General features: G+C 38.8%; 1 protein-coding gene and 2 long non-coding RNA genes across 22 annotated transcripts; 2 read left to right on the top strand and 1 right to left on the bottom strand.

Moving 5' to 3' along the window:
* Positions 1-14,078: 14,078 nt before the first annotated feature.
* LOC118971023 (uncharacterized) lies at positions 14,079-78,672 on the top strand. 10 transcript variants are annotated; one of them, XR_012128377.1, is made up of 11 exons: positions 14,090-14,458; positions 22,114-22,291; positions 28,793-28,946; positions 29,044-29,105; positions 41,271-41,323; positions 43,988-44,067; positions 45,964-50,241; positions 51,692-51,747; positions 56,042-56,154; positions 74,596-74,713; positions 76,480-76,607. It is a non-coding gene; the product is annotated as an uncharacterized lncRNA (long non-coding RNA). The 10 variants fall into 10 exon arrangements; XR_012128376.1 differs by lacking the exon at positions 41,271-41,323 and having other exon boundaries at positions 14,131-14,458; positions 45,964-46,691; positions 49,494-50,241; XR_012128380.1 differs by lacking the exons at positions 41,271-41,323; positions 56,042-56,154 and adding an exon at positions 64,825-68,768 and having other exon boundaries at positions 14,079-14,458.
* On the bottom strand, positions 72,704-99,271 carry TNFRSF11B (TNF receptor superfamily member 11b). The gene is made up of 5 exons (XM_073229993.1): positions 98,662-99,271; positions 82,230-82,599; positions 78,436-78,627; positions 76,490-76,714; positions 72,704-74,768 (listed from the first exon to the last, which is right to left on the bottom strand). Exons 1-5 carry the CDS (start codon positions 98,689-98,691, stop codon positions 74,380-74,382), a joined length of 1,206 nt encoding a protein of 401 aa, XP_073086094.1. The 5' UTR covers positions 98,692-99,271; the 3' UTR covers positions 72,704-74,379.
* Positions 78,675-121,675, top strand: LOC118971022 (uncharacterized). Of its 11 annotated transcripts, XR_012128372.1 has the most exons (9): positions 78,675-79,118; positions 79,720-80,170; positions 84,008-84,174; positions 88,410-88,524; positions 115,828-116,200; positions 116,900-117,029; positions 117,721-120,430; positions 120,887-120,936; positions 121,596-121,675. It is a non-coding gene; the product is annotated as an uncharacterized lncRNA (long non-coding RNA). The 11 variants fall into 11 exon arrangements; XR_012128370.1 differs by having other exon boundaries at positions 78,675-80,170; XR_012128374.1 differs by lacking the exons at positions 78,675-79,118; positions 79,720-80,170 and adding an exon at positions 96,582-96,742 and having other exon boundaries at positions 82,593-84,174.
* The last annotated feature ends 221 nt before the right edge of the window (positions 121,676-121,896 follow it).

Here is a 121,896-nt window from a genome sequence, read left to right on the forward strand (position 1 = left end):
GAAAGAGGAAAGAGGAAAGGAAAGACAGATCCCTAGCAAATCCAAAACCTCAAAAGTCAAGAGTCATCTTCATTGGCTGTATGCTGTCCTCCAGGCCAATGGCAGACGTCCTCCGTTAAATTCTGCTGGGCCCCCAAGGCTCCAGTGAGCTCTGCCTCCACAGCGTTATGCAGTCCACAGGGACAGGCTCTCCTGGGTTGGAGTCCTGTGCCCATGACTCTTCTGAGCTGGAATCACATGCTGGTAGCTCTGTTGTTCCAGGGTCAGGAGGATGACCCTGACTCCAGGCTATACTGGCCAGTACCCTCATGGGGCGCTCTCTGCAGTGACCTGACCCCATCGGTGGTTTTCTGCCTGCGTGGCATGCCTGTGGCTCTAACTAGTTTCAGCCTTGCAAAGCTAGATGGGAGGTAGCCATGTCCCCCATTCTGTGCACCAGCACAGAGGGTGTGGGATGCCAAAGTCCACTGCCTTTGTCCTCCAGATGAGTGGCTACCATGGACCCTGCCTCATTGGCGCTGCCAGAGCCACATCTGGGCTGGAAGTTGTCACTAGCATGCGGGGAGCGGAGACTGTGATGTGAGCTGACAACTACACAGGGCAAGGTTCACGCAAGGACTGCACATACAGTGGCCCCTGTTTGGAAACTGTTTCTGATGAGCTTTGGCTCACCTTGAGGAGAAAGGGAAGCATTTCTCCTGCGTCACAGTGTGGACAGGCTGAAAACATGCCACCAGTTTAAGTTTCACTTCATTTCTGGTTAACAGTTCTAGCTTTATGTCATTACTCTATCCTTTCATTTTACTATAAGCTTACAAGAGGAACCAGGCTGCTCCTTCAACACTTTGCTTAGCTGTCTCCTTGGCCAGATACCCGATTTCATCACTCATTCACTTCGTTGTGAGAGGTCTACCTTCCACAGAGCACCAGGACACAAACACAGTTCAGCCAAGGTCCTTTTCGTCTCTAACAACGTTCACCTTTCCTTGATAATATTTTCCAATAACAGGCTCCTCATTTCCATCTGAGACCTCTTCAGAATGGCTCTACCATCCGTCCACATTCTACCAACACTCTGTTCAGGATTACTTGGTATTCTCTAAGATAACTAAGGCTTTCGCTATAGCTCTTGTCTTTTCTTTCTGGTTGCTCACCAGAATCTCCCTTCATGGGCCATTCCCAGCAATGTAGCCTTTTTCAAGTGTTAACCTTAAAAATAAAACAGTCAATTTACTAACAAAAATGGGTGTATTTGGGAATAGCAGAGAATTGCAATCCCAGACATGCAAGCTACAGCAAAACTATAGGCATGTCCTGAGAATAAAGGAGAGGGACACTCCTCTATAGAGGAAAATGGTTGAGCTGGGAGGGCTGCTCTAAGCAGAAAGGCTGTTGGAGTAAATCTGGAGTCCCACAAGTCATAGCTTCTCAATGGTTGGACGGTGACAGTCTCTCATTGGCTCTGTGTGTTGGATAAACTCAGTGTCCTTAAAACCCAACTGACTGCAGACTGTATGTGCCATCTAACATTTAGAAATAGGGTTCTTCTCTTTACAATGTCTGTGAGCCACCCATTAAAGTCCTTCTCTCCTGTCTAAATAAGCCATTAGTCTTCATTTGCTGAGCCCAGATGACTCTCAGGCCAAAGGACCACATCACCTTACCTGGACCAGGTTAATAGCACTACCCATTTGATAAACTTAGGTGCTCCCAAAGAGTCATTTTTGTACTTACCACCACCGGTATGAGGTCTGACAATTTCAGCTGCTTGAAAAGTAAGAAATTCTGCCCATGTTTGGGAAATCACTGGGAGTCATTTACTGTACATGCTTTGCATATTCAACTCTGTGGCTGCTCTGGAATGTCAGAATATTTCAATAAGGTAACTTGACTTATGCTTCTGTTCCAGTTTTTTTCTCCTTTGCTGCATTAGAAGGATGGAAAAAAACATTTCCCTTCACTTTCAGGAAAAGTTAATACTAATCTCTTCCTGCCCTCAAGGGAAAAAGGAGCTCAGATTTTTCAGTTGTTAATGATTCTAACTTTGGGTTTAATAAGCCGTAAAAGTTTGATGTGGAAAAAAAAGCAACAGAAGAGAATGAGAGGCAAGAAAAGGAGAACGTAAGTGCCTCTTGAGACACTTGAGAAGAGAAAGAGCTTTTTTCTCCCAGGATTAAAATATGTCAAAGCATGGAGGGGGAGTAGACAAGGAAAAGGGGCCAGGTGAGCTGAGGGGCCCCTTCCTGAAGCTCCATGACCCCAGGGTCCCCCGCAGTGAAGGGGGCCCTGTACACTGTCGGGGCACAGGGTTGGTGAGTGAGCCCCTGCACCTGTACCTTGCCAAGTGGTGACACAGCAGAACCAATCCCTGAGCTGGGCCCCTGGTTTATGATACACATTGTGGTATTTCCCATTCATCAGTTCTTCCAGTGAATAGTAGCCTTTGATGATTGGAAGTAAATGGAGGCTTAATCTTCTATACACACACACACACACACACACACACACACACACACACACACACACACACACACACACTTTTTGCTATTAAGTGTTACATCACAATGATAGCAAGTCACACAGTCACTTTGCATGAGAGATTTCATTCAAGGTGAACAAACAAGATCCTGTGAAATAAGACCATCTTCTTGTCCATATTTGGTGATAAATCAAATTAAAATGAGGCCATTAATGTGGGTTTTAATCCAATCTAACTTGTGTCCTTATCAGAAAAGGAGATTAGGCTTACAAGGACACTTGAGCACACCGAGCAAAGGCCACGTGAGGACACAGTGAGAAGGCAGCTCTCTTCAAGCCAAGGTCTTAGGAGAAACCAAAATTTATGACAGACCCTTAATGGGGGAATATTTCTCCTCCACCAAGGGTGTGTGTGTGTGTCTTTTTTAGAAACTAGCTACTATAAAAATTAAGACTTGTTCTTCATTCAGTAATTAAGGGGCTTCTGGCATCTCCATCTGTCTTACTCTTATGTTTTACCTTCCATTTAATTCAAAACTTAGGCCAAGAAAAGTGAAATGTTTTCTGCTGATCTTCCCATATATCAGCAACAGCTATCATCTGTCCTACCAATATGACCTGTGTCAGAAATATCCTAATTAAAGACAGTGTTCAAAAATTGCTTGCATGCAGATAAGAGGATGTAAGTAGGTGCTTGGGGATTGGTATGTTGTCTAACACCATGTGTTAGGTACAGATTAGCATCACCTCTTGGTTAAGGAATAAATTCTAAAAACAGAAAGGAATTCTGAAAACATGAAGGCTAAACCATCTACTACCCCACCATTCCCAAATTCAACTCTAATCCTTATTCCTCATGAGCCAAAAGGCTGTTGAGCCTGAGGCAGCCAGAGTCTGGAAGATGTGAATAAGAAGACGTTTGCAGTTTTCCAAGCTTTGCACACCATGAGAAACTGGGACAAGCACAGGGGTAAAGATTTGACTAGGCCTAGATCCTGGAGTGGGTCAGCCAATGTTTGTCTGTCACTTATGATCACCTGATGAAAAAATGAGCAGATGAACTGGGTCCATTCCATCCCAGAGGCTGGAAAGCTTGAAAAGACCAAGGTGCAGATGGGTTTCCCCAGGTTATCAGACAGGAGTCAGAAAACCTGCTGGCTGCATCCATCCATCTATCTATCTATCTATCTATCTATCTATCTATCTATCTATCTATCTATCTATCTACCTACCTACCTACCTACCTACCTATCTGCCTACCTACCTACCTATAGTCCCAATGGAGCAGAGTCCACTATGCCACTTAGGGTAGTCCGGCAGCTGGTTCCAAATGAGCAGACAAAGAAAAACTATACACTAGAAGATTGCCCAGAGAGGGGGAAAAAAGCAGAACAGAGAGGCAGCTCTTCCCCACGCAAGAGCTAGTAGACAATATGAACAGCAACTTCAATAATAACAAATAAGAGCAGATAAGGAGTTTCATTACTTTGAAATTATTCTGGGAACTAAGTGACATTATTTTTGAAGTAGAATATCAGTGGGTGAATTGAAGGAGAAAATTTTCCTTACTCAACTTTGAATTTAAGGCTGGGAAGATAACAAGGAGGAAAGCTTCAGAGATACAGAAGATAGAAATCAAGGGGAACAATGAGTCGTATAGTCACAGAAGACCTAACTTGCAAATAGTAAGAGTTCCAGAAGGAAAAACAATAGGACCTAGCAGGAAGGCAATAATTAAACAATAGAAAAAAAATGTCCTAACTTGAAGAAAGGCCCAAGTAGGCAGAGAGGTACGTTAAGTCCAAGAACAAAGAGAAAAACGTGTAGACTTCTATGTAGAAAGAACAAGTTATTTGGAGGTTAATTGAAAAACTCAGGTTGACATTGGACTTCTCATCTGCAGACCTAGAAGCTGTCAACCATAGAATGTTGTTCACAAATGACTTAGAAAAAGAAAGTGCAACCGTGGATCCTGTAAGCTGTCAAAATTCTGTTCCACTAGCATAACGAAATAAAAATGTTTGTAGGATTCAAAGTATACATCATCTAGCTATTCTATGAGAGGAAAATTTTGGAGAATGAATCACAGCTAATGACAAATGAATCTTAACAAAGATGAGAATGAGGTTTTTAAGAGGTGGCTAGGGAAAGATTGAATCTGAGTGGGGGTAGGAAGAATGAGGATCTGAAAGTCTCATCCTAAGAGCTACCTGGGAGATACAAGCAAGTAGTAGATGCGAAGAGCTCTTGGGGAGAGCTTTTGGAACTCAAATGAATATTAATAGGGAAATAGCAGGTTTAACTGTAACTGCCATGAAAGGGAAGGAAACCATTAATATCTCAGCAAAGTACAGTAACAATCCCAAATTAATAAGCAGGTCTACTTGTAAATAAGCTGCAAACATAAAAAGGAGAAGAAAAATATCATATTAAATTAAATTAATTCACATAGAATATGATGGGAAATATGTAGAAAAATATAGTTGTGTGTTAGTTATACATGGCTGCATAAAAAATGAACCCAAACTGGGTGACCTTAAACAGCAAACAGGTATCATCTCATAGTTTGTGTGGGTCAGGGATTTTGGAGCAGCTTTGCTGGGTGGTTATGGCTCAGGGTCTCTCATGAAGTAAGGGTACTGGCAGGAACTGAAATCATCTGAAGGCTTGAATGGGGCCTGAGGATCCACTGCAAATGGTTCATTCCCACGGCTGTTGGCTGTAGCCTCAATTCTTCACCAAAGGCCTGCACAGCAGTTCTGTACAGCTAGAATGACATCTGAGCCTCAGTTCCCTGGCTGATCTGACTAGAAGGTTAGCAGTTCCTTCCACAGGAATGTTTTTGTTTGGGAAGAGGTAAACCTTCCAGACAAAGGTATCATTTGGAGTTCTTAAAAGTTGAAGAGATGCTGGGACTTCATTGAGTTAAAAAATATAGAGTATGTGACTACTTGGTTCCTGATTGCTAATAAATGGTTGTACGATTATTTTCATTTCAAGATAGAATTGTGTATGTATGTGGTGAAGTAGACATTTAGTTCTTATTCACCTTTAATTGTTGGATATGATTAGTATTACTTTGGAAAACACAGATAATTATAAATGATAAAAATAGCTCAGTGAATAAGAAGTGATTGTTTACCTCTCAGACACTCCAAATACAAATATCATTCTAAATGGTCAAATATTAAAACTGTTTCAATTAAAATGAAAGCAACCATTTTGGAAATGAAGTTATAAAAATATATCTTTATACTGATAAAAAATTGTACAACCAGAAAATCAACAAGTATACTATATATGGTGCATTAATAAAATTCAAGAATAAGAATAAATATATAAGAAACAGTATATTTTCTCTATAATAATGGTAACCAGAATGAAAATAGAAATATATTCCATCTATAATGCTGACAAAAATGATAAACTAATTAGGAATGAATTTAAGAAGACAAATATCACAATGTGATAGGAAATTTTAATGGGAAACTTAGGGAAAAAAATTAGTTCTTATAGAGAGACATAACAGGATAATCACGCAATAGAAAGACATGCCATATCTTTAAATGGTAACATTTAATAAATAGAAGTATCAGTTCTTCCAAAACAGTATGAATTCCAGTTATAATTGTAAGATGAGATTTTGGGAATTTCATAAAGGCCATTCTTATGAAAGAATAACTAACAAAAAAGTACAAGAAAAATATGAAAAAGAAATGTCATGATAAGGATATTGCCTTGCCAGACATTAGAAGGTGCTATAGAACTTTAGCATATAAATAAATAAATAGATCGTTGGAACAAAATAGTGAAAAAATAAAGTCTAATATTTATGAATTTTGAATACATAATAAAGTTGGCACTTTATTTCATTAGGGGAAAAGATAGTTTATTTAACACAGTTGACATTTCATTTCATCTGGGAGAAAATGAAGTGGGAACCCCATCTCATACCCTTATCTGAAAACAAATTCTAGCTAGATTAAAGATTTAAATTATATATTTATATTTAAAAAGTTTTTTAAAGAAATTAATAAGAGTCTTTGGAGAAAGTCTAGGAAGCTAAACTTATAGCCTATGTGTGGGAGAGAACTATTTAACCAGGACAGGAAATGTATACATATATAAATATATATATATATACATACATACATATGAAATATGGTAGAAGGTACTAAAGTCAATGTATAGATGATAGATTTATAAAATGTATTTGCTACACAAATGCAGTAACAGTTCCAAATCTATAGAATACAAAGAATATAATAGGATTCAAATTGAGAAAAATCTAACTCACTTGAATTGTGAACAAAGTATATAAATAGGAAATTCTGAGAAACACAAAGCCATATAATAAAATCCTTAAACTTGCAATTAATAGAATGAATCTGAAGATAGGAAAGGAGAGAGAAGGCTTGAGAAATTAAAAAATGAAGAGAAAAATAAGTACTAAGCAAAAAATGTTTTTAGAATGTTTTGATATGAACTTGGGTGTATTGAATTTTCAATATATGTGAATATATATATATGTATAAAGTCTTTATAAAATAGATTGCCTGAGATCTATATCAATTGGTACTGGGCATTTGAAAAACAGTATAGATAAGTGAGTGAGAAAAGCCCACACTGCATAGTAATTTGGGTGCTATAATTCTATTTTGTTACAAATAGCAACAATAGAAGTCCTAAGGGTGTATATATATATGCATGTATAAATTTGTTGGAGAGAATGATTTGGAAGGATACACACTAAGCTGGTTACTTTGTGCTTGTTTGTGTGTGTGTGTGTGTGTGTGTGTGTGTGTGGTATTGTTGAGAGTAGTGGGCAGCCAGTAGATTTGCTTATCTGTTTTTTTATAGTATTGTTTTTACACATTATATCTTACACTGGATATTTGAAAAACATCAAATACTAAAAATGTACATATATTTACATTTCAGTTTCTGATGCTGTATTAAATAAGCATTTATTTAAAAAACAGAGTTCTTAATCATTGTATAACATAAAAACTGAGTATAGTTAAAATTCTAAAAATTCTTTGTGTCGCTCACAGAGTACATAATACTTCATTTTCAGCATATAAACCTATAAAATATTTTGCACATTAAAGTTTACAAATGAAACTTCCTGAGGAGGAACTCTTTGCAGGTGTCTAGGTGTGTAAGCCCTCCACTCTAACACAGCAGAACACTGGAGGTGAGAAGGGATGGATATAGAATTCTAAGCAATTTCTTCTTGCCTACAGAGTTTTCTACATTAAGTTTCTGAACCACTATACATTAGTTTATTGTAAGGATAAAAGTAGTCAAATTGCATTTTTAGTATAGTTTAGGTTGTAAGTTTACTCTCAAAGTTATACGATCTTGATGGCTTTGTATAATAAATGTGTAATTGTATAATCCAACCTGGCTGACAATCAAGAACCTGTCTATATATCAGGTGGTTGGATTAAAATCTCCATCTCACTAAAATAAATCCAGTTCAAAGGCTTTAAATAATTTATACAAGGACACATAGGTGGTAAGAAGCACAGAGTAATTTGAATATGTACCTGCCCCAAATCTAAGCCCAGCCAGTACATTTCTCCACCTGTGCAAACCTTCATTGGGAAGATGACAGAAAATTAGCAAAGCAGCTCACAAATTCACCTGTCCATCAAGTCAAAGTACAGAAGATGGAGGGCCAACATTTGTGTTTATGGGGATGCAAGTGGATTGGAGATGAGGTGTTCATGTAGAGTAAGTAAGTGGAAGAGGTGAGAGGAAATTGACTTGGCCCAGGGAAATCTAACCGGCTTGGGAGTGAGAATTGTGAGTGACTTAAAGACTGCAGGGACCTCTAACTAGTAATTTCTAGTAATTTGTACTTCATCCCACCTTTATTTCTTGTCCAAAGGGAGGGAAAAGGTCTTGAAGCTTCCGAGTAGGAGGGAGAAGAAAGGAAGAGCTGGTGGGAGGTGAAGCCAAGGTTAGTTTCCTTCCTGACCTCACCCACGTTCTCCCACTCTTCCTGTCTGTGCCCAGCTGCTGCCTGGGCAGAGGCTGCTCAAGAGAGCTGGTTTCAAGTAGGCTTCATAGGCAAATAGAGATGTAAAATGGAGCAAAAAGTCCCGGGTGAATCTTAGGGAGTCTGTGTCTGGGATTTCCTAGGAAGCAGTTGCCCACTCCTTGCCATCTAGGGGCTGCCATATAGGGGCAGCCACAGGAGCTTCCTGTGTGGTAGGCGTCCCTTCACAGGTAAGTGAATGAGACAATATGAGCTTAATCTTATTTGCCTAGCAGAATATGGATGTTTTTGATTCTACGATTTTCTGACTCTTTAAACCCCAACTGGTGTCTGACGATTCAATTCTATTCTGACACTACTCAGTTAACACTGGACTCCACAGTCTAAGGGCTGAGTCCTAAAGAGTGTTTCCAGTTTAGATGCCAGTTACAGGTGTCTGATACCTCCCACACTTCTGTCTGACTTGGCTATAAATTCAGGAGTTCCCACAATCCCCTCCTCACATGGGATAATTCCCTAGGATGACTCAGGAAAGCACTTTACATAGTATTAGCAGTTTATTATAAAGGATACAACTCAAGAAGAGCCAAAACAGAACAGATGCACAGGGCAGGGTATGGGGAAGGGATGTGGAGCTTCCATGCTCTCTCTGGGCATGCCACCCTCCCAGCAGCTGGACGCTCTCTAAGTCCTATTGTTCAGGAGTTTCTATGAAAGTTTCATTATGTAGGCATGATTGATTGAATCACTGGTCACTGGTGACTGAGCTCCATCTCGAGCCACCATTCTATGCCCAGAGGTCAGAGCGTGGGGTCGAAATTTCCAACCCTCTAATCATGTTTTGGGAGAGCAACCCCTATCCTGAAGCTATCTAGGAGCTCACAAGGGTCATCTCATTAACTTAAACTCGGGTATGGTTGAAGGAGGTTGTTATGAGTATCAGAAGACACTCCTATCACTTGGGAAATTCCAAGAGTTTTAGGATCTCTATGCCAGAAACCAGGGACCAAGACTAAATATAAATTTCCCAATTATACCACAATTACATGTTTTGATATGAAAAACTGAACTTTTTAAGGGGGTGACTTTTCTTTGTTACATTGGAATAAGTCATTTGGCTCATTCTAGGGTAATCCGATCTCCCCCCCTGCACAAAAACAAAAACAAAAATGAAGTCCAAACAGACAGACCAACCAGCCAGGACCTGCTGTTCTTAGTAAAAGCTCTCTCATCCTTAGGAAGGGCTGCCATGCCCTGGGGCAGCTAACACCAAGGCTGGAGGCCCGAAGTTCAAAGGCAGGGTGCCTGCAGGATTAGTTCCTTCTGAGGGCTCCGAGGGGGCTTCTGTCCCAAGCCTCTCTCCACGGCTGGTACCTGACCCTGTTGACTCTTGTTGTCATCTTTGCCTCTGCTCTACCTTATATCTCTGTACAAATTTCCTGTTTATCTAAGAATAGCAGTCACATTGGACAGCCCTCCCTAATAACCTTTTTTTTACTTGATTAGCTCTATAAAGGATCTATCTCCACATAACGTTGCATTCTGAGATACCAGATGTTAGAACTTTAAATATGAATTTTGGGGGAACACAATCAGCCCAAATTGCCTCTTAATATGAATCAATCACTAAGGACTCTTAAGGGGATTTTGGGTAGAGGCATAAATGGGACTTGTTATAGACTAAGTATTTGTGTCCACACAGTGTGGACATTCTAAGGAGAAAGCACCATAGTTATGTCTTGCTCTGGGAAGGCCCTACTTGTACACACCAACTGCCAAGCCTTGTTACCTGTTCTTGGCTGTATGCCCCTTGAGACTATCCTGCACAGTTTGAGACTATCCTTCCACATCCCCTGTTATTCAGTCATCGATTTGGCCTTAGTGTTTTACATCAATTCCACCCACATTTCCAGGATATGTTAGAATAGAGTAATCCTCAGCAGTTTATTTCCCAAATTCTGGTATCTTCCAATCTGGAACAAATCTGTTCTGTTTCTGTTGTGTTTAGCAACAATAGTCTATTTCTATCCAATGCCCAGAGCACATTCCAGCCCAACAAAATCAGAATTTGATTGTGGGACCCTGTTTTTTTAAGCTCTCCAGGTGATTCTACAACACAAAGTACCGCTGATCTGGAAAAGCAACATGATGAATGGCAGGGGGAAGGTTTGGCTTTGCTACTCCAAGTACAAGATGCATTTACATTTCCCAAAAACAAATGTTAAGTCTCAGAGATGGTACAACCTAAATACATATCGTGACAAAGAAAAATTTTCCTAATTGCAAAATAATTTGAACAATTGCCCCTGCCCATGGTGAATGTAACGTCTTACTTCATTATGAAAAGAAGTTGTAGCTTCTCTTTGTTAATTGGATTCCTGTTTATAGACTGTGTCTTGATGGCTTTTGGTACATGAGAAGAAAAATAAGTTCAGAAGTAGCTACCCTTAATTCTACCCTTAGCTGCACAAAAAGTTTGCTGAGGTTTTAAAATTAAAATCTCTTCATTACTTTTTTTCTATTTAAAAGAGACTTTTGAATTAAATCATACATACATAATTTAAAGGGGTAAATCATTCCAGAACCATTTACTGAGAACACAGCACCTTCACATACCTCATCTCATTTCCTTCTCCACAGCAAAACATTTTTATTATTTGCTGCTGTTTTTACAAGTGCTGCTTTGTAGATAACTTCATTGCCATCTTTCCCTCTCCTAACTGAGCCCTGGGGCTCTATGTGTATCTCACGTTGGTTAAGTGATAGATTCAGTAAGTTGAGTAACTTAGCCAAATTTTGATCATAGCTTTCATTCTTTGTGTTGCATTGTTTTTCTTGTGGGGGTTCTTATATAAATGATTATTTTTCTTTTTCTCTTCCTATTCTTCTCCTAGCTTTTTTTGTCTAGGTATTGTGCTGCTTCCTTTTAAAAAAATACTGTGGTAAATATTTCACAATACACAAAATTAACTGCTTTGAAGTACATGATTCAGTGGCATTTAGTACATTCACAGAGTTGTGTAGCCATTACCACTGTCTAGTTCTAAAACATTTTCATTATCCTAGAAGGAAACCCCTTACCCACTAAGCCATCTCATTACTTTTTGGTAAGAGCAAATATTTATTGTTACTTATTCCTGTGTAACAAATGACTCTGAAGTATAGCAGCTTTAATAATCATTTAGTATCTCATAGTTCCTGGGGGTCAGAAATCTACACACAGCTTAGACTTCAGCTCAAGATTTCTCATAGGCTATAACCAAAATGTCAGGGTTTATAGTCATGTTAAAGGTGGACTGGGAGAGGGTCCATTTCCAAGGTCACTCACATGTCTGTTGGCAGGATTCAGTTCCCTGCAGGCTGTTGGACTGAAGGCCTCAGTCTCTTTCCATGTAGGTGTCTCCACAGGGAATCTCACATCATGGCAGATGGCTCCATCAAGACAAGCAAGTGGGAGGATAATGGGGCACTCAGAGAGCAGGAGCTAGCAAACCAGAGGCCAAGTGCCAAACAGAGAGAGAAAAACAAAGAGATCTTGCAAGATGGAAGTCAGAGTCTTTTTGTAACCAATTTAAAAGTGACATCCCATCACTTTATCTATACTCTGTTTGCAAAAAGCAGTCACTAGATCCACCACACAGAGAAAGGGAAGTGTTACACAAGGGCATGAGTTACTGCTGCGTCAGCGGGTGGGGATCACCGGGGACCATCTCCGAGGCTGCCTACCATATTTGGTGTGGCTTTCTCTGGATATTTTGAGCTTGAAAATGGTGGTAGTTTGAAGACCTATTATCCAATTGTGAGTAATCTTTGGTAATTAAGGAGTGATTTTACTTTTAACATTGCATATCTAGAAGACATTGCATTAACTTAAAAGAAATAAAACTTATACAGGCAAAATTTATAACAATTAAGACAGAACACAATAAAATTTTGAATATATGTACCTTACACATGAAAAAGGCAGGCAGGCAGAGTTGAACAATTATACTCCGGTGCCCAAATCTATATATTCATAAATCTATATTGTAGATATGAGGTATGGAGCAAAATTATATTGAAAAGTAAGAAGGGGAAAGATCAATGTTGGCTGCAGCAAACTTGAAAAATATCTTACTTAAAGCAGAGTGAACACCATGGTGAGATTTAAAAACATTATTTAAGCAACAGGAATCTGGCAATATTTACCGTGAGGAAGATAATATTTTGTGAGTTTTCCCAGCTGTTTTGAGAACTGTCAGAAGAGTATGATGTCTTTGAGTTTCCTTTAAGGCAAAGGTGGAATCTCAGTGTGGACAGTTTCCTAAGGTTCTAAGTTTTGTGTTCTGGATTCCCCCTCTAACTAGCTATGTAACTTAAGGCATATTACTCAGTGTCTTTAATTCTTCATTTCCTTATCTGTAAACAGGGATACTCTAGTATATATCCCATAGAGCTAACAGGATGATAAACTAGTAGATAGATTCTATTCTATTCTATTTGCTTACATTAAACTAGGGCTGTGGGATGGGAACATTATGGGATAAGTTTTGGCTTCACACTAAGAATCATCATCACAGTTTAGAGCAGGACCTGACACACTATGGCAGGTAGGATTTCACCCATGGCCTCTTTTTTCTTTTTTTCCCAGTTTTATTGAAAAACAATTGAAACATTGAGAAATAATCACTATATAACTTCAAGGTATACAGCGTGATGGATTTACATACATTGTGAAATGATGACCTTAATAGGTTTAGTTAACCTTCATCAAATCATGTAGATACAATAAAAAGAAAAGGAAAAAAATCTCCTTGTAGTAAGAACTCTTAGGGTCTATTCTCTTACAACTTTCCTGTGTATCATACAGCAGTGTTAACTATAGTCATCATGCTGTACACTTACTTCCCTAGTACTTATTTCTTAACACTGGACATTTGCATCTTTTGACTACCTTCCTCCAATTTGCTTTCTCCCCACCCCCAGCCTGTGATAACAATAAGTCTGATTTATTTTTCTGTGAGTTTGGTGTTTATTTTTAAAATTAGATTCCACGTATAAGTAAGATCCTATATACTATTTGTCTTTTTCTGTCTGACTTATTTCACTTAGCATAATGCCTTCAAGCTTCATCCATTTGTTGTAAATGGTAGTATTTCCTCATTTGTATGGGCTGAATGATACTCCTTTGTGTGTGTGTGTGTGTGTGTGTGTGTGTGTGTGTGTGTGTGTGTACACGTAACACAATTTCTTTATCCATTCATCCATAAGTGAACACTTAGGTTGTTTCCATGTCTTAGCTATTGTAAATAATGCTGCTGTGAACATGGGGGTACAGATATCTTTTTGAGTAATGTTTTTGTTTCTTTGGGATATATTCCGAGAAGTGGAATTGCTAGAACCTATGGTAGCTGTATTTTTAGTTGAGAAACCTCCATACTGTTTTCATGGCCTGTTTTGTATGGGCTGTCTTAGTTTGGGCTGCTATAACAGAATACCATAGATTGGATATCTTAAGTAATAAACAGTTTTGAGTCTAGGATATGCAAGATGAAGGTGCCAGCAGATCTGGTGTCTGGTTAGGGCCCATTTCCTGGTTTTTAGATAGTCATCTTCTTTTATACCCTCATATGGAGGAAAGAAGAGAGAGAGAGAAGAAAAAAAGCAAGCTCTCTTGTATCTCTTCTTATAAGGGCAAAAATGCAGACTCCACAGTTTATGACTCTACCCTCATGACCTAATTACCTTCCAAAGCCCTACCTTCAAATACCATTGCACTGAAGGATAGGATTTCAACATATGAATTTTGGGGAGACATAAACATTGAATCCATAGTAGATTATAAGGTTTGAACAGTTTTTATACTTTCAGAGGATTATTGAAGAAACAGCAGCAGCAGCTTGGAGCAAAGGAGACTGCTCTAAGCCAAAAGCACTTAATGTCTGTCCTTCACCAAGACAGGTCTGCCAAGCCCTGGACAGCTTTCTCAGAATGGTATGTTGTCCTAGGGGAGTGGGTTTCCTCTGCCTAAGAGTTTCCTAGCAGTGCTTAAGAAGGAAATAGAATCTCTCTTCAATGGTATAGAAAGAATTCAAATCTGAGAGAATGAAGAAATAACTTATGAAATATCCTTCAACCATAAGATACTATTAGTTTTTGCTTGCCCATTCCATATTTTAACAGCTCTGGTTGTTATAAATTCTTCTTTATATTAAAGAAATTGTTTTGTTTTGTTTTTCAATAAATTCTATCAATTGCTGCTCTCTTTTCTGCACTTCATTCTTCATTGCTCTGTGTTTTAGAGTGTTTGTCAGAAGGATGTTTGGAGAATTAAGGCTGAGACCATTTCTGATATCTTGAAACTATGAGTCCATTTTTTATTGCAAAGTGTTGGAAAGCCATACCGTTGATAACAGTGAAGAGACAAAGGAAGATGAGCCAATCTTCCTATTAATAATAAGAAAAATAACTGCAGGAAGGAAATATTGACTTGGACTTATTTAGATTTTCAGCCTGACAGATGGCACCAAGACATATTATAATCATAGTAGGAAACATCTGCCAGCCATCTATGCTCAGGCCATATACACATACATAAATATATACACACACATATATATTCTCATTATATATATATTATATACAATCATATATATATATAAGATCATGTATATAATATATGTATCCTTATTTAAACCTCACAAAAACACTATGAGGTACAAATTATCACAACAGTAACTGAATACAACAACAAAATATCTATATACAATAAGGTAGGTATTATTATTATCCCCATATTACAAATGGGAAAATGAAGCTTAGAAACATTAAAAAACTTAGCTAAAGTCACATGAGAAAGCAAGTAGCAGGCTCCAGACTAAAAAGCCTAGGTAAGTCAGACTCTAAAGCCTCTTCTCTCACTGGCAATAGTGCCCAACATAAGGTTATCTCCTGTTTATGGCAGGTGTAAGTACTGTGACTACATACCACTGGTTCAAAACCTCTTTCCTTTCCCCCTCATAATAATATAAAATTCTATTGTTTCATTTTATATGTTTCCCTCCTTTAAGCTATAGGAGGGAGCAATTAAAACAGGTGAGTATTTTTTTAATGTTTATTTTGGATATCTAGTTCTGTGTGCATAGGGAAATAGGTTGGTATGAATTCCAACATTCTTTCTCTTTGGAAGTCTAGAAAAATGGTTTTCAGATCTCCAGAAAAGTGTAATGAATATTTTTAAAAGAAAATATTATCCTTGAGCTACCTGCATCTGTTATGTGTGGTAAGATTCCACATTCCTTCCTGCCTGTTTTTCTGCTGCCCCAAGAATTTGGTTTTTCTGCATTTCTTTGTTACTCAGAAGAAAGCCTATGTCTCTCTGTCTTTATTTCCTTTATGTTAAAAGTCATCAAGTCATGAAGAAGTTGGGTAGCATGTGCACAGGGAATGACCATTAAATCTTTAAAAAGATGATCTTCCAGAATCATCATGTGCACAACAGTGAAAAATGGTCCCAATGTAAGATGTACACATAGAAATGACATTTCCTTTTTTATTTTTCTTACCCAAGAGAAGTGAATTTGGCTAAAGAACAGAGAGACTCTTGGTCTGAGATTAGGGTCATGGAAGAAGGTTGAGACAGAGCAATTTTTAATTTTTGCCAGAGTTGGTAGTGAAAGTACAGAGGCTAGAATGCTGATGCCTCAGTGGGGGCATTTTTCCATCAACGAATGCAACTCTATGTGTTCTCCATAGGGTAGGAATAAACTAGGATCCAAATAGTCAAGGTGGGCTACATGTGATCCCAAGTCAGTTAATCAAACTAAGTCTTCCCAAAAGTTGGATCCTAAGGTAAGAATAATGACTCTATGTCATTCCAAAGGTGGCCCTGGGAAGAAGCTGCCCTCACCTCCTGGGAGCTCCAGGCTTTGGGCGGCAGAGCCAGCTGGGCTCATATTTGCTTGCTTTGACTTGAGGATGGGAAAAGCCTTTATTGACAGAACAAGTAAAACTATAGGAAATGAAGAAGTATAAGCGAATGAAAGTTATTACAGGAAAAGTGTGCATTGTACAAGAAAATACATCTTAAAGCAAGCATTGGTCATAATTGTTTAGTTTTTTTTAAATAAAAGATTTCCACCTCCCCATCTTTCTGACATACTTATTTTTGACAGTGCCTGTAAGGGATGGTGATGCTCCATCATATTTCGATGCAATGGCTTCTGTGTGTCTCTGGCTTTAGGAGATAATATCTGCTTGTGGCAGCCAGAAATGAAATGTGAATAAAGGAGATTATGAGCCAGTATACCCTCAAGTATTAAAATGCATGTGAATTAATTAAGTGTGACTAAAAGTTTTGAGAGAGATGAGATCTGATTTGGGTGAAAGATTAGCCCGAGCAATAGTGGGGATGAGATGGAAGTTTGCTACAGCAAATTCTTCCAATGTCACCATCCTTACTTCTAAATCCACATTCCATGGCCTTGCCTCTGAGTTACAAATTCAGTTAGCAGACTGTTGGGCTGCCAATTTGCTTAAAATGTATCAAGGTGTCTTTTTGAATATATTTTCTCTATCTCACATAACCTTCTTTTCCTAAAACCACTTTGCTTTATTAACATTTCTTAATCCCTTAATACAAAACCCTGGTATCACCTCTATTGAATCCCTCTCAGGCTGCTCAGCTTGGGATAATTGCATTCCTCCCAAACACTCCATGCAAATATGTATCTTGGCATTTACCATATGTTATTATAATTTCCTGTTTATATGTTTACCTCTTTGAACTACTCGTGGCTTTTTCTTCTCTTTGCAGAGAGAAATAAATAGTTTTGAAATTTTACAGATTGACCTAAGTCCCTTTTCTTAACAGGACTGGTTTCAGATAAACTAATACATGATCACATAACTGATTCTTGTTAAATTATCTAGGAAACCAGACAACAAAGGCCATATATTGTTTGATTGCATTTATATTAAATAACTAGAATAAGCAAATCCATTGAGACAGAAAACAGATTAGTGGTTGCAAAAGACTGAAGAAAAAGGGAAATGGGGAGTGATCACTTACTGAGGATGGGGTTTCTGCTTGGGAGTGTTAAAAATTTCCCTAACTAGGTGGAGGGGGTGGCTACACACATTGTAAACATTCTCAGTGTACTCTTTAAAATGGTTGCAATAGTAAATTTTATGTATGTTTTAACATAATAAAACAAAAACAAAAGAAAAAAAGCAAACAATAGTACAAACAACAAAAAAAGTAGTAAGCCCATTCCCATTGTCCCTGTACCTTACTAAATCTCCCGTCCACAATGTCCTGACTTCTTTGCCTCTCCAGATCCTGATTCCTGATGCTATGAGATGGATCTATAACCTACAGATTTACCATTATAATTTTCTTCTCTATCAAAGCCCCCATGATGGAAGTAAAAAGAGAAAGGGTTTTTATACAAGAAAGATGGGATTAAATATTACCAGAATCAGGTAAAAGTCCTTATCAGGCAAGACCAGAGACTGTGTTTCCTTCTTTCTAATATAACTCTTTTAATTTACAAAGTAATAACAGTAGTTTTTAAAAAAAGACAGGTGTATAAAGTAAAAAAGAAAAATCAGTTTAAACCATCCCCTCTGATGGAGACAAAGACATATATAAAACCAAATTAGGATTTTGTTTTCCTTTCTGGGCACACACACTACATTTCCCGCCTCTCTTGTGGTTAGTGGAAGGCCTGTGTTGGTGCGTTCTGGCCAATGGGGTGTTAGTGGACGTAATGTAATCCACTTCCAAGGCTGACTATAAAATCCCTGTGCAGTCATCATACTTTTTTCTTTCTGCTCTAATTTTGGAGATGAAGTAGAACCACAAGTTAGCAGAAACCTGGATCCGTATGTCACCACTTGGAAGATGAGCTGCCAAGGAGAGAGAGCCAGGCAATTGCATAAGACTGTGATGTGAATGAAAGGAAACTTAGATTATAACTGCATTAAGCTTCTAAGATTCAGGGCCTATTTGTTACTATAACACAACTCCTCCTGTTTCATTTACCTCTCAGTCTTACTCAACAGAGATAACTATGTAATCCAATTTTTCAAAGTATATAATCATTTCCATGTCATGTCTTCTTCCTATTCTGTTAAAGTAGATTGCATATGTAGGTGACCTACTTATGCTAGGAGCTATGTTCTTTCTTAAAACCAGCAAGGGAATCCCATCCCCCTTGCCAGGCATTTACTTGGAAATGTATGTGATATGACTCTGGACAAAAGGAAATGAGAGAAAGTCTAACAGGAGGTTTCTTAGAAAGTAGTTTCCATAGGTTACAAAAAAAGATGGCTGTTTGTCTTTCACTCAATATTGTTACAAAGCCTGGATTTGTGGTAGCAAATATTGGCAAATGGAGTTACTGTGAGAACAAAGTTTATATATCAAGCAGAGGAAGAAGATAGTAGTAACCATTGTTCTTGACAAGCAACGGCTCTCTATGACAAAATAGAGCCAATAAATTAACCAACAGTTGACATATTCTTCCATTAAATTTTTGGCACCTGAGATAATAAAAACCAATTTATAGAATTATCATTGTAATTAAATTTTGGGAAAAAAACATATCTAGAGCCCCTATCATAATGCCTAGCACACAGTGCTGAATAGTAAAGCTTTCTTATTTTTTAGCCACTTGGAAGTATTTTTCTGTTACTTGCAGCCAAAAGCATCCTAAGACATATTGATATTTAAGTTATTTCCAATGATTTTAATATTCCAAATAGTATTACAGCAAATATCCTTATCTATTTATCATTGATTATGTCCATAATTCTTTCTGAAGCTACATTTCTGGATCAAAGAGTAAAAGCTTCTAAATTTTTTAGATAATATTATATTTTCCTCCAAAAATATTGCCTTCCCTTTAGCTTTTAGGTTTGTCAATTATTACCCTATTTAATTCTGCTATTTAATTAGCTTTTAAGTTTGTCAGTTATTACTCTAATTTTGCTAATCTAATAAACAAAATAATATTTCATTAATTTACTTTCTGCTTCCTTTGTTATTGAGTTGAACATTATTTTTTATGTGCTTAGAGACTGTGGGGCTTTCATAGATTACTGAAATATTTTCATCATTTTTCATTGATATTTGTATTTTTCTTATTGCTTAATAGGATCTCTTTAAAAGAACAGGACTATTAACCCTTGCATTACAAACAGTTTCTTCCAGTTTGTTGTTTATCCTTGATTATGCTTATAACATCTATTCCCATATGGGAATTTAACAGTTTTGTCTCATCACTTTCCTCACTCTTAAATTGAATGCCTTCCCCATTTTTATATCTTAAAACCCCAGATGGTGTTCTTCTCAGTGGTATTTTCAAGGACCAAGTAATCTTTAAAGTGTAAATAACCTAAATTTTAAATGATTGAGAGAATATTTAGAGGGCTAGGATATATGGACAAATACTTCTTAAATCACTTGATGTAGATAATTGATTTTCCTATGATGATACCTGAGAGGCTGTATGCTTTTGTTGAGTGCTTGCTGTGTGCTAGGCATTAAAATAGGGGCTCTAGATATGTTTTTTTACCCAAAATTTAATTCTCATGATAATTCTGTAAATTGGTTTTTATTATTACTACTTCAAAAGAAGCAAGGTTAATAGTCTGCCAGGGTCACATAGCCAATAAAGATTAAATCTGTGTTGTAAGTCCAGGTCTTCTTAGCTTCTAAACATTGCCCTTGGCCAAGATGCTATACTGACTGAAGGAGAGAGATCCTGGATAAATAATGCAAAATAAATATAATTCATACTTTCCCTTTTTATAGTTCTCTTTATACTATTATTTATCTTGGAACCAGGAATAAAAAAGCAGATATATATGATTAAAACACTATTTTCTTTTCATTGTACCATGAGGTCTTCCTTTGAGCTTGAAAAAAAGAAGTGAAATTTTAAAAGAATAGCTGTTTTTATCAGTCACTATTCATCTACAAAGCTGAGTCAATCACCGACACTATCAGTAAAATATTCCATGATGTTTGTGGGCTAGATCCATATGTTTTTGGAAACATTGGTAAACAGGCGATGGCTTTGTCTCATTTATCTTTAGGGCTAATTGTTAGGGACTTACCTTGCTGAATCCCTCCGTTTGAACAGTCACTTCCTCTTGTCTCAGCTGGCTCTTGGATGTCTACTGCTGTCTGGTATTATTTTTAAGATGAGAGTGTGGGAAGAAAAGAGGAAATGTGTCTGCATATTGCACCAACCTCTGATTCTAGGGAACTTTTCTTCTGAATTTTGAGATGTACTCTACCAGGGGTTTAAGTTTCTTTGCATACTAATCCCAGTTTGAGCACTGTCTAGTGGCCTTGTCCTGAATGAATATTCAGAATAACCAAAAATCAAATAAACTTTAATTCAAAGACTGAAAGCCTTGAAAATAAGATCTGGAAAAACCCTTAACCAAAGCTCCTAATCTTGAGAGCTGCCAGTGTTTTTTTTTTTAAACCTAATAAAGCAGGTGGGGAGTTGGGAGTCCAGACTTCTAATCTTTATTCTGTCACTTGCTGAATGGACTTGAGCAAGACACTTAAATGCCCTGGACTATGTTTTGTCTACACATAAAGTGAAGGAATTGAAGTGGGGTATCCCTAAGTTTGCTTCTGCTGTTCATTCTCATTCCCCACTGCCAGAGCAGCCCTAGACCAAACTAGAGGGTTGCCTGAATTGGTCTTATGGCTCTTCACATTCTTTTTCTCCCCTGAGCACTCTACCCAGTAGATACTTATTTTTATCTTGGTGCACAAAAGTCTTAGGATCTGATTCTGGCTTCCTTTGTTCCAGTTCTCAAACGTAATCTCTTATTCCAAAACTATTCATATTTACAGTCTCCTAAGGCCTTTCTCTTCTGTATGGAAATGACCTATTAATCCATGCTAATCAATTAATGGGTTACTTCTTCTTAGTAACACACCTGTATTCCAACAAGGAGTTCCAATAAACAATATATTTATTCCAAAGAAGTGATCCAAAAAGTGGAAATTTCAGGCACTCTTGTTGGGCCAGTGGGCAAAGCTGCAGGTGGGAGTCAGTACAAGGGTCTTCTCAGAAGTCACTGGAAAGCAACCACTTGATCTGTCTTTCTGAGCCGAACATAAATGTATTTTGTTCCTGATCTCCTTGTAGAGACTGAATGACTTTGACATCCTTTTTCCTATTTGTAAAGCCCAATATGATTTTTTTTAAACCAAGAGTTTATATGCCTTGAAGGGGAGACACGAGGACCAAAGCTTTCTGTTAATTCAGACCTAAAGTCCTGTTAGATGTCAGCTGATTCCCATGGCCCTGTTAAGAAGTAGAGCCTAAGAGATCTGGCGTCTTTCTTAATTTTAAGATCCTTAAGCTCTAGTTGTTTCTGATGGGGACGTTCTTTTCCTGAAGAGAATTTTGAATTCTCTGTGGTCAGTGCTTGGCCATTAGAATTCTTCTTATGCTCCACAGTGACTTGCACAGGCTGGAGACATAGAATTGCTTAATAAATACTTGCTAACATATCATCTTTCTGGAAAAGAGACTAAGGCAGTTGTACATTTATTACCTCATTTTTCTGGGATAAAGCAGCCTTATATCCACAACATCAGAGTCTTTATTTTGCAGAGAGAAGAAAACAAAGAAATTTAAATAACTTGTCTTATTTCACAACTGGAGAGTGTAACACAGTTCCATTTGAAGCTGAATTTTGACAAGTAACTAAAACAGGAAACACAGAAAGGATCATGTCTCCTGTGACTGCTCTGCTGGTCCTTCTGCTCTGATGAGCAGTTTTGAGCAAAAGGTGAGAGAAGAGGAATGCCTGAGAATGTGGGCAGGTTTCATAGGTGTTGGAACCAGACAGATTCTAGATACGCCAGATGCTGGTAAATAGAAGAGAGAAAATGGCAGGGCTTTGTTGTGATAGATGCCATCCAGGGTCTTATCTGCTTACCTAAGAAACCATTTTTGTGTGTCACCAACTCTGATTTTGAGTTGGAAGACTCAGAGTCATGCCCCAGATCTGCCACTTAGTAGCTGACAGCTTTTTGGCAAGGTGTGTGGTAAAACTCCAAAGCTTTTCCAGTTGCCTGGAGGACCCTACCTTATGAGGCTCCGGCTGCCTCTACCCATCCCCATGGTCACCATACTGTTTCCCCTGACACCAAGCATATTCCTGTCTCAGGGCCTTTGTGCTTGCTACCCCCTCTCCTTGCAATGCTCTTCCTTTCGAAGGCTGCATGGCTGATCTGTCACTTCACTGAGCTCTTACTCATGCCACCTTATCAGTGGCATTGGGCTTTCCTGATAGTCCAATCTAAAGTATTCTCTGTGTTATTATATGTAAAACAAGAATAATAACCCTACTTTCCTACCCATGAAGAGTTCATATATGTGAAATACTTTTATAAACCTTAAGGTACTATACAAATAAGGATTTTGGTTTTGGTTGTTTTTATAACTCTGAGAGAGATCTGCAAGAAATTTACCTAGGGCTTTACATTTAAATATCAATTCAATTTTTTTTCTAAATTGGACTGACCTCTTAAGAAACTTCTTGTTGATTTGTTTCTTCACATTTTAGGGATTGCAGTTATGATGTATATATGTTGACTAATAGTGATGACCAGATTTTATATATATATATATATATATAATCATTGTGCTTCTCTGGATATATATATGTGTGTGTGCCTGTGTGTGAGTGTGTATGTGTGTATTCATTGGTTCTATTTTTCATTTTCCTTAGTCTTTAATTCAAGCAATCAAATTCAGATTCTAGCAATCTTTGAGTACAAGAGGATTTTTCTAGTTTAATAATGGTAAATCAGAAGAACTCTTTTTAGGTAGAAGATGATAAGTTTGACTTCAGACACAGCAACTTTAATGTGCTGGTGTAACTTCCATGTGAATAACCTCTAATGTTGGATGTTAGCAACTGGTGGGGCAGGAAGAAGTTAGCAAAGTGTTATTGATTAGGTTTCATGTGAATAGAGATATTAGGGTTAAATGTGAAAACTGTCTGTTCCCCTGAGCAAGTTCAATATTAAAACACTGGCTTCAAATAACACTATAGTGCTAAATATTTACTATGTGCTAGACATAATGTTTTGTGTTTTTCATGCATTATTTCATTTAATTCTTAAAACTCCCCTGCGAGTAGGTGCTGACATTATTCCCATTTTTAGCTGAAGTGACCAAGGTTTAATGAGATCAATTAATTTGCAGAAGCTCTCAGAGCTACTGAGAGTAGGGGCTGGCATTCAAACCAAGGCTCATCTAATTTGACAGCCAAAGATTTTAATCACTATATTAGATTGTATTATATGTCATTTATGCCATAAAAATTAAACATACATTCTCAGGTGGAAGGCTGCCCCCTCGTAATGAATTGCGTGACACACCCATGAAGTCCCAGAAATGGCTCCAGTTTTAGTTACTTGGCTCTCTCAGACTACAGTCCAATGTGAAATCCAGAGAGAGATTTCCCGTTTCCTACGTACTCGTTGGGTATTCATGACATGTCCTTCAGAAGACACTATCCCTCTTTGCTTAAAGTGCCAGTGCAATTGCATATGACACAGGCTTTTGTGTAGAGCTCACTTTTATCTCTGCAAGTATTCGGTATATATTATATGAGTTTTGTATCTCCTTGAAATAAATATAATGTGCATATTATAACTAAACTGAAATATAGTTCCTGGCATGAAAGCAAATAACAATGAATGAAACTTAGTATGATTTGCCAATAATTGTGCTCCTCTGTGCCTGTCTTATGCCCTTTCCTCATTTTATTCCAAGCAGGTCAAACACAGAGTAAACAGCCATGCTAAATCTTACTAAATAATTCAATTCGGCACTTGCAGATGTTTGTGGAGTATGTATATTAAAGATGATGGTAACTTACTAGGGAGGAGAAAGACCAGAGAGCTTCCAAATATTCAGGGAATGAGTTTAGACATGCATTTATATTCTTTGCTTTGATTCTTTTAAACAGGTAGTTTCTTTCAAGCTTTTGTGAGTGTTTTATGAGAGGATTTGGCAAACGACCCTTTTTTTCATTTTCTCTATGAGATATTTAGGGAAGAGCTACCATACCAAAGACTTCAGCAGCAGGGGAGATAGAGTGGGTAGGCAATGGCACTGGGAGTTCACACACACACACACACACACACACACACACACACACACACACCAGGAGGGGCTAGAGAAGAGAGAGATTGAAGGAGTAGTGTTAGAAATCCTTACAGACCAGCAGCAATAGGCAAGGCAAATAGCTGGTAGCCGCCTTTGCATTTGGTTAGGATCTATGGTCAAATCTCCAGTTCTTGACAGCTAGGACTGCTGGGGATAAAGCAATTTAGAGTCAATAGGTAGATTATCATAACTGAGATGGAGACCCAGGCAGAAGTACAATTTTCTGAATGAAGACAGAGGGCAAGCCTAAGACCTATGGGTGCTGAATTCCCAATAGTTAGCAGGAGTGGGTTGAGCTTCTCATGTCGTCTGGTAGGACTAGTACAGACCAATGAGACCACTTCTGCAGGTGGGGTCAAATAAACCCAGGCACAGAGAATGATCTTTTACTCTGTGGATTGCACTTGCTGCACCTTCAGTGAACAAACCATACACAATGATATAGGCCCGGACTAGCAATGCAACTGATTGATACTGGGCAGCAGAGCAATTCAGTGAGAGTAGCTGAGTTAATAATATATACAAATGAATAAATATTTATCCAACTCATAATTATCTTTATTAGTTAGGGTCCTAATAAGAAATAGAAAAAAAAAAAAAAAGAAATAGAGAGTATGTTCAAACGGGGTAGGGGAATGAAATTTATATTAATAGATTATTGACAAGGGTGTAGGCAGGGAAGGAAATCCACCCACAGGATGATGAAGCATTACTAGTAACAATGGGGAGCATCACCATCCTTGGGCCTAAACGGATGGACATTGAGAACAGAGACCACCTACACCCGCATAGCTTGGTATGCACTAATGTGACCCTGCTATTTCAGGCCACTCATGCTGAGGAAGATGAAGTTTCAAATAACTTCATTGCCTGTTTCAGGAACTTCCTGAAAGTGCCTTCATCCCAGTGCCATACTACTTAACATCCTCATTTGCATAAATAACCCTTTTCAGGATAACAGCTCAGCCCAGCTTATCAAGTAATTGCTTATTCTTTGACTCACCTGGAGACCCTGTTTTGGTGCATGCACCAATTCTTAACTATTTTGTCACAAGCTTTGCCCAATCCTAAACAAGCCCTCACATTCAAAAATCCTCCTTAAACCAGACCTGCAGAACCTCTTATACATCCTGACTTTGCTCTCTTTCCTGTAAGTACCTGCTAAGACTGTGTTCAAGGTAGCAGTCTTTACTCCTGTAATGAGCAAAACACTCAGTTTTGCTTATCAACTTTTCTGATTATCAGCTTTATTTTTTTATGCTTATCAAAATTATTTTGGTAATATTTTCAGGGGCCAGCATTTGGCAAAGTCATTGTAAGAAACTAAGACAAAACTGTGGCTGTTGGACATGGCCGCCCAACAGGAGCTTTGGCCTCCACAGTAGGGGAGGCAGCCTTTATTAGCTAGGTCAGGGGAAAGCCCAGGAATAAATACCCAGTGTCACTGGTTCTCTCCCTCTGGTCTCCTGCTGATATTTCCCCTTGGTCACATCCAAGTGGAAACCAGAGGTCAAGGAAGCTCTGGATGCAGCCCCTAGATTCAGAGCAGGGTAACAAAAGTTGAGACACAGATCTGGAAAAAAAAAAAAAAGGAGACTGCCCAGCACACTATGACAAGAAAGAAAAATCAACACAGACCTGAAAATGGTGTAAACTGAATCCTTAAAAATTTCAGTCTCAAAAACTGGCCTGGAAAAACCGCACTTTCTAGAAATACACTGAAGTAACATTTAAGAACTGATTTTAAGTTCTAAAATAACTTGAAAATCATGTACAGTAAAAATGACCCTGGAAAAAATCTCTAAATTGTATGTAAATATAGAGCACAGTGAATCCTGGTAGGGAGCCCTGTACAGTAGTATTTATGCATACCTAGATAATACATGCAATATGCAATTTCATAGAAGGACCATAATCAGCAAGTAAATAATGCACGTATTTTCCAACACTTCCAAAATTTTGAGGAAATTCCAAATTGCCAGATCTAGTATTATCATTATTCTTTACATCTGATTTTAACAATTCTTCCAATTTGGTCAGTGTTTCTCTAAGGCTTTCTAGTAATTTTTTTAAGTAAAAACTTTATTTTGCCATAATTTCCAATTTAAAAACAACACTCCTGTACACAGATTCACTAATTTTGAATATTTTTCTACATTTGCTTTTTATTTTCTCACTGTGCATCCACACACACACACACACACACATGCACACACATACACACAAACACCTTTTTGCTGAATCATTTGAGAGTCAATTGCATACATCATGATTTTTTTATCATTAATATTTCAGTGTGTATTTCCCAAGAACAAGGGTATTTTCTTATATAACCACAATCTAATTACCAAATTCAGGAAATTTAATATTGCTACACTGATTTTTTATAATGTATAATACACTTCCACATACATCAACTATCCCAGTAATATCATTCGTAGCCATTTTTCTTCCAGTACAGAATCAAGTCCAGGATCACATATTGCACTTAGTTTTCACATTACTTTAGTCTTATTTAATTTCGAATGGTTCCTTACCCTATTTTGTCTTTCCTGTCCTTGATAATTGTGAAGATTACAGGCCCGTTATTTAGAGACTGTCCTCCATTTTGGTTCACCTAGTGTTCCCTCACAATGTGATCTTGGTTATGTTTTGGGTCAGGATTGCTAAATAAGTGATGTTATATCTTTCTTATGCTGTCACACTTGCAAGCTTATTATGTCTGCCCTTTATTCGTGTTATTTTTTTTTTTTTTACCACTTGGTTAAGGTGTTTTGCTTCTCCACTGTAATTTATAGTTTTTGTAAATCAGAGATTATATTAATAGTCGGTTTCTCCTCCCCCCATGTCAAGTTAATTCCTTAATTTCTTTTTGGAGGAATCACTACTTGAATCTATCCTATTGAGTATAAAACTTTTTAATGTTTGGAAATCCCTTAGGGGCAGATTTGGGAAATGACTGAAACTCTTATTTTTATTTTAATTTTTAGCCAAGCTCATTGAATTCATGTAAATTAAATGTATGTAAGAGGGTCTGTTCAAGTTCTATTATAATAACCATAAAAGAAAAGTCCTATGGGTAGAAGCCATAATCAGTCACATTTGATATGGACAAACTGATTGACCAATAAATCAGATGTTCAGTGTATGGATTACACACAAATGATCCTGATGAATATAATTTCAATAAAATAAACAAAAATATTTTAACTGTGCTTAACAGAAAATTCAATAATAAATTAAACTGGCCTAATGATATTAGCTCTGTGAAGTGCTTGCTTGACAAAAATTTTCAGTGGTGTTATAATTCTGAATTAAATGTTTGCATTCATAAAGATGGAACCCAGATGTCCATGGCATCAAAAACTTGTAGTCAAAAATTGTAGAGTGAGGCAGTATAGGTAGGTGTTCAGTGCATGGATGCTGGAACCTGGGCTTGAGGATTCACATTTAATCACTTCAGTCTGTTACCTAGATGTGACCATGAGCAAGTTGTTTAAACAGGAATAATAATGCTGTGGTAATTTATAAACTGAATAAAGTCCTGAGCATAGGACACTAGATGTCATCTTTAAAATGTTTACATTATATATCTCAGTTGAGGTTTCATCCCTGGAAATGCCATTTTAAAACCATTCTTACTATTATAACTACCCGGTTGTCAGTTTTAATGCCAATGACATGCTGTGAGTTTAAACCACATTATCTCATTTAATCCTAGTAACAACTTTATGACAGGGAGATTATTACTAGTCTCCTCTTATTAAGAAAAAAACAGATCTTGACAATCTTTAAGATTTGCTCAAGTTCATGGACCTATGAAGAGTCAGAATCAAAATTTGAACCCCAGTATGAAAGGCCAAGTACTGATCCGCTACATCACACTGCTTTTTGGGAATATGCCCCCTTGTCTGTGGGATTGTGGTGATTTCACTTTGCCTTGACTTGGTTTGTAATAGATTGATGGTTCTTTAGATTTGGTGTTGCAGTAGATGATATTTCTTTGCCAGCTTTATTACTCAGAGTTCTAGAAGGAAAGGAGATGCTGTACATATAATAATAATTTAAGAAAATATAATAAAGAGGCTCTGTATTAATGTACTGGCAGGATTAAAGAATTCAAGAAAGGAGGGCAAAGCCCTCAAAAACTGGCAAGGCCAAAAAGGCTACTGCTGGAACCGGGAAGGAGCTGCAGCGACATGACAGGGGCCTCCCGAGATGCTCCCTCAGAGGAACTCACCTACTGCTAAGCTGCTGACCAGGTACAAGAGAGTGGGGGTAATAATACCCCAGCCTCTCTCTCTCTCTCCCCACTGACTGATCTCATGTCTGTGCTTCCTACTGGCCAAATCCAACCAGACGCCGGCGGGCAAGGGAGCCCAGGGACCCAGCAGGCGGAGGTCATTCTCCCTGGGCACAAGGTAAGGCTGACATGGGTGGATAGTAAACTTAAAGGCAAAAATGGAGACTGTCACACTAAGCACACCTAATACAGTATTCTAAATTATGATCACTTGGCATGATATTAATAAAGAAAATGGGGCAATTCAAGCAAAAAAAGATAAAACAATACATAAATGACAAATAGCATACTCTTCTGTGTGTAGGAGGGGAAAAAAGACTTCATTAAAAGAGAACATCCTGAAGTTACAGCACTTGTGTAAGTGCATGGCATGTAAAATGATCAAATGTGATCAGAAATCTTCTCCAAGTTACTTATATGTTAAACCTATCCTTTGATCAGTGGCTTCAATTACAGTTTAAAGAGTTGAGCAAACATGGCAAATGTGCTGCATTGCTTTTAAACTGACTCCCTATCTCTATCTTGGTGCCATTAGAGTTTACCAGGCTGGTGTGCCTGCAGTTCTCGTTTCAAACGGCTCCCAGCCGCAGGAGACCCTCACGATGTTTCTTTGGACACCCTGTTTGCTGTACTGCATGTCATCTTCAGAGGAATCACACTGTCACCCATTCTCCTCTTGTGTCCTGTCTTCTTGCACTTCTGTGTAAGGAAACCTAAGCCATGATCCAGCTTGGCAGAAGTTGATTTAGGTGAAGGAAATTGAATACGAGTATTAACAAATATTACTCCCTTACTCGCTTGGAAGATACCTTCAGTTTGGTGTGGTGTCTGCTACCCTTCTTTTTAGTATCCTACTTCTGAAGACCACTTCTGAATTGAGACTTTTCTGCTCTTGCCTCGCAGCACATAGGGAAACAAATGCTGCCTTGGTCATGTCCCAACAGGCCGTGAGGCTGAGCCTAATCCACAGGTAGGAGAGAGCTGAAAACTGAATTCTATGAATGATTCTCGGAGCTCCATCTTATCACATCTCAAGCAAAGTGCTACAGTTTAAGGACCATGAAATCCTTTCAAGCAATGCCTTCAACTTATGTTATATATGAAACTGGGGGGCAATTCCAAAGAACAATGGGAATTTATGAATTTGAATATTAAAATAAAAGAAAAAGATGCTGCTAAAGCTGAGTTGAGGGAAGAAAAAGAAAGGCCCGGGTTTTTTTCTTTCTATTATGATCTATTTTGTCAAAATTCCCTATTTTCAGTTCCTCTTATTTTAATTTTTCCAAAGATTGAAGCACTTTGTTTAGGGCAAAAAATATGAATTCATGGGTAATTACTTAACTACGAAATGCAAATCAATAGCAACTTCCTTCTGCAAGAACTTTTAGGTCTGAAATGTTTAGCATATGCTATTTGTTCTAAAAATGTGGTTTTAATTGGTGATAGCTTGTAGTTATGATATTTACATATCAAAGCACTATACAATAACCCTTCATTTATCTCAGGGCACAACCAACTAGCATTTTTTACATGCATTCTCTATCTGTGATAAAGAGTTAATAAGAAAGTAAACAAATCACATCAGAATAGCTGAAAAAAGGACAGTTTCTAGTATAAGTTAATACATAATAATAATATATATTTAACCTAAATGTCCTGTTTTCTCTTCATCAGTGTCTAATGCGAATTGATATGTGTAATTCAGAAGAACTTTAAGTGGCTTTTGAATGAAAAAGCTAAGATTATTTTGTGTTTGATCTTGCTTTGGTGTGGTATTCTGATAATTTTTCAGGACAAGAAAACAAAAATTCTGAGTCAGGAAAATCAAATTTTTTAGTATTTGCTTTAATTATTAAAGGAACAAAAATTATGCTGGAAATTGACCATTAGTTCATGATCCTAAATATAGCCCTTATTAGCTATTTAGCATTGAGCAAATAATTTATGGAGTGGTTGTTTTGTCTTTCCAGATTCTTCTACACAGAGATCCTTTTCTGTGCTGACTCTTTGCCAGTGGTTCCCCCCATGTTTTTATAAGATTCTGCTCCTCTGACAATAGTTGACTCAGGTCCAACATAACCAAGGAAGGTCCTCGCCTAGGATTTGGTTTGGCCCAGCGAGTATCTCAGCATCCCAGTGGTTGAAGCTCTACGATGTATAACTTATGAACTCTCAGTAGTTGAGGTTTCCCACTTCTGAGGAGTGCTGGTTTACAATGAGAGGAAATAAAGTCATGGGACAGAGAAAAACAAAGGCAGAAACAACCCCGGTGAGGTTCCTGTCTCTGGTCTCAGGTGTCCCTCATCTCCCTTTGCTTCCTTGCACCTCCAGGGTCTGTGTGGTTCAACCCTTACTTGACTTTTGCTTTCTCAAGTTGGGTTTTATCCTGATCAGTTCTGGTTAGAATATAAACCTTTCACTTTCATGAGCTACACCAAAGTTTTGTAGGTAATTTTGTGTCCATAATTTTATTCTATTTTTTAAAAAGATGACTCTCAAAACTGTATAACTTTGATGCTTCCTTAAACCTGGACTCACTTTTGATCCTAATTAATACAACTTAACTTATCTGGTTTTCAGTTAACTCCTTTGTAAAAGTTAGGAAGTCAATCTTCAATGTCACTAAAATTCTGTGACTTTGGTACTATATAAAGTGTAACTTCCCTTCATGTTCCATTCATTTTTACAACCACTGGGAAAGGTTCCTTTTGTGCAAACTTGCACTGAGACTGTACCGAGGTGCCATTGATTAGTAACAGGAAGGATTTTGAGGAGGAAGTAGCCACGAGCACTGGAAACTTGAGGGGATTTCAGGTAAAATTCTACCTTTCATTACCCCTCTGGAACAGACAAAGGGTCTCAATATTAAAGGGACAATTGCCGAAATGGAAATTCTAGGTATTATACATTGGGGATTTTTTTTCATGAAAATATCATAATTCTTCCCTAGTGATTAGATGATACTTGGAAGTTTTGTGGTCTAGTATTTGCTTCTTGGCTTTACATTTTTCCATTTTATTCATATATTAAATTGTAACAGCTTTCAGATGTATTACATATACTGTAAACACTTTACTATCAAAAGCTTTTATTATCTAGAGATGAAAATTTTTATCACTGTTTTTTGTTGCTACATCCAGCTCAGCTCTGTGACACTAAATCCTTGTCATATGGTTCTGATTGCTTCTTATATTCCTACCTTTTTTTAGTGCAGAAAGCACCTCAACATTTTTTGGTTCTGAAGGTTATTACAGTTTTTCTGTTGATATTATTATGGCTTCAGTCTCTTTCAGGGAGAAAGTTAAAGTCACAAGGTGGTCATCAGCAAAAGGATTTTTAACTTTAAAGAATCTACAACATTTGATATATGGGATAATAAAATGCAGCTTTAATTAGATGTGATTTCTTTATTTTCATTGCTATGTCTAGTATCAAAATTACAAGACAAGTACTGTATTCAGAATGGGGACTTAACTAAGGCCAATTATATATATATATATATATATATATATATATATATATATATATATATATATATATGAAATTATCTAAGGTTAAGATGAACTAATAGAATTGGTTATTAAGAATCTAAAGTCAGTGGAGGAAAATGTCTGCCTAACCCTAAAAGCTATGATTGGGACTTAGAAGGGCTGGAGAGGAACCAGTGAAGAGTTGTTCATATTCAGAAATGAAAAAGATCCACAAGCATAGCACAGGCAGTAATGGAGGCCCAACCAGTTGCATATGTGGCTTTGTGGAGGTGGGGAGAGCAAATTGTAACCCAAAGATCTTGCAGCACATGTAACATAGAGAACCTAATTGACAGTAGAGCAAAATAGCAATTTGACATACAATAGATGGAGGGCCAAGAAGAAAGCATTCTGACTTCCAGAAGAGAGAAACCTGTGGGGAGGTGTGAGGTCCTGGTGGCCTGGGCTAGCTCAGGATCTCAGCAGAAGGAAGACTAGGATTAAGCAACCAGAAGCTAGTCTTGAACCTCCTTGCTAATCATTCTTCAAATCTGCACATTTAATCATATTCCTTCCCAGTGTAAACATTTTAATGACTTCCATTGCCCTAATTCCTTAGCACAATCCCAAGAAATCTTTCTCAAACTGAGTTATACCATCCTCACCAGCCTCACTGCCCATGCTCTATATTCCAATACACCCAGATATTACAATTACAAAAGAAAAACTCTATGCATATATTTTTGCATAGGTTATTACCTCTATCTGTAAGACTTTACCTTGAAAATCTTACTTGTCCTTCAAGTCTTAACTCAAATGGTACTTCCTTTATGAGGTTTACCTCATGCAAACTTCCAGTCATGTTGGTCCTTACTGTCCTTGTGTATTCTCAAATTATGGTAATATTGCACATGATGAAATTATTTTACATGGTTGTCCTTCTGTATGAGAAATATCATCTCGTGGCTAAATTTCATGTATTATTTATTAACCTTAATCTTTAATTTTGTGCCTGGCCCCTACTGGACTGTCAATACTAATTAAATGAATAATAAGACAGGTTTTCAGTGAATGAATGTGTACATCAGGTGGAGGATTGAGAGAAAATAAAGAAAATAAGATATAGTTATAGAAAATAGAGGAGAAAATCACAATGTACCCAACATTAGCAAGGACTTCTGCAAAGTTCTTGAGTGTGACCCTCCATAACTTCCTTCAAGCTAGAAAGAGGATTATTTTCAGATGCAGAAGCAGAGTTAAACTTATTTATGTATCTGGAATTAAGTAATAGCAAAGGCATAGGTTAGAAGGATATAAAAAGAGAAAATTAAGTCTAATAAGCCAGCTCTCAGAAATGCAAGCTTCCATGACTTGAAGAAGCAGCATATAGTAAAAAGAACTCAGGCTTTGGAGTTATAATGAACTTGGTTTACGGTCATTTACAAGATGTTGAACAAGATACTTTAATTCTCTGATCTTCAGTTTCCCAAATTCTAAATAGGAATAATGATACTAATGAGAAAGGGTTTGTGAAAATTAATTAAAATCATAAAGGGCAAATGTGATAGATAGCATGGGCTTCAGAAATGTTTGTTCTCTCCTTATATGCCAACTTACAACTACTTACTGGCTCCTTTCTGACCTTCCAGAATTATTTTGAGAAAAAGTCAAGTCATAGATAAAAATACACATCAAAAGTGGTATACAAAACAAAATATTAAATATTAAATATCAGCTACTAAGAATGGTAATATCTCATAGATAATGTCAAACACTGAATATATTTGCAATGTTAGCCATGAATGTACATGAATATATACACAAATATAAGCTGTTATGCTAATTTAGAAGTGTGTGGGTGATAACTTCAATAACATGGATAAAGTTAAATGATGATACATTAATATCTAAATAAGGGATTTATTATGGTGGCTTCACCTTACACAGTTGTGGGGTATCACGTGAGGCATTTTCTTCTGGGTCGGGTGGTGGCGACAGAAATCCCCGGGTGGGCAGCTGAGAAGGAGGAAGGATGTGAAGCCGACCAGAGCTCATGAGGACAGGCTAAAGTCTGTGACGGTCTCTCCTGCCTTTACAATGGCACCACTGATGATGGGGGTATCCTGCAGGGGACGCTACTGCCCGTCATCATGGTACTAAATCTGCACATGGCACAGGAGTGGAAGAAGCCAAATGAGGATCTGGCAGGAGCTGTGGGGAGGGGGGGGCGGGGGATGCTACGTCACGGTGGTCAACCCGCAGCAGCAACAATGTTGCATGCCACAAGGAGCCTCATTGCCCGCTTTGGCCTTCTGAATACAAAATGAATGTGGCTCATACTTCGTATAAACCAGAAACTATGCAGGAAAGGGAATTCTAAGAAATTTAGTTCCAGTTTAACTAAACTGACATAATAAAAATCCACCACATTCTGAATGATTGTGTAAAATTCTGTCTCTGTACCTTTCACTTTTCTTAAGCTCACTTGTTCTTACCTACATCCTTGGGATAAAAATCCTCTGTCCAGATCTCTGTACTCTCCTTGCCAAAATTGAGCTCTATTTGCTATTCAGTAGATAAATAAGTTCAACTCATTGTATCAATTTTCCAGTGCAATGTCTAAGTTTTATTTGTTTGATAATGAGTTCCAAGAACTAGTGATCACACTCAGCCAACACTGCCTGGCAGGAACCTGTTTAAAATGAATTCTGGTTTAGTGGTTTTTCCGTGTTACCCTGAAGAGCAGCCCTTGCTTTTTTTCCTCATTTCTCTTGCAGCGAAGTCTTTTCTTTCACAAATGTAGACAGATCTACATTATACTGAAAACCTGAAATGGGTTACTGAGGTATCCTGGTATTGCAAAAATGAATTTATTGTTTAAAATAGAAGTAGTTTGTCCTGGTTCAACTTTGAAGAGGAATATGGAAAGCGATGCCATTAGCAAAGATTTACTCATTTGTACATTGTATATAGATGTACTAAGTCTTTGCTTTTTAAATCTGGCTTTCATATGGAGATTATAAAGTGCTTCATCAGGTGTGCAGACACAGTTTGAAAGCTTAAACTTGACTAATACACCACAAGGCTATTTTCCCCTTCTTTCTACTTCCACGTGATAGAAGCAGGAGTTGAACACACAAAAACTCGAACATTAAGGGAGCAGAGGCTGTGAAAAGTTGATGAGATGGCGGGCCAAGGAGAAGGCAGATCCACGCCTTAAAATCACCACAGAGCACATGTCTAGGCCAGGTGAATGCTGTGGCTTCCTACAGAGTCAAAACGATTGGGCAGCTGTTGGAGGGAGGTTGGGACACACCTCTGCAGGCTTATTAGAAGCTCCTCTAGCAGGAGGAGAAAAGACAGCAGTTGGTCCATGAAGCTCTGGAATAGGGAGATGCAGAACAGTCCAGATGCAGCATGTGGGAAACTCTGGGTCTTGGAGAAGGAAAGTGAGGCCAGGCCAGAGCTTGCAGAGGGAAGGGGTCAGGGAGCAGTTGTAGCCACCAATGTCCCCAAAGGATGTCTGGCTCATCTCCATAGAGTCACCTCCCCTCGCACACAAACCACTTCACCATCATCAAGGCAAAGCCTGAGGAGGTGAACTGTATGTACCTGTCTCACCCAGGTCATCTACAGGCTAATCTTTGCACTCTCAATTCACCTTAATAGTCATTTTGTTCAGACCTCAACTCTACAGAGACTCTTTGGTCAGCATTCAGAGAAACATGAGAGATATATTATATAGTGTGACAGGCAATTTCATTGCAATACTGGTAATAGAGTTTATTTCCAAAATTGCATTGTGGATACTGCCATTTATAAAATGAAAACAGTAGTCTCTTCTGAGATGACTCATTCTACAAATGTTTATTGAGCACCTACTATGTGTAAATGCTAAGGAGATATAGAGGAGAAAAATCTTTTCATCCTATGGCATTTATGTTCTAGTCACCTTGTCACCTGTCAGTCCTTTCTCCTATTCCCAAAATAGTGAATCCAAACCCATTTGAACTTTACAGCTCTCTTTGCCTCACATCCTTCCCTCTTAATAGATGACTTTGTAAACCACTTAACAAAGAAAATGGAGGAAGCAGGCCAGTTTTCTCCCCACCTTCCCTCTAGAGTAGAATCCAGCCTCACTCCCTTTCTTTCTAACTCAGACATCCAGCAGTAATTTGGGGACTTCCCCAGGGCTTCGGAAGTCATGGATTAAGGACCATGACTAAGTCTACTGTGGGCATTTGTCCACAGAACTGAAAGGGAGCCAGCATTTTGCTTAATCTAAGAAGGTCTTCATTTCCTGACATACTCTAAAGCTTTAGCATGCCCTCAAAGCATCCACTGCATTTTGTTAATTTATTTTGATGAATTTTAAAGAAGACAACATCCTCTCTTACTCAGGGTACAAGATTGCTTTTTAGAACAAACCTTTTATTGTTAGTTAACAAGTACTATATTAAGAGGAAGATAGGATTATAAATACTGGTGCCATAAAGAAAAGGAGTGTCCCTGAAAACTCTCTTTTTTTCCTGAGTCACAGAGATGCCAAGATTTAAGAACATGGTACAAAACAGTCCCTTAGTAAATACTAGCTACCTGATATATAATGATGAGGTCGAAATATGACAGGCTTTGGAACAATAGTCCTTGGTTTGAATTTCAGCTCTGCTACTGAGTAGCTATGTGTCTTTGTAAAAGCTTTTTGGTATCTGTAAAACCAAGTTTTACCACTTGTGAAGTAAAGATAAAGATGTAGCCCTGTCAGGGTTATTGCAAAAAGTAGATGAGATTACATACTCAGCATATCCAGCACCTCGCATGGGGGCAATGGCAACTGGTTCAATACAAAAGGCTGGTTTTCTTTAGAATTTGTGTTTCTTTTCTTCTACCTCCCCCCACCCACCTCATCTCATTTGTTTTGTTCATAAATCTGCAATTGAGATACGATTGATGGCTGGTGGATCCCAGAAGAACTAACCAAATACAAATGTTCCTAAACTGTTAATCCATTTAGAGGTGGTATTTCAATAATTTTTTTGTTGTGTTGAGAGGTGGAGCTTACCTGTTTGACACACATGTGAGTAATAGAAACCTAATGAGCCTTTTCTCATCAGAAAGCTGTCTCTACCTCAAAACAAAATGTATTCGTGAAAAGCCAAATGTTGGCCAAACTTTGAGATCATCAGGTAGTAACAGGAATTCTAATTAGAACCTTAAGCGTTTGGTTCCTTTTTCTACCCAGGGAAACAGAGACTGGACTAGAAACACTGATGGAGAAACTTGTGTCTTCACATTAATTTAGATATATTCAATGCTTTTGATTAATTAGGAGGTTTGTGCTTCTACTTGAACTTGTTAATTCATTTGTTGGAATCTGATCTGTCTTCCACAGTGAAGAGAAATAGGATCACTTGCAAGGGATACAACAGAGACTTGAGCCCCACATTTGTTTTAAACTCTGGTGGTACAGTGTTCTGCAACTGAACTCCCCATCTTTATTTCCTAGAGCTGGCTTGCTATTTACCAACCTAATGCTGATTAGGGAGGAAGATGAAAATAAGGAATGGAAAATATTCTCAGAGGAACCTGAAAAAGGAAATTCTGTTTTGATATATGCTACTGTTAATGACTATTTTCAGTTGATGAGGTACCACTGTTTACTTATCTGCAATACTTCAGGGATAGGATCTGGAGGAGGGGCTCTCCATCCCCCCTTACTTCAGAGCATACTACTTCTACCAACAGTTCATATTCATTTGTACTTAGAGAAGGGTTGTTATTAAATAATAATGATGATAATAATCCTTAGACCCATCTCGTTCTTTTCCTGGGATTTATCCATTCCTAAATGGGTGGGTGTGGGGTGGCAGGAGAGGAGAACACAACTTCTCAAGAAAGTTGGCCTTCAATATTGAATCAGTTGCAAGGTGAGAATAAGGAATGAGGTAAATATACTCACAAATAAATTCAAATTTACAATTTTTTTGAGTGTTTACTTATTTACTATCTGCCAGGCACTTAATTAGATATCAGATATAAAAAGATAAATAAGTTAACATTTTTGTTCTTATGCATCACAGCATTCAACTGGAGAAAAGGACAGTTTGTCCCAGACACTTAGAGCTATATCTTAGGTCAGATTTCCCAGAAGCACAACCTACGATGGAGGTCGTTGTGCAAGTAATTCATTGATGGAGTGTTTCCAGAAGAAACCTAGAAGGAAGTGGGGGAAGCAAATTAGGATAGGGAAGAAGCCAAGCAGAGATGTAGGTTCAGCTAAATCTGGCCTCAGGCTGATTTCCAGGGACGCTCTGGAGTATGAAGAATACCACTGACTCGTCCCACCTTGAGTCACGAAGCTGTGCCTGTATGCTCTTGAATCATCCAGTCAGTTAATGAGGGCTTTCCTCCTAGGCATTTCTGGGCTCCTATTGGCCCAAGACAATTCTCTGGAGAAAGATAAATATGGACCATTAACAGCCAAGACTTACAGTAGCTCAGAGATAAGGGCGTTGGCTCAGTAAAGGTGGCCAGGGTAAGGCAGAAGCTTCCACTGGGTACAAAAATGAATATAGCATGGCTTTGCACCCAGGTAGGTCAGTCTCATTGTGTTGAGTAACACTAAAGAAACAGCTACAACACAGTGTGACAAGTACAATCTAAGAATTTGTCCAAGCAGGTGTGCACAAAAGAATGATTATCTAAGTACATGTTCACTGGCACTTTGTCTCATTGTACAAAATACTGGAGATGTTTTTTTAAATAGCTTTTTTTTCTGGTGGTAAAGATCATGGTCATGGGAGTCCCTTCAGAGAAGGCAATAACCAAGGTAGATTTACAAGTAATTGACTTTTAAAATATAGTACAGGTGAATGGGGATTTATTAAGAGTGCAGTGTCTAATCTAACTAAATTAGACTCAATTTTAGTGAGAACTCTTTTTCAACTCTATTGACATTCTATCCCATAATGGCATATAAGCACTTACATAAAGATAATAAAATATGTAATATTATATCACAATATATATAATATTTAATTATATTAAATTTTAAAATAATATATGATATATTAATTAACTATATATTATTATATTATATTAACTGAGACTTTAAGAAATGAATAAGATCAGATTTTAAGGAAGCAGGCCACTTGCAATCCAATGATAAAAGCCTTTCCACTATAGAAACCACATGGTGACAGTATTCTCTTTGAGAACTAGAAGGAAGCTATCAGCATGCATGAATCTAATGCTACCAAATATGAGTCAAGATTTGTTGAAAGATATAGATACACTTTGCTTTAATAATGGACTTGGCCTGTCAAGTTAAATGATTGAGGTGTATTTTCATGAAACATTTTCCAAAGGTAGTATATGATATCCAGTGATATTTTCATTTAATGATACATTGTTTGATTTGATCCATCTTGGAAGTAATGTTGGCTCTGAGCTGGTAGAACCTCCAGTAAAAATAGACTTAACCCAGAACATGGAACATCTCTAATTAGCAACAGGTTTTCAGTTCTTATCATGTACTCCTCCAGAGCTTATTTAGTCCCAGTGGTAATAAATAAAAGTTATGTTTCAGTGTACTTATCTGATGCCCTGCCTACTCAAATATCCATACTTTAAGAACACAACAGAATTAAGTGAGATTTCTTATATGTGTGCCTTAGTATCAGTTTCTCTGGTTTCCATAGTCATTTTAAATCCTAAAATATAGTGCTTGGCTTAGAGTTTGACAAACTGGCAGGCCATTCATTTAATTGTGTTCATTATTTATTACTTGAGATTTTCATATTTCATATCCTTTTTTAATATTCTTTCCAATATCTTCCTAGAATTTTCTTCTAATTTGTAACCTGAAAATGTGTATTTCATACAAAAAAAAAAGAAAAGAAACTTTCTGTGATCTCCACAATTAAATTACCTTCTATATTTGCTTATTTTACTTTCCGTGTGAATGAACACTTTTAAAAATTGCTTATATATCTGACATTCTATTTAAGAGACAAAGTTACGTTGTCTTAAGTGTGGCATCCATTCCTCCATATTTGATAGCTTGGGTGGCAGATGATCACAGACAGAATTTCTTATGATGAGAGAATAAAGGACACACAAATAGACACTCAAAACACCAACACACACACTCATGGGTAAATGACTCTAGGACAAAAGGCTTGGTTGAGGTAATACTTGGAGCTTGCCAGCAATAGACTTTTACAAAGGCTTCTGGAACAAAGCTACACTAGGAACTATTGGCAATTTATGTCTCTGTGAATTTTATTTTTATTTATTCTTTCCTGAGACAAGGGAATACAAGAGGTCTTATTACATATAACAAGGACAGACAGGCACAGGAAAATCAATCATTTTATTTGCATAATTTATTTCCTTTTATTTGCATGCTTTCCCTAGGGGTAAGTGAGTAGTTTACACTTTGGGAGCTATGCCTCTCAAGGTTGTGTCTCTGTAAGCAAAGTGGAAAGTTTGCAGTAAGCATCTGGGTAATTTATGAGAGAGGGTAGAAAGAATTCCTGCAAGGGCATTCTCTCTTAGCCAAATTGGCTAAGAAAACTCTGATTAACCTTCTTGGGTATCTGTTCATGTCTATTTCACTGACAATACTTAGACCCAATAATTCCTCTGTGGTTGCAATTAAATCAGAATAGGTCTTGCATTGGCCTGTTTCTCTTTTATATCTTAATATTTTGGTTTTGAACGGGAGAAAGCAAGAATTTGGGGGCACTTTCATCTCTTATGGTCAGTAACATTGTCCTATGTTGGTTACCCCAGTTTGTTTTTTCCTTTAGGGTGCATGGCAGCTTTTAAAGTTTTCTGGTGACAGCACTTCGATTTTCCTTTAGTGAGTGTCTCCTCTTTCACTCTCCGGCCACGTGGTTTGGATAAGACAGTGCTCCCTCCTCATCCCGTCACCCATTCTGGACCCTTGAGGAGGTTACCTGACCCAGCTGATCACCAAAACACCCCATCCACATCACCAGGATGGGAGCCAGATCCAAACTGGGCCAAGCCACAGTATTCCTGTCTTTGAAACCAGGCAATTCAATTGATACTTTTGTAGGAAGACAGAGGGAATATCTCTTTTCTCTTGGTTTTAATTAATAAGTAATTATAAAATGAAGAGACATTTTCTCATTCTCATTCTATTATTAAAAATATAACATTAGGAGCCATGCTCACTATGTTTGGTTCATCAACTAATACAATTTCCACAATAATTCTCTGAGAGGTACTTCTATTATCCTCACATGTGAGAAGCTGAATCTTAGACATATGAAGTAGTTTTTTGAAGGTCAAATGTTAATACATAAATGGCAGTCTGGCTGGACTCTACTAGTCTCACCCAAAATTCATGTTCTTAACCACCACATGTCATCTATGGGCATTGTAGTGAGCTGAAGGAAGGCCTACATTTAACATTTGTACAAACATCAAAATGAAATGTATATTTGGAACAGAGGAATGAATTGGGGGAAAGTCCACCCTAGAGAATCAGAGTGACCTTAGTCTCCCAGTTAGTAGAGGTCAAAATCTTCACATCTTGAGTAGTGGTGGGACAGAGGTGGGCAACATTCAATTGAGCTGAATCTTAGCTGCATACCTGTCAAGTTAAATCTACAACTCGAGGCAGCCTGGGAGCATCAAATCACCTTCAGTGTGAGTGCCATATTCTAGAGTATTCTTAAATGTGCCAAGAATAAGTAATGAGCTTGGCTTGGTGCCCTGCTGTTTCATGTGTTTGTTCATTCATTCATTCATCTATTCAGTCATTCATCCTTTCACTTTTTATTGAGCACCTGCTAAATGCCAGGTATTAGATACCTAGAATATATTAAGGTTTCTGCTCTCAAGCAACTCCTAATCTAGAACAAGAGATAGTTGAGTTAAAAAGAAACTATAATGAAGCAATAAATGTTCAATAATTTTAGTCCGAAAAAAAGATAAAAGAAATTATATTAGAGTGGATTTGGTGATTGGCCCTGTACTAGAATATACAGCTGAGTAAAGGAAGATGTCTCTAATATTTATTTTTATTAATTTTATTTATTTAATTATGGATACATTTAATTTTTGGAAATATTCCCAGATGCCCTTCCCTGCTGGGGAACCCAACAGTTTTTTAAGTAGTAGCCTTTCCCTCTTAAGCTGACAGGAAGCCATCTGAATTCTTCAGTACCTCTGCTAGAGGCTACATCTAAAGGATTTTATGCTGAAGTACTGTGATATATTTGGGAAAAATACAAGGAATCAAGGCTCCAATTCAACTTAATTGATTACTAGGTATATAATACTGTGTGAATTATTTGATATTGCTAGGTCTAAGTTTCTTTAACTATAACATGGGGATGTATATACAAAATTTAGATGAACTTATAAACATGAAGCGCACCTCAGGTAAGAATTCACTCTCAACAAATGTTAGTTTTTTTCCCTTCCATGGTTTCTCAGTTTGTCTTCTCACTTATCAAATTGGAGTAACAATATTTGTAGGACTGATGATTCAGTGGGAGAACATATATTAAAAAATGTTTGGCTTCTTAGATGTCTAATAAATGTCGAATTCCCCTGCCTTTCCTCTTGCATTCTTAAAAATGTAAGTGGCCTCCTACCTTTATTGGCAAAAGTATTCCTCTGGTGAATTCTAAGAAAAAACATCCTACATGCTTAAATAATTGCATTCTTGACTCAGGGCCAGTTACAGCTCCCCACTTTGCCTGGAAAGACACAATAAAAACTTAAAGACAAAGTAGGAAGCAGATCACAGGGACATATGTATGATGCGTGATATATAATGGAACTAGTTAAAACTTTAGGTAGGATTTTATTTATATTTGTATATATCCTCAGTAGGCTTGATCAGTATTATCCTGATCTTATGAAAATCAGAGCAATGCTTTGGAACCATAGACAGTACAAGGAAAAACCAGTTACCTTATTTGTACTATAGAAAAAGTGATTTAGAAATAAAATTTTTATTCATTTGTCACACATATTTTTTGTAATATTGGGCCCAAACCATGAGTTATAAAGAAGCCCTGCTAGAAAGTAATTTTCTACTCTAAGTCCATTCTATTTTCATGTATGCTAGAATGATGAATAATATAGTGTAGAATTGCTTTTTTTCTGATTTAATACTACCATAGGAACTCCTCTCTAGAATAATATCAATTAAAATTCTCTGTGGCAGATGTGGGTTGTGGGCCTGGTCAAAAGGCATAAACTCCCAACCCCCACTATGATTGTTTTCATAGAGGATTTCTAGACAGTACTTTGAATGATCTCAGCCATGCATTGCAGTTAATGAAGGAGGCACAATTTCATATCAGGCTTCTTAACTCCTTGGCTGCTGTGGAATATGGCTTTATTTTTCATTTGGTGGGCTGGAACATCCCCTCAGATTAGAGAGAAGGCAGCCCTTTGCAGTTTATAAGCACGGCTCTGTTAGGAGTAAGTAATAATGGCATGGACTCTGATTTTTTATAGTCAATTTTATTTCTGCTTTAAGGAACAAATTCTTCATTACATTTGGAAGCAGAAGCAGAATGGCTATTGGTAAAAGTTAAAGCATGAATAGCATCAGCGAAGGTAATTGAAATCTACACATTTAAGTCTAATTCTATTTGAGGTATTTTTCCAAATAGGTATTAAGCCCCTACTATATGCAAAAGAGTATGCTCAATGCATATGAGTGTATCAATATCCATTATCCGGATTGGTCCACCACTATTGACTATGATCTCCCAATATTATGTAGTTACACAATTCAACTAGTCATGGATAACTTTGATCTTCTTCTTGTCCTCTTTTTGTTACCCATAAAGTTTTAGAGCCAACTTACACTCTCAGAATATATTTGCTTAAGTAGAAGCTAATTTCATGAGGGAGACCTCCTGTTCCAACAGTATATCAAGGAATCAAAAAGAAATGTTTTCTGTTCAGCCAGCCTTTCTTTCCTACCAGGATGATCTAGAGTTGACTAGTGTGACATGCATATTCTCCCAGTGATTCCTGCCACTGGTGTTCACCTTTTCATGCAGTCCCTTCCCATTGAATGTGTCCTTGCCCAGTGACTTGCTTCTAAACATTAGAACATGAAAAAATAATGGGATGTCACCTCGGTAATTAGGTTACATAAAATTGTGACTTCCATCTTGCCAGCAGATGGAAACTAATGCCTTCTCAATTTGTATATTGCCATGTTGGGAAGGTACACATGGCAAGAAACTGAGGTACACTTCTAGCCAATAGCCAGCTGAATAGACCATGAAATAACAGATTCTGAAACAGACAATCCAGCCAAGCTATGCCTGAACTCCTGACCCACAGAAACTATGAGATAATAAGTATTTATGGTCTTAAACTGCTAGACGTGTGATAATTTGTAAGGCAGCAATAGACAAATAATACCATCAGATAATCGCCAAACCTTTGTTTGAATTCTCCTCAGCCCTACCACTAACATAACTAATAAACTACTAAATTTTTACTTTACCTTATCTTGCTTTTGCTCTTATGGAAACACCATTAAATAGTAAAATGGTTGCAAGACTAAGGGAGCATAAGCATTGTTCCTAGAGTTTCTGGTGTCTTTTCCTGGGTCAACTATTGGGGAAGTTTGGTTGTCTAGTAACACCCATGGGTGATGCAGTGAGGGAACACTCTTTTACACTGCTTATTTCACTTCTGCTAATGTTACACTTAATCCCTTTGAGCCTCTGTTCTTTTATTTATAAAACAAAAGCAGTAAGAGCAAAAAACCGACCTTTGTTGAGGTCTACATTGTGTTGAGTTGAGTGCTTTATATTCATAATCAATTTTAATCATCACAATAAATCTTAATCTCTGTGCCCAGAATTTCTGAGACAAAGATATATGGGGAAAAAAAGTAAAAGTGTATTATCAGAGTGACGTCAGTGAGATGGCAGAATAGAAAGCCCCAGACTCTTCACGCCCCCACAAACAGACAAGTTCAACAGCAAAACATGGACAAATTTCCTTTGTAAGAAATTCAGAAACTAGTTAAGAGGCTTGTGGACCCTAGGAAAGCATAGAACTAGCCACATTGAAGTCAGTAGGGGAATTTAAGGCACCTCTCACTACAGTCCCTACCCCCAGCACAACACCGTATGACCAAGAGGAAATCCCCCAGATCCTAGCCTCTGTCAGGAAAGAGGAAGCATTGGACCATACATCCAATTCCCCAACTTTTCCAGAGGCTTCCTAAAAGGGTAGCTGCTATCTTGCCTGTCCCAGAGCGCTAATGGGACCTGGCATACTCTAGCCACCTCAGTACCAGTGAGAACAGAGATGGTGGTTTAGGTTGGCATTACCATCGCCCTCACCCATATCGGCATAGAGTGAGCAGAGGAAAGCATGAGCTCCTGGTCTCTTGATATGGAAGGAAAGAGTTGGTTCACACCCTCAGTGCCCTAACCTTTCTGGAGACAAGCCACAGGGCTGACTTCTGTCTTTCTGTCTTAGAGCAAAAACAGGATCTGGCACACTCTTTCTGCCTGGGAGCAAGTGAGAACAAAGATGACACTTTGAACTCATAGCTGCTGTAACTCCTTCCAACGCAGAACAGGACAAATGGGCAAAGAACCCCAGCTTCCAGCTTCTCCCTGCACAGAACATCCAGTGATCCAGCTCTTCTGGAGGCTGGCTTCCGTCTTCTCATCTTGGAACACTGATGGGATTTGACATGCTCTTGATGCCTATGCGCCACTAAGGACAAAGAAAGGGAGTGCGACTAGCAGGAAGACTGGAAAGGCCACCAAAATCTCTGGCCAGCCTGAGACCCAACAGGTCCCAAGTAAAATGAACCCAAAGAAATCCATACTGAGACACATTGTAATCAAACTGACTAAAAGTCTAAGACAAAGAATTTTGAAACCAGCAGGAAAAAAATACTTGCCATGAGAAGGAAGGAATCCATTAAACTACCACTAGATTTTTCAGCAGAAACTTTGTAGGCCAGAAGGGAGTGGGGCAATATATTCAAGATCCTGAAAGGACAAATCTTGCCAACCAGGAATACGATAGCCCTTCAAAAAGGAAGGAGGGAGAAAGTCTTTTCCAGGCAAACAAAAGCTGAGAGAGGTCATCATCACATATACGCTTTATAAGACATGTTCAAGGGAGTTCTTCAAGTTGAAACAAGAGGACTTTACTGAGCAATATGAAAGCATCTGAAAGTGCAAAAATCGCTGGTAAATATATAGACAAATACAGCATAATACTGTGATGGTGTGATTCTGTGCTGGTGGTGGGTAAATCACTTTTAATTCTAGTATAACAGTTAAAATACAAAGATTTTATAAATAGCTAGAAATAAAAAAACATGCTACTGGATACATATTTTTAAATATGTTCATGTGACATCAATGGGATGTGTGCCAGATCCTGTTTGTGCTCTAAGACAGAAACTAAAAGTATTGAGTTTTTGTATGTGTTTAAAGTCCAGTTATCAGTTTAAGAGACTATTAAAAGATATTTTATGTAAGCTCCATGGTAACCACAAAGAAAATACCTAGAGAAGATACACAAAAGAAAAAGATAAAGGAATCAAAGCGTATCAATGAAAAAAAATCAGTGAAACACAAAGGAAGACATAGATGAACCGGAGGATGTTATGCTAAATGACATAGGACAGTCACAGACAGACAAATACTTCATGATTCAACTTATATTAGATATCTAAAATAGCCAAGTGCATAGAGGCAGAGTAGAACAGTGGGTTTAGGGGAGGGGGTAGCTGGGGATAGTTGTCCAATGGGTATGAAGGTTCAGTTACACAAGATGAGTCAGTCCCACAGATCTGCTGTACATTGTGCCTGCAGTTAACAGGACTGTATTGCACACTTAAAATTTTGTTAAAAAGGTAGATCTCACGTTAAATGTTCTTTTAAAAAAATTAAATTGTCAAGGGCATTCCTCCTGAGGGTAAATAAAATTTAATCCTTCTGGGGAACAAGGGGAGGTTATATAGAACAAACACCTTGGTTATTTTGCTCAGGGGATGAGGTAGCTCAGTGATTACCATGCATTCCTCAGTCATTTTTACTTGAAGGCCCATGGAGGAAGCTAGGTGGCGTTAATTCCCACAAAACTGCCAGCCCGTCCCACATGTGAACAGAAAGGGTTTCCTGGTCAGAGAAAACCTGAGGCAGGTCAAAGGTGCCAGCTGGGCAGTTAGAAGTTGGGCAGAGCAGGCATGGGTGTGGTTAAGTCTGAAGGATGTAGGCAGAACACCAACGATATTGACTTCATAGGTGTGATTCTTGTTCCATTTAGCAAAAGGGGAAACTGAGCAAGAAAACGTAGAATCCTTGCTCGGTCTCTCAGTTTCAGTAGAGCAGAGCTGAGAATAAAAATCCAGGGAGGATATGAAATAATACTTATCCTACAGGATTGTTGTGAGCTTAACTATACTTCAAATGCACCTAGCAAGCAGTGAGCATTCAGTAAATAACAGGCTCCCCATAATTGTCATGCTCCCATATGCCTGGAGTTTTCCAACAAGAGACTGGACAGCTTGATCCATAAAGGACCAGGGGCCCTGTGTTTTAATCTCAGCCACACCAGCAATAACAATGATTTGGAGCATTGTGATACATTTACTGATTTCTTTCTGGTGTGGTAAAAAAAAAAATCAGTTCTTCCCCTTTAAATGTAATTTTGATGAAACAGTGAAATAGTAATCTTTCTTAAAAATCTTGAAATTAATGAAAAATGAAGTGACACATTCTTTTATATGACTCAGCATTTTTTTGTATCATTAATCTACAATTACATGAGGAACATTATGTTTACTAGGTTCCCCCCTTCACCAGACTCTTAGCATTTTTGTACCCTCCTTATCTCTTTCACATACACCTATTAATGCCTGGTTGCTACCATAGTTAATATACATTGCTATATACAATATTTTAATTAAAGTTTGAATAATGTAGGAAAGACACTATCTTTACACAGCCTTGAGAATCCAGTGTGATCAAATTTTTAAAACTTTGACAGATGAAAAGGATACCTCAAGATAATTCCTTTTACTAGTAAGATTGAATATCTTTATATACATTTTAGGGCCACTGCTATTTTCTTTCTTTAATAATATGCATTTTCCATTGAGTTAGGCAGAATTTTAAGGTGAGAATTCAACCTAGGTGACAACTTGATTTCAGCCTCATGAGACCTGAAGCACAGAGCCCGGTTACACCATGTGAGACTTCTGATCTCAGCACTGTGCAAATATGTGATGTTTTAAACTGCTGAGTTGGTGTTAATTTATTACACAGCAATAGGAAAGTAGTGTATCCATGTTTCTACATAACATTCATATTTATTTTTAAGACCATCACAGAATATGCCATCATTTGCCCCTGGCATAATTATTTCTTTACAGTTGATCATTTAGGTTGCTTTTAATTGTTTGCTATTATAAATACTGCAGTAATGAACATGTCTATACACATAGCTTTCCCCATATTTATCTTTTATCATTTTATTTGCTTTTGTATAGAGCAGATAATATATTACCTGTTTCAAAATCCAAATGTACAAAATGATGAACAGTGAAGAATTCTCATTTTATGCCTTGACTGTACAATTTCCCAAGCCCCAAACAATCCAAGTATTAAATTATTTTGAATCCTTCTTGAGACATTTTGTCTTAATGGTCACATACCATGTCCATTCTTCTGCATCTTGCTTTTTCACTAAACAATATATTTTGAAGACTTTCTATATCAGCACCTAAAGAATATCCTCTCTCTGGCTGAATAATATTTTATTGTATAAATGTACCAAAATTATTTAACATTTTTGTTATTTAACCATAAATATGCCATAATTTATTCTGTTGTATAAAGTACCACAATGTATTTATGGCTGGACATGTAAGAGTTTTGAAAATTTTGTTCCTGGTCACAATGGGCAGATAATATGGACCAAATTCCCTTTTGGACAACCCAAAAAGCTAGTAAGTGCTTTTCATTTTGTTTTGTTTTGTTAAGATGCCTGCCTGAAGATAGCAGAGAGCTAAGAAAAGAGTTCTGAGGAATTACTTGGTCAGTTGCTGAGGGGAATGGATACTCACAACTAAGAGCCCAGCATTTGAGGCTGCTTTACACCTGCTCAGTGAGAATGCTGAGGACTTTGGGACAATCTCGTGGGGCCAAGAGGAGTCTGGGCCCCTCCAAGGCAGCAGAGCCCGGGTCAGTCCCTCGGCTTTGGGACAGCACTCCAGGGATGGGAGTGAGACAGCCTGGGAGTGAGAATTAATCTCAAGTGACAAACCTCATAAGGAACTGGCCACATCCTCTTAATTCCTGAAAGTGAATTGAGATGATCCAACATTGTTAATAGCTCTTGGCTGAAGCAAAGGTAAACCTTCTCTTAACAACAAGCTTGGCTTCAGATTATTTTTAGAAACAATTTTACAGATACAAAGTCCCCACCGCTAAAACCAGCCAAAGCAAACAAACAACACGGGAGGAGACATGACAACCTGAGAAAAATTATTAGAAACCAAAAAAAAAAAAAAAAAAGACATATCCACAGGGGTCCCAGAATTTCAGAGACCAACTTGAAAATAAGTTTCTATTGTTACTATGTCCAAGGCAGCAAAGGAAAAAAAATAATAATGATTTAGTGGAGAATTGGAAGCAATATTGTTTTTAATCTTTTGCTCTAACAAATAGGGCAACACTGGATGTACCTGTGTGCAGGTGAATTTGTATACAGGAGGAACATGTGGACTTGGTATGGTATTTCTGTTTAAACTGCATGCAATTGTAATTTTGATAGCTACTGATAAATTGTTTTCCCTAGAGGTGTTACCAATTTACATTTCTCACCAGCAATATGAGAAATTGGCTATTTCCTAATACTTTCTACAATCCATATGTTAACAAATTTTTAAGTATTTTCTAATATGTGTGAAAATGCTATCTCAGTGTAGTTTTTGTGTGAATTTATCTCTTGTAGGTTAAACATGATTGTATATGTTTAAGGGCTAATTTTTTTTCTTTTTATTACCCTCTTTTGTTGGATTGTTGATCTTTTCCTTAATGATTTATGGAAGCTCCAGAGATATTAGGGAAATTGATAGTTGTTTTTTAAGATATAAATTGCAAATTCTTTTCTCATTTTACATTTGAGAATTTTGACTTTTGTTACTGGGAGTTTTGCCATGTCAAAAGTGTTCATTGTCAAATTTTCATGTTTTTTATTTCTTACTGCTGGGTTTTATGTCATGTTTTAGGAAGACCTTTATCATTCAAAGATTATGTATCAAAAATTGCTACCATGTTTTTTCTTTCACTTTTATGGTTTCCTTTTTAAATTATATTATTGATCCAACTAGATCTTTCTTTTGAATGGCCATCCAGTTATTCTGAAACCATTTATTGAATAATCCTTCTGTTCTTCACTGACTTGAAATCCCACCTTTATAATAGTCTTAAGTGCTGTATATAGTGAGGATCATTTTTTGAGGTTTTTTGTTGTTCTTTGGATCTATTCACATATCTGTAATATGCTTTGTAAATTATTTTCCCTTATACAATATTTTATTGTCTATTAAGTCTTGCCTTTTTCAATATTCTTCTTTTTTAGAATTCTCTGGATATTCTTATTTATTCTTTTACATTGACTTTGAAATCACCTCTTTTGTTTCCCAAATAAACCTGTTTGTATTTTTAGTAAAGTTACACTAAATTTATAGATTGATTTGGAAAGAATTTGACATAGATTATTTTCAACCAAGATCATTGTATGCCTTGCATTTGATCAAATGTCTTAGTCTCTTGAAAGAATCTTAACAGTTTTCTTTATCTAGATTATAAACACTACAAGTACTTTCTCTTAGTTTTTTTCTTTTGTTCCATTGTGGATTAAGTCTCTTTCCTTTATGCCTATAAACTGGTTTTTGTTTCTATGTGGAAGGCTATTAATTTGAAGATATGAAATGTTTGCCCCATCTTCTTGCCAAATTTGCTTGTTCTTTATAATAGAAAAACTACCAAACAAAAATGGAAGAAAATCTTTTTCTGTACATTCTCTTTGGTTTTTAAAATATACAATAAAATAATAAATATTCCTTCTTTCTAATTTTCATACTTTTAATTTCTTTCTTTGGCTTCACTGTATTGGATTATACTTCCAGAACTCAAGTTAAATAGCAGTACTGATTGTTATTTATTTATCCTAGATGAATAACAAGAATGAGGCTACTGATTCAAGTAAAATAAATCATCTATTATTTTGGTAAGTGAGAAAATGACCTTCTGGTTTTAATTTACATTGGCTGTATTACTAGCAAGTTTTAACATTGTTTTTTCTTTACATTTCCTGTTTTCTTCTGGGCCTCCAGTGTAAGGTAGAGTTGATCATGTTTGCTCAGATCATGGAACATTATCACTTGTGGGCCATGCAAGCTCCCTCATATTTTAAGAAATTATTTATTTTCATTTACCACTATATTCTATATTCTTATCCATTATAAGTTACCATCCCTGGGATGGGTGTTTTACCATGTGTCTTACTAAGTACTATGTTTCTAAAACCCATCCTATTACTATGTGAAAATCTGATTTGTAGCTCTACTGTCTTATTAAATTTCCTGGTGTGCATGCATCATGTTTTACCTGCTTGTACTCCAGCTGATGGACTCTCAGTTTGCCTCTAACTCCCTGCCAAATTCTCTCCCTATACCTGTGGAGATGGTATGAGCATTTCTTTGGGATCTTCACTCCAGATCTTTGGTTATATGAATATATGCCAGTAGTACCAGCTGGCTCCTCAGAATGACATCACCAGTCCTCACTCTTATCAATAGGGCATGAGAACTGTTAAACTCCCACAATCCCCACCAGTACTTGTATAAAAGATGGTGTATACGCTGATTCCTTGCATTTTAATTTCCCTGTGTAATAATGATTATTCATATGTTTTTTCTAAGTATTCATTTTTAAATATATCATCTATATTCTTTATAAAAAATACCAGTTTCATATTATTGATACACAGGTTTCTCAATATATTATTAATGTTTGAAAGATTTGTAGGGTTCCTTCAAGCATTATAAATTTGCAATTTATAAAACATTTTTAAAAAGCTTCTATCAGCAGTTTCTACTTTTTGTGAGAGGGATTACCTTTTAATTTTTCCACAAGCTGCTTGTCTAAATACAACAGAGAAGTAGCTAAGAATTCCAAAAAAATCTAGGATAAGGATGAGGAGGCTCCAGGAAGTCAATGTAGGCATGGCGATCATTTTAGAAGTATATTTACTCATCATTTAATAAACATCTAGTAAACTTATTATGTGCTGGGCACTATACTAAATGTTGATGATACAGAGATGAGTAAGACAGTCACCTCCCCTAAAAAACACACGTCCAGGGGAGGAGAGAGCCAAGTAAAAACAAATGAATTGCAAGTATGACTACCTAAGCATTAGAAAAGCACAGAGGAGAGAGGTTTCTTCCATTTTATGACTCAGATTTTCTGGTGTTAAGTTAATATGTTTATTATATTGATGACACATTTTCAGAGTCATATTAAAGGAGAAAAAAATACAGATGAATCCATTGATTGTTGGATTCAGTCAACAAATATTTACTGAATGACTCGTTTTGTCATTGTGCCATTGTAGGGAAACAAAAACGATAACCTTCAAAGGACAGAAAATTAGTGTCTGATTGTAAAACTCCCAGTAGAAGCAGTTCACTGTGATTCATACAGCACAGTGATACAGAGTGCTTAACATATTCCTCAGTAATTATGTTGGGAGTCAGAGATCATAAAGTGTGTGTGTATGAGAGTAAGCACTTTCATTTTGTGGTTGTGGCTACATAATGCTAATTCCATCTTGTTTTACTAAGAGTACACAAAGATGTGTTACACTGAAGAAATGTTTCCCTAAGGCAGTGGCTCTGCAGGCATGGATAGTGACTTAGGGGCTTCATGATGTCCTCGGTCAGAGATGTAATGGAAAAGGTCAGTGTTCTTCAGTAATCTTCCACCACTATCCCAGGCTAAGGGACATCTTCCGTGAGAGAGAGTTGGGTGCATGCAGATTAAATGGTATGTGACAGCAGATCAGAGGCTGACTATGGAAAAAATCTATGAAGAATCATAAAGGCTAGAGGTGATGAAGATTTTAAAACTAGAAATAATCATTTTATTTCTAAGTCTGTAAGGGGGTATTTTGAAGCAATTTTGGACTATTGTTTCTCTCACTTCCCATGAGGAAATATATTAGCCCCTGCGTTGCTGCCCATCATCCATTCTAGTCTTCTCTCATTATGTAGCAGCCTAAGGTTTAGATGGGACTGACTCCATCCCTCAATCAACTTGAATAATCCCATCCTCCTTACCTACTGATTGGTTCATTGGCAGCCAGGGAGGTCTGCATAGAGGAGGATGATTGACTAGACTTTGAAAGCAGAGCAGAATTTTGGTAAGTGGAAAACAAATCCTGGTAAAAGTAAAGAAATAGCAGTATGCAAGGTTTGTTCCGGGACTATAAGCAACCCTTTTTAACTATAGCAAAATGCCATACTGTCTATCTACCAGAGCTGCCCAAGTGATTAAATTCAATTCTTACATTCAGTAAGCAATTATTGAGTGGTGCATAGGACTGCACTAAGTAATAGACTGGCTCCAAAGGAAGTTGCCTTAAGGTTGAAAACCCCCACTGTAAAGATGAACCCATTGATTTTGGAACTAAAAAGGCTTAAGACATAATCTAGCACAATCCATTCTCTTTCAAATACAGAAACTGAGGCTCTGATAACTTAAGTAAATGGAAGCAGCAAAGCATGCAGGGTAAAGTACAAGTTGTAAGAGTCATTTGAACCCTCTTACTTTATTTTCCATCACAGGAAAGTGGCAGTACTAGCAGGAAAAGGTGTAGTACAGGGACATAGCATAGGCAAAGCACCTCGGACAAAAGAGATCCTGAATACATATCCCCTTTCATTTCTTTCTTCACTTTATTGTCACTAACCCAGTAATTCTGTGGTAGGGCTAGGACTAACTCTGTCCTGACTCCAAAGACATCTTCCTGCACAGGGCAGCGATCCATTGTTGGAAATCCCATGAGAAGGAACCACAAAGGCCTGCCACTCTCTCTAGAAATGAGCAGCTATCTTCCCAAACTCATCTTGTTGTCTTGTGCATATACCAAGCTCACTCTCTTCTCTAGACTTGTTTCCTAAACTCACCCCTACAAGAATGCTTTTCTTCCTCCTTTCCAACTGTCCAAATCCTCTCATTCACTTACTTATTCATTCATACAGTCAGTCTGAATAGAATCGGTGAGTCATCAAACATTTATTGAGTAGTTATATGGTCCGCCCAGGGCTAGAATTTGAGATTACAGCTCCAGAGAGAACAGCCCTGCCTTTAAGAAGTCCAGCTGGAGTCAGTCTAGTTGGAGCACAGATACATCACTCCACAAGTTCAGGGATAATGTTGTAGAGGTATGGGTATGATATCTCAGGAAATTTGGCTGAGAGAAGTTAAAGTCTGCCTGAAAGGACTCTGCCATTGTTCTACTCCAGTTACACATTCATCGTGCTCTTCTCTGCCTCCTATTACACAGAGACGGCCACACACAGTTGAGCCCATAGTTTGCATGCTGATTCCTATCATTGTAGTGATGCCGGACTGTGCACAGGTATAAGGTATAGCCAGAAAGGACCAAAGCAATCCAGGCAAACAGAGTAAATCAAGGAGGTACCTCAGGTTTATCTGGAAAAGCAATGGGTGCCCAGGGGTAGAGGGTGGATAATTCCTTCCCTAACAAACTTTATGAAGGACCTGCTATAGAGTTCCTATATCGTGGATGCAGTCAGAATTATCTGGAGAGCATATGAAAAATACAGATACCTGGAGTCTAAACCTAGATGATGGAAGCAGGATCTTTAGGGATGAAGCGCAGGCACATGGAATTGTAAGTGAATTATGATTGATTCTGGTGATTAATTAGTAGGGGTTGGGAAGCACTGGTCTACTTTGTGCAACACATGTGCAGAACACTGAGAATACAAACATGAATAAAACACAACAAGCCTTATTCCTGAATTAGAAGACAAGTCTCTGCTCTAGCAAAACTGATAGTCAGTTGGGAGAGACAGGAAATTCAAGATACACAGTCCCAGACAAGATCTTAGAGATAGGTACAAAGAGAGGTTGAAAGAGAAATGGGAAGGGACAACTCAATTTTGGGAAGGAGGGGAAGCTTCCTAGGAGAGGTAGCATTTGAGATGAGACATACAGGATGTTTAGGGGTCTTCCAGATGAAGGAGGTAGAGAAGGAGATGCATCCTAAACACAGGCCTGAGCCTCCAGCTGCCGAGGGACTTGGCCAGCAGGTCAGATAATCCAAGAGAGAAGCCTGAGAAATGTTAGGGTGCTTACATCCGAGGTAGGGTTCCTACCTGTGACTGAAGTGGAGACTGTGATGCTACAGCGTGTGTCACTGATTGACAGCTGTTTCATACTCCACTTTCATTTCTTTTGACCAGACATTTTCTGGATGTCTTTGTGCCTAGGAGACAGCCATAAACAGAATTTGCAATGAGAACACACCAGAGGGGCAACACTTCCCTCAAATTTGAAGCCAAAGAAAACCTCCCTGAGGAAAGTCTGAATTAATGAAACTAACGTAAGAGGGGAGAAGGGCAAAAGGGGCCGAGTCATTCTGCAAGTGCAAGGCCTGGAGATGGGAATGAGGTTGCACATTCAAGGGCCTTCAAGTTCAGTGTTCCGGAGCAAAGCAGCACGGAGAGATGGTGGCTGTGGAGAAGGCTGGGGAGGAAGATGTTCTCCAAGCTCTGAAAAGGCTTCTTAAGCTCTGCTGGAGTGTAGACTTCATCTAGTTGGCACTGGGGGACCTGATTGTTTTATGCAGGCAGTGACAGGGTCTGATTGACTTCTGTGAAATTCAGAGCACTCTGAGAATATATATTTTCTTTCTCCAACAAAATTGTAAGTATACTTTCAACAAGGATCATATCTTGATTCTTTCTTTCTTTTTTTTTTTTTTGTATTGCTAGGAGTGCTTAAAGAGTTTAAAGACACATTTTAAAAGATCAGTAGTTAATGGATTTATTAAATAACTGAAAGGCACAGACCCTGTACTTGAGTTAATGTCATAATATGGACACAGCATTCCTATGTGGTACCTGATACTTAAAGATCTCAAGCATTCGTAAGCTGTGCTTCTCAATTTTAACATGTACACATCACCTGGGGCTCTTGTTTAAAATGGAGATTCTAATTTATTATCTCTTTGGTGGGGCCTGTGTTTCTGCATTGCTGATGAGCTCCCAGATGCCTTTGCTACTGTTTTGGATTTGTATAGTGTGAATGGCAGCAATCTTAAAATTCAGTTGTCTTATTTGGAAACATTCTGGTGGTAAGGTCATCAATGAACTGTGGAACTTTCTGCAGGGATTGTAGAAATGGAGAGACTTCACCACGAGAGACTATGACTCCTTGTCTAAGACCCTCTACAGCTGCTTTGGGACCAGTTTGGAAGGCAGTCGCCTGTGTTTGAGGCCCCTGGGTAGACATGGGTGTTATTTGCCTTTAAGGGAATTTCTGATGCTGCAGCCAGTTTCTCCCTGACACGGCCAAATATTGAGTTCCACAAGAAAATCCATTAGTAACAGTGGAGTTGGTAATAGAACAGGAGATAAAGTCAGAGGGCTCTAAAAACAGCATGCTATCAGCGTGTAATTTGTTTAGCCCTATGTAGAATAGTTTTTTCTTGGGAATTATCAAGTTTGAAATTTGATTATGAGCCAGTTTGTAATTTCTTGATACTTTCCTCTTTTCCTCTGTTCACTTTCTCATACTCATTGTCATATAAGGGCAAGCTGGGTGGCCCTTACACCTCACTAGCTTGTAGTTATAAAGACAGCCACATGCATTAGGCTGAAGTCTGCTGGCTGGGTTCCGCTCGTGACTGTGAACAGGAGCTTTGTCTTAATGTTGAGGGCCTTTGGCCTTTCTGCTGGCTCTCAGAGAGGCCCCAAGTTCCCAGTGTGCACATAGTTGTTGCCTACACTTCTCCCATCCTGTAGCTGTGGACCCACCACAGCTGCACTGTCTCAGAGAGCTCCCCACCACGTTGCTGGTCTCCTTTGCACCCTCACCAGGCATGGGTGTGGCCATTGCTCACTTGGACCAAAGCTGCCACCCCCTTGTGAGCCTAAGCTAAAAGATAGTCTGGGGTGGCAGCAAAGAGGATTATCTCTGGAGACAGAACACCGGGTATCAGCTGTGTGATTTGGGCGAGGTGTCTAACCACTCTGAACTGTTGATTCCTTACCTACAAAATGAGGTTAACTAGAGTTCTATAATCTCAAGATTGTTGAGAAAATAAGGTAGTCCACTTAAGGTCCTAAAGCTTCATTCCTGGTACACAGAAAATGCCCAGTAAGTGTTCACCTTATTCTCACTGCTTTTCTCCTTATCACTATGGTTTTGGCCTGAGCAAGCTACATTTTTACGTCAGTTGACCAATTGGTCGATAAGGTTTCCAGGACATGGCTGATGGCTCAGATAAGAGAAGGGGATTAAAGTCAGGGGAAGTGCAACTGATACTTAATATGAGACTCTCAGAAATAATAGACCCAAGTGTGTTCTCCCATGGTCCCTTTTAGGGACCTCCTTGCATGTCTGCAGGACTGTCTATGTCAGAAGACATTTTTCCTGCACATCAAAAGAATGTCCTTTGACTTACCGAGATTCCTTTAAGTCCAAGCTCAGATGTAAGTTTTGTCATCCTGTTCCATTTCCTTTTCCAGCATAAACTCCTTTTTGGGCTTACTGACAGTAGGAGTCTCCACTCCCTTGAAAGAAAGCCTTTGTCCTACTCAGGGGTGCCACCTTCCCTTGGAATGAAAGCCAGTGTCTCTTTCCTCTTCCCAGTCTTGCTCCAGGATCACTCTCTTTCCTTTGCACACAGGATAACTGAACTCTGGGCTCAATTCATACTTAATTTCTATTCAGGTTCACATGAGAGATAACCTTTTATAACAATGACAACCAATGTTTTTCTTTTCCTTGCCCCGCTGCCTCTAAAATGATCTTTCTAAATCATGCTGATTATTTCACTTTTTTGCTTAAAGCCATCGTTGCCCCTACTGGCACTTAGGAGGCAAAATTGTGTTAGCATGAGAGGTTCTTTATGTGCTGTTCTTCTTGAGATGCCCTTTGCTCCTCTGTTTTCTCAGAAAATGCTCATGCAACCCTCATGATCTGGCTCAAATCTGACTTCCTCTGTGGATTCTTTTTAGATCCTGGCTGGCACCTCATATCCAAGACACCAGCCAGACTCCCTCCCTGATTCCCCCACGGCACTGCGCATTATCCCATCACATCAGAACATATAATAATCCAATAAACCACTTCCAGTTCTGCTTCCCCATTTTAAGGCGAGCTCGTGAGCACACTCTAGTCACAGGAGTGGCCCATGAATGAACTAATGTTCCCCTTGCATTTTACCAAGTTCTTTCTCATCTGCTCTTCCCTCTGATCCGTATACAGGTTTGTAAGATAAGTAGGGCAAGTGTTAGTGTGATCTCCTCTCTATGTATGAGAAAAGGAGGTCCTGGCAGCCAGGTGACTAGTCCACAGTCACTCCATCACTCGAGTGAGGGAAGAGGGAAGTAAACTCAGAGTGAGTTCTTTGAACTTTAATTCCATTGCCCATTTTCATTAAAACTGAACCCTGGTAGGAAAATGGTAAGATCTCAAGGAAGATAAGATCATGGGGCCAAGGAAGACTGAGAGGAGATGGTGACATACTGAAAAACCACAGCTGCAGAATTACTAGGACTTGCAGGTAAAGCTGTTGGGTGTAATGAGAAGCCTGGGGTACACTACTGGCAGACTTTTAGACTTGAGAGAAGATGCTCTTTGACTAAAACTGAAGAATGGGGATGGAGGTGGAGAGAAACACCATGAAAAATATTTTTATGCAAAACCAGATTACACTTAAAATCTGGTTCAAGCACCACCTCGCAGAGAGAGCATCGGTCCTTTTCAGCAGGCCCCTGGATTGCTCTAAGCGACCATGGATAATTTCATGAAAATTTTGAATGGCTTCTAAAAGTCCTTTCAAAAGCTGAAAGCAAAACAAACAAACACGAAGTCCTACAGAGCTGAGAATAAGCTCCAGAGAGACTGAGAGCAGTGGAAATAGTTACGGGAGGGAAAAGGAGACCGCCGTGTACCTTGTTTCAAACCCCACCCACTTGCAAGTCCTGTGGGCAGCCTGAGCTTGGCTGGGGGGCTGCAGGGGAGGCGCCAGGATGGGAGGGCTCAAGGCCAACATCCACGGAGACCTTGAGTTACGTCATTGAAACTGTCTGGACTTTAGGCCCCTTATGCCAAATGCGGTTTCCAGAAAAAGGATCCTCTGCATATTTGGAAGCCCGTCAACTAAAAGTCATCTTGTCACTTTTGCGCATGAGATTTTTTCATTTGTCAAGAGCATATTATTTTGCTTAATTATGGGCTTTGAGGAGATGGCATAGAGGAGAGGAAAAAGCATGAGCTTGGAGTCAGACAGACCTGGATCTGAATCATGGCTCTGCCATCCACCAGCTCTGCGGCACTACCCTGGTGGGCCTCAGCCACCTGGTGCCTGAACTGAGAATAATCTTGTAATAATGACCACTATTGTAGGGTACTTGTTAACACTGCATTGTTAACACATATCAAGAATCTTGTGTTGTTCTGCTTTTCAGATATTTAATAATCAATAGCTAGTTAATTAGTAAAGTGTCTGACTTTTAACACAATAACATTTGGCAAATGAGATTTCATATTCACTCCAGAAGTATATGTCTGGTGGTATTTTATATATATATATATATATATATATATATATATATATATATATATATATATATATATATATATATATATATAAACAGGTTTTGCTTGTAGAGAACAATATTTATATTCAATTTCCATTGCCAGTGGACCTGCTGTTATTCAGTATCAAAATTCCTCCCAAGCTCATCCCTCCTAGGAAGCTTTCTTAGATGGAGCCTTAATGGTGCCCTACTGATGCTAATTCAGCACCTTGACATTTAGTTGTTTTTATATACTTGCAGCTTATTTTGTAATCATCTATGTCATGATTAATTATACTCTTCTTAAGGAAGGGGAGCATCCAGAGAGAGATAAGGTCAGAACACTATTTCCATCATTCAGTCTCTCACTACTGGAGACTTCACTCTTCATTGCAGTGTGGGGATAATAATATCTGATCTATCTTACAAAAGCTTTCTTTTTTCCTGAAAAATAAAAACCAAACAACCAGGTAAGATCATAAGTGGAAAAAGATTTTATAAATTATAAAAGACATGTAAATGCAAGCTATTACATGATTTTTGCTATAGATTCTTTTGCAGCAAACAGGAGAGGTCTTTGTGCTGTGGCCACCTGTCTGATGCTGTTGGGTGACTGGTGTTCAATGTCTGGGAGTCACCTTGAGGTTACTAAAAGCCTCCCTCCACCACCGGATGTTGGGGGATTGGGCAACATTCTTGAGTAACTGTCTTCTCTGACTCACGTACCTTGCAGGCCCCATGGTGACCTATGTGTTACCCAGGTGAAGCAAGGAATTTCCTCTCTGGAGTTGTTTAAGGAATAGCCCCAAACTTTCAGCTTAGTATTTTGTTTACGTGTCTCCCAATACTACCTACCCAGGTAGCCACAAGACAAATCTGTGCTGCTGCTGGATTCAGCTTTGCAGAAATGTGTTTGAGTACAGATTCTACGAGGGGCACAGAATCTCCACTTCTCTAATGAGATTCTGTTCATAGATAACCATCTCTCCTTAAAGACCCAGTTGGGATGGAAGAGCTTAGATTATGTCATAGTGTGAGTGCCAACAAAATTATGTCATAGTGTGAGTGCCAACAAGCAGTCAAGAGATACCTTTTGGATATACTTGGCTATCTTTATTTCCTTGCTTTCTCTGTTTCTGGTTTCTCCTTTCTTTTTCTTTAGTCCTTTCTCTTTCCTAACTTTCTCTTTCTATACTCTCTCCTAATAAATAGACCCACCATGGCATTCCCAAATGTAAGTCATTAGCTTCATTAAAAGTCCTGAGAATGCAACTGTTCTAGACATTTGATCCAAATCTAAGTCTCTCACCCCTTGCTGTGTTTTGTAATTATCTGGGGAGCTAAAAGATACTGATACCTGTAACCTGACTGAGTTAATATCTCTTGGAGGTGGGTCTTGGGCCTGATATCTTTTAAGAGCTTCCAGAATGATTCTAATGCTAATCTAGGTTACACTGGTTGAAGTTACTTGGAAAGTGAAGATATGACAAAACTATTCTAATAATAAAATAAGATTATTGGCTCAAAGTGCTGCAGTCATGTGGTTTGGCCACACTTGCTTATTTCCTACCCATCACATAACAAGTGTTTTTTGAGAACCACAGAAAGAAGAGCTGGTTATGCATAGGCAAAGCTTCTAGGTGAATTTCAAAGATAAGGTGAAGAGCCATGAAATGCTTCAAAGCTAGTATTGGTTGGAAGCATACTCTGAGCCATGTGCTACACCAAACACCTTTATATATTTTATATCATTTATCTTCTCAACAGATGAACATTATTATTCTTCCCAGTGGGCAGACAAAGAAACAGAGGCACTAAGTGATTGGTTAAGTATCTCAATATCAGACCACTTGTTAGAGGTGGAGCCGAGAGATTTGAACACAGGCAGTTTGACTGCAGTCTTCCTTTTAATCACCATATGGTACTTCCTCTCTATATTGACAGATAAGATGAAAATGAAAAATTTACTGAGTTTTCAGTTAGAATCACTGGGGACCTATGTAAAAAGTACTTTGCTCAGGTCACACCTTGGGCCAAGTTACTTCATGTATCTCAAGAATGGGACCCAGACATTAGTATTTTTTTAAGTGCTTTAAGGGACTCCAAAGTGCAGACAAGATTGAAAACTATTGGATCAGAGGAAAGAACAATACAGATGAGAATTGTCAGGGAAACTTCATAGGTAATATATTACTGAACTTGGCATGCAACAGAACAATGCCCTTCCTCTGCCAGATGTGTCCATATCCTAATCTCTGGTACCTCTGAATATGTTACCTGATGTGACAAAGGAAGGAAAGATGCAGATGGAATTAAGGTTGTTAATCAGCTGATGTTAAAATGGGGGATTAGTTGGGGTTACCAAGGAGGACCCAGTGTGATCACAGGGGGCCTTAATTATGGAAGAAGGAGGCAGAAGAGGAAGGAAAAATGTGGCAGCATGAGAAGGACTCGGCCCAGTGTGGCTGGCCTTGAAGACGGAGAGTGGACTCAAGGGGTGCAAGTGGCCTCTAGAGACTGGAAAAGGCAAGGAAACAGCTTCTGTGAACCCTGGAGCATCCAAAATGAGCACAGGCTTGCCAACCCCTTGATTCCAACTCAGTGTGACTCATTTTGGACTTCTGGTCTCGAGAACTGTTAAGAAAATGAATTCACATTACTTATGGTGGTTCACTCCGCAATAATAGGAAATTGACATAGTGCCTTAAAAAAAGGGAGGTTTAGAGAAATGTGTGGTGAGAGTGAGAAATGCCCACTTAACTGCAGATTAGATTTTCTGTGTATAATCACCTATATACTGACCACCTTACATCTCTGGCCTAAACACTGCCTCTTCAGTGAAGCCAGCAGCAGCCTGATGTTGAACCAGGATTCAAACCCCTGCCTCTGGACTCTAGAATCAAGGCTCATTCCAATGACCATACTTTGTACTCTTTGTGGAACTCTGGTGGCTTTTCTCATCTCACTTAAACAAAAGGCAAGGAAGGATGATGTCACACAGAACCATCTGCTTATCACTACCAAATACTTGACTGTTTAAAGATTGATCTGATAGTCATGTGCAAGAAGGATGGAAGTAAATAAAGCTGGGGCAGTCTGATCAGTCAGGAAACTGGACAACAAACAGGCTCCTGGGGATTCGAATTCCGATTGGCAGCAGTAATGGTGGCAGTGGAAGCGGAAAGGAGAGGAGGAATACAGGAAACCTGGGAAGAATATCAATCCAAGAGAAATTGTCCTATTGAGAAGGACCATGGAAGCGCAGAGTCAAGGACAACTTCAGGCTCTCAGGTGCAGCAGACTCAGAGGGTAGTGGTGTTGCCCGGGACAGATGTGAGGGTGCTAGACAAGGGAACTAGTTTCTGGCCTTTGTCCTGGGAGGGAGACTTTAGATCCTGGGACTCTCCCAAGTAATAAAGAGTGTCTTTCTCATTCAAACGAACTCACTAGGCCCCTAGATAATTTCAGCATGGGGGCTGATTGCAGAAGACCAACCCAACCGTGCTGATTAGTGTTGGGACTTTGAGCTATATTGACTTCTAGGGCATGGAAGAGGGCTGGAAACTGAGTTCAATCAGTCATGCTTATGAAACCCCAATAAAAGCTCTGGACAGTGGAATTTCTGGTTGGTAAACATATTATTGATGTACTAAGAGGGGGGTACATCTGATTCCACAGGGAAAGGGCATGGAAGCTCCATATCCAGGACCCTCCCCATCTGGCCCCAGGAGTATCTGTTGTAATGAATTATAATGCTAAGTATAGTGCTTTCCTGAGTTCTGAGAGTCATTCTAGCAAATTATCAAACTGAGGCCATTGTGGGGACCCATTTTTTGTAGTCAGTTTGTCAGAAGGGTGAATGGCCTGGGGAACCCTGAGAACCCACCAGTGGCTGGTGGCTGAAGCAAGGGCATCTTGTGTAGGACTTTGCCCATAACCTACAAGGTCTGCACTAACTCTGGCTAGTGTCAGAAATGAATTTCTGTTCACCCACTTGGAGTGGAAAGAGAATAGGTGGACACTAGCATGACATAAACATCTGTGCACAAAATTCAGAATTGTGTGAAACCAGCTTCTCTTCAACACTAGGGCAAAAAGGAAATAGAAAACATTAAATGCAACTTTTAAATGCCCACTTCTTAATTCTTAATTAACTGTTCTTTGACTTCCCCAGTGTCTTTGAGCCAGTGTGATAGTATGAAATATCAGAGGCTTTAAAAATGGTGTTAAAATTCTGTCTCCGTTACTCACTTGCTGGTGGGCATGAAACTTGTTCTCTTTGGACCATAGCCCTTTATCTTTAAAATGAAAATGTTAAGGCCTATTTCACTAGCTGTTAAGAGAACAAACATAAAAAGGTAAGATCTTGGCACATGACAGATGCTCAATGACTGTTATTCTCAGCTGTCCTTTAAGATTATTTCCGAATGGAATGGGGCTTTCTGAGAGAGATTTTCTTTCAGAATCCGGATTCATCAAACGGAAGTCCAAGTGACTGATGTGGCTTCACCGAATGAACTGCCTGCCTTTGGGGAATGTGCTGACTCAACCTCTGCAATGTCAGTGGCTGTTAAAGTTTTGTCTTAAAGGGGGTTTCACCCTAATTGAAAAATTCACCATCTCTGCTGGAAACATGAAGGAAGAACGTATCTGTAACGCCCCCATCTGCTTGGTGCCACTTTGTTACAAACCCTCCTGGCTGCTAGTGCACAGTGCCCCATGCCCTGAATGGTAACACCATAGCCCCAGGCACGCCATGAGCTTCAGTGACTCTTCCAAGGAGGCCAGCAAATCTGGGGCTCAGAATGAAAGCCAAGCCTGTGGGTGCTTCCTGGTCCCCTCAACTGCTTTCTGACTTGCCTCTTGTCCATTTTGTGGTGAAGCGGTTACAACCTTGAACCAAATAACCAGCACAGTTTTCTAGAGGAATGCCCATTTATCATCTGCCAAAAAGATCACACAAAATGGTTGGGTGCCATCCCTTGTGTGAATTCATCTTGGTAAAGGAGTAAGTTTGTAAAACACTTGTTTATTGTGTCAAGTAATATGATAGAAACTTTAATGGTATGTTCAAATAAGCTTCTGAGGTTTTATTCTATCAGTTATGCAAATGGGGACCAAGCCCCAAGATCATAGCAGTTAGGAGAAAACATAGGATTTGAAATCAGGGATGTCTTACTTCAAAGCCCCTTTTCCTTCTCTGAAGGTTCATAAACACACATGCCTCTTCTTCTGAAAAAGATGGCTACTTATTTCTAGTTGGAATCTGCTCTTATTTTTCTTTTATTCCCAGGTCCAGTCATATTTTATGTTCTCTAAAAACTTGATTATGACATTCCCTATTCTTTAAATGTGGCTTAGTCAACAGAGTCTATTTTTAAATAATTATGAAAAGATACAGTGCCAGTCCAAATGCCAGTCTGCTGGCTTTAAGCTTTTTTTTAATACCCAGTTTCAACTTCATGACTTAAACAGAAATTTATTCTGGAGACTTTAGCAAAGCTTGCCTCTCTTGCCATCTCCTCTTAGTAAGCAAACCCTGGACACTTTCCTCGCCACAAGTGGTTGATGGCAGAGTACATCTTGTCGCCATCCAAAGCAGATCCTCTTGAGCGGCCTGTTCTCCTGGCTGGAGGGAAAAATATGATCATGACCCCACAAAAAGCAGATGGAGTTTTCCATACAAAACCATTACTCGTGGATTTCTGACTAGTGGCTTTCTGTTCTTCAGAATAGTGACTTTTTCTCCCTTGCCTCCTGCTGTCATCCTATCTCAGGAGTGATGTTTGGCATCTCAAGCTTAAATCCAAAGATGTAATAAGTTTATATCATCACTAGGATGTATAAGACTGGAGATAGCTATGACTAGGTCAGGCAAACATTGCATCCAGTGCAAGCAGTAGATAAAAATAGAGGTCCCAATAAAAGAATGACAGGGTCAGGGGAAGTCGGCTGCTAGGCTGTTAGGATTTAGTAAAATGATGATGATAGAAGTGAGTCAAGGAGAGTCAGCTGTCTGGATTGTTGGGATTTAATGAGATGATGTCTGTAACAGTCTGAAGTGTGAGGCTTTGCTTCTAGCAAATTCTCAATAAAGGGCATTTACTCTGAGTACCAGGGTCAGTGCAGAAACAATGGCCAATTAGTAGATGAATCAGTGACTTTCTAGCTTTTGGCTTTATGGAGCATTGTTTTGTAAGAATCTAAATGGACCCAAAGTCTGGAGCTAACAGGAAAGTGTTTAATAAATGAAGGTGATTATTTTTATTGCCACTCTTATTCCTACCATCAGCATTAGCATCAGGGGAGACAGTTAAGCTGTCAGGTGATAAGTGCAATGATAGATACATGCACAGTGTGATTAAATGCACCCAAAGAGGCAAAGCTAGTTATTTCCCATCTTCATTAAGAGAAGCACAAAATTAAACAAGTCCTAGTAGGACTGAGGAGCTCTGAGCTCTGTCACCAGCTGTGCAATTGAATTTCTTGCAGCCTCATTGGCTCCTCAAGGATTAGATACAATAACAGTTCCCAAAATTTCCCAGTATGAATTCTAGCATCCCATCCTAGCCCATGGAATCAAAATCATCCTGGTGGGTGCTAGGAATGTGCATTTTGAACAAACATCCCAAGTGATGCTTATGATTAGGCAAGTCTGATAAACACTGGATTAGAATAATCTATAAGGCACACCTACTCTAAAATTCCAATAAAGCAGGAGTTTCTGTTAAAGGAACCATTTTTGCCCAGTCTCAATTTCAGAGTGAGAGCTATTAAATCCTGGAATTGGATCCCACTGGCTGTGTGTGTGTGGCGGGGTAGGCAGGAGTCAGGGAAATCATTGTAATGATAAGATATTTAAATCCGAGGTCATCACTCTGCAGGAAGATTTAGGAATAGCTGGAGGGAGGGAGGAGAGATGAACAAATAACCTCATGACGTCTCTCAGAAGCCTATGATTCCAAGAGAATGGCACAGGTTTCATGCATGATCTGCCCTGTTTACCTTCTCTTGTCTGAGGTCAGTGAGTCATGAAAGACTAAAATTGTTATAGAAATGTCAATTTAGAAGATGTCTTTGTTTTAGTTAGAAGGATTTTTGTGGAAATATGACTTAAGATTTGGTGTCTCAAAAGGTGAGGTGGATTTTCCTGGAAATAGAATCAAGAAAACCCAAGGAAATGGGAGATTTATTTTGTATTAAATACTTGGAAAAAGACAGGAATCTCGATCCATTAGTCATACCCAGATGCCCAGTGGTGGTGCTTCTCCTCTGCTGACTCTCCTGAAAAGATTAATGGTTCTTTAATGTGACCTTAACTTTCCGCTCTGGGCTCTCACCTCCAGTCTGAGTTGTCTGTTTACCTCATGACTGAACTGTTCTAATAGGCAACTCCTCTGGTTAATTGTCTCTAGCCTATTTCTCTCTAATCCATTGTATGCAGGCCTGCCAATAATATTCTTGAAATGCTCCTCTGCAAACATCAGTACCTTTTTAAAAACCTAAGTGGTTCCCCTTGTGTTTATATGCAGGTATTATAAAGTTAAAGATTCTCAGGTGGTTAGGACCTCACAGTCATCCCAGTTAGCTCCTCAAATCCAGACATTTTTGTCTGGCATTCAAGAACCTCTTATTTATTGCACATATTCATCAGGACTCTTATTTATGAATGACAGAAACTGGCTAGGATGAGAAGGAAAAGTCAAGGTTCACAAAACTAAATAATAGGAAGAAAAGACGAGGCTGGAACTAGAGCCTTGAGCATCATCAGGATCCTGAGGCCTAGGTCTCTCTGCTAGCTCTCTTTCCTGCTGGAGCCTGGAAGCCTTAGGCTCACACTTTTTCAGCTTTTCACTGGACAGAAGAAAGTCCTCTGTAAGTAATTCCAAGTACACAGATCCTAAGAAAGGTCTGTCACCGAATCCCTTGGGATAACTGTAGGGAAGAGTCAGGGTAGGCATAAAGAGAGGGTATTATTATCAGCCTCTATTGGGACTATGGTTGAGTTGAGGGTGGGGTGAGAAAGAGAAATTGCCTAAAAGGAGGTGCTTTCCAGACTAAAATGAAGAGTTCTAGATAGATAAGGCAATTAGTTTTATCTATTACAACCCACAGTGTGTCAGTAATAAACATCTATGAGCTTATTTTATAGTATTCTTTGAATTTGAATATAAGCTGTATGAATTTAGACAATGTTCCCTCACATGTTATATACAGTTCCACCTCTATGGCTTTTCCAATATAATTCCTTATGTCTGAAATATCTCACCTATTTCTCTCTGCCTAGATGTGTCCATAAGACCTGACTGAAGCTACTGCTTCCTGGCCTGCCCTGGGCTTCAGAGATGACATTTGATGACTGTGTCATGTTTATACAAGCCAACTGGCACAAACTATCTACTGTCTGGTATTAGCAATTGCTCTTTAATGTGTTTATCCTGTCTTCCCCATCTAGATTACAACCATCTTCAGAACAGATGGATTTAAACTCAATTATGGAGATAATTGCTGCTAGATATTATTGTTAAATCCTTGTCATCATTGCCTAGATTTGAGGAGAGAAATTTGGAAAAGAAACAAAAAAAGAAATTTGGAAGACAAAAAGAATTAGAATATAATTGCATTCAATATCAACAATCATAATTATACTAATGAACTGATAACAGCAACTGTTATGCACTTTGATCAAGGGAAGAGAAAAGTCCAAGTTTATCCCTTAGATTGAGTTTGGGCATCCATTTAGGAAACATCCCCAAAGGTGCTAAATATTTTTAGAAAAAAGCTTCTTCCAGGGCTATTTCAGCATTGGTAAAGAAGAGCATAATGTTCCCTGTTCTTAGAGCAATCCCTTTCTATCAGACTCACGTCTACACCTGAGCATAAATACCTTTGTGTTTGACAAGGATGGTTTCACAAATAGCAAACTAAAACAACCTAAGACTGTACCTCTGAGAGCATGGTGGCTTGCCACTCTAGTTCTTGGTTAGAACTGGGTATAAAGCGCATTGTATTAAGTTCTCTACTTTGGCACTCAAAAATGGTTTTTTCAATGAATTAACAAATTAGATTTTCAACATATAAACAGAATACTGAAGATAATTTATTGAGTAGAATGCCTAATAAAATAAAATAGAAAATCACGGCTCTATAAATAAAAACTTCATAGAATATTTCCATGACATGTCTAGAAAAGTAATTTCAAAATTGCTTCTTGGTCTGAATCCTTTAGTCTGTAATTCTAATTCATCAAAAATACTTCATAACTTCTGTAGGTTTCTGGATGGACAAGAGATGACAGTGGGTCTGGATCCATGAGGGCACTTATAACTCCCGTCCCCTCTTTCACATCACGTCTTCAAACAATAAGTTGAATTCTAGCTTCCTCCTGGGAAGAATACATGTTGGAGGATGTAAAGAACTGGCATTAGACATAATCTCAAACTTAAGACAACAAAAACAAATTAAATTCAAATTCATGATTTTTAAAAAACCCACTGGATGTACAATACCAAGAGTGAACCCTAAGTAAACTGTGGGCTTTGGGTTGTGATGATGGATTCCGTGTAGGTTCATCAGTTGTAATGAATGCCCCGCTCAGATTGGAGATGTTTATGACGAGGAGGCTACGCTTGTGTGGGGGAAGGGGGCTTACGGGAAATCTCTGCACATTCCTCTCAATTTTTCTGTGAACCTGAAACTGCTCTTTAAAAATAGTCTTAATTACAAAGAACAAGCAAACATTCATTGGAGACCTGAGGTCAAAGAATAAGCAGCTGGTCCAAAATCTAAGAGAAAGTGATTCCAGGGAGAGAGGCCATACAAATACCTGGGGTAGATGTAACCGGACATTTAGAAGACCTCAGCTAGGACAGCTGAAAAATTGATGAAGGCTGTGTGTGAGCTGATGGAACAGTGTGAAACTTTTGGGTTGCTGCAGAAATTGGGGGAGAAATTTGTTGGTACAAAACCTCAGGAGTTTCCTGGGTAAATCTGAAATTGGTGCCCACACATGGAGGGCGAGCAGAGACCAAAGAAGGAAGCAGACCCCTCCAGATTGGTAGGTGGTGGTGATAATAGCAAAGGGAACTTATTCAGAAAGCTTATCTTGGGCAGCTGCAGGATGAGTAGCTCTCTACACCTGCCCAGCTTAATCTTAAAAGTTTACACAGAGGCCCTAATGGGGTTTAGTCACATATTCACTCCACATGGTCGCAACAACACATGGCTGCCTCAAGGCTGCATCTTTGAACTGGCTCCCACTGTATGCAGAACGTAAGTTCCAAAGGACAGGGGAGGAGTTGCAGGGCGTCCAATTGCCCAGGTCCAGCTCTAAGGTCAGTTAAGTGTCACATTCTCTTGAAGACCTCCTCCATCACTTTTGCAGGCTCTTTCTCCATGAACCCCACTGAGCAGTCACAGAGTAGATCAGAAAACACCACACGGTCTTGGAGTGAGGGGTGGGGGGGTGGGGGAGGAAAGATACCTCACCCAGAAGAATAAATGCACTCATCTTGCAGGGAAAGGGCAAACTTCTGGCTTTATTCGTGAACATTCATGACAGCTGAGAAAAGGGAAGAGGAGTGGGGACAACATCTATTTTGGGGATAAGAGGCAAGATTAAGTGCTGAATCCACAACTGTCGCAGTGGGGAGGGACTGGAGAAATGAGAAGGCCACACACCCCAGGGACACAGCCATGCCCAAGAGTCTTAATCAGAGCAACACAGACCACACCTTCCACCCCAACCATGAAGCTAAGAAGCTTCAAATGGTAGGTAACAGCAAAATATTCTGGGCAAGACATGGGAGATGAACAAGAATGTGCACAGAGAGCCTCACTGAGGCATAGGTCAAGGCAAAGGCCTAAAACTCAGAATCAAACAGGCATTGCTCTGATACACATCTACATCTGTAAGAATTTGAAACCCGTGATACACTATTAAAAAAATAAACACAAAACTAGTCCAATTACTAACTGGACTAATGCAAAGCCTTCCATTACAATTCTAGCAGAAGGGAAGACATGTCCACATCCAGGTATAAAATTTGTTTACCTCAGTTTCTACTAACCTGTGTAATATGTTTAGCTTTAAACCAAAAATTATGAAGCATACAAAAAAGCAAGAAAAAAATAGCACACTTCCAAGTGACAGAGTAATCATCAGAAATAATTTTAATACTTACTGTAAAATAGCAATAAATAATACAGTATAGTATTGGTGAAAAGATAAATTTATAGATAAATAGAATGGAATAGAGTCTGGAAATATATCCACACAAATCAAATCAACTGATTTTTGACAAAGATGCAAAGGCAATTCAATGCAGAAATGGTAGTTTTTTCAGCATATTGAAGTAACTGTATCAGTGTATGTTTAAAAAAAAAAGACTTCAATACATATCTCACATCCTGTATAAAAATTAACTCCATTTTCATGGTTAATGTCAACAATAATTAGGGATGCTGATATCATCTGCCCCTGATATGAGAAGGGCCATCACCTACATGATATTCTTCCCCCAAATCTATAATATCAGTCTATTCAGGAGAAAACTTCACAGACTGAAACTGAGGCCTGTTTTACAAAACTGTTCACTAGATACACTTTAATACTATCTTTTCAATGATTATGTATATTTAAAATTATTTCAAAGTTAAAATTTTTTTTAAAGAAACTGACTTGAACCTATGTATTTTTCTCTCTCTTGGAGGAGAAGCTTGAGGTATACTGAATGCAAAGGAGCAGTGAGGGAAGACAATCAAATTAGCATTTCAATGACTATCCTTAATGCCAATAACTTTCAACCTTTTCTTAAACTTAGGGGATGTGTGTAGGTCATTTCATTTCCTGTAAATAAGAACTGGAGCTTCTGAACCAAGTGCAGGCTGTTAGTTACCTCCTGTCCTCTTGTGTGTACGTACCCTCAGCTCTAAGTGCCACATTCTTTTTCCACTCCAGGCATTGCAATGCTGGGACTCTGATTCTCCAGGTTTGAGCCTCTTGACCTCACCTTTGCTTTTTATTTCCCCAGGTTTATGAGTTGGTATGATATTTACCTGGATCTGCCCTTCTGTCAAACTGGCCATACCTGGCCTGCTTTCACCAATGTAGGGTTGATCTATGCCAATGCTGCATTCTTAAGTTACTGTAAGGTGACAGAATAGAGGCACACACACTTGAAAGGAGGGATATCATGGTTCAATGATACCTCCTTCTTGGGAATTGTAACTGGGAAACAAAGACCCTCACTGGCCCTCTCTTTACACCAGTCCCAATCGGAGAGGACAATCAGAATCTCTCTCCTGGGAATTTGAAATTTTGAACTGGAAGATACAGAAACGTAAGATGAGAACGAAGTATAGCAACTTCTGCCCCCCAAGGGACCCAGAGTTATCTTAATATTGCCATTTCTGAGGCTTGGATACAACCTGTATTAGTTTGCTATGCTGTTCGGACAAATTACCATAAACTGGGTGGCTTACAGATATAAATTCTTTCATAGTTCTGGAGGTGAGAAGTCCAAAATCACGATGTCAGCAGGGCAGAACTCCTTTCAGATTTCTAGAAGAGTGTCTTTGTCTTCCCTGCCTGCCTCGGTGTGTGGCTGTATCCCTCCCGCACTGCCTCTGTCTGCAAGCACCTCCTCTTCTGTGTCTCCCCTCTCCATGCCTCTTCTAAAAACACTGGCCACTGGATTTAGGGCCCAACTGGGTAATCCAGGGTGATTTCCTCATCTCAAGGTCCTTAACTACATCCACAAAGACTCTTTTTCTAATAAGGTAACATTCAAAGGTTCAGAGGATTTTATGTGCACCTTATAGGGGGTGGGCACCATTCAACACAATACACCACCATTCCAGTGAATTTTTTCTTAAACTAAAGAGACCTGTTTCTCTTTCTGGGAACCAAAAGAACTTTGATACTTTGGTGTCTCAGTGCTCATGGCAGCAGTTACAAGTGGTTTGCACCATCTGTATTAGCTTGATTTCAAAAGTTCTCCTGTTTTAGTGTAATAAGAATTACTTTGAACTTTTTAAGCAGGTTTTTGCTCTCCTCCCCAGAGTTCCTCAAATTGGAATCTGAATTTTTAACAATCCCCAGATGTTCCTGATGATAAAGAATAGGAAAAATCGTGAAATCTCAGACCAGTTAATGTCCCATTCAAAGAAAAGCAAGAGGAAAAGCAATGAAAAATAATTTGAAAATTTTAATGGTGTTTATGTAGTAAAAACATAAAATCTTTTAAATAAGGTACATTCAATTTCTCAGAGCATCTAATATTCAGATAATTTATATTTCATACACTTTCCAACATTAAACAATTGACTAAATAATGCATTTTCTATAAAGTGATATTACAGCTTATACAGGAAAAGGTATATTACAAAACTATTCCACACAGAAAGAATGACAGTACCTATTAAGAAATGCTACAAACTTTCCATTAAAAAATATATTTTATCTCTTTTATTTGTCATAATAATAAACAGAATATATATATTTTTCCTTTCTAAAATTAAGTCTGACACTACCTTTTCCCCTTAGGATGATAATATGTACAAATCATATCTGAATGAATATAAATAGCAAATACTGCAATAGTGTTACAGATACATTAGCAACTTTTACAGAAACAAATTATGGCTTTCTAATAAAAGCCTCTAGGACAGATGAAATCTCAAAGCTATTTAAATTAGACATTCCCATATTTAGTAAGGCACAATAGAGTCTATTTTTGTATTTCCAGTTGAATTTATGCAAGCATTAATAAGGGAAAATACAGTCAGTAGATACTGGACCAGATCTATCAGTTGGGTAAACTATTTGCAGTTTATTGAACTTTCGGGGGTGATATTCTTTCTCCACACCATAGTTTCTTTTTGTGCACTGTGGCCAAATCGGGTCCTTGGTGATGAGAAAGAAATCACTGTAACCCCAACGCAAGTGACTGAGAAACAGTTTACTCATGCACTGCATCTGGTCCGTCGAGAGGAAACAGCCCAGTGACCATTTCCGGTTATAAGCAGCTTATTTTTACTGACTGAACCTGATTTCCTATCATTTCTAAAAACAGCTTCTGATACAGTCTGTACATAGTAAAGCTGTGAAGGAACCTGATGGTTTTCTTCAGGCTCTGAGTGACAGTTTTGGGAAAGTGGTAGGTCTTCAAGTGCTTTAGTGCATGCATTAGGCCCTTCAGCGTGTCTTGGTCACCATTTTTTATTCTCCACAGGCTGAGCAGCTTCAGGATCTGCTCACTCGGTTTGCATGCCTTCGTTGTTTTCTCAATGTCTTCGCTTGAGACTTTCTTTCCTGGCAAGCTTTCCATCAAGCTGCGAAGCTGCTCGAAGGTGAGGTTTATGTGTCCCATGTGCCGCTGCACGCTGTTTTCACACAGGTCGATATCTACATAAAGCAAAAACCCAAACAGATATTCACATAATGTATATTCTAGTATCACCCCAAAACTACCATAGGCAGAAGAGGTTCTCTCAGAATTTCATGACTTTGTTTTAAGGATAAACTTCTTTCCTTTTGTGGGGGTTGGGGGCAGAGGCTATGTGACACTAGTTACTGTCAAGGACTGAGCTTAATATTGTTCTGAATTTTAATAGGAAAAAAATGCTTTATACATTCTAGGCATTCAACAAAGCTTTGTGAAAAGCCCTTATTTTGAATTAACGGTAGAAAATGCAGATATATCACTCTGTTTTCTAAGAAAAACTGAAGAAATTAAAACCATAACATTTCAGAAAAACAGAAATAAACTATTCAAGTTAGTATTTTGTAATATAAACTTTCATTATTGATACCCAATATGTGTGCTATTTTAAGAGTTAGGTGCTTCAGTTTTTAATAAATAGCCTCACATTACCACCATGGAGGAACTCTGAAAACCCAATAATGTGGGGTCAAAGAACAATAGGAGATACGCAGCCTAGAGAATATTTCAATAATGAGCTAGGACATAAGCGTAAGTGGGAGTAACTAACATTTCTAATGGCAGGAGTCATTTACTATCTGTGAGCCCTAAGGCAAGTCAGTGCATCTTTCTGGACTGAAATGTCCTCATTTATAAAATAGGGAGTTTGATCCTTTCCAGTTCTAACAGTCTCTAATTCTCTACTTCCCTTTCATTTTGCCTCAGGGCTAATTATACTTTCAAAGAATATGTTTTGTTTGCCAAAAACAGAAGAAAAGTTCACTCTTTGCACAAGTAAAGGCATTCAGCTGTCAAAGACGTTAGTCTCCTAAAATCTGTTGCTTCTGTTTCAGATGTTCCAGGCTTTCAGGTGATATATGGCTCCTTAGTCATTTAGCTGTAAGTGAGGAGCAGAATGGATTTCTCATTGACATTATTTGCACTAACACCTCCCTCATTTTTTCTGGCATGTTCTCCAATGCTAATTGAAACCAGAACTCTTTCCACTGTACATCCTAAAGCTTACAGTCCACAATGGGTGCAACTTACTTTTCCCCTTTTTATTCTCTCCCATCATAACACACACACACACAGTTTTTAAAGGGAGATACCTTATAAAACTCTAAAACATGAGAGTACTTGGCTTTAACTAGCTCTTTCTCCAAGAAACTCAAACACTTTACAGAACTTATCTCTTTAATTCTCACGTGTGTTATTAAAATGGTAATTTTAAAACAGGCTATGTTATGAGGATTAATGTGAAGATATTTGTTAAGACACTTAGAGGTTCCCTGCAGAGAATTACCAAATAACTACAACACACTTTCTTAGTGGAAATGCAAAGTAAGATCCAATGTGGTTAAACAACAAGGCAGGTTAGAGTTGGAACACTAATAAAACTGTAGGGGATCTAGAAGCAGGTTTCTTGAGGTCTAGTCGTGCATTTGAAATGCACTGTCCCTTCTTTTAGAGCATTCAGAGCACTTTGAAAAGAATTGGGATATAGAACAGGTGAGAATAAAACCTTGCATGGCTGCTCTAGGTATAGCTTCCACAGTATCACTTGGTGAAAACTTTTTCAGCCCAATAATAATTCCACAGGGAAAATATCCATTCACACAAGAGGTACACAGTCTTATTCCTGATTTATGATAAATGGGTGTCTCTGATTTCTGATCCACTTGTTCATTTCAGGTTACCATACCTTGGAAGATCTTCTTGACCATATCTTGCTCTTTGTTTTGATGTTTCCATAACTTTAGCAGCTGGAAAGTTTGTTCTTGTGAGCTGTGTCGCCGTTTTATCCTCTCCACATTCTCTGCATTTATTTTGGTGCCAGGCAAATTGTCTACCAAGACACTAAGCCAATTAGGAGTCAACTTCGTAGGAACAGCAAACCTGAAGAATGCTTCCTCACACAGGGTGACATCTAAAGGAAGGTCAGAAAACCAAGAAGATTTGGTCAAGCCTTGGACTCTTGAAAGTCTAATGGACAAAAACAAAAAAAAACCTCACACAATTGAGTTTTCTAAGGTATATAATATGCTAAAACCTGAAGTTTGAATAAAAACCTGTCAGCTGGTCTGAGTGGCAGATTGTGAACCCAACAGGGCTTATGTCCTCTCTAACATTCTTCTAGGGCATTTGAAGGGGAAGAGGTTAAAAAAATGATTAATAAATATAATACTACTCCAAATAAATCACAGCAAAAATTCTATGATTTAACATATACATAAATATATTTTAATGTAAATATTAAACATTCTGTTAAAGGTTTAGGTAATATTCACAGGGTACTTCAAGATCAAAGTCAAAACAAACCTAAACCCTGCCTTTTAAAGAGCTTGAAAAGTAATCTGGAATAGTATCTTATTTTAGGTACACACAAACACATAGTTTACCTTTGAAAACAAGGATGGAGACAGATGAATAATTAAGTGGGAAAATAAACAGAAAACATATCCCTTGGAAAATAGATGCAAATCTGGTGAGGATCCATATATCTCAGGATTAAGAGTTTGTCTTTGGGTTTATCAGGCCTGTGTTTGAATCCTGGCTCTGTCATTAACCACATATTTAAACTTGAGCAAACTTCACAGTGGTTTTGTAAAGGTTAAAGACTAGGGTAAGTGCTCAATGAATGATAAAAAGAAAATTTAGAATTAAATACAGAGAATGTTAAAACTAGAAGTTGCTCTCTTACTAGCCTTTCCCTCATTCCATTGTTTGAGTAAGACAGCAGAAAGGAGAAATGACTTGCTTAAGATTTTGATTACACAGTGAAAAAATGTTAGAACTGGGTTTGAATCTTAGATCTCCCAACACACCTTCTAATGTTTCATATATTTCTATGTCATACAAAAGATGGACAGTGACTGTGAAGGGGTATGTGGGGGGGACTCGGTGAAGGGGGGAGCCTAGTAAATATAATGTCTTTCATGTAATTGTAGATTAATGATGCCAAAAAAAAAAGATGTTTGGGGAGAGTCAAGCTAATTAAATGTTAAAAGGCATATCATCCTTAGTGTGATGAACCCTTGGTAGAAGGTCTGAGATGAGTCCAGTAGTAGGAATGACAAAGGAGGACACCAGTCTTGTAAGTGTCATGACTATAGGGGATGCATTCAGATAACTTGAGCTTGGAGCTAGTGACACTTCCTGAATAATGCATTTAAGATAACCAGAGGAACTTAGAATTCCATGTATTAAATGAAGTAATACCATAGGTGATAAAGCCGGTTCTACATTTCTAATTTGTCATCAGATTATGTCATGGTGCTTCTCAGTCACCAATTCATACTTTGGCTAGTAATATAGATATTCTTAGAAGTAATAAAAATGTATGACTTAAAAAAATTCTATAACTTGGACTCTGATAGTTTGGTCTTTGACATAAGCTTTATGCCATCCTTATCCCCATGTGAAAATTTGATTCAAGTGGGAACAAGACCAAGTCAGGGCTTAGAGTGTGACTGCAGGAAGATGAGATTTTTTGAAAGTCTGTGAGTTGTGGCTTTAGCATCTGCACAGAACAGTCCTACTTGGTTAACATTCAAGAATGGGGAAATATGAGTTTCACTAAGAAGGTGGCCAGAGGGCCTTGTATTCAACTCAGAAGGGGTACAGACTGATTTTATGAAATACAGTTACCTATTCCACATTTCTGCGTCAATTCACTGTTTCCAGAACATATATTGTCATGTGTTGCATTTCCTTTCTGAGTCAGAAGGAGACCAAATGTACTGCAATTTGTGTGTTTTCGACAGGTTGCTTTAGATGACGTCTCATTCGAGAAGAACCCATCTGGACATCTTTTGCAAACTGTATTTCGCTCCGGGGTTCCTACAGAAAATACCAAGCAATTTAGCACCTTCTTCTCAAATCCTTGCATAGCAGATACCCTCTTCACACAGTTTTGGAGAGACTTTTCACTTGGTTTTGACCGCTACTATTATGTTGCACAAAACTTCAGGTGTTTTCATTTTCATTTCATTAGAGACAACAAAATGTCTACAGTTGGTCTCTTAGTCAGTCTCCCCTCCTTGTAGTACAAACACCAATTTGTTCTGCTGTTACCTACGAAACACTCATGAAATGTGACAGGAGAGGAGAGTAGGGTGTTCATTAGTCTGCCTGTGCTTAAGTGTCAGTGAGGTCTTGTTGTCAGCCATACTCTTCACACAGTTATTCCTGGAAAATCATGAAAATAACTGCTCTGTAACTGCTGTAGTATCATTCTTCGAAATCACTACCCATTGAACACTGCATCGTTAAATTCCAATTGGTTTCTACTGAAGTTCTTTCTTTTCTGAATCCTAATTGCACAGCGACTCGTAAGTATGCTAACCTTGCGAAGTAAAAATTTACAACATTATAATAAACTTTTGAAGGTAGCAATAAAGTTGGCCACTGACGCAAAAGTGTAAGCCTGCAGTTAAGTTAAATAGTAAATGGAAGATGATATACCATTTGCTTAAACTGTTGAGTTTTTAAAGAGCATAGTCATTAAAATTTCAGGAAATGTGACTGCAAGGGCATTTTATTTCATGGTGGAAAGATACTTGATAAGGTTGGAGAAATCATCAGTAGGAAAACTTGAACCAGTCAACAACTAAAGACACTATTAAAAATAAATACCTTCAAACCCTTGACTCTATCATGCATGAAAAGATGTACATTGTATTTGCATATGAAAATACCTCCACCTAGTGTAAGCGAGCTGAACAGATTTGGACTTCAATATTCAAATGTAAAAACAGGCCAGTTCTGGTTTGTGCAAGATGTCAGACAAAAAGGACAAATGAAAGCTGCAGAAAGTTAATAAACTTCATTTATTCAAAATGTGAAACTCCCACCTCATTGTATCAGAATGAGAAAAAAAGAAAAAAGAGCAAAATGGTTTGGTTCTAATTTTATCTTCTGCTTCTTTTCAAGGAATTGATGGTGCACTGACCAGCAAAAATGACAAAGGGCTGGCAGAAAAAAAGAGGAGGGGGAACCACAGGCCTGAGACTTTCAGGTCTTAAATGCCATTTCCAGCATTGCAGTGACATTCTCCTAAGAACCACCCTACAAAGAGGCCCTTTTCTTTTTGTACTTTCTTATTACACCTCTCTCCTTAGAAGGAATCCAACTCCACATCAAATTCTATACTCTCATAAGCAAATACATTTGGGTGAGGATTCCACAGCATTCTTCCAACGCTAACATTCTGGGAGTAAGTGGATGTGGCCATCTGGGTCCAAGTCTCCCTTTGCCAACTGCCACATGTTCCGGAAAGCCAGTGCACAAAGAAATATCATGTCATTCTTCAGAGATGCACGGTCAGCTGGAGTCTTCTCATGCATTCCAATGAGAAATCAAAGGTACAAGGCATTCCCTTCAGGTAATTTAGACTTTAAAGTTCTTTAACAAAAGAATCTACTAATGATAAGAGTATAAATGTCTAAGTATATTTGGAGGCTTTATGTAATGACCTTTCTGAACAGGACTTGACTCTTTGATAATTCATAGAACTTTTTATAAAAAAAGATTTATCCATCTAGGAAATGAATTTTGCCTTATTAATATCAGTGGAAACATCACAGATGTAATCGGGCTGGCAAAATGTGAAAAACCAAGTGACGAGAAGACCTCTGCTTTTCAGCTGAGAATGTCGCTGTGCCAGCCACACTAAAGACACAGGGCTTATGGAATGAAGTACAGTAAAATATGGAGAGGAGACAGCCTAACTCCAAAACAACAACGAAAGGAAAGGTTGTTAAATACTTTTTAGAATAATGCTACATAGACCTTCCTTCTCTTTGGGTTGGAAACCTCTTATTTGCCATCAGGAGCTGCTGTGTGGGTTTTTAGGGAGGAAGAGGTAAATACGCCCCACTGCGGTGCCACAAATAAAAGGATGGGCATCTTTGCCCTAAGTTTCCTGGCTCAGGGCTTACTGTATTCTACAAACAGATTTTCGTCTTCTGTGAGAAAATTCCTTGCTATTCCCATTATTTTTCAAAATTTTCTTGGTTCCAAGCTGCACAGTCTCTGCTTAATTAATCCTTCTGCATATACAACTTGCTGAATTGGATTAAATTAATTTGTTTTTGTTGGATTCCCCCACAACCTACCACCTACAATTTGGCTTAGCTTTTGAGTCCCAAAATACCATCCAAAAAAAGCTAAGCAGTGTCACCAGTTCCTCCTTCAGACACTCATACTAGAGACATTGTAAGGGACACTTACGCAGTTTGCACCTTCTGCGATTACTCTGACAAGATTCACAACTTAGGAGACTTAATAGATTTAAATTTCTGAATCTGTTCCTTCTGTATGCCTTTGCACCTAAAGTGCTTATCTTCTAATAATCTAGACCCTTTATATCATAACTTCTGAAAGTTAAAATAATTACAAATAATTTAGCATCCTATAAACCAGTGGTTTTCAACCAGGGGCGATTTTGCCCCCCAGAGGGTACCTAGCAATGTTTGGAGACATTTTAGGCTGTCACGACTGGGGGAGGAATGCTACTGGCGTCTAGTGGCTGGGAGCCAGGCATGCAGCTGCCTCTGAAGGAATTATCCATCACAGCTTGACATTAGTGCTCAGGTTGAGAAACGCTGCTAAAAACTGAGTCATCAGCATCTATCCTGATTACTCCATCCTCCAGTGACTTCAGTGAATACTCAATTTTCCCAACCCATGGGAGGATACAGAGTGCACTAAAGCCGGGTGAATGTGGTAGGAAAATAATGTGAGTTACAGCTTTAAAAGATTCAGTGTGCCCTGGCCTTAACCTATGCCATTCAAAATGCAAAAAGCAAAAGGGCTTTGTTTGTTGACAAGTACCTACTCTTGGCTTGACAATCTGTTTTGTCTAAAATACAGGAAAAGCTCATTGAAGAGATGCTGCTACAGTCTTTACCCTCCCAGACACTCAACTCCCCTGCCGAAGGAAGGCCCCACTTCGTTTTTCATAATGAAATGCATTTCCCCTCACCATTCTCACTTTTTACATAATTAATTATAACCGCTCATTGTTAGTACTCCAGAGCCTCATTAATATCAGCGTAATTACTCTCTTGGTATCAATTAACAATTCTGATATTTGTCGGAAAGCACTTCAGTTTGAAGCTGCCCATGCCGAAGTGAAACACAGGGGTAAATATCAACTATAAACAGGGTAATTCAGAGTGTGTCCCCTTAAAAAAAAAGGGCAATTAATCATGTATCTTATTAGAGAACAATTTGCTGCCTTTGAGATTTGTCACGAAACTGCCCCGAAGTGGCAAAGTATCCCTCGGAGAAACGGTCCTTTGGCAGCAATGCAGACACATGGTGCGTCTCTAGCAGACAATTTGCTATCCCTTACTGTTATGGGTGTTCCCTTCAACTTTCCCTGCTGCCTGACTGACCGATCCTGATTAATTCTGAGCACACTGGAAGCTGATACGTACCAGCATGGAGCACTCCAAATCCAAGGGGACAGGTCTGGTGCTTCAGGCAGAACTCGAGCTCCAGGTAGCGCCCTTCCTCGCATTGGCACACGCGGTTGTGGGTGCGATTGCACTCCTGCCGGACAAACTGCAGCTCTTTGCACACCGGGCTGCAGTACAGACATTCATCACTGGAGTGCCACCTGTCTGCGTAGTAGTGGTCAGGACAGGGGACACACACGGTCTTCCGCCTGGCTGTGCAGTGCTGTTTCAGGGAGGTGCCAGGGGGACATTTATCGCACATCAGCTGACGAGAAGTTTCTGGGTCATAATGAAGGTACCTGGGAGGAAGGACTTCCTGGGAGGTCCATTTAATGGAGATGTCCAGGAACTAGAAGAAGGAAGGGAAACAGTGGCCTGTCAGCATGGAAACAGGGTGGTTCTTCTGAGCAAAAGCATCATTAAAAGTCCTTTACTACCTGAAGCCTCATGACTTTCCTGCTTACTAAGCTGCCCCACAGAAAGTAAGCTCAAAAGCCACAATTCTTGCCCCTAGTAGCTTAATCTCAACCAAGATGGTTCTGGCGGCACATGTATTACATAAGTCCAGGCTCATAAATGACAGAGTGGAAAGCTCATCAGAATAGAAATTATTACCCAGATTAACTGCTAAATGACCTATTGGCCTAAAAGACGCTTCATCTCCCTGGGCTTCAGGACTATCTTTACATTAGAGTGTCAGTGAATGATTTGTGGTGCTCAGAACAGCTACATCAGAATCACATAGACTCTTTGGTGAAAATGTAGATTTCTGGGGTTCACACCCCTAAACATTCTGATTCTACAGGTACAGAGTTAGGGTTGGGATTTAAAAAAAAACCACAGTGATTCTGATGTGTGGAGCCCATCTCAATAATCATTGTTTGGTTGTTCCGCCTGGCAAATAGTTGTTGAGCCCTTAATATGTGCCAGCCTCTGTTTTGAGTAACTGGAATATAGCAGTGAATAATCAAGAAACCCAGATCTTATGGAGTTTGCAATCCCATTGGGGCAATAAGAAAATCAATAACAAATTACAGATAAATTAAATGTTAGAAGGTAAGTGTAAAAAATGAGCAAATAAGAGATTGGAAATATGGAGGGCAAGTTGGGGAGATTACAGTATTTAAGTAAGGAGGTCAATGTAGCCATATTTAGAACTAGAGGATAATCTCTTTTAGTTTTCCCCTTCTAAGACTTGATTCCAAACACACAGTGAAGTAAAGAATTAGTGATGTGTGAATGTTGCAAGATTACATCACAGTCATCTGGTCATTCAGTCATTCATTCATGCAGCAGGTATGTATTGAATGCCTACCTGGAATATACCAGGAATAGGCTGTGAGTAAAATCAGTCCCTGCCCCTATGGGCAGTGATCCACCAGAAAGATTCTTAGAATATGAAACCTGGTATTTCTCCCAGAATATCATGTGGCCCAGTCTTGATTCTCCTATGTAAATGATGTCTAGAAAATTAAAGGACCACCTCTCTAGTTAACTGGGAAAAACTTCAGGAAGCAGGGAGGGTTTTAATAGTTTCCATATGTAATGGCAGAAAGAGGATTCTGTGGGCAAGGGTGCTCCTTGGGAAGCAGCTCCAAATGGGTATTCTATCTTGAATTCCATGTCATAAAAGGTCTTCAAGGGAGCACTGGAGTAGTTATCCACACTAATTCCAGGAAGTATATGCTCAAAAGAAACACTGTTGCTTGTATGTAGGGGATGGTTTGTTGGGTTTTAATTGTTTGTTTTTGCTACAGGGATCAACACTGAGTATTTTCAGGCTTTGGGGAGGTGGCCGACCAAACACAACAACTTTTTCCCAACTCTTCTTTGCGGAACTCAGGAAATCTCAGAGAAACCCCTGGCCTGGGAAAAGCATGCAGAGCGAGGGAGTCAGCCCTCTTTTGAATTAGGAGTGACAAAGGTAAAAATGACCTTTATTCAAAAGCACTTGGGCATTTTAATCCAAGTAATTTCATTCACTTCATACTGGAAAATGACAAGTGTCAGGGCTGACTAGATCTTATATGAGCTGGTAAACCAGAGCCAAGTATCTAACCTGATGTGATGGAACTTTTAACCAAGGGCACCTTTCAGAGTACTGTGATATAAAGGACTCCTAGCCATCAAAAAGTAGAATACAGTGCAAAATTGGGGCTGCTTTGATGGTCTTTTCAAGAAACCCTCATGACCTGAGGGTGTCTGGGGAAAATATGTTCTTGAATTCCCCTGGGGCTTTTAACTGGCACAGATGTAGTGCATCACCATTAGGAGAAGAAGAAAGGGACCAGTAGTGGGTGAAAGCTCTGGTTTGCTCTCAACCTTTCAGAAATAGATGGAATGTACTTATTCCTTCAACACACACTGCCTGAACACCCACTGTGTACCAGGCCTTGTAGAAGGAAATTAGCTATGGTGGTGCACAAAGCAAAGATGGTCTTTGCCTTCGAGAAGCTCGTAGTCTATGGATGATGCAGATAGCAAAGAAGTAAAGAAATAAATAATTACAAATAAACATCGGTGTTTTGAAGGACATAAAGTAAGATGAAATGACTTTGTGCATTTTAATATACTATGCTACATTTTTCAAGTTTCCTTGTATAGATGTAACTCAAATATTTCTAAACCCTTTAATGCTAGGGAATAAAGTTTTCCTGATGCAACTTGCAAAGATGTATGAAAGCTATGAGAAATGCTTTTTTCTCTTGCTGTCACTTTCAATTTCCTGAAAAGCCAGTTGAGAGGGCTCTGTTGTTCCAAGAGGCCCAGCTGTGAGGTCCAGAGGGACACCTCTGTCTTGCACATGACTGAGTGAGCCCCATTCCAGTAGAGCTACAAGCCCTGAGTCTTTCCCCAGCCAGACTGCCCATCATCCCCCCTTTCCCTGTCCAATGTGGTTCGGTTCTGTCCCTTTATTCATCAGCTGATCTTTTCTCCCTAACCAGGAGGGGATGAGGATGACCTGGGAAAACCACACAGATCCAGCTTGTGTTCCTCACCAGAAGGAGCCACACAAACATAAAATCTGACCAAGAATGCTGATGCAATTTGTGTTTTTCTAGGCAATTGGACATGACACTGTTGGTTTCTTGAAACCATGCCTTGGGAATTACTTGCCATTTCTTCAAAATACAGGGAAGTTGAGGTGAAAGGAATCCACAGAGAAAAAAATAAATAAGGTTGACTGAAGGATTAGAGGGCAATTATATTAGTGAAGGTAATTTCTCCAAGGCTACTGCATGGGATTATCATATATAGTATTTTTAAAAACCAGAAAGCCTGGGGGAGCTGCAGGCCTGTCTTCAGCAAATTTCACTGGTCCTCTGTGTTTTATTTGAAAATTTTCCACTTTGGTAAAAAGACAGAACTGTGTGGCCAAACTTGGATATTTAGGTCTCAATCTCTGGTTAGCCCCAATTGCCGCACAGAATTTCTGGAACCCATTACTGGACAGAGGATGGGCAAGATTAATAGAGTGCTTCATGTCAGTCCTCTTACTTTCTTTGGCATTTCCCGGAAAAGCAATGAAAAGGAGGACAGATCATCTTCACATTGGTTCTGTCTCCTTTGCCAGCTGGTAATATTTATAATCCAGTAAGAGTTCAAAAGCAAATTTCTGTGTATACTGCATAACCACTGATGAATATCTTCAAAAAAGCAAGGACACATGGATAGATGTGTCTGAGGAAGCATCAAGTACTTTCTGAAGAAGAGGCCACTCTGTTTTTGGTGCTTTATGCTAGCCTTTTGAAGAGAAATGCAGTGGAATTTTCTCTCCGTTTTTTCTTTCTCCGTCCTCCGAGTCCCTGTCTTCCTCCTCCCCCCTCCTACACCTGTCCTTGGGTTTAGACCGCTTGTGCTTGAAGGGGATCTGAGAGTCCCCTGCTCTAGCGCTTCCCACCAGTCCCGGAATCCTTCCAGAGGCCCCCATGTGTCTTCTCCGGAATGGAGAGTTAAGGCTCCAGCTCTATAGAAAAATAGTTTTATTCTCTCCTTACCTTCTGTTTTTCATGTTGGACAGTGGTGGTTAAAGAATTTTCTATTTCAAAGCCAACTATCTTCCTTCATCTATCAAATGTTAGCAGAGGATGGTAGTGGGTGGTTTGAATCAGTTGTTCCCTAAAGCCTTCTCGATCTCCTCCATTGCAGTGGTCTGTGGGTTGATGGTTTAATTCGCTAATGGACTTGGAAACAATTGCTTTAACCCCCTTCCTGCTTCTTGCTCCACTCTGTTTTATTTGTGAAACCTCTTTTAATAACAGAACTCCCTTTACCAATCTCTACTTTTCAGATTCACCTATGCTGCCCATTCCATCAGTATAACCAAATGAAGCCCCAGCACCCTGAATTCTCAGCGATGCCTTTTCCTCTAACACACTATTGTCCCATCTGCTCTTATCAGCGCAGTTACATACTTAGCGAAAGTCAGTTGCCTGTTTGCTGCTGAGTCTGTTTTACGCTAGTTGCATACATGTATCTGTACATGCTATAATTGTAACTATAGTTAGGTAGTTCAATTAAATATTATGTAACCAATCACCATGGGTGCGAAAAACAATTACTTTTCTGTGAAAATGCTTTGGGGATGACTTGATAAAGATGGGCCACAGAAACCAAAACAAAAGCAAAAAACCTGCAGTAGAATTTAGAATAGCTGAGGCAGTGGGGAAAACAAAATGGGGAAAACATACAGAAGTATCATATAGTCAATTGTTTCATAAATGTCTTTAAGCTCCAAAACTGAAATGAATGAGCCACAAATTACAAATAAAAGTTTTAGAAGAAACACAAGCATGGGATTCCAGTTAACAAACACAGATGCCAAGAAAAGCCTTGGCCAGATCTCAAAATATAGGTGAATGAATGTTTATTTAAATGCTTTAATTTAAGATACATGTGTATCATTTTTATTATTTAATGCTTTAAGTGATTTTCCAATTAATCACCTAACTCTTAGTGCCAGACATAAAAAAACATGTAATGAGAGTTCTATATTTAGGAAGTAGAGTGGTATGATAATGGTATGTGTTAGGGTAGCAAAAAATGGGCAGTTGGAGATGGAATTCTGTTTTACTATTCCATTCCAACATATGTGCATTAAATCTCTGCTCTGTGACAGGCAATCAACTTAAAAATAATCTTTATAACATTTTGGTTTGTACATACTTTAGGATGTCATACCATATTATCATTAAGTCTACACCAGCTACAAAAATGGGTGTTAGAAATGAGTAATTAACCATCCTAAGTCACAGTAATTAGTGGAGGCAGAATTCAAACCCAGAGTATGTGCCATAAAATGCTGCTTTTGGTCCAATCCTTTAACATTTGTCAAATGCTCTCACTTATGCTATAGCCTCATGCACAGTCAAAAGTAAGCCCTAAAGTGCTCATTTTTCATTCAGACTCCAGAACCTAGAATTAGAAGATAACAAAAGTTAGGAAATCAACCAAAGCCCCCCATAGCCCAGATGACCTGATGCTGCCTTTTCTTTCTTTGTGCTAAGACTAGCTCTCATCCAGAGCTACTGAGATGGAAGTTTCTCAGATGATAAGAGATTTTACTGAATCACTCTACTGGTGTGTGCTTCTTCCTAAAGGATAAAAGAATATACTTCCTCCAGCAAGTTTATTTTTACATTATGCAATGCAGCCAATTCCATACTACTGGGCTTGCTCTCTGGTATGCAGAACCATGAGTGACCCAGTGGGTTTCCATTTATGGAAAATTCATTAAAAGGAGCCCACGCAAAGCTTGAAATAGCTCCTTGGTTTGGGAGTTCGTTTTGTGATCTCTCGTCATGATCTTTGCCACAGAGAACTATTTGAGGACTAGCCAGAGTTAGCTAAACTTCTGGCCAATTTGGAAACCATGCCATTTTACAGTGCGTCTTAGCCAACAAAGGAAACATTTACATTATATATCATGGTGACATTCCTAAAGATGTCTTGTAGTATAAAGCTTATAAAATTAAACTAATTTTTATGAAGATTAGTGTATTTGATTTTCTATGGTCTTATAGTAGCTCCTTCCTTTTTCCTCCATTCCCTAAGTAATTCATTTATTCCTTCATTCAGAAAACACTTATTGAGACAATTACTATACCCTAGAAATACTGCTAAGCAATGGAATTGAATAAGTTAATGTTTTTCTTTCAGAGGAGCATTCATCTAAAGGCCCAGTATGATGCAAAATACTTATAAGTTCCTGCAAAACTATTGGAGGCAGAGAAGAGGAGAGAGAGGATCAAGAAAAGACTCAACAGAGAAACAGGTCAGAAATTATGAGGGGCTGCAGTTAGGCACTGGTAATGGAGGAAAGGAATGAATAGATATATGTTGGCTGATTGCATTGGGAGGGACTCCTAGAAAAATCAACTGTTGGGTATGTGGTGTTACCATTAATTACTGACAGCCGGAGGAGGAAGACAGTTATGGGAAGGACAATCAATTTAGTTTGAAACATATTGCATCTATGAGACTTAAGTGATGATGTCTCGTAGACATCAGACAACTACACATATATTGTAATTTAGGACAAATGCCACTAAAGATGCAATTTTTAGGATTATGAGCATATTAATACCTCTAGAAGCAGAGAGATAAGATAGCATTTCCCAGGGAACACTACAAGCAAAAAGGACGAAAAGTTAACTTTTGGAACTTATAAGCATTTGCAAAATGCAATGAAAATTAGAAGGTGAAAAAGTAGGGATATCACAGAACTTCAGGAAGACTGCTCAGAGGACAATTAATAGCAAGTTCTAAAAGGTGTAGACCTTGGCAATTAAATCAATGTTAATTAACAAAAGCACATGCAGATAGGCACCTACATTTAGAACATGCATACCAGAGTTCCAAACTCAGACAACTGCATTAGTAACTCCAGGTCACCATCTTACCTCTAAAATAAGAATAATCCTTATTTGACCTACCCCTGTACAATTGTTATATTTCAAATAAATAAAGAGACACAAATAAACTTGGTGAAGAATAAGGTTCCAGACAAAATATGAGGCATGATTACATATGTTAATTACAAAGGACATAGGAAATGGGAGACATTTTGAATCAGATTCATTTCTGGAGACATTTCGAAGTTTCCTGCTCAAGAGAAAGTAACAAACCTAAAATGTGCCATGAGTTGATTATCTACCCCATTTTTAATTGTCGCCAGAAAAAGTGTCTCTGACTTGTTTTAAAAATCAGTTTCAGTATCTTCCCAACAGGTATGATTTTCTTGGTTTAGGTCAGGTGTCGCGAGGCAATTCCATGGGTTCACATAGAGGGCCCAGAGAGAAAAGCCTTTGTTTCCATATTCCTTAAATGCTTAGCATGGTGTCTTACTCATAGCAAGTATTCAATTTATCTAATTTAGTTTTATTCAATAGATATATTGATATCTGCTATGTGTAATTAGGATCACTGGTGATAATATAGATGTAGATAAATATCCACTATATAAAGGATACATTTGCAAGGGTGGGAATGAAATCTGCAATTTTCTCTTGTGTAAAATGACAGTAATGACAGAATTTGCCTAAAGGAACATTTTTTGAAAGCATCTTTCATCTTGCATGGCATATTGCATGTACTGTGCCGTTTGTATTTAGCTTCCATTTTAAAGACAAATGAGTGAAGAAAGCAAGTAGTCCATTTGAGGGGTTTACCTTCTGCTGCCAGTTCCCCACCTCAGAGTCTACCACTGCTTAATAATTTTCACAATAGCCAGGTGTTTGGCTGAGGATTATGTCTCTAGGTAAGGGAATAAGAGCAAATGAATCAAATCTGTTCATCTATACAGAACTGATTTGCTGCCAACAGCTTTTGCTAGGCAAACGGGGAAGGAAACGCAAGCAATTATGATTTATTAAATGACTCACTGGGCCAAATTCTACACTATTGTGCTTCCCTTGGGGCTGAAGAATTGTCTCCAGATAAAATTGAACTCTAAATGCATTTTTGTAGTTGTTCCCTTCAGAAGTTCCCTTCAGTCATTTGAAGGGTTTTACGTTAATGAGTGGTATCTTATTTATGTTTGGAATCACCCAGAACTGTCAGGGTAGATTTGCTGGATATTTTTGATGCTTCAGAGGAGTTTTATAGGCAATGAACAGTTGATAGATTCACAAATAAAGGGAAAATAAATCTCTGAGAAAACAGAACTTGTAATACGAGTAAACACTTAAAACTTCCTAAGAAGGATATGTGAAATCTAACATATTTTGGCTCCCAAGTCTTAGTATTTCTGTTCACCACCAGATTTGAGAAAGAACATCAGTTGTGAAAGCCTCTACTCAACAGCACGGCTGATTATAATTTAGGGCTCAGAATTGGCAATACCTTTTAGTATGTTGATATTTTTGAACATCAATTTTTAAATTCCATTTTATTTCTACAATGCTTTTCTTTGAAGATGATACATTGTTCACATCATTTCATTAATCCCTTTTGGTTGCTAATGATCTGGGTTGAGGCTCAATCAATGTATGGTTAAGGGCAGCTCATAAGAGAAATACAGAAAGACCATGGTGATTATAAAATGGAATAGAAACTAGAAAAAGAAATGGAATAAAAAACAGCACATTGAGTTAAACATATGGACAATTATGTGTGCCTACGACATGTGAAACATCATGCTAGAAGCCATGGGTGATATGGTGAGTAATAACAGCTTACTTAGCATTATATTACCATACAGGAGGCTCTATGCTAAGCCTTTTCATCACATGATATTATGATCCACTCCTCGGCCACCTCTAGCGAGACAGGATTATCTCCATTTTATAGATGAGGAAACTGTCTCAGAGAAGTTGAGTGACTTGTCAAAGTCATAGAGCTAATACACATTCAAGCTGGGATTCAAATTCAATCCTGCCTCAATCTAAGCCTTTAACAACTGACTCTTCCCTCTGGAGACTGGCACTCTTATGAAGGAGATAGGCATATAAATGATCAACTACAGCACAACATAAAATTCGGTAAGATCTATGTTTTATCTATCCACCCATTATCTATCTATTTTTCTATTATCTATCTATCTATCTGTCTGTCTATGCATCCATCCATCCAGCTAAACGTTTCTTCTTCCTCTCTTGTCCTGCAATGCAGTAGTTCGCACAGTAGTTCACTCTCAGGAAGATGCTCCTGTGAGACTGGGCAATCAGTCGTACTTTATACTAAGCAGTAGCTTCTTAGGAATGCACCTCTTTGAATTTTCCCTCTTTCTTTTTCTCCCTTACTCTTCTTTTGCTCACTCTAGGTTTGCACTTTCTAATAAGGTAATAGAACATAAGTGTTTGTCTCGTGCTCTTTCCTAAGGAATCTGGGCTAAGAATCCATGTGCAGTAAAGAGGCCAGGGTATTTATTTCAAAGAAAAAAAACATCATGCATGATCTTTTGGAGCTGAAGGAGGAGCTAGAAAAGGATAAAAAAATATACTGGAATCACTTTGCCCAAGGATTTGACTCTCCTGAGCCCCATCATGTGGCATTCTTAACCGAAGCAGAGAAAACCCTTCTCTGGGTTTGAATGGTTCCATAGAAGCTTTGATCTGGTTAATGGAAGTTTTTCACTGGACTCAGCTACTAGATGTAGGCTGCTATAGGCAGAAAAAATCTCAGCCAGGTACCCTTAGAGAAAACTGTTTAACTTTTCTGCACCTTGGTTTCTTTTTGTATAAAACAGATCTCTGTGTCATAGTATTTTTGCGAAAAGTAAGCGAAATATTCTGTGTGACTTTCCTAGACAAAACATATTCTGAGAATCATTAGTTTGGTTCTATTTTCTGGTTTCCTCCTGTGGCTTAGCTAACTAGGTAGAAGGGCTCCTGATGAATGATGAAGATGAGGGAACCTCTACAGAGGGAGGGTCGGTTGGAATTGATGAAGAGGAAAACTTCATCCCTATTTGCTTACACTTACATAATAGGGTGTTTGATTTAAAGTATGCTGTTAAATACCTGTTGATCTTCCCATTTTGCAGCCCAGCTAGGCTTTTATATAATCTCAGTTTCCAAAACTTTGAATTTTCAGCATCAGAAGAACGAAGAGGTTCTTCCTCATAAATTCTTCTAACATTATCGTTGACATCAAAGGAGCTTAAACTGACAATCTAATAATCACAGTTTTAGTTATTTGTAGTTTTAAATGTCCCTGGCACTTACTGCCCTTCAGTGATGAGCTATACTGAGAGTTTGGCTGTTATCAATGAGGACTGGCTAGCTTTAGACTGTGCTAACGAAGAACTTCAAAAATCTCAGTGAACAATCTTCAAAACAAACATAACAAAGGTTTATTTCTCACTCATGCTATGTCCCTGTGGGTCCACTGAAGGCCTTAGCATTGTCCTTTGTCTCAAACCTAGGATGAAATAGCAACTAATACCTGGAACATGGTTGGTTTTGCTGTGGAGGAAGGAAAGAGAAAATAAAAAAGTTGTGGTTGGATCATATATTGTCAATTACGTGCTCTAAATTGGAAGTGACGTATCAGTTTAATTCACAAGTCATTGGTCAGCCCTATTCACATCCTCACACCGTCACCCCAACCAGAAGAGGCTGAGTACAATCTTACCATGTTTCTGGAAGGGAGAACTGAGAATAGTTTACAAACAGCACTAACAACTACATCATTACTCAATAAACATCACTCATACTTTCTACTTGACCTTTTTTTAGCACAACCTATTTTTTTTTCCTTTTTACTGAATATTAAAAGAAGAAATAAGAAACAGAGCATGTAGGAGCAGAGGTTTCAGTCTATCAGCCTGGGGTAGTATTCAATTGTAATATTTAATGGTCAGGCCAACCTACCCATTAGCATGCTTATGTGGCCTGAAGGTTTGACATTTCTTCCAAAGGGCCATGTGCATTTGTCATGTCCTTCCTTGTGAATACAAATTCAAAGGCAATTATGCTCAACGAATCTAAGGAGTTGCTAGTTACCATAATTATACCTCTTTAGAAAGTCCTGAGGGAATGTCTTGGACCCAGCCTCTAACTAAATGGAATATAAAAAATGCACACCTTAACGACTTCTATGCATATTAGCTAAAGACAAGATGGACTTGTTTCAGAGTGAAATAATATTTTTTGGCTTAAAAGAATAATCTGTAATCTAAGAAGTAGCTAACCTTTCAAAAGCTGCTTTCTCTTGTGATCTCATTGACTTAAACAGAATTTCAAATACCTGAAACCAAATGGGCAGAAGAAACTTCGACAATTGCCACAAAATGAATTTTTCAGAAACATTCCTTTAAGGTCATTGTTTTCATAGTTAAATGAGTCCATTTGATTTTTATATGTTTGGAGTATTAAAAAGTGTATAATCAATATTTTTTTAATTACTTTTTTAATGACAAAAACTTAACACTAAAGCAGACCTTCCACATATCACCTGGTCCAACACCCCTCTCTTAGAGATGAGTAAAGTAAGATCTCGAGAAGTGGAGTCACCCACTGTACCTCAGAATCTAAGACAGACTGAGAAATTGGAGCCCCTGCCTCCTGTCTGCTGTTGCAGAGATCTTACACCACTATGCCCATGAATTCCGAAATGACATTTTTTTTTTGTTGGTGCAAATTGACTGTGGGGGAAATTTTTTAAGGAATAGGGTCCTGATATCCATATTTTCTAGGAATATAATAGGGTTTTTTTGTTGTTTTTTAACAAAAAAGTAACATTACATGGGAAGGGAATTGAGGTTTTTGGATCAAAAACCAGGGTAGAAAATTGAATTTACCAAAGGCAGTCACAAAGTTTAGATGAATTACTGTCTTAATTTAAATCTAAATCCATCTTGACATGTACTTTCCTATTTTATAGTTGATTATTTAAGAGGCTTTTACAGAGAATGCTTCCAAGGTACAGACTAAATGGAAGTGAATATCCTAAAGCTATTCTTTTTATTTGTATAGAAGCTTCAAGGAAATTAAACAATGTTTCACAGTATTTAATCTATAATTTTAGAGAGGTGCATTTAAAAAATAATAAAGTAATAAATCAAGGCCATCAGGAGCACATCACTTTTTAAAAAGGGCTTTACAAAGGACATTTCATTTCCTCCTGCATTATCTACCCATTAATGGTCTGGCTGATTCCGGTGCTTCTAAGAAACTGGGGTGGAAAACAATCTATCCAAGCACTTGGGAGGTTATGTTACTTTATGGTTGCGAGAAATCATTACAGTGTGTCTGTAGACTCTTCTGGCCTTTGGAACACTGATGTAGAGAGCCAGGTAAATGTGAGAGGGAGTGGGTACCACATAGCTTCTTACCTAATGTGCTTTAACACTATTCTTATCCCTTACAACTGTCTAAAAGAATTCTTTTTTTAGACTTTCTCTGCTAGTTACCCCAAAATATTCTGTGGTAGTGAGTTCCAAAAACTAATTACATGTCACATAAAAATACTATCCTTGTATCTATTTCAAGTTGGCCATACCTCACTCTTTCTTCTTGCATAGATAGTTTACAGATGTTGCTAGGATTTCCGATTCACTAGTTCCTGCTATTGTGGGTTGCTAAGTTTTATTTTGATTTTTGTTTTCTTTTCTAAACATGGCTGCTATTACTGTTCGTATTTGCATTTTGTTTACCAGACTATCAGTATCAGAAATGCACCCGGGCGCTGCTTCCCACTCTCCTCTCTTGCCCTGTGAAATATTCCTTTCCTATGGCTTTAAAAACTTGCTCTAAGCTAATGGCCTAGATTTTTTTCTCCAGCCCAGGCTTCTCCTGCACTTTTTTGAATCCAAATGCCTACTTAACAATCCATTGGCACATTTTACAGACAAATAAAAGTCATCAAACCAAAAATAAATACTTGATGCCTGAACCAACCAAATGGAAGGACAGAAAATGGGTTTAGCTGAGCTTAGATCGTACTTCCAAGGGTCCACATATGAATGTTGCTCATTTAAGAATGGGCCTTCATAAAGGTATCGATATGAACCTTCGTAGTATAAATGTACAAAAGAATATTTAAAATATTGGTCAGATGAGTAGGGTGCTATATTTTGAAAGAGCTGAAAGCCAACATCAGAACGTTGAATCTCTGGCAGTAAGTTAAATTCTGTTGGACCATCCTTGGAAACTGCTGGTAGGTACTACAACACCCAGGCAAATCTCACCATAGCCCCTTTGACCCAGCAAACACACAATTTGCATCAGGCATTGTGGAGACCTGGAGGCTACGAATATGAAGAAAATAGAAATCTGACAACTGTGGTTTAAGAAATCAAAGTAATGATGAGATTGAAATTAGGAACTGTGCTGAACATTGCTAGGGACAAGGATCAGGACTGTTTTGGACTGAGTATGTATGCCAGACTGTTCTAGAAACTTCAGAGTGAACATTCTCTTAAATATGTAGGCAAAGAACAAGGCTAGACAAATATGTACACTCAATCACAGGGGATGGGAAAGATGCCAAAATAGTAATAAAACAACAACAACAAAATCAGAAAGAGCATTATCCTAAAGGAAGGCAGACAGAAGGCAGTTGTCTTGAGAAAAAACATTTACTTTCCCCTCCCCCTCTCCCTCCCCAACCACTACCCCAAGTCCTATCCTCATAACATTAATTCAGAGCTTAGCTTTGAGAAGGCCAATGGAAGTTCCTCCCGCCAGTGAATATCTAGGCCATGGCCAGGATGTTCCCAGAGTGTCAGGTGGCCTCTGGGCACTCAGGAAAAAAATAACCTGATGATGTGACTACCTCACCTTGAAGAGTAGGTCTCTGCTTACCTACCTTAGGGAGCATTCCAGAAAGCCTGTAACTATGGCTTTTGTTTTAATGACCACAACCTACCAGCATATCCTGTGCTCTTACAAAAATAATCTAGAATTCTACTTTGCTACACAATTTTACTTTCTCCCAGGTACGGGATGCCTTAATTTTATCTCTAGCAGTAAAACCTACTACCTCTTCTTCAAGATGATAGCGGTGCTGAGCGTTAGGGGCATTTCTTTTACCTAATCCACTTGGGTCTAGTTTTCTTGCCATTATCTGTGAGCACAATGCTAGGTGCCAGTGAGTACAGAACAGGAACTTTATGTGGGTGTCTTGCATGTGTGCATATCATTACCTCTATTTTATGGAAAAGAAAATTAAAAATCAAGAGAGATATAACTTGCCCACCATCATTTATCAAGTGAGCCATTGCACTGGTATTTGATTTTGGTCCAACTGATAACCACTGCACCACAGCTTCCCTTAAGAGGTCCTGGAGAGCAAGATTCTTTATATTCCCAAATCACTCAGTACTTCTCCTTTTGTTACTCCCATTATATGTACAACTATTTGTCCACTATCTGCCCTTTTCATTAGGCTGTGAGGTCCATGGGGACAGGAACGATGTCCATCCTATTTTCCACTCTGTCCCTAGTGCCTAATGTCATGTGTGATATGAAGGAGGAAGTATCCAGAACGCTTCTAGTTCCTGAAACTGCACTTTGGTGTTTTCAAAAGAACATCTGAACTCTTTATGTGTAAGTACATGGTGCTCATTTCCAGTCATTTATAAGAGAAAGTCAATCTCAGACACTACAGAGAAGGAAAGAGAAATCTTCCCTATTTAAAGTATTTACTATGCTCAAGACACATACTGGCTCCCTTTTAATAATGCTGTATCATCTACAATTAGTATTATCTATACACTTACCTATCTTCTTATACAGACCACATATCAAAACATTTGTCTATTTTCTACTTAGTTACAAACATTATTTAGTGGAAATTCTAAAATTTTAACAGCATTATGTGTTCATTAGTAATGAAATCTTTGACAGAATACAAAGGTCAAGGTAAAATAAAGTGTCTCCATTTAATAGCAGAATTATTTATACTAGCCAGACACTAGAATGATTAACTCAGTTGTGGTATATCCATACAATGGAATGCCATACAATGAAAGTGGCTGAGTTCTTACTTCCAACGGTGGAGACAACCTCACAATGGAACCTTAAGTGAAAGTAGCCAGACACAGAACAGCACAAAAAATCCATTTATATTAAGTCCAAATACAAGAAAAACTCATTAATGGTGTTAGAGGTCAGAGTATTGATTACTGTGGCTATGTACATAATAGTGACAGGGAGGGAGCCCAGAGAGCTACTGGGACACTAGCAATGTAGTATTCCTTGATCTGGGTGCTAGCTCACAAGTGTTCACTTTGAGAAACTTCGTTAGGCACTTAGGATCTGTGCAGTTCTCTGTGTGTATTATATTTTAATGAAGGTTGACTTTTAAAAAGTTTTCCATAGCATCCATACTGGTGGAATTACTTTATGTATTTTATATATATATATAGTGTTGGTAAGATTAGCATACTTCTGTGTGGACTCCTGTCCAACCTATGTTTTCTTTAGTGACCTTGCTGTTTATTTATTTACTTATGCCTGTGTATACCAGGAACTAATTGGAAGATTTCTGGCCTTCCACTCAATACTCCTGCATTGAATGATGAAATTCAGGCATTTACTCCAATACTGTCAAACATGTATGTGGCTTAAATATGGGTTTTACTATCTTTTTGTGAATGTCTGATTCATATCTCAGTGTATTACAATAAGCTGTTGGCCACAGAATAATCTACATACAAATCTTACTAACTTGATTGGCCAAAAATCTTAATCAAAAAAAAAAAAGCTAAACCAAGTAACAGAAATTCCTTTTTTTCCAAATAGTGTATTAAAAATAACTTTTAGCCCTATTTAATGCTGAACTTCAATTATTCAAATATATTTCAGAATAGTTTACATGATTAGCCCACCAGTATTTTCCACATTAAAGCTGAAAACTGAAATAACCAATTTATTATTAAACAATAATATTTTAATATTAAAATGTTAAATTGCACAGTTAGTAATATGTGTGAGAGAGACATCTTTTCTCTGGTGCCAATTATTCATAATTTCCCGTAACTTTTGCTTAAGTGGGGAATGGGCCTAATGATGTATCATATTCACTTCATTCAAATGTTATCCTGATTATAAAGTTCTAAGAGGACTGGCACCTCCTCCCAACTTACTCTGATTCTAAGGGACCGCTTTATTACTAATAATAAAGATGAGAGATGATACCCAAGTCATCTGAGCACAGATGGTATGAACTGCATGAGGGCATTAATAATCTGACATGAAGAAAGATAGTAAGTGGATAAAAATCATTCAAACAAATAAGGTCTAGAGCTCCTGTCTCTTCTCCACAAACCTAGCAGGAGCTTCTTAAAGGGACACGATTGAGAAGAACGATTAACTTTAAAGAGGTCTCTTGTTCCAACCTGTCCCCAGGTCTCTCCTGGGAGAGGAAGCAAGTTGAGGTCCGTCCCCATCAATTCCCGAGGAGGGGCCGGAGACCTGGAGGCAGGCAGCCTCGGCCGGCGCAGGGTGCCGGGCCAGGGACTTACCACGAGCGCGCAGCACAGCAGCTTGTTCATTGTGGTCCCGGGGAAACCTCAGGCGCTGCGAGCTGGCGGCGGCGGCTGGGCGAGCGCTGCGGTGCGTCTCCGCAGCCCGTGCCCTCATCACCGTATATATAGCGCCCCGGCGGCAGGAAGTGTCGGCTTGGCTTTGATCATTCATTCCCTATCTACCCAACTTTGCACCTTTCTTTTTTAGGAACCTTGGGCGGGAGAGGTGGGGGTGCGGAGAGCCTCGGGTTAACGCTTTCGGAGCCGGGGCGGAAGGAGTCTCCAGGGGCGGGGGTTGGGGCGGGGCGGGGCGGAGAGGTCTGGCCCCCGGAGGGGGAAAAAAAGGCCACCGGGCTGCGGAACAAGGCGGCTGCTGTCTTTGCGAGGCCCTGAGGTTTCCCGGCCCCTTCCCGCCAGCGGCCGGCCCCCTGGCAGCCGCGACCGGCGCAGGGAGGGCTGGGCGCGCGCTGGGGAGCCGCCGGCCGGTCTCCTCCACGCTGAACTCGGATCCAGCCGAGGTCCGGGCGCAGCCTGGAGGCCGTCCCAGGCACTTTATCCTCTTCGATCTGACCCCTTCTCTGCGGGTTCTGAGAGCTCCAGCAAGAAGGCCTGTCATTTATGCACTGCGTTGTCTCTGAGCACCGACCGAGGATTTTGCAATCATTCATCTCCAAGGTTACACAGGCCCTGTAGAACGAACTTCTCTCGCTTAGATCTGTTTGGTTCTAAAGCCCTTACTTTTTCCCATTCACTTCTTGTTGTCTGGGCCAGTTAGAGCCAGAGAATCAGCAGGGAAAACCCTGCCCGCGAATACCTGGGTCACGGTTTTCTTCACCAGCACAGTCATCATCAGAGGGCTGTTAGTACGTTAGAGTCTTACAGACAGAACTTCTGGAGTTTCCTTTTCAAGGTTATTCCACTGCCCTGAGGCTGTTGATCAAAGTTTGGTGTTTGCATAGAGTTCTTGCCTTTCTCATCCACTCTCACAAGCAGATTGTCTGAAAGTTTAGTTACATGTGTCTCCGAAAAGGGCCAATTCTGCTCTTTGCCAGAGTTCAAGGATGTAAAGTGAAAAATCAGGAAGACGCCCCCTAAGGCAAGTACTGCGGACAGGACTTAGGCCACCTGCCCCTTAAATGGACATGGTTCCACCAGTTCAGAGTGGATCCACAAGAACCAGGCGGGGGAAAATATTTAGGAGACAAGAATGCCAGAAGACAGAGGTTCTTATTCAGCTTTATCTCTCCACTACTAGAACATAACAGCATGAACTAATAAATAGTCAATGAGTGAGGGTAAAGCTCTATGATTCCAGACCTGCACCAGAGCTTTTGAACTTCAGTTTTGACATCTACAACCTGAGTTACTAACACATAGACCTACCACGGGATTCGAATACATTTAAATGTTAGTAGTAAAGGACTATATGTGGCAGTATTATTATTTAATAGTGTACTGTTTTTCTGGTATGTTATTTGAAGGCATTTTTCTTGAAATATAATATAAAACCAGTATGTAGGAGCCAAATCTTGGAGAAAACTGATCAAGGATTGAGTTCTACAGCATTAATCCTGGGAAAGCTTCATGTCTCTCCAAGCCTCAGTTCCTTCATCTGTAAGATAAAAATAATACTGGTATTACAGATATATAAAAGGGAGCAAATGAAAATATTTTTAAAGTATTACATAAATGAGATTAATTACTAATTGTGAGCATTAAATAAGGTAATGCATGTAAAATAACTTAGCACAATGTCTGGCCCATAGGAAATATTTATTAAGTTAAAGCTATGAGTGCTCTAGGGAAGTTCCTAAGATATGGGTCTTTAAAGATACACCTAGATTTGAAACCCAGATTTACTACATCCTAGCTCAGCGGTCACAGGCAAGTTGTACTTAACCTGTTTGTGCTTCTCTTTGGTTTCTTTATCTGTATAATGAGGATACTACCTCAGAGGATAACAAAGGTTATTATGAGGATTGAATTGGATAAAACATGTAACTGTATTTAGTACATAGTAAGTTCTCCTTAACTGTTGGCTATTATTATTTTCTTAGCTGAGGAACACTTACATGAGCACAATGTGAGTCTAGATGATAAGCTCTGAGGGCAGGAATCATGTCTTTTCCAATGGTATTCCTTGAAGTTTGCTCAGAGTCTGGCTACATGTAACTATTTGATAACTAATAGTAATAGTGGTGCTGGTTGGCGTGCGTGTGTGTGTGTGTGTGTGTGTGGAGTTGTAATTAGCTGTAATCTTAAGAAAGTTGGGGCACCATTTAGCTAGACTGTATTGACTGTGTATTTCAGGGCTCTGACTGTGGGCTGTTTATTAATCTCCGCCTGACAGAAAACAGACAGACGCTCTGAGTTATTGGTCATTTCATTTGTTATTTTCCTGGAGCAATCTGGCCTATTACCCTGGGTCTTTCCATGTGACCCACTCACCAGTGTGGGCATCAGGCTCTGAATGCTCTGAAGCTAGAGTTCATCATAAGCTTGAATTGGAATGGGCCCAGGGATTCAGGACTGAATCCAAGGGGGGACATTTGAACATGAGTTTGGCAGACTACATTCATCTTCCTATGACAGATCCCTCATTGGCAAAGGCCATCAGTGACATTAAGTGGAGTGCCCTGTAAATTTAACCTTCTCTTTCCAGGAACCAGATATGTGTGGTGGTGATTTTCTGGGTGACACCTCACCAGATAACCCGTCATCTCTTCCCTGAACTCATCTAAGGCCCCACGTTGAGCACATTTTCACTCCCCCTATTTCTGATTGTCTCTGCCCCCTTTTCAGCTACTCTTAAGGCTTAGAGAAATGGCTGAATATAGGGAGCACCCACGAGGAAAACACTTCTTTAGCCTAGCAGCAAAGAGCCTGATATAGAAGCCCATTTTAATCATCATCATCATAAGGAAAATGCCTGAAATTCAGGACAAGAATTGATTTAGGTCATTTGGGAGAGAAGGCATTCAGTGGGTTCTAACATGACTAATCAAGTGTCTAGAACATCTTGCACCCAAGTTCTTCACCTGATATTGGAAATAATAGTGCTGAGGTTAGGTATATGAAAGGTTATTAACTTGAAGAACAAAAGCATAATCCTTCTTATTTCATTGTTATTAAAATGAAGCTGCTTCTGGTTTCATAGAAAAGCAAAGTAGGAGAAAAATTACTAGCATGTTGATTTTCTTTTACTAATGTTTGCCAGTTTCTTCATTAAACAGACATACTTAACTGTTTTAATATTCTAGGCAAAAGCTATTTGAATTTTAAGGTGTTAATAGACTATGTACAGAAATGGATGTGTACTTGCTTTAAAAAAAAATAACACACAGAGAAGATTGGTTGGTTATATTGCTGAAGCACTTTCTGATTGAGTACATCATTAGTTGCTTAAGAACCTGCTTCAGACTATTGGACCAGGGGTCAGAAGTGTTGGTTATGGTTGGTAGTGTGGCTCCAGAATTGCCATCTATTCATAAAAAAAACAGTGGTAATGTGACTCCAGCATTGCCACCCATGCATAAAATAACTCCTGCATTCAAAACTGACATTAATCAAGTAATCACACAAACATAAATATGGAAAGAAATAAGTTACCGTAGGAGCATCTGACCCAGTATGATTTTAAACCAGGCCTCCATAAAATTAGTGTCTTACCTAGTGGTGAGAAGATAGTGTTGGAGGGAGAACATTTGAACAGGGAGGACAAGGCATCAGCAGACTTTGAGGTAGGAGTTCAAGGTCTGATTTCAAGGAACTAGAAGCCCAGTCTGTGCAAGGAGAGTAAGGCATTGCATTGGCCAGAAGAGGTTGGAGAAGTGAGTGGAAAGGGGTCAGGTTGAAAAATACCATGAATTCTAATCTTCAAAGGAAGCACTGGAGGGTTTTAAGCATGATTATTGTAGCTTGACATTCATCATGCTAAACTCTTATTGCAAATCCAAACACAGACATGTAAGAAAAGGCCCTCATAAATTAAAAGTCATCACATAAATGCAAAAGTTTTATTAGCTTAACTAAGTTTCAATATTTTTTAATGCCTGCATATGGTAAAAATTCAAATAGTATTAATACATATACAGCGGAGGAAAAATCTCCATTTCACTTCAGACCACCTCTGCCTCTTTACAAAAGCTACTACTGCTAGGGATTCTTGTCAGATCTTTCAGTTTGTCATTTGCAAGCACATGCTTATGGATAGATATCCTGTTGTGTCATACAAAAAAGGAGCATACTCTATGGTCTTCCAAAGGTTGCTTTTGCCACTTAACATTGTTTCTGTGTCTGAGGTTACCAGCTTCGTGTCTGAGGTCTTCAAACAAGAGAACTTAGTACATGGGATAGGTTTTCTTTTATTAATGTTTGCAGGTTACAGAAGCTCTGAAAAGTCAAACAGAGGGTGATGAGCCAACCAAGAGATGAGCAACAGCATAAAGCTATTAGCTGCCTTAACCTGGAGGGCCAAAGGGGAAAGTTGGGGGATTGGCTCATCTGGAGGAAGCTGGCACCACAGTGGCTCTGTCTAGTGGGATCTGAGCTCTGAAGAGACAGAGTTGTTATCCAAAACATTGCCCCTCAAATCTGCCATAGCTTTCCATTGGTCAAACACAGGCAAGCACCAGCAGACATGGGAACCTGGGACCACAGCATGCATTGGTGGGCTCTCCTCTAATACAGAGAACTGGGGGGTGCAAGGATGGTCTGTGGGGCCAACAGACCAAGGATGAGCACAAACATATATAGAACTGGCTCATTCTTTTTCACTCTAGCACAATGTGCTAGTGTATGAATGTATCATAATGTGTTTAACTTGCAACCTACTGATAGGCAATCCAAGTACTTTCAGAATTTTTTCTATTACAAACAATGTGGGAATGATTAACCTTATGCATACACCTTTGCACACTTAGGTGAGTGGACTCTTGTAGGATAAATTCTTTGAAATGTAATTGCTGGGCCAAAGGTATAGTATCTTCCATTTTGATAGGTGCTGCTAAATTGTCTCCCAAATAATTTATTATTCTTAATATTAATCTTACCATTTTTAGAAAGGAGAACTAAAAACCAGTTGATACTATTCCCAGTCATGTAGCATTGGAAGAACTGCATTCTTTAAGTGGGAAGTCTGGTCTTTCAAATAAGATCCACAGAGAGAGCTGTCTCATTCCAATTCAAAGCTTAGCAGTTGCCATCAGCCCATCAACAGAAGTGGAAGGTAAGAATGTGTTAGCAGAAGAGCTCAATTACATTACATGGCATAGAACACCCTGAACACATGAGCAAAGGGAAAAGTATGTCGAGCCTTTCTGCACATACAATGCATCACAGTTTTCTCCTTAAAACTTCTGTCAAGGCTTGTGCCCAATTTATGAAACCTCTAGGTGGGGAAGTTGGGGAAAAGGAACAAAAATCTCAACAGACCATAACAGTGTCTGTTGTTCTCCGCAGCCAGAGGAAGAGACGCAACTCCTTGCTTATACACCCTTTGACCTTGTCTGCCAAACAGTCCAGTCACTTCAGCTGGGGTTTCCTGAAACTCAGATACCAATCTAGTGCCTCTGCAGTCCCAAGAAATTGGTTCCTTAATTAAGCAGGGATGAATATACAAAAACAGCCACTCACCCGGAGGCGTCTGGACAAAAGAGTGTTAGAGAATATGGATGCCCACTCAGAATTCCTCTTAGCAGAAATCCTTCAGGAAATTTGGTCATCTCTAGTGTCAGTTCAAAGATTCTCCCTCTTCTTCAACCCGCAAGCACTTTGCTGCACCTGGCTAATACAAATATGATAGAGAAGAACCTGTAGAACTATTCTAAATAGTCGATTAGTTGCTTCTATCTGGGAAACTCCCCTCCTCTCACTAAAACAAACCTTTAGAAACAGAGGTTTTGATGAGAGAGTTTTCAGAGAAACTGGCCTCCAAGGAAAGATTGCTTCCTAAAACAAGAGTTTGTCTATAAAAGGCTTGGCCTAAAGGAACATCTTTAGATGAGTATAAAGCTAAACAAGGGAGTGAAGTTATTTAATCTTCAGCTGAAGGAACACCATTAACAAAAAAATGAAAAAAATCTGTTCTTGTGCAAATAAAGTAATTTATTGTTCTTTTTTCCAACAAATATTTCTAATACCTAGTAAAAGTCTCTGTATCCCTGATATAGACAGAAATAGTTTCCATACTTCTGAAGGTTACAGTCAGATTACAGTAATAAAGTAAACCTAGAAATAAACAATTCAGAAGGTGTAAGGTAATTTCAGAGAGTGATAAGAGAATTGACATCTATACTACAAGTTAGTGTAATGGAGACTTAAAAGGGGTTAAGTTAACTGAGCTTCTTAGGAAAAGACTCAACAAAGGAGTGACTTATAACTGGACAATGGAATAATGAGGACACTGCCCGTTCTGGAAGGTGGGGTCAAAGCCAGGTAGAGTGAATAGCGAATGCAGAAACCCAGATGAGAAATGCCAAGAGCTAGAGCTAAGGAAATAAGACCAAGACTTAAACCATATATGGCCAGAGAGGTGGGCAGGGTCAGACCATGCCATATCTAGAGGGTCAGGATATGGATTTGGCACTTTAGTTGAAGGACACTGGAAAGCCATTGGCATGTCTGAAGATGTGCATGAAATGATTTGACACACATGCCAAAGGATCGTTTTTGGTGGTGCTAACGTAGTTAGAGCAGAAACAGGAGGAAAGCAGGGAGCAGGAAGCTCATTGTCACAGGACAATCATCATCAAACCCTTTTGTCCTGAGAAGCAGGAATCTTCATACCATCATTTATGTCCAGCATCTTTGGTCAAGTTGCCTAGTTTCTCTGAGCCTCTGAATTTCACAGCCTGTAAAATGTATGTTCTCATTACCCAAAGAAGCTATACATTCTTTGTGATGATACTAGGAGAATCAGATAATGTATATGAAAGAGTTCATTAGTCCTAAAATGCTATGTCAATTTCCATTACTACTAATAAAGTATACTTCCTTGGATACTACATTTAGAGTTAGTACCTAAATGTATCAGAATGACACAAGAGACCTAAATGGGAAGATAGGCAGATATACAAAAAGGAGCACTTATGTTAAGTGTACATGAATTTTTACATTTTTTTACATATTTTCTAGATACTTGAAGATTAATTGTTCCCCAAAGTATTGATGATATGATACTGATTATATTAATAACATTTTTGAATACCTACAATTTCTAAAATACTGAGCTAAGTGTCCTTTATTAGCTTCCATGGTATAGATAATATTATTCTTCCCATTTTACTAAAAAGAGGATTAGGGCTCAGAGATTTTAATTAATTTGCACAAGATCAAAAGCTATTGAATGGATTTGAATCTGTACAGTCTAATTCAAAGGTCTGTGCTTTTAACTACTAGTTCTGCTGCCTATAATAAATGTAAGTGTTTTCTAAAGCTAGAAGTAAATTTTTTCCTGCAGAACAATTAGGTATTTGGTATATCTTGATAGTAGTCAACAGTTAAAAGTAGATGAGGGTTAACTTCTTAGATCAAAATCTGCTATAAAAATATTTATTAGCATGCAGACTCCAAATTGCCCCACTTTGATGAAGTACCAGCTGTCATCAAATTTTTGGTCTTCTGAACACTATTTGCAATATAGGTTGAACTGAAGCAAATGTGACAATATCCAGTGGCAGGATGTAACAACAATGCCTCCATCAGCCAAGCAAGTATTCCTAGAATCAGAGATAAAATAGAGGACAGTTCAGGGGTCGAATCTAGGACACAGATCCTAAAAATATTTTGTTCCTAGATATTTAATTGTTTTTGATGCTATTAAAAGGAATTGCTTTCTTAATTTCTCTTTCAGATAGTTCACTGTTAGTGTATGAAATGAAACTGATTTTTGTGTGTTGATTTTGTATCCTACACCCTTTACCAAATTAACTTAGTAGTTCTAAAAGATTTTTGTTGGAATCTTTAACTTTTTCTATATAAAAGACCATGCCATCTTCAAACAGAAATCATTTCACTTCTTCCTAACCAATTTGGTTGCCTTTTATTTCTTTTCTTACCTAATTATTGTGGCTAGGACTTCTAGTACTGTGTTGAATCAAAGTGGTAGTGGGCCTCTTTGTCTTGTTCCTGTTTCCTTAGAGGAAAGGTTTCTAACTTTACCACCAAGTAGGACAACTGATACCAAATAAATACAAAGGATCGCAAGATGCTACTATGAAACAATTATATGCCAACAAACTGAACAACCTACAAGAAATGGAAAAATTCTTGGAAACATACAAACTACCAAGACTGAATCAGGAAGAAACAGAAAATATGAACAGCCCAATTGTTGGTAAGGAAGTTGAATCAGTAATCAAAAATTTTCCAACAAACAGTAATCCAGATGGTTTCACAGGAAAATTCTGCCAACCATTTAAAGAAGAATTAATACCAATCCTTCTGAAACTCTTCCAAAAAATTGAAGAGAAAGGATCACTTCCAAACTTACGTTATGAGGCTGCCATTTCCCTGATAATGAAGCCAGGCAAGGACACTACAAGAAAGAAACTTTTAAAGACCAATATCCCCGATGAACATAGATATAAATATTAAGAAAAACAAAACTAAATACTAATAAACACAATTCAATAGCACATTAAAAAGATCATACACCATGATCAAATGGAAATTATCCTTAGGATGCAAGGATGATTCAACACATGCACATCAATACATGTGATACACTACATTAACAGAAAGAAGGATAAAAATTATGATCATTTTAATAGAGGCAGAAAAAAAACACTTGACAAATTTAACATCTTTCATGATAAAAACTACCAAAAACTAGGGTACAGAAGGAATGTACTTCAACATAATACAAGCTGTGTAGGACAAGCCCACAGGTGACATCATACTCATGGATCCCAAAACTAAAGGACAAAGAATTTTCTATATTTTGTATTGCTTCAGAGGTAGAGGATGTTTAGCCCAGTGTTTCTCCACATTTTTTTCATTATTGCTCCCAAAGGAGAAAATTTTAAGTTAATTTAAATTGATGTAAGGAAAGTAAATAGTAAGGCATAAGATTTTTTCAGGCGGGGTTGTACTTTGGAGGAACATGAAATCCTTGCAGCATCTCAAACTTTTTTTCACTCAACCCCCCAAATGAATTTTGTCCCCTTGTGGAATATATTGTTCCCATTGAGAAAGCATGCTTTAGCTAAAGTGATGCCTTGAATACCCATAATTTCACCAATGAGAGCCTATTTTACCACCATTATGCTAAGTAATAAAGTCTCCAGTGTTGCCAGGAGATGGACAAGGCTTAATCCCTGGAAGGTGGACCTTTTGATGAAATGTCAATTCACCTCCTGGAAAATGGGATCCTAGTAGAGGGTAGATTAACCTGGCTGATGTGTATATAACATAACACTGTGGTGAAATAGTTTAAAATAAATTACAGACAAAATAACAGGAACTAGAGCAAGAGAAAGGACAGAGAAGAGTTGAGTGCCAGGAACAGCTCACATCATGCTAAGAGAGAAAGGATGGGGTTTGGCTCTGGAGAAATATTAACAATGTATAAATGAAAAGCAGTCCAATTCTATCACTACAGGTCTTCCACAGGTACATGAAATGCCCTTTGAAAATTCCTGTTTCTGTAGGTGCCACATATCAGTCAGTGAAAATTAGACCGGTGGGAGCAGTGGAACTTGAGAACAGTCAAGGTCACCTTTGGGTCCTGATAGGAAGGACATCATCTATATAATGATTTATTCTTTCAAAAGACAAAAGTTCCAGTAGGAGGAGTTCCAGTAGAAGCAAAGACACATTTCTGAACCAGACCAGTTGAAAGGGTTTTGCACAGGGGGACAAAAGGCTGAGGAATAATGACTTGGTGGTTCCAACTCCAGTCAGTGTGCAACAGAGACACTTTCTTGGCAAGACAAAGCCTCATGGTCGGGGCTTTCAGACTCAGGAAAGCTGTGGGTCTTCTGGCTAGAAAAATGTACATACAGACTCACATAAATTTTGCATTAAATTTCAGAAGGTTCATGGCCCACAATCCCAGTTGGGAAATTGATCTGGAAAAGGCTGCAACTTTTTGCACCTCAGTTTTGAAGACATGTTTGTACTTTAGTTAATAATAATATTTTTGTATCATTGTTTGTCATATTTCAATATTTATATTTCCTGAGTTCTTGTCTGGGATATCTATCCTGAATTTTTGATGTTACATCAATGAGGGTTATTTTCTCTGCACTAGAGCATCATTGTACTAACCAAGTCTATAAATGGGCTCGCCCTTTGAAATTGTGTACAGCTCAGATCTCAGGGCAGCTGATTCTGCTTGGCAGGTGTGGGAGGTGTGATTGAGTCATTCTAGACTCTCAAAGAGGTATTTGTTAGAGGGAGCAGCAAACAGTGACTGATTCAGTGGCTCCTTGGGTTCCAAACAACCTGGTACTTACCACAGTTTACATTTGAAGGACATTCTGCTGCTTCTGTAGTGGTTGTTAGATGCAGGCAAGATGAAAGGAACATAAAAGCAGAAGTCCCAAGGGGCAGGCACAGTGGGAAGTGTGGGAGAGGGGGATTTTTGTGGCTTTTTTTTTGTACGCCCATGTAAGATAAGGCTTCACATAGGATGAAAATCTGGCAAGTCAGTAGCAAATGTAGTCAGGCCACTGAGGCCTTTTTAGACTAAAAACAATAGAGCAGAGCCCAGCTCCAGCTCTAAAGCTGGCCTGTTGGCACTGGAATCCTTGCCGCCTTGCCCTGTGCCCTTTCATTTCTCTGTGTCTCAATTTCTCCGTCTCTACAATGGAGAAGCTAACAATAGCATTCACTTCTCAGGATAGTTCTGAGTACTAAGTGGGAAAATATATGCAAGGCACTTAGAACAATTCCTGTCAAGCACTAAGCTCTCCACAAACATTAGCGCCTATCTGGAATCAGACTCACTGAAGCATTACTTTACAGTGATTGTATTTTGTGCCATGTGGACATGGCTGTCTAGGCTGTGGAATGGAGAGACTTTATATTTTCAAAGACCATTCATGCTGCAGTTACTACGTATTTAAAAGTATAAACTAGATACTCAAAGCAGAATATCTCCCAGCAACCATGGCAATCAGATCAGCTGAAACATGAGTGTCCAGGAAAGCCTGAGGTGTGTTCAGCCCTGCACTGAGCAGCAGAAGCCTGGTGAAGGCAGATGTCCCTGTGTTTTCTTTGCCCTCTGGGAGTTTATTACCTGGTCTCTTAATCAGAGCTGGGACTGTATTGCTACATATGCTTTTTCAAAATGTTACAGGAAGGAAGTGGCATAGGAGGTTAGAGGTCATAGGGACATAAGTATGATATGAAATCTTCGGGAGTTCGGTGGGTAGGAAGGATGCATTTGAAATGGGATTGGGAGGGGAGGTTTCCCAGAAAGGCTTTCTAAAAGAGAGGGACTTCAAAAATTAGCAGTCCTTTGAGAGGCAAATCTGAGAAGGAAATGGATCCCAGACAGGTAAAACAAGGCAACTGAAGGCCGAGAGGTGGGCGGGAGTGGAGTGTGGGACACGGTTGCTGCCAGATAGAATGTCCCAGAAGAGGGAAGATGAGCTACACAGGTGAGAGAGATCCTTGTCTTTGGTGCTAAAGCTGCAGAGAAGGAAGGGGCTGGAGGAAAAGCATGGGTGATTTTGAAAGCCGGTGCTACTGTTGTTTGATGGGCAGACAAGGCTCGAAAGGTTTTGAGCATGATCAGAACTATGCTTAGGACACTATTTGTAAACCACTTTACTCTTTTTAAAGTACCTTTCATATTTTATTTCATTTAGTCCTTAAAACAAGACAGTGCAATACATAAAGGAATGATTATTTACCTCATTTTTGCCTAGCCATACCATACACTTTGCAAATAAAGGATCAAGAGATTGTCCTGTTTACAACCGAAGAAGGATTAGGAGAAAGAGGGCAGGACAATATGGACCACCTGCAGAGCTCCTTGTTTGGAAACAGAATTTGCTTTTGTTCCACATTGCATTAAAAGTTTAAAAAAGAATAATGTCCTTATTCATAAGGTATGAATTGGCCATATCTTTGAATATATATGGTCATGATGTCTTTAAACATACTCTATTAATTTATAACTTAGGCCATAAAACAAAATTCAACATTTGTACAGTGCTTTTAAGTCGACAAAATTTCTTTAGATCATTTCATCATGTGGCCTTCCCAATAACTGACAGGCAGATAGATTAAAATATGATTGATATTTCTGTTTGGAGGGAAGTAGCACTGAGAGGACCAGTGATCAGTCCAAGGTGGCACAGTAGCAAGAAATGGACTCAACATTAAAGCAAGAGCTTGAACTCGAGATTCTTTCAGAATTTCCATATTCTATCATATTTTGCTGTTTCTACTTAAAGCTATTGGCCACCATTCGACACTAAGCTTCTGTAGACAAAAGGAGGGTATTTTCAACTGTTATTAGAATTCTTCCTTGTCTGATTATTTCAGGCCCATGGGTGGGTGCCAGAATGGAAGTGTACAAGTGTTTCATCTGATCTGGGTCCGGCTCTCTTTGCGCAATGCAGAAACTGGTCAACAGCTGTAAGGCACTCTGCCACAGCTGACTTGGCTATGAGACATGTCACACGTTGTTGATTTCTTGGCCTGCTTTCCTCTCCTCTCCTCTTCCACTCCCTTCACTCCCAGGCTGGAGAAGCAGAGAGTCTGACCTGAGGCTCTGCCTGTCCTGGCTGGCTACCCATCTGCGTCAAAGTGGTGCTGGCTTTGGCGCCTGGGCGGCTGGACTCGCGACCATCCTTGGGCAGCTGAGATGATTTCTTTCTGATGGTTTCTTGACCTGTGAAGCCAGGAGAAAGTTATTTTTGCTTAGAGAGACCTCAGAATTTCAATGGGGAGTTTGGTTTTGGACATTTTCTAATGCCCTACTCAGTTCTTAAAACATGAAAAGAGCTAAGTCATTTTCAAAGTGATGTTGCAGGTTGGCATGTCCACTCGTGGGCCTACAGCTGGGCTCATGCTCTCCAAACCATCCTTGTCTAAATGAGACAGGGAACCCAATCACATCCCTGTTGTTCTGTATTACCTAAAAGGCAATCCTCCCATGGGGCAGTGGTGAATGAAATTCTAACACCCATACAAAAATGTTGAGAAACAAGCTCAGTCTCTTTAGAATCTTGTAAAGTTAACATCTTATCATGGAAGGCGTTGCTGAAGTGGCATGCCCAAACCAAACCCACAGGAGAGAGATTAACTCTATGAAGGCAAAAGGCCAAGATGAGTAAAGACCCGTGCATTCCATGGGATAGTCCTGTGTATTCCAACAAGCAGTAACCTCTTTTGAAACCATTGCCAATTAACCCTCAAAAGAAGTTTTCTTGGATGAATGGATGGAATCCCATCGCATTCATCACAGGGCTTTCATGAAGACCTCCCCTTTATCTGGAAGGGCCTTTTCCCAGCATATTCATTGTTACATTCAGTCAAAAAATATTCTAAGACCTTCTAGATACGAAGCACTGTACTCTGGATATAATGGATATGAGTAAGTCAGGGTTCACATGTTCAAGGAATTTATAATCTAGCATGGGAGACAGATCAGTGACACATTGAAACAAAAGGTGTAAAAGAAAAACACTGAGTGCCGAGGGAGTTTGTAGAGGTGGAAAAGCCAACAGCGGGCAAGTCAAGAAAAGGGTACTGTTCACCTTGTAAGAACTTACTCACTATGTAAGAACTTGTTCACCATATAAGAACTTGTTCGTTATGCTTCAGAAGATTGGAGACTGACGAGAATTCGGCTTGGGGTGGATTAATGATTGTACATTGAGCATTGAGTCCCGTATACAGAATTTTATTGTTGTTAACAACCATTTGATCAATAAATATGAGAGATGCCTTCTCAAAAAAAAAAAATCAGGAAATCAGCGAAAATGATTCAGGAGTTACTAAGTAAAATAATAAAACTAATAAGAACCACTATTTATTGAGTATTCATTAAGTTTAGGTGCCTTTACATTCATTATCTCAAATAACATATCTTATAATACTCATTTCCCAAATTAGGATATTGAGACTCAAACACTTGATCAAGCCCACACAAAAAATGACTGTCAGGGCTAGGGTTAGGATATATCTGCCTCTGAAGTTACTGTGTTCCATGCAAATGCAAAGCTGGCTCTTAATTAATATATCCATTCTTTCGGACTACCCACTTCTCTGATAGTCCACGATTCCTCTATATCTAATACCAGCCTAATTCTTTCACCAATTCAAGGAACTCTCTCAACACATCCCACACTATATTTCACCATTTCTAAGATGCCCCTTTATTCATATTTGTATATCTCTGAAGTTACAATCATTGAAACATCAATGGTATGGCCAAGCTTGTGATGTCTTTTTCTTCAGTTATACATAAAAGCAGCATTGCATCTTCAAGTTGATAGCATCTGAAATTCCTTAAATATTCAGTATGGTGCTTATGTTGTATTGTTTATTTTCTGTCTTCCCCCAGTAGACTATAAGCTCCTATAAGCTCCAAGAGGGTAGGACTTTCATCTGCCTTTTTCATTTTTGTACCTACCTCACCTGAAATGTTGTTGAATAAATTAATGACTGATTAGATATCAAGTGTCCACCATGTATCCATAACTGTGTGAGGTGCTGGATATAGAGTGAAGAATAAAACAGGCATGGCCTTTTCCCTCCTGGAGAAAAAGCTAAGTGAACAAACAAGCAGATAAACAAATAAGCACATAAATGAATATGCAGTATTATTTGGGAAGTTGAGAGAAGTGAAAATGTTGAAGATACAGTGGAGAGAATAAATGGGGTATTTTCCATATTTAGATTGGGAAGTCAGGAGGCCTTCTCCAGGGTGATATCAGAAGGGAGAAGGCAATAAATTCAAGAATCCAGACTATTGTGCTATATCTATACATATCTACTGACATGTATAATAGCTGGTCTTGACCATCCTCCTGCAAAAACATTTTCTCCTCTGTTGCAACAATGTATGGTACTTATTGTATCTGCATGCGCTGTTTGTATATTTTTGCAGATATCCATTCTGTCCACTAGGTCACAAATATATTCCTCCTGGTAGTACTGAAAGAGCGCTGGATTGGGAGACAGTAGGATAGCAGTATAGTAGTTCTAGCTTTGGCCCTATGTTACAAATTGGGGAAGTAATATAAACTCATCACACCTTTTTACCTCTACCTAAAAATTTAGGAGGTCATATTAGAGAATCTTGAAGGTGTCATTGAGGTTTAACATTTAAATTCTGTAACTATCAGCCCATTTTAACAAACAGTTATTTAGAAGCTACTATTTGCTAAGCTGCTGCACTTTCTTCAGGGCCCAGAAGAATTAAGATGAAAGAAAAGACAAAGACACAATCTGTTCATTTAAGGTGCTTATGATCTTGGGGAGGAAACTGATAGATTGATGACTGCAATGTAATAAAGCATAGAATGTCCTCTGCTTTTGAACTTCAACTATTACCATTGTCTTTCCTAGGTGTGAGCCAAGTACCCTCAGTAAAAGCACTTAATTCCACCTGCCACCAATAGATGGGGCAAGTGGTTACATCAACTGGACATAGTTGCATTGGACTGGAGAGCTTATGGATGAGAGGGAGCTTTAAGAATCTAAGTTGTTTTTTGGAAAATAAGCATCTCTGTGCCAGGGCAACATGGGAATTGAAAGTAAGGGTTGCTTTGTACCATCCAGATACAGATGGGGGTGGTGGTGCTGTGCAGTGAGTTGACACAGTATGGAGTGAAGTTTTGTAGGACATTATATCTCAGCCAAAGTTCGAAGGAAGAAAAATAATTTAGCAGATATATTAGTTGAGATACCTTCAATTGCAAGATACAGACTCCTCAACTACAGGTGGATGTGATAAGATGTGCAACCATTGTTCCATGTAATGCAAAGTACAGAAGCAAGGAAATTACAGGTTTGGTTCAGTGGCTCAAAATGTCATTGAGGACCCAAGCGCTTTCTACCTCCTGCTCTGTCTTCCTCAGATATTGGGTTTTGTTTATAAGTTTATCCCCTCCTCACTGCAACATGGCTGCCCAATCTCTTGGCACGGTGTTTTAAACGACTGTCTTTAAAAAGGCTGAAAGGGACAACTGTCCTCAAAATCCTGTTCATCGAAGAGAAGAACCATGTTCTTCTTGCACTGTTTCCCCCATTTCTCACCCCAGTCTCAGCAGATGTCCCTTCAGTCCCAGTGTCCATGGCTGGGCCGCATACCCATGCTCTGAATGCAAGGGAGGCTAGGAAAGTCTGTACCTGGCCTTTTCAGCCTCCACCTTGGATGGCAGACTGTCTGCTAGGAGGAAGTGTGCATGTGAAGGGGAGAAGCAGTGAATGGTGTGGTTGTTTGGTAAGCCTCCAACACCGTCCTCAAAACAGGGAATGAAGGAATGGGGAGTTATTAATGGATCTCATGCTCAGGCCCTGGCACAGTCCTTCGCTTTCTAAATTGTAGGCATTCAACTGATCCTTGTTGACTGTGAGATCATTGTCATGAAAATGGAAAATCGATGTCAAGTCAGGCAAGTGAGTAGTAAAATCAGTCATTCTTTCTAGGCCATGACTTGATAAAAAACATTTTAATTTTGTCACCTGAATGGGTGGCTGTTGATATTTCTCCCAGGTGGCTAAACTAAAATACTTATTCAACATCAGGAGAGGTAGTGGTGGCTTTTTTTTTGTAATTTTTTATTAAGGTATGATTGACATACACTCTTATGAAGGTTTCACATGAAAAAACAATGTGGTTACTACATTTGTGGTGACTTTTTTTAAAACCATGTCTAATTTGGCAACAGTTACATAATCTAAAAGCAAATCAGGGAAAAATCTGAGTTAAATGGAAAAAGACCAGATCATAGGAAATGAAAGTTTTACTGAAAACACCATGCATGGGGTTCTAATGAAAAAAACAGAGAGAAAAGTGGCCCCAGGGCTATGGAAAAAATTAAGTACATCCTAATAAAGTACTTAGTGTTCTCTGATTACACATGGAAACTCACAAGGAAGCAGAAGAGGACATCAGATTAGGTCCATTTTAAAAATCAGCTCTATATGCAAAGAGACATTAACCCTTTTTTAAAACTTCCTTTGCCTTTCTCACAGGTACCAATAAAATCGAAAGCCAAAAGACTGACTGCTGACTACAACAATAACAACAAAAAGATTATGACAAAGGGACTGAGAGAAGACACGAGTATTGTGTTACAGGAGTGTGAGTTACTTGAAATAATTCATATGGAGTAAAGCAGAGACTTCAAAATCAATATGGGCAGATTGCAGCACACTGATCCTTTGAAATGCCTTCTGTCCATGTCTTTTTAAGCCTTTTAAACTCCTGTGCAGAATGGGGAGAGCTTGCCAGCAGAACAGAAAACATTAGAGGTGAATAAAACATTCGGGGCTATTTCCCCCTGCTCGTTCTTGGATGTGATTGCTCCATTTGTAAATGACTGAGCTATTTAACTCCAACCACAAGGTATTTTCAGTGTTTCCTTACATCTGGAATTTTATTCTTCTGCTCCAGTCCACTCTAGGTTCCTTGGCATGAATGCAAAGGCAGGCCAGAATACAGGAAAAAGGGCCACAGAGAACCATAGGCAGTTTTCTCATTTTTAAATGTTCCCAGTTTCATAGTTTGCTATGATGTGTCAAGCCATGCACCATATTTCTTTATATTCATTTTGCGCTTTAGAGTTTGTTTGTTTGTTTGTTTTTAATTGCAAATGGATGTAAGGTACAGTAATCTTTTTAGTGCTTGAGTATTCCCTGTGGTTCTTAGTCTGGTTCTAGGTCAAACTAATTTCTGGGGATGGGTGAGTCCATGTAAGTGACTTCTTTAGACAGTGTCCTCTTATTGTGACACCATTTTGGGAGTGAAATTGGCAGAAACACTGTAACAAAAACCATGACCTCCAGAACTATGTGATAGTACATTTGTGTACTATCTTTTAAAGCTGCTAATTTGTGGTAAAAGGTTACAGAAACAATAGGTAACTTAGGCAGACCTCATTGATCATCAAATTCAACCTTATTTTTGAGTGAAAGGCGCAGTGAGCTTGGTCATTCATTCATTCATTCATTCATTCAACAATAATTTATTGAGCCGCTAACATCCTTCAGACACAATTAACAGTAAGCATATGATCCATGCTGTGCCTTCTGAACCTTCCACCAGGACCCTAGAAATTAGAATCTAGAGTGGAGAGACCCACCACCCAGAAGAAAGATGTTTGTGGCTGATGAATTCTGATGGTGGTACACCTCATCCCCAGAGCCCCACTGTTTCCATTTCTTCCAGAAGCTTGGTAATTTGCTCTTCTCTTGACTTTTTCACCACCCAGGTCCTTAAGATAAGTTCCTTCGTTTATGCAAGTTGACTTAAGTCAGTTTCTGTGACTGTTATGCCCACTCTGGGAAATTATCTAAATGGTCAGTTGATAAGAGTTCTCTGATCACTTCCAAGTTTTGTGACAGTGTTTTAGAACAACACTTTATTTTGGCAGGCTCCTTTTATTCCACAGAAATAGTTTGCAGGTCATTAGTCAACTGATGTTTTATCCCCAACAAGCTAAATTTACATCCTAATCTCAACATTTGGGAAATATTTTTCTGTGTCTACATGGGAAGAAAAATATGAACCACAGACTGAATTTGCAATCCTCTGATGTCTGAGCAGCTAAAATTTGTTATGGGAAGAATTGTTTTGTTATGAATTTCCATGAACATTATCTACCATCAGGAAATAGGCAAATTGCCTTTGTTAGATAGCTTTAAAAAAAAGCCATGGAAGGGGTGATGGCAGATGTATAATGCCTTAAATAAGTATCTATCTTCCTTCTCCAGGAATAGCAAATTTTTCCAATAAAAGGAAAATATAAATCAGAAAGCATAGGTATTGTCTGCAGAGGCACAGGTCTAAGAGGTTTGGCTTAATGATTTCAAATATGGACTTCTAAAAAATCTGGCCCTCAACACCCACTATCTCTCTCCTTACAGAATTTACCAGACTCAAATGATAGCAAAGTTTAACAGCCTGGGAAAGTGGCTGGAGTTGAATTCAGGCTCCACTACTTGATTTCTTGGATCAGCTCAGTTACCCCTGTGAGCCTCAAGATCCTTAACTAAAAGTGAACAATACCATCTATGTGCTGGCTAAATGATGGGGCTTTAATGAACTAATAGGTGACGTTCATCAGCCATAGAGACGTTCATCGATATTCCGGTTCTCTTCTAGGTAAGATTGAACTTTCTCACCCCTTTTGGAGTGAGAGTGGTGGCCAAGTGACTGACTTCGGCCAGTGAAGTGTGAGCAGAACGGACACATGTCACTTCTGGGAGAGAGCCCTTCAGAGCCAGTGTTAGAGGCCCCATCTCATTGTCTGCTTCAGCAGCACTAGAGTCCTGGAGGGTGGCCTCTCAATTTCCCAGGGCCCCAGAGTGAATGTGACATGCTGCTGAGCCCCCAGCTGACCTGCAATAAACCTTTGTTGTTTTAAGCCACTGATATGTTTTGGGGCTGCTTGTATCACCACAGAAGCTAGCCTGCCTGGAATCGCATGTAAGGTACTTAACACATAGTGACCTGTCAGTTTGGATGAGAGGTGAGCACATGGGGGTAATTCATTTACTCATTCAACAAAAATTTGCTCATCACCATCTGTATGCCACACACAGTGTATCTCTTGGTGAGGGGGCAGATTGAGTTCCTGACTTTACGGAGTTCACAGTTTTGCTGAGTCTGCTGCCATTCCAAAACTGAGGAATGCAACTCGAAAGGCTTCTCATCCCTGAAGGACAGGAAATGCTCTGAAGCTGGGCTGGCCAGAACTTTGTTTGTTTTTATGTTCTCACTAATTCCTGTCCCCCAGCCCCCACTTCACTTACATTCAAAAACTCTCCATGCAAGGACAGAAGGGCAAAGAATAATTATCCCTGAGCAAGAACCAAAGATCTGATGGGTATAGGGGAAGTAACCTGGTCGGTGCTGGTTCTGGGTACCCTAAAGGTGTGATTCTAGCCTGGCAATGGCACTGTTATTGATGCCTCTGCTCTGAGTTCCCTGACCCAGTATGTCAATACCGTATGCAACACAATGGCCCTCCTATACGGAAATCTATATAAGTTTCCTATAGTTCACCCATACAAATGTACATCCTGTCTAGCCCCTGCTATCCTACTAGACTGAAATAAAACCAAATGTTTTCCATTATGACATACCATCCACCTGCTCTAGGTGCACTAGACCCACCTGACCTTCAGCCTTAGGACAGCTTTCTGAAGAAGCCAAGAAGCAATAAATTAAAGGGCTATTTATTTCACTCCCTTCCTGGAAACAAATGGTATTTGGTGAAGCCTGGTGATAATCCACACTGGGTCCCTGGCAGAGGTCGGCAGAGGGTCTGAGCTCTAGTATAGAGGTTCACTCTACAGAGGTGGGAAAGCAGAGAGGTCCCGGTTGCATTTTTCCCATTGCCACATGAGAAGGAGTGTTGGTGGTGTTGGACTTTGAAAGTCAAGGCAGAACATCCTTTCATGTTGAATCCAGCAGGAGAAACCTGGGCTAGGCAGGCATAGAAACGCCCCAGCCCTGGCTGCTACCTAGCAGAGTGCTCTGGGGCTTCCATGTTTTCTTCTTGGCCCCTAATAAAGATAGAAGGAAGAACTCTAAGGGAGTTGGTGATTAGCTCCTTCTTCATGCCCAGGAGAATTCTGAAATGAAATATGTATTCTTGGTGTAGCTTTAAGCAAGATTGATGATGTGGGACAAAAACAAGCCACAAAACATCGACTTGGGATTCACACTGCTTCAGCGTGAGTCCTGGCCTTGCCACTTACAAGATACGTGGTCTAGAATCATTTGATCTCTCTAAACCTCAGTTTTCTTACCTGTAAAATGGTAATATTGACACCTATTTTATAGATGGTGTTCAAATAATTAAGTGATGTGATATATTTTAAGCATTTAGCAATGTTTGGGGCAGAGAGGATTTTTAATATGTGTTTGTGCTTTTTCCTTTGTCCTTCTAAAGCAGGTACAACTAAGCACTTGTTTTTGCTCTTGTATCTCTGTAAAGAACATCAGAAAGCATCTTGGTGTGTTATGCATTTAACATACATCATATTTTTTTATCCTTCCAATAATTTTATGACTAAGTACTACAATTATGCTCATCTTTTAAAGAAACTGAGATTCAAAGAGATTAAGCAACTTGATTAATGATAACAAAGATAGTACTTGTCACAGGTAAGACTTGCATTCTAGTCATTAAACCCAGAGCCCCTTTTCTTTTTCGTACTTGCTTTTTCTTTAAAATTTGCATGGATCCTGACTTTGTAGTGGCCAGAGATCAAGCTGCGTTCTCTCTGCCCCTGCCTACAAATATTCCTGTTTCCACTTCCATTAGAAATACCTTGACCTAAGGTCAACACTAGACATGTTGAGCCTTTACTGAGGAAGGGGGAATAGTTGTTAGGTTGAGTGTGACCCCCGTATTCTGTAGGACTGGGACACCATAATTTAATCCTGGTAGGGTCTCAGACAGGCAATAAAAAATAAAAAATAATGTATGTCTGTTGTCTTTCTACCCCTCACCCCCAAACCTCATCTCCATCCCAGGGATGCACACCTGCATAGAATGCACCCATCCTTGCAAGGTCACCTCTGGGTGTCTGGGTTTCTCTACTGAAGGTCATCGCTTGTCTCAAGGTATGACACTCTTCTGAGTTCCATTAATCATGCCATCTCCTCATTTTAAGGGGCCAAGGAGTGGTAAAAGTCTCAGAGTACTCCATGCCAGTGTAAATAATGCCTTATCAAACCTTCCTTAATTTAGCCTAATTTCCTGATGGGATCCTGAGTGACATAATAAATACCTCTAAATGGTACTAGGAAAGTGTACACCATACTAAAGCCCTCAACTGCTCATTGTCCTTTTAGAACTGTTTTTCTCTCTTGAGGGTATCCTAAGTTGTAATTTTAATTTAGTTTTCTCTCTATGTAAAAAGCACTGGGATCTGGTGATGTGGGCATAGTTAAGTAATTTTTAATATGACTTAATCTCAGAAAATAGCCTAGCTGATTTTCAGAGGTGGTAGTCTGCTCTGGCTGCTATAACAAAATACCGTGGATTGGGTGGTTTAAACAGGAATTTATTTCTTACAGTTCTGAAGACTGGAAGTCCAAGATCAAGGTGCCATCAGTGATCAGTTCCGGTGAGATCACTCTTCTGGGTTGCAGAAGGTCACATATTTTCTGTGTCCACGTATGATAAAGAGAGCAATTCTAGTGTCTCTTCCTCTTCTTAAATGGGCACTAATCCTATCGAGGAGCTCCACACTTATGACATCATCTAAGCCTAATCCCCTCTCAAAGGTTTCCCTCCTCAAACCATCACATTTGGGGTTGGACTTCTTCAGATGAACTTTGTGGGGAAACATTCAGTCAATTAAAATAATGTACTGAGACAAATGGAGTCAGATCACGATGTTGGCTAAAAATGTTAGTGGTAGCACTTGCTGACTATTAGATCCCAGTTTACTTAAGCACTCTGTATCTGAATTTCATCTATTAAAAAATAGATTTTTCCCAGAAGTTACTCTAAGAATTAAATGAGTTATTACATATGCCCATAAGACATTCCTAGAGATAGGTGTTTGTATATGAGTTACCTCCAGGAATCCACATGAAAGTAAACAGAAACACTGGAATCCTCCAAGTTATTTAAAGACCCAGACAGCATACGTTTGAAGTGACATAGAAATTGTAAAACCGTTGTTAAAATGTTAAAGATCATGCAGTATTGCTTCATAAAACTGCATGTTCCAGAAGTTGTTCTGAAATTATTTCATATATGCTTCATCTCATCTCCTAGTGACTCCTGCCAGAGAAATACAACACCAGAGAAGCTCTTGGGAAGTGTCACCCATGTATTACAATAAAAAAATCTCCAAGGTATTGTGTCAGAAGCTTTCAGATACTTCTGTCCCACACTCCCACCTGAAACCAGACTTCTGACCTCAGTGAACTTAGAATAAATTCCTACTTTACTGCCTTCTACCCCACTACTCATTCACTTTTCAGTTCAAACTGAATGTACAGATCTTCCTCAATCCATCGTAAATTAATAATATTGTAAGTATAAAATGCACATACACCTAACCCACTGAACATCA

This window comes from Manis javanica, chromosome 2 (genome assembly GCF_040802235.1).
Source record: "Manis javanica isolate MJ-LG chromosome 2, MJ_LKY, whole genome shotgun sequence".
Taxonomy (NCBI): Eukaryota; Metazoa; Chordata; class Mammalia; order Pholidota; family Manidae; genus Manis; species Manis javanica.

Bases quoted from the DNA above. Each gene is read 5' to 3' on its own strand.
- TNFRSF11B (XM_073229993.1), bottom strand. From the start codon at position 98,691: ATGAACAAGCTGCTGTGCTGCGCGCTCGTG. The intron at 78,628-82,229 runs GTACGTATCAGC...TATTTTCTGTAG, and splicing joins ATTTGGAGTGCTCCATGCTG to GAACCCCGGAGCGAAATACA. The intron at 74,769-76,489 runs GTATGGTAACCT...TGCTTTATGTAG, and splicing joins GGTCAAGAAGATCTTCCAAG to ATATCGACCTGTGTGAAAAC.